This window comes from Rattus norvegicus, chromosome 4, assembly GCF_021556685.1.
Source record: "Rattus norvegicus strain SHRSP/BbbUtx chromosome 4, alternate assembly SHRSP_T2T, whole genome shotgun sequence".
NCBI classification, from domain to species: domain Eukaryota; kingdom Metazoa; phylum Chordata; class Mammalia; order Rodentia; family Muridae; genus Rattus; species Rattus norvegicus.
The window spans coordinates 32,033,967-32,178,145 of NC_141537.1; the positions used below are offsets into that span (position 1 = coordinate 32,033,967).

General features: G+C 40.7%; 3 protein-coding genes and 1 pseudogene across 16 annotated transcripts in view; all 4 read right to left on the bottom strand.

Moving 5' to 3' along the window:
* Positions 1–46,581: 46,581 nt before the first annotated feature.
* Positions 46,582–47,846, bottom strand: Samd9l-ps1 (sterile alpha motif domain containing 9-like, pseudogene 1; annotated as a pseudogene).
* A 536-nt stretch (positions 47,847–48,382) lies between these two features.
* LOC134486562 (sterile alpha motif domain-containing protein 9-like) lies at positions 48,383–78,781 on the bottom strand. The gene is given in 6 exon segments (XM_087659693.1): positions 48,383–50,804; positions 50,807–52,140; positions 55,887–56,026; positions 59,198–59,290; positions 69,051–69,160; positions 78,675–78,781. Coding segments are annotated over 2 exon segments (3,651 nt in total). The 5' UTR covers positions 52,119–52,140; positions 55,887–56,026; positions 59,198–59,290; positions 69,051–69,160; positions 78,675–78,781; the 3' UTR covers positions 48,383–48,465.
* A 20,034-nt stretch (positions 78,782–98,815) lies between these two features.
* Samd9l2 (sterile alpha motif domain containing 9 like 2) lies at positions 98,816–120,793 on the bottom strand. 5 transcript variants are annotated; one of them, XM_087659688.1, is made up of 4 exons: positions 120,610–120,793; positions 119,873–120,003; positions 111,817–111,956; positions 98,816–103,828 (listed from the first exon to the last, which is right to left on the bottom strand). In XM_087659688.1, the coding sequence occupies exon 4, from the start codon at positions 103,804–103,806 to the stop codon at positions 100,036–100,038; it is 3,771 nt and encodes a 1,256-aa protein (XP_087515814.1). In that variant the 5' UTR covers positions 103,807–103,828; positions 111,817–111,956; positions 119,873–120,003; positions 120,610–120,793; the 3' UTR covers positions 98,816–100,035. The 5 variants fall into 5 exon arrangements, 4 of the variants coding, with proteins under 4 accessions (XP_087515814.1, XP_087515815.1, XP_087515816.1 ...); XM_087659689.1 differs by lacking the exon at positions 119,873–120,003; XM_087659690.1 differs by lacking the exon at positions 111,817–111,956.
* A 19,745-nt stretch (positions 120,794–140,538) lies between these two features.
* Samd9l (sterile alpha motif domain containing 9 like) overlaps positions 140,539–144,179 on the bottom strand; it is a 14,357-nt gene continuing 10,716 nt past the window's right edge. For all 10 annotated transcript variants that reach the window (NM_001419900.1, XM_087655458.1, XM_087655466.1 and 7 more), the window contains one exon: positions 140,539–144,179. This exon is cut by the window's right edge and continues 1,395 nt beyond it. In NM_001419900.1, coding sequence (NP_001406829.1) covers positions 140,828–144,179 — 3,352 coding nt within the window. In that variant the 3' untranslated portion in view covers positions 140,539–140,827.

Sequence of the window (144,179 nt, forward strand, 5' to 3'; positions counted from 1 at the left end):
AAGGATAGCAAACACGAATCTGCAGTAGTAGCAATACCTAGCAGAGAGAGTCAGTCCTCAGCCTTGGTACAAGTCAGCAGGAAGGACCAGGAGGGACATCAGAAGTTTTGGCTGTTCCTCTCTCAGAGAAGTTCTCAGTTGTGCATCTTTCAGTAAAGCAAAGATCAGCCGACAAGACACCAAGAAATTATTCAAGCAAGCCAAGCTTAGCCTCTGTCACTGTCTGTCCAACCCTTTTTATACTCCCTCTGAACATGATGTGTCCTCCATGAGTCTTGCCTCAGGACATGTCTTGCCTTAGCACATCAGTCTGTCTCAGCTAACATCACTCTGACAATTAGCCTGAGTTCAGAAGCCTCAAGAAACTGCAGCACACTACCAGAAGTTTTCTGGTGTATTTCTTTCTGTAGAGTCCTAACAAATGGAGCTCAACTATGTTTGTAAGGTGAACCAATACATTAGTGTCATTAGCAAAAAGTAGCGAGGTAGAGCAAACCAAACCAAAGCTCAGTGCTCATCTCCTTGAGGTCATATTTATACTCCTTCATCATCGGTCTTTTCATGTGTTCCCTATATCAAAACCTCAGCTCAGAGGTGAACAAGGAAGATACTAGCTGCATATTTCTTTCCCTTTGTAATCCCCGTTACACAAACAAGTTCTTGCTCAGCCAACATCTTAGCCTCAGACACATGTTACAGTACATACAGCAGTATTCATACATCTACAGTAGTCTGTAGCCTGCTCATACTCTTCTTTCTGTGCTACCTTTTGGGACTTCAAAGTGTTCTCTAAACCTGGATGTCCTTGTTCTCGGGGCATCCCTGTACTCACCCTGGGTGGTGTTTTGAAAGAGAAATGTCCCCTATGGCTATAGATATTTGAAAACTTGGTCCTCAGTTGGTGATACTGTTTGGGGAGGATATGGAACCTTTAGAATGTGGAGGAAGCATGACACTGGGTGGTGGAATAAGTTTTGTGATTATGTAGCCTCACTCTACTTCCCATTCACTCTCTGCTTTGTATGTATGCGTGAAGATGTGATCTCTCTGCTTCCTGTTCTGGCTTTGTAATGCCTACTGCCACCACTCCCCTGCCATTATAGACGCCCCTTCTGAAACTGTAACCCAAAATATTTTTTTCTTCCATAATTCATTGTTGGTTATGGTGTTTGATCAGAGCATCTAAATGTCCCATATCTTACTTATCAAGTCACTCTGTGCTACGTAGAAGACTGCCTCCATGGGATTCCTGCTATAGACACCTGCTATATTTCCCAATGGCTCAGTCCCCATTACTCATCTTTCTACCCATAGCAAGAACCATTCAACTACAACTATATAAGAACGTATACAAGCTCAAACCATTCGATAATACATGCCCATTGACATCTACTAGAGAAAGATCACATAATACCTTATTAATATTAAATTTTCTTAAATGCCAGTGAGGCAGGTAACACAGCTGCTGGAAAACACTGGATTATAGAAGGGACTGAAGAAATAGATCAGCACATGTACTTGAAGGATGTGTTAAGCCCAGAATGGATAGAATCCAGCCTCACAGACTATCATGGTTGATATTTTTAAAAGAATTGACATGAAGGCAATAAAGGGAAAAATGTGCACCAGTGCCTTGGGGTAAGCAAAAGTTTTAGTAAGTGAGGACAAATGAAGTGTTTGCATAAAAGTTTTACAATATGTGAAGGAGATTTATAAAATTGGCCTTAGGAAGGTTAGACATTACTGATTAAAAAGATAATAATGATTTTTTTGTGTTTTCTAGATTCAGAACCATATAATTGCTTCGCCATGATTTCACCTTTGGTTCTTCTGTGCCCCACTGTAATAGAACATGGGCTTGCATTATTAGGCCACATCTCATAGCCTGAATCTCTGTAGCCTTCTTCGGGACAGACAGTTAAAAGGAGAGAGTTAAAAAGCTGGCTATGGGGTTGGGGATTTGGCTCAGTGGTAGAGCGCTTGCCTAGCAAGCACAAGGCCCTGAGTTCGATCCCCAGCTCTGAAAAAAAAAAAAAAGGAAAGTGCAAGGCCCTGGGTTAGGTCATCAGCTCTGAAAAAAAAAGAAAAAAAAAAGAAAAAAAAGCTGGCTATGCCATGACTTGAAAGTTGTCAATTTTTGGTATCTGGATCCTTCATGTTCCTTGTTACATATACTATGCCTAACCAAATCAGATAGTGTGAAACTTCCTTCCACTTGTAGAATGTTTTAAAAAGTCACAGTTTCTTTGTTCTAGAATTTTACTCAGACTCCTCTAGGGGACTGTTTGTGAGAGTGCCCTGAAGGCTGCCTTCTGAGGAAGCCCCTTTGTCCTTCTCTAGCCACCCTATCACAGAGGCTCTGCCTCTTCCTCCATTCGTACACATCTTTTCCTTTTATTTTTAGAGCTTGAAGAAGCTCCTCTCCAAGCTTAAGGGATTGCCTCTTCTTCCCTTTATACTCTATCATGTTAAGACCTCCAAATATTTAATTTGTTTCTGTCCAATGCTATCCCTTGCACCTTGAAGTCCAACCATGCCTCTGAGGTCCTTTGTGCTGGTTTTAAATGTTGGCCCACATAGGCTCATATATTTGAATGTTTAGTTATCAAGGAGTGGCACTATTTGTAAATATTAGAGTTGGAGTGTGTGGCCTGGTTGGAGGAACTGTGTCACTGTGACTGAACTGTAAGTTATCAAAAGCCTATGCCAAGCCTAGAATCTCCCTCTCTCAGCCTACAGATCAGGCTGTAACTCTTAGCTATGGCTCTAGCACCATACATGCTTATCATGAAGTAATGGACTCATCCTTTGAAACCATAAACAAGTCCCCAATTATGGTTTCATTTATGAGGGTTTTCTTGTTCATTACATCTCTTCATAGTGATGGAACAGTGAATAAAACACCCTGAAAGGTGTTTTTAAATAAACTTCATAACTGAAGGGAATTATAAATTGTGTTTTAGCTTCCACTCTAAAATAACCACTGTTGTTATCAATCATCTTTTGTCATACTTAACACACTGATAAAAACAGGACATAGAAATTGGTCAAGTAGGACAGGAACCACCCAAAATAGCCATTTTGAGAATGACCTTACTGGAGAGGAGGAATGCTGGGAGAAAATCCTTGTTCCTGTTTCTTTATCTCCTAAATATGATTCTCTGTTCATGTGCGTATTTGACTAAAACTGAGAGGATTCACTTAGATACCTTGTTAGACCAAATGGACAGATCAACGTATCCATTTCCATATATTTCCCCTAGTTTCTGCACAAGTCCTTTAAAAAGTTTCCAGAGTATCAGTTCAGTGGTAACCTTTTTTTCTGGAACCTCTCACATCCCTGCAATACATGAGTTCTGTTCTCTTTCTCCTCCCATCTTAAGTGCCCACCTATGATTCAACAGCAAACTTCTCTCTAATATTTACCTTCCATGACTCTTGTGAATCTCATTTTTTAAATTCAAGAGACAAAAACCTGGAAATCATTAGGTTGGTAAAGCTTTGATGGGTATTAAATTTCTGAAACACGAACTCCTCAAGAAATCTTTTTTTTTTCCATTCTTCAAGAATCCCTACTATTCCGTCATTGTCATCTTTGAGTAACTATTTGTTGTAGTATTTTTTTAACTAGGCAGATGTGAACAAATGTCACATTACCCAGATAGACAATGATGTTAGACCAAAGTATGATGTCACCAAAGTTCAACTTAGGGGAAACAGAGATTTTTGTGGGACCTGCTTATAGAACATGCATTAGAAGTTACTTACAGGAGCATGGGTGACTGATACCTAAACAGTCATATCACCACAAACCCCCAAAACATTATATATAACAACCTCATGGAAACTAATGGGATCCCAATTTCAAACAACATTCCCCTTCCTGGCATTTTTTTTCATTAAGAAACCAGGATGGGAGAACCAGGTATGAGTTTTCTGGCTCACTATCAAGCTTTATCCACTTCAGAGGAAAAGACAGTAACTCTGTTACTCTTACAATAGATGTGGCTAATGTATTGTCCTCTAAGGATAGTTGGGGCAAATCCACATATGAGATCATATTACCCCTGGAGAATAAAAAATAAGCTGCCAAAGAAACAGCTTTAATTAAAGCTATGTGGAGAGATACTACATTTTTTAAAAGTTTAAGCCCATTGATGATAGGTTTTTGCATTATCGTGTATTGGCCAATAGATACTGAGATTAAGTATCTAAATAAGGAAACACTTTACCTTATACAACAGGAATGGTTTAGAGTAACTATTCTGCCATCAAGTGTCTAGCTAATCACTCTGTGGTTTGACATAGTATTGGGAGCTTAGTGTTGATCTCTGTAGTTTGCAGATGGGAACTTATCAATGGCTGTCATCAGATCAGCCTGTGTGAATAGAAATTCTTATTGGTGATGATGCCATGTATAACCTATATCCTTGTCCATGCCCACTTTACTTATGATGCCCTTTGAATGATGATATGAGAGCTATGGTGGTTTGAATGAGAATGGCCCCTAGTCTCACAGATTTGAATACTTAGTCAACTTAGCGGGTGTGGTGGCAGTATTTGAAAGGTTTAGAAGAAGGTATGACCTTCTGGGAGAAGTATGTCACTGGAGATAGGCATTGAGGTTTTGTGCCATTCCCAATGTGCTCCCTACTTTCTGTTGGTGGATGAAGATGTGAAATCTCAGCTGTTGCTCCAGTGTCGGGCCTGCCTGCTTGCAGTCATATTCCTCACTATGGTGGTAGTCATTCTTAACCCTTTAAAACTCTCAAAATAAACTCTTATTTTTATAATTTGTTTTGCTAACATTATATTGTCACAGCAAAAGAAAAGTAAGTAAGGCAGAAATTGGTGCCAGGAAGTGGGCTATTTCTGTGGCAGACCTGACCATGTGATTTTTTTGGAGTGGGATGAGAGACTGTCGGACTTTGAATTAGGAAAGCAATTGAATGTTGTAAACAGAGATTAATGGACCATCATACTTGGATCTTGGAGTAACGAGAGTAGCAACAAGAGTTCTATGTACTGTGAGGGCTGAGCTCAACATTTTTCAGAGAAGAACACTATTAGCATCAAGGCTGTAGACAATTCTTATAATATTTTGACAATTAATGTGTCTGTTTTCTATTCTTGTCAGAAGAACAGAAGCTAAGTTGTCAGAAGCTTCTCGTTAGAAGCTAAGTTGTAAAGTAGTGGACCCATTTCTTTAATGGAGAATATTTCAAAACAGCCTAATACTGACACAGGTTCACCTCATGTTAGTAGCCAGACTTTGTAGTGTCATCCATGCAGTACATGGTTAAGAGTCATGATGCATATGCTAGTGTAGGGGTCATAGAATTTTCCTTTACATTTTTGGGAATCCACTGAGGCCAGATGTATTGGAGGGGAGTTCCCACATGGAGGCTCTGAGAGGCCATTGTGAGAAACTGTGAATGGGAAGCTTGGCTTGAATTAGAGACCCTAACATGGTTGGAGATTCCAAAGCCATGAGACATGTGTCAAAGAGAGCTGCATACATGGAGTAGAATGAGCCTAAGAGAGAAGAATGTCACAGGCACTAAGTCTGAAAGAACAGAACCACGTAAGCCTACTGGTGTCAGTCATGAAGCTAAAGAATTTGATGTTTTGCCCTGCTGGTGTTTTGTCTTGCTCTAGCCCAGTATTTGCTCACTTGGCCATCATTCCTCCCTTTAGAATTGTAATGTATATTCTGTGCCATTCTATGTTAAAAATATGTAATGGCTTAGTCCCTAGAAACTCTGGTTGATTGGCACTGTTGTTCATATAGGGTCTCAAACCCCTTCAAGCTCTTTCAGTCCTTTCTCTGATTCCTTCAACGGGGGTCCCGTTCTCAGTTCAGTGGTTTGCTGCTGGCATTCGCCTATGTATTTGCTGTATTCTGGCTGTGTCTCTCAGGAGAGATCTACATCTGGTTCCTGTCAGCCTGCACTTCTTTACTTCATTCATCTTATCTAGTTCGGTGGCTGTATATGTATGGGCCACATGTGGGGCAGACTCTGAATGGGTGTTCCTTCTGCCTCTTTTCTAAACTTTGTCTCCCTATTCCCTCCCAAGGGTATTCTTGTTCCTCTTTTAAAGAAGGAGTGAAGCATTTGCATTTTGGTCATCCTTCTTGAGTTTCATGTGTTCTGTGCATCTAGGGTAATTTGAGTATTTGGGCTAATAGCCACTTATCAATGAGTGCATACCATGTGTGTTTTTCTGTTCTTGGGTTACCACACTCAGGATGATATTTTCCGTTTTTCTTTTCTTTTTTTTTTTTTACCATTACAACATGAAGCATTTATGTGTTTGTTTTTGAAGCACTGAATTTGGACAATGGTACTTTTCTTTGTAATACAAAGAGCAGATATTCCCAGCTACCAGACTTGTTTATATTTTATTCTTTACATCTGTACTTCAAGATTTCATTTCCAAAAAGTTGATCATTTAAGAACATGCAATCTCCCCCATGTATGCTCTTCTCCTTTCAATGTTCTGTGCTCAGTCAAATTTCATCTGTTTGAAACTTTTCCCCTTACAAGGCATTGCTTTTAGTTTCCCAGTCTACCAAAGAAAGATGAAAAATAAACTGTCAGAAACAAAACATTAAAAATAAAATAGTGATAACAAATATTGAAGATCTTTGAAAGAGGTCACATGTAAACTTCTATAGAAGCTTCCTAAATTATATACATATACACAAGTATAAAGAGATTGAAGACAGAGTTACCGTATAATGGGGTAATGATGGCCCTGTTCAATACCATAGGGATAAAATAATTGCTATGCCAAGAATGGGTTGCTTCTTTTGCAGTTGTTGACAAGTGAGGTCATATAGAATCCTAATATCCAGGTAATTGGTAATGCTTTTGGTTATACTCCAGAACCTGATGGTAAGACCTTATTCCTGGAGAACTCATACCTTGGGTCATGTCAAATAAGGAAATCAATAATATCCAGACTAGCTAGCTTTCAAGTGCTAGAAGCTGCAATGCATATGGCTAGAGAAGAAAAGAAGTTACCAATCAAACGCCGATGTGAATACTGTGCCTGCATCTATGACTAGCATTCCAAGACATAGCTGGTGGTAAATAAGTCTCTTGAATATCATGAAAATATTCAACTGTTTTCTAATTGGATGTAAGGCTCATTCTCTATGTGAAACCCATACCTGGTACTATTGTCAGAGCCAAGAACCTGTGACTAAATAGATCATATCCTTAGTGCAGACACCACTAGTACTGTACTGCAACATGAACAGAGAATTAAACGGACTCCTAAGACTACTAACAAAGAGTAACAATATGAATATATCAAATATTAGAATGGGGAGAATATTCATGTTTCCTAAATTGTGGATATATGCTGCTGTTGGACAAAGGAAGATTTCTTGTGAGTCTTACAGAAATTAATAAATAATGGACTTCATAAATGTGTACTTACTGGGGTGCTTGGAAGCTGTCCATTTTACTTTGCCTGGACCTTTATTGCAGCTTTTAAATCTGAATTTTCAGCTGTAATACTAAAAATATATTTTCGCATGATTGTGCATAATTAGCTACATGTCAATATACCAAACTCGTTTCTGAAATCAATGTGTGAATGATTACAGGAATTCTGAAAAATTTGAAGAATAGTAGTTGGGAAACTGTACAACTCTATGTGTGGCCCTTTCTATAAAGGTTAGAGGTAATTTGAAACAATAGGCATTTTGTTTTTCGACACAGTGGGTCTCAAACTTTCACATACACACACATGGAGTGAGTTCCAGGATGATATTTTCCAGTTCCATACACTTGCCTATGAATTTCATAAAGTCATTGTTTTTGATAGCTGAGTACGATTCCATTGTGTAGATGTACTACATTTTCTTTATCCATTCCTCTGTTGAAGGGCATCTGGGTTCTTTCCAGCTTCTGGCTACTATAAATAAGGCTGCTATGAACATAATGGAGCATGAGTCTTTGTTATATGTTGGGGCATCTTTTTGGTATATGCCCAAGAGAGGTATAACTGGGTCCACAGGTAGTTCAATGTCCAGTTTTCTGAGGAACCTCCAGACTGATTTCTAGAATGGCTGTACCAGTCTGCAATCCCACCAAAAATGGAGGAGTGTTCCTCTTTTTCCACATCCTAGCCAGCATCTGCTGTAACCTGAGTTTTTGACCTTAGTCATTCTCACTGGTGTGAGGTGAAATCTCAGGGTTGTTTTGATTTCCATTTCCCTTATGACTAAAGATGTTGAACATTTGTGTAGGTGTTTCTCAGCCATTCAGCATTCCTCAGCTGTGAATTCTTTTTTAGCTCTGAACCCCATTTTTTAATAGGGTTATTTGTCTCCCTGCGGTCTAACTTCTTGAGTTCGTTGTATATTTTGGATATAAGCCCCATATCAGTTGAAGGATTGGTAAAGATCTTTTCCCAATCTGTTGGTTGCCATTTTGTCCTAACCACAGTGTCCTTTGCTTTACAGAAGCTTTGCAGTTTTATGAGATCCCATTTGTCAATTCTTGATCTTAGAGCATAAGCCATTGGTGTTTTGTTCAGGACATTTTCTCCAGTGCCCATGTGTTCGAGATGCTTCCCCACTTTTGCTTCTACTAGTTTGAGTGTATCTGGTTTGATGTGGATGTCCTCGATCCACTTGACTTAAGCTTTGTACAGGGTGATAAGCATGTATCGACCTGCATTCTTCTTCATGTGTACCTCCAGTTGAACCAGCACCATTTGCTGAAAATGCTGTCTCTTTTCCATTGGGTGGTTGTGTCACCTTTGTCGAAAATCAAGTGACCATAGGTGTGTGGATTCATTTCTGGGTCTTCAATTCTATTCCATTGGTCTATCTGTCTGTCTCTGTACCAATACCATGCAGTTTTTATCACTATTGCTCTATAATACTGCTTGAGTTCAGGGATAGTGATTCCTCTGGAAGTCCTCTTATTGTTGAGGATAGTTTTAACTATCCTGGGTTTTTTGTTATTCCAGATGAATTTGGAAATTGTTCTGTCTAACTCTCTGAAGAATTGGATTAGTTTTTGGATGGCGATTGCATTGCATCTGTAGATCGCTTTTGGTAAAATGGCCATTTTTACTATGTTAGTCCTGCCAATCCATGCACACGGGAGATCTTTCCATATTCTGAGATCTTCTTCAATTTCTTTCTTTAGAGGCTTGAAGTTCTTATCATACAGATCTTTCACTGCCTTGGTTAAAATCACACCAAAGTAGTTTGTATCATTTGGGATTATTATGAAAGGTGTCGTTTCCCTAGTTTCTTTCTCGGCTTGTTTCTATTTTATGTAGAAGAAGGCTACAGATTTATTTCAGTTAATTGTATACCCAGCCACGTTGCTGAAGGTGTTTATCAGGTTTAGTAGTTCTCTGGTGGAACTTTTGGGATCACTTAAGTATGCAATCATATCATCTGCAAATAGTGATATTTTGACATCTTTTTTTCCAATCTGTATCCCTTTGAGCTCCTTTTGTTTTCTGATTGCTCTGGCTAGAAATTCAAGAACAATATTGAATAAGTAGGTAGAGAATGGGCAGCCTTGTCTAGTTCCTGATTTTAGTGGGATTGCTTCAAGTTTCTTTCCATTTAGTATAATATTAGCTACTGGCTTGCTGTATATGGCTTTTACTATGTTTAGGTATGGGCCTTGAATTCCTATTCTTTCCAGGCCTTTTATCATGAAGGGGTGTTGAATTTTGTCAAATGCTTTCTCAGCATCTAATGAAATGATCATGTGGTTTTTATCTTTCAGTTTGTTTATATAGTGGATTAATTGATGGTTTTCCTTATGTTAATCTATCCCTGCATGCCTGGGATGATGCCTACTTGATCATGGTGGATGAATGTTTTGGTGTGCTCTTGGATTTGGTTTGCCAGAATTTTATTGAGTATTTTTGCGTCGATATTCTTAAGGGAAATTGGTCTGAAGTTCTCTTTCTTTCTTGGGTCTTTGTGTGGTTTAGATACCTAAAGAGTAATTGTGTCTTCATAAAAGGAATTCGGTAGCACTCCATCTGTTTCAATTTTGTGGAATAGTTTGGATAATATTGGGATGAGATGTTCTATGAAGGTCTGATAGAATTCTGCACTGAACCCATGTGGACCTAGGCTCTTTTTGGTTGGGAGACCTTTAATGACTGCTTCTATTTCTTTAGGAGTTATGGGGTTCTTTAAATGGTTTATGTGTTCCTGATTTAACTTTGGTACCTGGTATCTGTCTAGAAAATTGTCCATTTCCTGCAGATTTTCAAGTTTTGTCGAATATTGGCTTTTGTAATAAGATCTGATGATTTTTTGAATTTCCTCTGATTCTGTGGTTATGTCTCCCTTTTCATTTCTGATTTGGTTAATTTGGACACACTCTCTGTGTCCTCTCGTTATTCTGGCTAAGGTTTTATCTATCTTCTTGATTTTCTCAAAGAACCGACTTTTGGTTGTTTGATTCCTTGTATAGTCCTTTTTGTTTCTACTTGGTCGATTTCATCTCTGAGTTTGATTATTTCCTGACTTCTACTCCTCCTGGGTGTATTTGCTCTCTCTTGTTCTAGAGGTTTTAGGTGTGCTGTCAAGCTGCTGATAGATGCTCTCTCCTGTTTCTTTCTGCAGCCACTCAAAGCTATGTGTTTTCCTCTTAGCACAGCTTTCATTGTGTCCCATAAGTTTGGGTATGTTGTACCTTCACTTTCATTAAGTTCTAAGAAGTCTTTAATTTCTTTCTTTATTTCTTCCTTGACCAGGTTATCACTGAGAGGAGCATTGTTCAACTTCCATGTATATGTGGGTGTTCTTCCCTTATTCTTGTTGAAGACCAGCTTTATCCCGTGGTGGTGTGATAGGGTGCATGGGATTATTTCTATCTTTCTGTGTCTGTTGAGGCCTGTTTTATGACCAAGTATATGGCCAATTTTGGAGAAAGTACCATATGGTGGTGAGAAGAAGGTGTATCCTTTTGTTTTAGGATAGAATGTTCTATAAATATCTGTTAAGTCCATTTGGTTCATGACTTCTCTTAGTCTGTCTATGTCTCTGTTTAATTTCTGTTTCCATGATCTGCCCATTGATGAAAGTGGGTTGTTGAAATCTCTACTGTTATTATGTGAGGTGCTATGTGTGCTTTGAGCTTAATGAGGTTTCTTTTATGTATGTAGGTGCCGTTGTATTTGGAGCATAGATATTTAGGATTGAGAGTTCATCTTGGTGGATTTTTCCTTTGATGAATATGAAGTGTCCTTCCTCAAATTTTTTGATGACTTTTAGTTGAAAATCAATTTTATTCGATATTAGAATTGGTACTCCAGCTTGGTTCTACAGATCATTTGCTTGGAAAGTTGTTTTCCAGTCTTTCACTCTGAGGTAGTATCTGTCTCTTTCTCTGAGGTGTGTTTCCTGTAGGCAGCAGAATGCAGGGTCCTCATTGTGTATCCAGTTTGATAATCTATGTCTTTTATTGGGGAGTTGAGACCATTGATGTTGAGAGATATTAAGGAATAGTAATTGTTGCTTCCTGTTATATTCGTATTTGGATGTAAGATTATGTTTGTGTGCTTTTCTTCTCTTTGTTTTGTTGCCGAGAAGATTATTTTCTTGCATTTTCTGGGTTGTAGCTTGCCTCCTTATGTTGGGCTTTACCATTTTTAGGCTTCTTAGGGCTGGATTTGTAGAAAGATATTGTGTAAATTTGGTTTTGTCATGGAATATCTTGGTTTCTCCATCTATGTTAATTGAGAGTTTTGCTGGGTACAATAACCTGGGCTGGCATTTGTGTTCTCTTACTGTCTGTATGACATCTGTCCAGGATCTTTTGGCTTTCATAGTCTCTGTTGAGAAGTCTGGTGTGATTCTGATAGGTCTGCCTTTATATGTTACTTGGCCTTTTTCCCTTACTGCTTTTAATATTCTTTGTTTTCTGCATTTTGTGTTTTAGCTATTATGTGACGGGAAGTGTTTCTTTTCTGATCCAATCTATTTGGAGTTCTGTAGGCTTCTTGTATGCCTATGGGTATCTCTTTTTTTTAGATTAGGGAAGTTTTCTTCTATGATTTTGTTGAAGATATTTACTGGTCCTTTGAGCTGGGAGTCTTCACTCTCTTCTATACCTATTATCCTTAGGTTTGATCTTCTCATTGAGTCCTGGATTTCCTGTATGTTTTGGACCAGTAGCTTTTTCCGCTTTACATTATCTTTGACAGTTGAGTCAATGATTTCTATGGAATCTTGTGCTCCTGAGATTCTCTCTTGCATCTCTTGTATTCTGTTGGTGAAGCTTGTATCTACAGCTCCTTGTCTCTTCTTTTGGTTTTCTATATCCAGGGTTGTCTCCCTTTGTGCTTTTTTTTTCCTTTTCTTTTCTTATTTTTCAGAACTGGGGACCAAACACAGGGCCTTGCGCTTGCTACGCAAGTGCTCTACCAGTGAGCAAAATCCCCACTCCCCTTTGTGCTTTCTTTATTGCTTCTATTTCCATTTTTAATTCCTTCACCTGTTTGATTGTGGTTTCCTTATATTCTTTCAGGGATTTTTGTGGTCTCTCTCTATAGGCTTCTACTTGTTTATTTATATTTTCCTCCATTTCTCTGAGGGAGTTCTTCATGTCTTGAAGTCTTCCAACATCATGATCAATTGTGATTTTAAATCTAGATCTTGCTTTTCTGATGTGTTTGGATATTCAGTGTTTGCTTTGGTGGGAGAATTGGGCTCCGATGTTGCCATGTAGTCTTGGTTTCTGCTGCATGGGTTCCTGTGCTTGCCTCTTGCCATCAGGTTGTCTCTGGTGTTACTTTGTTCTGCTATTTCTGGCAGTGTCTAGACTGTCTTATAGGCCTGTGGGTCAGGAGTGCTGTAGACCTGTTTTCCTGTTTTCTTTCAGCCACTTATGGGAACAGAGTGTTCTGCTTTTGGGCGTGTAGTCTTTCTTGTCTACTGGTCTTCAGCTGTTCCTGTGGATGTGTGTCCTGAGTCTAAAAGGCAGGTTGCTTAGAGCAGAAAGATAGGTGTTACCTGTGGTCCCAAGGCTGAAGTTGCTAGTGGGTGGCTGTTTTTGAGCTGTCTGTGAGGGTGGCAACCAGGAGGGCTTGTGCCGCCTTTTCCCAGGGTCCCCGTGCACTGGGGTCCCTGATGGCATTAGGTGTTTTCCTCTGGAGTCAGAAATGTGGGCAGAGTGTAGTCTCTTCTGGCTTCCCAGGTGTGTCTGCTCCTCTGGAAGCTTAGCTCTTTCTCCCTCGGGATTTGGGTGCAGAGAGTTTATGATCAGGTCCCTTCAGATCCGGGCAGTGTCTGGACTGCTGGGGACCTGCAGGTGAGTGCCCCTATCTTCCGGTTCCCAGAGGCCGTATACAGTTTCCTCTTGTGCCAGGGATGTGGGCAGGGGTGGGCAGTATAGGTGGCCTCTGAAGATCTGCAGACTCAGGAGTCCCCACCTGTCTGGACAGTGAGCTACTTTCCCAAGCGTTTTGGGACCATGGAGCTGTGGGCCTGGACCACCAAGGTTGGTGCTCCAGGTAAAAACCGGATGTGTCCCTGGTCTGTTTTCTCTCTCCTAATCCCAGGAAGTCTGTGATAAATTATATGGTAGTAATCTTCTGAGTCTGTCTTCAAATTCATCTTTTAACAAGGTTAAGAACATTCAGAGAGGTCTCTGTGCCAGAGTGACATGAAGTTAGCTTTGGCTTTTGGGAAAATCTAATGTTTTTCAGCCTTACTTTATGAATTCCTTCATTCAGATCTCACATTGGAATGTCTTAATTTATGGATGCTAAGGCCTGGACTTAGCTGCTTTGTGAGGAACTTAGGGATAAAACTATATCCACAGGGTAACTTCTGGAAATGCTGCCACTTGAAGTCTTTTAACAGAGGAAAATGTAGAATGTAGAGGAGGAAGCAGTTGTTAAGAACAGATCCCACCAATATGTGTGACTTCTGGAAATAGGGATGTTTTTATGGACTATGTGAACACCTACTGCTGTTATTTATAAAGAAGTTCTCACTACCCAAAAACTATACATGGACTGACCCTAGGCTCCAACCTCATAGGCAGTAATGAATAGCCTAGTAAGAGCACGAGTGGAAGGGGAAGCCCTTGGTCCGGCCAAGACTGAAGCCCCAGTGAACGTGATTGTTGGGGGGAGGGCAGTAATGGGGGAGGATGGGGAGGGGAACTCCTATAGAGAAGGGGAGGGGGAGTTAGGGGGATGTTGGCCTAGAAACCAAGAAGGGGAATAACACTCGAAATGTAAATAAGAAATACTCAAATTAATAAAGATGGAAAAAAAATAAAGTCCCTTGTAGTTCTTTTTGTCAGCCATCAGTTCAGATCCTGTAATGTACTTCATTTTAAGCATCAAATTTTATAGTTAAACCTATTTTTCTTCTTTAAAAACAAAATATCTTGATTTTATCTTTTGAATACAATCAATAAAAAACAAAACAAAAAACAAATGAGATTATGACTGTATAACTCAACTAGCTAATTCCTCCCTGTTAAATTACAACCATATCTAAATTCCTCATAAAAACAACTTTAGAATAACTACTTTCAGCCTCCCAAAATCCAGGGAATTCGGGCAATGACTCCTCTATAACGTCTTCAAGCTGTACATGGGCGTTGAGATATCCTTGGGGAGTAGGGGGTAGGAAGAATGAAGCAAATTCTGTAGCCAATGTGTCCCGACTGGGCCCAGCTGAAAGTCCTTGAGGCCTGGAATCCAAGTAGGCACACTCTGTAAAATACAACTCTCAAGACAAAAGTTTAGAATTGAAAAATCTTTTCATTTGATTCTCCTCAATGAATTTTTCAGGCGGTCTACCTCTATCATCTGATCAGTATGACTCTATTGGTTTTCCAGAGCCTAATCACACTTTTTAAAAACACAAAGACAAAATCTTTCTCCCCAAACACTGTGTTCTTTAGTCTGAAACCAGAAATGCTTGTATCTTGCACTCTCTCCCAGAGTAATAATATAACCATAAAACTCAAAGTCAAACCTATCATGAAGACTAAAAAATTTTTTAAAAAGGTAATAAGCGCCCAGACTCTGTGGGAGAGAGACCTCACCGCCTGGTCAGGTGGGCACTCCTGAGGCTGCAGAGCGGAAGAGACCACCAACACTGCCCACCCCTGCCCACATCCCTGGCCCAAGAGGAAACTGTATAAGGCCTCTGGGTTCTCGTGGGGGAGGGCTCAGGAGCAGCAGGACCCCTGTGCCTGAGACACCACCGGAACCTGAAGGAACAGACTGGATAAACAGTTCTCTGCACCCAAATCCCGTGGGAGGGAGAGCTAAACCTTCAGAGAGGCAGACACGCCTGGGAAACCAGAAGAGACTGCACTCTGCACACATCTCGGCTGCCAGAGGAAAACACCAAACGCCATCTGGAACCCTGGTGCACTGAAGCTCCCGGAAACGGCTGCGCAGATCTTCCTGGTTTCTGCCGCCGCAGAGAGCTCGTGGGCAGCACCCCACGAGCGAACTTGAGCCTCGGGACCACAGGTAAGACCAACTTTTCTGCTGCAAGTGACCTGCCTGGTGAACTCAAGACACAGGCCCACAGGAACAGCTGAAGACCTGTAGACAGGAAAACCTACACGCCCGAAAGCAGAACACTCTGTCCCCATAACTGGCTGAAAGAAAACAGGAAAACAGGTCTACAGCACTCCTGACACACAGCCTTATAGGACAGTCTAGCCACTGTCAGAAATAGCAGAACAAAGTAACACTAGAGATAATCTGATGGCGAGAGGCAAGCACAGGAACCCAAGCAACAGAAACCAAGACTACATGGCACCATCGGAGCCCAATTCTCCCATCAAAACAAACATGGAATATCCAAACACACCAGAAAAGCAAGATCTGGTTTCAAAATCATATTTGATCATGATGCTGGAGGACTTCAAGAAAGACGTGAAGAACTCCCCTAGAGAAACACAGGAAAATATTAATAAACAAGTAGAAGCCTACAGAGAGGAATCACAAAAATGCCTGAAAGAATTCCAGGAAAACATAAATAAACAAGTAGAAGCCCATTGAGAGGAGACACAAAAATCCCTGAAAGAATTCCAGGAAAACACAATCAAACAGTTGAAGGCATTAAAAATGGAAATAGAAGCAATCAAGAAAGAACACATGGAAACAACCTTGGATATAGAAAACCAAAAGAAGAGACAAGGAGCTGTAGATACAAGCTTCACCAACAGAATACAAGAGATGGAAGAGAGAATCTCAGGAGCAGAAGATTCCATAGAAATCATTGACTCAACTGTCAAAGATAATGTAAAGCGAAAAAAGCTACTGGTCCAAAACATACAGGAAATCCAGGACTCAATGAGAAGATCAAACCTAAGGATAATAGGTATAGAAGAGAGTGAAGACTCCCAGCTCAAAGGACCAGTAAATATCTTCAACAAAATCATAGAAGAAAACTTCCCTAACCTAAAAAAAGAGATACCCATAGGCATACAAGAAGCCTACAGAACTCCAAATAGATTGGACCAGAAAAGAAACACCTCCCGTCACATAATAGTCAAAACACCAAACGCATAAAATAAAGAAAAAATATTAAAAGCAGTAAGGGAAAAAGGGCAAGTAACATATAAAGGCAGACCTATTAGAATCATACCAGACTTTTCGCCAGAAACTATGAAGGCCAGAAGAAGATCCTGGACTGATGTCCTACAGACCCTAAGCGAACACAAATGCCAGCCCAGGTTACTGTATCCTGTAAAACTCTCAATTAACATAGATGGAGAAACCAAGATATTCCATGACAAAACCAAATTTACACAATATCTTTCTACAAATCCAGCACTACAAAGGATAATAAATGGTAAAGCCCAACATAAGGAGGCAAGCTATACCCCAGAAGAAGCAAGAAACTAATCATCTTGCCAACAAAACAAAGAGAAGAAAAGCACACAAACATAACTTCACATCCAAATATGAATATAACAGGAAGCAATAATCACTAATCCTTAATATCTCTCAACAGCAATGGCCTCAACTCCCCAATAAAAAGACATAGATTAACAAACTGGATACGCAATGAGGACCCTGCATTCTGCTGCCTACAGGAAACACACCTCAGAGACAAAGACAGACACTTCCTCAGAGTGAAAGGCTGGAAAACAACTTTCCAAGCAAATGATCGGAAGAAGCAAGCTGGAGTAGCCATTCTAATATCAAATAAAATCAATTTTCAACTAAAAGTCATCAAAAAAGAGAAGGAAGGACATTTCATATTCATTAAAGGAAAAATCCACCAAGGTGAACTCTCAATCCTAAATATCTATGCCCCAAATACAAGGGCACCTACATATATAAAAGAAACCTTACTAAAGCTCAACACACACATTGGACCTCACACAATAATAGTAGGAGATTTCAACACCATACTCTCATCAATGGACAGATCATGGAAACGGAAATTAAACAAAGACGTAGACAGACTAAGAGAAGTAATGAGCCAAATGGACTTAACAGATATTTATAGAACATTCTATCCTAAAGCAAAAGGATATACCTTCTCAGCTCCTCATGGTACTTTCTCCAAAACTGACCATATAATTGGTCAAAAAATGGGCCTCAACAGGTATAGAAAGATAGAAATAATCCCATGCGTGCTATCGGACCACCACGGCCTAAACTGGTCTTCAATAACAATAAGGGAAGAATGCCCACATATACGTGGAAATTGAACAATGCTCTACTCAATGATAACCTGGTCAAGGAAGAAATAAACAAAGAAATTAAAAACTTTTTAGAATTTAATGAAAATGAAGGTACAACATACCCAAACTTATGGGACACAGTAAAAGCTGTGCTAAGAGGAAAACTCATAGCGCTGAGTGCCTGCAGAAAGAAACAGGAAAGAGCATATGTCAGCAGCTTGACCGCACACCTAAAAGCTCTAGAACAAAAAGAAGCAAATACACCCAGGAGGAGTAGAAGGCAGGAAATAATCAAACTCAGAGCTGAAATCAACCAAGTAGAAACAAAAAGGACCATAGAAAGAATCAACAGAACCAAAAGTTGGTTCTTTGAGAAAATCAACAAGATAGATTAAACCCTTAGCCAGACTAACGAGAGGACACAGAGAGTGTGTCCAAATTAACAAAATCAGACATGAAAAGGGAGACATAACTACAGATTCAGAGGAAATTCAAAAAATCATCAGATCTTACTATAAAAACCTATATTCAACAAAACTTGAAAATCTGCAGGAAATGGACAATTTCCTAGACAGATACCAGGTACCGAAGTTAAATTAGGAACAGATAAAGCAGTTAAACAACCCCATAACTCCTAAGGAAAGAGAAGCAGTCATTAAAGGTCTCCCAACCAAAAAGAGCCCAGGTCCAGACGGGTTTATTGCAGAATTCTATCAGACCTTCATAGAAGACCTCATACCAATATTATCCAAACTATTCCACAAAATTGAAACAAATGGAGCACTACCGAATTCCTTCTATGAAGCCACAATTACTCTTATACCTAAACCACACAAAGACCCAAGAAAGAAAGAGAACTTCAGACCAATTTCCCTTAAGAATATCGACGCAAAAATACTCAATAAAATTCTGGCAAACCGAATCCAAGAGCACATCAAAACAATCATCCACCATGATCAAGTAGGCTTCATCCCAGGCATGCAGGGATGGTTTAATATACGGAAAACCATCAACGTGATTCATTATATAAACAAACTGAAAGAACAAAACCACGTGATCATTTCATTAGATGCTGAGAAAGCATTTGACAAAATTCAACACCCCTTCATGATAAAAGTCCTGGAAAGAATAGGAATTCAAGGCCCATACCTAAACATAGTAAAAGACATATACAGCAAACCAGTTGCTAACATTAAACTAAATGGAGAGAAACTTGAAGCAATCCCACTAAAATCAGGGAATAGACAAGGCTGCCCACTCTCTCCCTACTTATTCAGTATAGTTCTTGATGTTCTAGCCAGAGCAATCAGACAACAAAAGTAGGTCAAGGGGATACAGATCGGAAAAGAAGAATTCAAAATATCACAATTTGCAGATGATATGATAGTATATTTAAGTGATCCCAAAAGTTCCACCAGAGAACTACTAAAGCTGATAAACAACTTCAGCAAAGTGGCTGGGCATAAAATTAACTCAAATAAATCAGTATCCTTCCTCTACACAAAAGAGAAACAAGCCGAGAAAGAAATTAGGGAAACGACACCCTTCATAATAGACCCAAATAATATAAAGTACCTCGGTGTGACTTTAACCAAGCAAGTAAAAGATTTGTACAATTAAGAACTTCAAAACACTGAAGAAAGAAATTGAAGAAGACCTCAGAAGATGGAAAGATCTCCCATGCTCATGGATTGGCAGGATTAATATAGTAAAAATGGCCATTTTACCAAAAGCGATCTACAGATTGAATGCAATCCCCATCAAAATACCAATGCAGTTCTTCAAAGAGGTAGACAGAAAAATTTGCAAATTCATCTGGAATAACAAAACACCCAGGATAGCTAAAACTATCCTCAACAATAAAAGGACTTCAGGGGGAATCACTATCCCTGAACTCAAGCAGTATTACAGAGCAATAGTGATAAAAACTGCATGGTATTGGTACAGAGACAGACAGATAGACCAATGGAATAGAATTGAAGACCCAGAAATGAACCCACACACCTATGGTCACTTGATTTTTGACAAAGGAGCCAAAACCATCCAATGGAAAAAAGATAGCATTTTCAGCAAATGGTGCTGGTTCAACTGGAGGTCAACATGTAGAAGAATGCAGATCGATCCATGCTTATCACCCTGTACAAAGCTTAAGTCCAAGTGGATCAAGGACCTCCACATCAAACCAGACACACTCAAAAAAAACTAATAGAAGAAAAACTTGGGAAGCATCTGGAACACATGGGCACTGGAGAAAATGTCCTGAACAAAACACCAATGGCTTATGCTCTAAGATCAAGAATCGACAAATGGGATCTCATAAAACTGCAAAGCTTCTGTAAAGCAAAGGACACTGTGGTTAGGAGAAAATGGCAACCAACAGATTGGGAAAAGATCTTTACCAATCCTACAACAGTTAGAGGTCTTATATCCAAAATATACAAAGAACTCAAGAAGTTAGACCGCAGGGAGACAAATAACCCTATTAAAAAATGGGGTTCAGAGCTAAAAAAGAATTCACAGCTGAGGAATGCCGAATGGCTGAGAAACACCTACACAAATGTTCAACATCTTTAGTCATAAGGGAAATGCAAATCAAAACAACCCTGAGATTTCACCTCACACCAGTGAGAATGGCTAAGATAAAAAACTCAGGTGACAGCAGATGCTGGTGAGGATGCGGAGAAAGAGGAACACTCCTCCATTGTTGGTGGGATTGCAGACTGGTACAACCATTCTGGAAATCAGTCTGGAGGTTCCTCAGAAAATTGGACATTGAACTGCCTGAGGATCCAGCTATACCTCTCTTGGGCATATACCCAAAGGATGCCCCAACATATAAAAATGTCACGTTCTCCACTTTGTTCATCGCAGCCTTATTTATAATAGCCAGAAGCTGGAAAGAACCCAGATGCCCTTCAACAGAGGAATGGATACAGAAAATGTGGTACATCTACACAATGGAATATTACTCAGCTATCAAAAACAACGAGTTTATGAAATTCGTAGGCAAATGGTTGGAACTGGAAAATATCATCCTGAGTGAGCTAACCCAATCACAGAAAGACATACATGGTATGCACTCATTGATAAGTGGCTATTAGCCCAAATGCTTGAATTACCCTAGATGCCTAGAACAAATGAAACTCAAGAGGGATGACCAAAATGTGAATGCTTCACTCCTTCTTTAAAAGGGGAACAAGAATACCCTTGGCAGGGAAGAGAGAGGCAAAGATTAAAACAGAAACTGAAGGAACACCCATTCAGAGCCTGCCCCACATGTGGCCCATACATGTACAGCCACCCAATTAGACAAGATGGATGAAGCAAAGAAGTGCAGACCGACAGGAGCCAGATGTAGATCGCTCCTGAGAGACACACCCAGAATACAACAAATACAGAGGCGAATGCCAGCAGCAAACCACTGAACTGAGAATAGGACCCCCATTGAAGGAACCAGAGAAAGAACTGGAAGAGCTTGAAGGGGCTCGAGACCCCATATGTACAGCAATGCCAAGCAACCAGAGCTTCCAGGGACTAAGCCACTACCTAAAGTCTATAGATGGACTGACCCTGGACTCTGACCTCTTAGGTATCAAAGAATATCCTAGTAAGAGCACCAGTGGAAGGGGAAGCCCTGGGTCCTGCTAAGACTGAACCCCCAGTGAACTAGACTGTTGGGGGGAGGGTGGCAATGGGGGGAGGTTTGGGAGGGGAACACACATAAGGAAGGGGAGGAGGGGGATGTTTGCCCGGATACCGGGAAAGGGAATAACACCTGAAATGTATATAAGAAATACTCAAGTTAATAAAAAAAAAAGGAAGTAAGCCAAACAATGTGCCTGATAGGCTTTTGTACTTTGTGATATCAGGAAATTACCCAAAATTCCCTTTGAGCCAAGTTAAGAGAATCTGAGCTTCCTGTTGTAAATATCAAAAGTAACCACAAACCTTCACTAGCCAGCATCAACAAGCTATATGTCCTTTAGCAGACTAATTCATAATACAAACCAAATACTTTCTATCAATTCCAATATCAATAAGCAACATATCAAACCAGGGCTTTAGCCCCAAAATATCTCAATCTGTTAAGCTCTCTACCCGGAGCCACAGATTTTTATTTAACCTTAATAACTTCTATAATATATGTCTGCATTCACTCTCCCTGGTCTTACAGGTATTTATCCGAACTCTCTACTTGGAGTTAATGACCAATTTTGCCCTACGTTCTGAACCATAGATGAAAAACCCCACGTGATTCAGGTAATCTCTTTACTCTCCTTAAAACAGAGTTAAACACCTTCTATCAATTCTAAAACCAATAAGCAACTTAAAACTCAGGACTTTAGCCCAAAATATATCCATCTGTTAAGCTCTCTACCCGGAGACATGGATTTTTCTTTAACATTAGTAACTTGTATAATATATGTCTGCATTCTCTCTGCCTGATGTTACAGACGTTTATAAAAACGTCTACTTGAAGGTAGTGACTAATTTTTCCCTAACTAAGTTCTGAACCATGGGTGAAAATCCCCACCTGATTCAGTTAATCTCCTTACTCTCTTCTTTCTAAAAACAAAGTTAATCACCTTTTAATAATACCTATAATTAAGAAGTAGCTTGTCTGACTAGGATTTCAACCCAAAATCCCCGTGGTGCCCATGTTAAAAAGAATATGAGTATCCTGAAAGACTTTGTAAACAACTTTCTTTAAACAGTCCACATTGTCTTACATAGATATATGGTTTTCAAAAATGTCACAAGTCCACAAAATTTGAGATTTAAAGTTATTTATCATTTGTTGAGACATATATGCTCCTAACAGTTCCTGTTTGGTATATATAATGAAGAATTTGAACGTCTCTACCTCCAGGTGAGGCAATACATTGTAGTTAGGCAGCCACTAGACAAAACTGCCTGTTTTGTCTGCAGACTAATGCTGTCCAGAAAAGGATAAATTATGCAGAATAGTTGACTGATAAGCTCTGCCAAGACAGGGTGATCAGCCCTTCAAACATCTGCATTTCAAGAGTCTGTCAGTTGATTTTGGGCCAGAAGGCTGAAGACTTGCACTCACATGTTGCTAGCAGGGTACTGTGCTAGTGGAGATTTGTCTTTACAACCTCTCAGTTCTAGAAGCTGTGTTAGGCTTCCTATGTGTATAGATATTTTGTCATTCTCAGATTTCTGATGGGGTTGAAGGCTGACTATAGTCTCATAGCTTATCAGGCTGTATAGCTCTGAATATACATATTTATTGGATAGTTATCAGATAGTGTACAAGGTAGCCAAGATATAATTTAGATTTTAAACCTTTCTTAAGCTGGAATGAATAACTAAATATTCTGTTTAAATGATATAGTGATAGACTGGGTGTTGAGTATATCATATGCTTTATAAATTGTACAATGGTAATAATTGTGATCAATTTATATATAAGTGAAAAGCCTTTTTAACTGGACAAAAAGGGGAAAATGATATGATTTGCCCTGAAGTTATCTGTATTTTGATGCTAATTCCACTGCCCCAAGGACAGCTGCCAAGTCACTTACTCAGGAATCAGGTGACTTCACCAGAACCTTCTCCCCATTGAATTTGTAAATTACGGGTGAGGGGCAGGTACAGGATAGAAGGAGGCCTGTCATTGGAGGAGAAGGAAGGATGGGTGGGAGAGAAATTTGAAGGAAAAGGAGGAGACTAGAACAGAAAAGAAGAGATAGGAGGGGGGAGGAGAGAAGCCATGGCAGGACAATGGAGGTTGACATTAACATTTACAGGTTGTTTTTACAGGTTGTTATTAATGTTCCTAAGGGATGGATGGTACTGGGCTTTGTATGTTTAGGTTTGCAATTATATCTTATCAATTGGGTCAAAAAAAAAAAAAGGAAGGCAGGAAAGCAAGCAATGGCTTGCTTCAGACAGCATTCCTCAACATTCTCTGGTTTAGTTTCTGCCTAAAAGTTCCTACACTGTCCTGTTTGGCTTCTCTCAGAGTCTGACTGTGACTGAGACCTGTCAACCTGTAAGTTGCCTTGGGTCATAATGTTTCATCACAGCAATAGAAAGCAAGCTAGAACAATGTCCATAAATGTGGAGATGGGTGTAAGAGCCAACCTGCCTTGTGTGCTTGCTTGCAGGTCTGTGTGCCAGCTTTCATACAGCCTGTGTGTGCTAGTCTGTGCTTTGCCCAGAGGGAATAGTGAATATGGCATATCATGCCTCTCTGGGGATGCTTGCATCTTTAATTTCCCAGCTCCTGGAGCTTATCCTACCCAGCTTCGCAGCTTGAATTTACAGAAGATCACAGTTCTAGTAGGCACCAACCTGGCTGTTGAATCATTTGTGAATGTTTGATACTGTCATGGCACAAAGATTTCTACCCTCAGAAAATTACATTAAACCTTCCTTTTGTGAGACATTAAGGGATGCTACTGTGTGGGACATTTAAGAGTCCATTAGGGCTATGCCCTAATGAAACGATTAACTTATTCAAAGATTAAATTATTCAAGAGTCACTGGGATACCTCTAGAATGGCTATACAAAAAATCCACTTGAATTGACCTGTTCCACCCTAGCACTCATAGGTTGCAGATATTAACTAAGGATTGTGTCAGGATGAAGGCTATCAGTAGACATGATCTGTAAGGAGCCGTATTGGATTTGGACCTGGCCACTTTGTGACTGTATGGCTCAAAGTGGCTACGTGACTCTGGGCTGTATGGCCACAGATGCTCACCCCTAAGGTAGCTGCTGTAAGATTATGAGATTGTTGGACAAAAGCCTCTTCCAGGAAGATTCCAGAAGCAATCACAAGATGTTTCAGCCTGAGCAAACACCGGATGTCCCTGAGCAGATTCCTGAGAAGAGTTCGACCTTTTCAAAGAATATGTCCCCAGAAGACTGTTGCCTATTTATTTAAGGAGTATATCTTGCATTTTAGTGATTCACCTTATATCCTTGGGCATTTCCCAATACTCCCCCACCCTAAGCTTCAATCCCTGCCTCAGAGCTTTAAATGCTATACATTCCTCTCAATAAACGAGACCTTGACAACAGAACTTTGCTTGGTCTCCTTCTTCTCTCCATCCCCTTGACCTACAGGTAGAATGCCTCTTCAGGACCCTGATTAACTGGGTCCGATGGACAGGTCAAGTGGCGCCTGAACAGGGACCCCAAAGCACAGCCAACTCCCGGATTACGGAGACAAGAGAGCTGCAGCAGGAATCGAGGACTCTTCAGGCCGTATAACTTGTGCGTCGCTGGAGAGGGAGGTAAGGACCGGTCGAATATTTGTCGTCCCATTATCATGGGGAAGATATGGATTAAGGAGGCTTGTTTCATAGGAGAGATCAAGCGCTCACTCAGGGAGAGAGGATTAAGAGTTAAGAAAAAGGATTTAATCAAGTTCTTTTGTTTTATTGATGAAAAGTGTCCCCGGTTAATTTTAAGCGAATTTTTTTTGTCTTTGTGTCAGAAACTTGTCCTTGGTTTATTATTGAAGGACCAGAAATTAATTCCTATAGTTGGAATAAGGTTGAAAAATGTTTAAATGTCTTATTGTAAGAAAAAGGATCCTAGGCGGCACTTCAGGCTCATTCGCCTCTGAGGAAAAACAGCTGGGGCTGTCTCCAGGTGTGCTTGCACAGGCTGCTTTGTCTGACTGGAGAGCAATCCCTGATATAGGAGCACACTATCAGGTTAGAACTATACCTGGATCATCATTAATGAGGCTGGTCCGAAGGTAGTGAGTTACCTCAATTGATTGTTCACAGTCAGTTACAGATTACCACTTCCCTTCATTGGACAGTTCCCTCACAAAGAAAATGTTTATTGGGTTCAAAAATTAACTGATGAGAGACCCATGATGTCTCTTTGGCTCGATGGCAAACAGTTTCAGGGCCTTTTAGATATGGGGGCAGATGCAACAGTGCTCTCCTCTAGACACTGGCCCTCAATCTGGCCCCTTAAAGCTACAGCCACACATTTAAAACGGATAGGCCAAACACAGGATATTGGGCCATCCTGCTGTCCATTTATCAGAGAACATTTGATACTCATTTACCAGGAAATAAATTATTACAGTTCCTCCATGTTACCCCCTTTGTCTTCCCAAAGGTTACACATCTAAAACATACCAAATGCCTTGACTTTTTTCATAGGTGGATCTAAGAATGGAAAGGCCTCCTTTGTTGTTAAAGATCAAGCTTTTTCTGTCAATACCCCATATGCTTCTGCCCAATTGGTAGAACTTTATAGTGCTTTAGAAGTATTTAAATTAGTAAATCAATCATTTAACCTTTTCTCTGATAGCCATTATGTAGTCAGAGCTCTCCTGGGAACAGAAGAAAGGCAGGAGACGTCCTGCCTCTCTGCTGGCTCCTATTGGAGAAATGCTTATTTCTGGTTCTGGGTTCCATAGATAGGATATCTGGGTCCCTTCAGTGGGACACCATCTAGTTTTTCCCCTCTATGTCTATTGTCTGTGCTTGGTGCACCAAGCTGTCCATGTCTGTCAGTTTATGTCTGTGGTTTTTGTTTTTCGTTCTTTAAATGTTTTATGTTTCATGTTCAAAAGAAAAAAATGGTAAAAACTTTATCTAGTGGTCATTCACACCTTGATTTGGTTTTAACTTGTTTCAAAAAAAGGAACAAATGAATAAAAAACAGTTTCAATCGGCCTTTGGAGCCCTGTATCTGTAGCTAGGAGCCTAGGTCAGCTGGAGAAGCTGCCCGGGGGCTGAGCATCTACAGTTGCTGATCTTAAAGGCGCCAACAGCTCCTCAGCTTGTATGGTATGGGAGCTGATGGCTGTTTCTCTTAGAAAAATCCCTGACTTATTATTAGACTTAGCAGGTGACAAGGTGCTTCTCTTAAAATCACAGCTAGAAAAGTAAAAATTGTGCTTGGTCTAAATATTCAAGATATGTGTAGCTGAAAGAAAATTAAAAAATTAAAAAAATAAGTTTCAAAATTCACGGACTCAGGGCTAGGACATCTCCCCCAGCTTACTCAGAGTCACACTTTAATCAGATGTCCTTCAAACCCTGATAAGCCCCTGGCTTCTAAAATCCCGAATGCCCCAGTCAGCACGTACTCTTCTGCTGTGCTGTAATTTCACTACTATGTTTGAATGAGCCAATCACTTATAGCCGCGCCAACTCTCCCCATCCCCCTGTTCCTCACCTTATAAAAACCCCTTGCTTTTAAAAGTTCGGGTCGACACCTCTGTCTCCTGCGTGGGATACGTGTCGGCCTAGAGATCTCCATAATAGGTCTCTGTAATAAACCTCACCTTTGTATATTACATCCAAAATGGTCTCTCTGTGTCTGGGGCCCGCGATTTCCCAAGAATTGAGTAAGGGTCTCTCTGCGTGGAATCTTTCATTTGGGGGCTTGTGCGGGATCTTCGTGACCACCCCAGACTCCAAAGACCCTTTGGAGGTGAGTTGGATGTTTGTCTGAGTGTTTCTGTGTGAGCGGTGCCGCATTTGTCAGTCTGTGTCTGTCTCTGTTTTGGTTCTGCCGTGTGTGGGTGCGTGTGTATATGTGTGTGTTGGTACCGGTCTGAAATAGGATGAGAGTGGATGTGGAATCCCACTCAGTGTTGCCTCCTAGGAGAGTGGATGTGGAATCCCACTCTGTGTTGAGAGAGTGGACATGGAATCCCACTCTGTGCAGCCGCCTCTGTGGTCCGTGAGGACCCTCTGGCCGCGGAAGGGGGGACGTCCCGGTACCACTAGCTGCAGCCCTGGAAGACGTTCCACGGGCGGAGAGCAGTTGGGAGAGCCCGACTGTGGGCAGTCAGGAGGACCTGACTGTGGTTTTCTGGAACAAAGGAGATGGAGTGCTCCTTTTACCTAGGCGGGAGTGGATGAGGAATCCCACTCCGTCAGAGGTCGCGTTTGGCTGCCTATTTAAGTATAGGCGTGGACAAGTGTGCTTGGACATGTTAGTGTCTGTTGTCTGTATTCTGTTTCTGTGTTTGGTATTCTTTTTCTTTGCCATGGGGCAGACTGTGACAACCCCTTTATCTTTGATGGTGGACCATTGGATGGACGTTAGGGCAAGAGGACACTCTGGACAGCTAAGGTTAAGCTGCAGTTTGGGCCAGGTACTGAAGGTACCAGGCATCTGTGGAAATTGGTTATAGGATACTTTGTCTTGGTCTTGTTTGTCTGGTTTGTCTTCTGTGGTATTGTCGAGTGTCTTTTTGGCTTTTGTTTCGTTTTTGGACTTTGGACTGACGACTGTGTTTGAAATCATGGAACTGTTTGCTTTGTTCGTCAAAGAGTTTTACTTGGTCCTCTTGGTGCTTAACTTGAAAATAATTTGCTTGAGAAAAATTGTTTTTTGCCGGGGAGTTTTATCTTTCTCTCTTGAGCCTCCTCTCCAAGGAGTGATGCCCCTCCCTTTACTCCCCTTGTCCAGTCTAGCTGCTATTAACAGTTGTGTATGAAGAACTCTAGGTTAGTGAGTGACCCTGTCTAAAGCAGACAAGAACGTTGAGGAAGAAAGCGCTCTTAAATAAAAGTTCCCCAGATAAGGCCTCCGATATAGAGCAAGTGTAGTGAGTAGAAAATTTAATTTTATGGACCCCGCTCTAGTGGTGGTGTGTTCGTTGATAGCCAACGTTAAGTTTTGAAGCATAGTGTTTTATCTGTGCTTGTGCTCACAGCCCACACAGTAGGGGAAAGCAAAACTAGCTGTGGAGCTGCTGCAATGAGCATGAGGTCTTCTCAGTCTCACCCAATTTTTCTGGCTCTTCAAGAGCTGTTTAAAAGAAAAAGGCTTAGGATAAAAAGAAACACTATAAAGAGATTTCTTAGTGAAGGCGAAGCCATTACACCTTGGCTCGCTGTCTCTGGGAATCTCACAGCGGACAGCTGGGATAAGCTGGGGAAGGATTTAAATTTTGCTTGGGAGCAAGGAATCTTAAAGGGACAGGCTACATTAGAAATGCTACAGGAAGAACGATCTGAAAAGGCTGAGAGTGAGGCGGGGGCGGACTCTAAAAAGAACAAGAACAAGAAAGGAATTTCTGCCTTTAGTGGCCTGATCTTCAACATTTGCTCACAGAAAGAGAGTGCTCATTAAGAGAAGTTCTTTAAGGAAGCCTGCCTTATCTGCTGGCCTTATTTCAAGAGAAGAGTCAGTCTCCAACATTAAGTTACTTTTCCCATTGGTCATCATTAACATAGAGAGTACCTTTGATCCTATCCCCTCAGCAGCCAGTTCCTGCCCCTATGGTCAAAATGCCCCAGGGTGGGGGACAGAAAAGCCCCTAAAATAGTTTCAAAAAGAATCTACAACAAACTGTGAAGAACTTTGTTTTGCCAGTCAAAATTTAGAATTCAGGCTTTGGCTGTGGCCAAGGTCAGGATTAATGTTTTCTTTTCCATGGGCCTTTAACCCAGTGAGACAGTTTGATAAAGGGCTGCTACTGAGGTCCTGAAAGTCCCAGGTGAACCGGTTACAATTCTTTTGTCAGTCACTTGGCATCTAGCACCCAGGTCCTAACCATCTCTCCATCCTTTTGTTATTAGTTTTTAAGTCCAGAGAGACAGTCAGTAACAGATCAGCTCCCTCTCTGCTTGCCTTTCTGTTTCACAGGAACAAAGCTTGTGCTTATTTTTACAACAGCCTTTTTGTCCCAAAAAGTCCTCCTGGTTTAACTGTGTGACTAAATGCTATTTGCCCTCTTCAGTGGACCTCTATTCTCAAGATTCTCTTGTTTTCTCACCATCCCATTTGAGATACTTGTTAGTAACTGTTACAGGTCTTCTTTACCACCGAGGAAAGACAGAATCCTACTAGAGGCCAGAAAAAGTGTTCCAGAAACGGATGGAAGGCCCTCACTTCTGCCTGTTGGCTTCAATACGCCTGAAGGTAGGGAGCGCCAGGTCTACCGCCAGGCTCCAAGGGTGGGTCTCCGAGGGGCTAAAAAATGCCCCACCAATCTGGCTAAGATAAAAAAAAGATATAAAAAAAGTTACAAAAATTTAAAGGGTTAAGCTAAGTTGTTGAGAGTTAGTATAAGTTACAGAGAAAGTAAGGTAAAAGTGTACACAAAAGTGGACGGTATCTAATAGCTATAAGAAAAGATACAGAAGATATGAGAGAGACTTAAAAAAAGAGAGAGACAAAAAAAGCTAGAGAGCTAAAAAGAGATAAAAGACAGGAGAGGAACATATACTGGCCACAGTAGTTAGGGAACCTAGAAAGACAGTACCTGACAACAGAAGAGAATTCCTGGCTAAAGATCAGTGTGCCTATTACAAAGAAAAAGGACATTGGGTCAGGGACTGCCCCAGGAAGAACAAGAGGGGCCTCTCCAGTGGCTTCGAAGACAAGCCTCTCGGTCCTAGAGTGCTGGCTATGCACAAAGATAAAAGAGAAGCCTGCCCAGTTGTTTTGTAAATATGGGGGGCCTAACACTCTGTGCTCCTACACCAAAATGGACTAGTGTCCAACAAAAGACCTTGAGTACAGGGGGCTACTGACAACAAACAATACTTATGGACTACCCGAAAAACAGTGGACCTCGGCGTGGGCCGGGTAACCCACTAGTTCATGATCATCCCTGACTGCCCCTATCCCTTGCTCATGAGAAATTTGCTCTCCAAAATGACTTGTGTGGGCTAAAATGTCTGGGTGCAGCCATGTATATACATATCTACAGACTGTGTATGTAGAGCTTAAGACCTGTCTCAGTACACCAGTACCTGATGCTGGGAGATGTGTGGCTTAGTGCTGTTCTGCCTGGAACACACCATTCCTGCCAGCTGGGTACTAACAATTATCACCCAATCCAGGACTTAAACTGTGATAGTGGCTGATGTTTTGCCTTTGAATAGAACTTCCCAAAAGATGGGACCACTGGTCAGCTGACATGGACTAGATTCTCCACCGGTTGGGGACAATCTGGTCACCTTGCTGCCCAACCCTGACCTAGAGCCACGACAGCACGAGTGTCAAGCACTGGCAGAAGCCCATGGGTGGAAGAAAGACCTCTGCGACTGGCTGATTGACCCCTGCTAAAAGTCGAGGCTACCTTGTCTACAGACGGGAACAGTTCTCTCCATGAAGGACAGAGATAAGTAGATGCTGCCGTGGTGGACAACACAATATCATCTGGAATGGCTGAACCCCAACCCCCCAGCACATCAGAGTCACAGATGTCTTTGCCATCTCTTGGATGCCCTGATAAAGCCAGCAACTGTGAGTATTATTCATTGCCCAGGACATCAGGAAAGAAGAGATTCAGTGACATGGGACAATAACAAAACAGATAAAGTGGCTCGAGAAACGGCTATCCAGGAGCCTATCCTGGTTACAGGCCTACAAGAGACAGCCACTGGGAACTGAGATTGGACTAAGGGATGGCCTCACTTAGAACATACAACAGAAGAAAAGGCCCAAATTGCTTAAACAAATAAACAAACAAACAAAAAGACAATGACACACTTGAGAGAAAACTATATTCCTCAGAGAACAAACAAAAGACTCACTTTGCCAAATACAAAGAGACTCATTTAAGAGATAAAAAGTTTGTCCAAATAGTTAAGATATATATGATAAAATTTAAGATTTTAGCCAGAGAGACAATAAAAAATATAAGATATGTCAATAAGTAAATGCTTAGTAATAAACAGGACAAAGAGACCTAGAGAGTTTAACAAAAAGTCAAAATAAACTTCACTGAGAAAATATGGTTACAAGTATCTCCTAGTACTTGTAGATACCTTTCCAGAAATAGATAAAAGCTTTCTCCACCAAACAAGAGACGGCCTCCGTAGTCATCAAGAAGATACTAAAAAAATCTTCCCCCAGTCTGGAGTGCCCAAGGTAATCTGGTCAGACAACGGCCCTACTTTCGTTGCCAAGGTAAGCCAGGGTGTGGCCAAATATTTAGAGGTCGATTAAAAATTACATTATATTTGCACACCTCAAAGTTCAGGACAGGTAAAATAAATAAATAAAACTCTAAAAGAGACCCTGACTAAATTGACCATGGAGACTGGCTCAGACTGGGTGGTACTCCTTCCCTCTTGCTCTCTTCAGAGCAAGGAATACCCCTTCCAGATTCAGCCTTACCCCCTTTGAGATCTTATACGGGGCCTCAGCTCCTCTGACTGTATTAGATGATGTTACTAAACCAACATGTCATAGTAATAATGATTTATATGCCAGGCTAAAAGACCTACAGGTGATACAGAAAGAAGTCTGGTCACAGCTGACAGCAGCCTATGCCCTGTGGACCCCTGAGACATCTCATCAGTTCCAGATTGGAGGCTCGGCTACATACGATGGCACCGAACCCAGACACTCGAGCCTCACTGGAAAGGACCGTACCTGGTGCTGCTGACCACCCTGACAGCCATCAAGTATCAGCCCTCACTAGCTACGTACTCGCTGTTGAGGCTGAGAGCTGAGACCTAGAGGAAAACTCAGATCTTCAAAAAGCTCCCTAGACTTACACAACAGATAAGTGGATACATCAGAGATGTGGCTGGGAGGTTGCTATAATGCTCATTTAAAGAGTGTGCTTTAAAAACAAAAATTTCATGTTTGCCCTGGGTTCCATTGAGATAGGTGTGGAGATAGGCTTGATTTCTATTACAAATGATATAACATTACATATGTTAATACTCCTACAAAAGATAGAGACACTCAACAAGGTTGATTTGAGTCTTGGTTCACTCGGTATCCCTAGATGACTACCCTACTCTCTGTTATAGCTGGGCCATTACTAATAATTTTTTTTGTTTTTAGTTTTTGGCCCCTACATGACAAACAGGTTAATTGCTTTTGTTAAAAATTGAGTGGGTGCTATACAGTTGATGGTTCTGAGACAACAGTACCAGTCAGTTAAAACAACTGGTAAAACCAAATACGAGATTTGATATCAAAATTCTAAGATTAGAATTACTTAGCAGAAGAAGAGGGGAATGAAAGGAAATTAAAAAAATAAGTTTCAAAATTCACAGACTCAGGGCTAGGACATCTCCCCCAGCTTACTCAGAGTCACACTTTAACCAGATGTCCTTCAAACCCTGATAAGCCCCTGGCTTCTAAAATCCCGAACGCCCCAGTCAGCACGTACTCTTCTGCTGTGCTGTAATTTCACTACTATGTTTGAATGAGCCAATCACTTATAGCCGCGCCAACTCTCCCCATCCCCCTGTTCCTCACCTTATAAAAACCTCTTGCTTCTAAAAGTTCGGGTCGACACCTCTGTCTCCTGCGTGGGATACGTGTCGGCCCGGAGATCTCCATAATGGGTCTCCGTAATAAACCTCACCTTTGTGTATTACATCCAAAATGGTCTCTCTGTGTCTGGGACCCGCGATTTCCCAAGACTTGAGTAAGGGTCTCTCTGCATGGAATCTTTCATAGCCACTTCAATTTTGTTTCTGACTGGTTTTAAATGTATAAATATGCTCTACATGCCTTGGTCATGGAAAATTGGCTTTTAAGTTATTGGAGATGGTTAAAAAATTATAATGTCGGTAACAGAAAATTGACATAAAACTGATAATATAGATGGAGTCCTTCTAGATAACATGTGGCATGAGCCAACCTAGGGAAAGAGGTCTAAATTGAGATAATATTTTTATGGAACTCTTATCCTAGAAACCAGGCTTCTAAAAGAATTTAGGGCAGTGTCTCTTTGTTGAGGTATTGGAGACCGCACCATGCTACATTCATATGTAGGAATTGGCAGCCAAACTTTATAGCATGAAGGATAGACTCGGTGTCTTGGAGACTAGATTTTAGAGACTAGATTGTTTGTTAGAAGTTGTGTTTTGCTTTCCAAAGTTGTGGTTTGCCCTGAAGCTATCTGTATTTTAATGCTAATTCTACTGCCCCAAGGACAGCTGCCTAGTCACGTACTCAGAACTCAGGTGACTTCCCAAAGTTGTGGTTGTGCTCTGCGGTTACAAGGAGAACTTAAGGATTGTGATTAAGGATTGCCAGTGTTACATTGACTAACTCAAACTCATTTGTAATTAAGAAAAAATCAAACAGGTAGAGATTGTTACAGGATTTACGAAGGATTGATGAGGTTTTAGAACTTATGAGAGCATTACAGCCTGTTTACTCCAACTGCCATTTCAAGATAGATTTAGAGGATTGTTTTTATACAGTTTGTTTACGTCCTGGCGATTGTGAGGAGTTTTCATTTCGTGAGCTTGCTTATAATTTTACAGAGCCCATGAAGTGATACCATTAAAAATTTTACAAAAAGATGTCTAACAGCCTTATATTATGTAATTTTGTCACTCCTTCAATGTAAGAAGTTAAAACTTTAAATCTTTCAGTGTATATGGAAATTTTTACTACAAACCTTTGCTCTCAAAATGAGCTTTAATATTTGGCGAGTAGCTGTTGCACTACTCCAGAAAAGAATATTTGAAACTAATTTTAAGCTTCTAAGGATATGTTAATTGGATAAGTACCTCACCTTACCAGAGGACTTAGGCCTTTGTTTGTTATCCTCATTGGAGATAAAGCTTCAGTTGTGTTAATACAGAATTGTAGGCTAGAGTCTTGAAAGTATTTTAAAAAGAAACCTGGTAAAACATATCTTATTCCAAACAGCAATTAAATTGTTTATTACAAATACTGATATTTGGCCTGTTACATATACAAATCTTTCAGGCAAAATTGATACTTTTACTCTTTGCATGCTTTTGTATTTACTGTAAAATTGTACACACAACCCATAGAAATTCCTAGCCATTGGGGTGCAGTCCTAACTGCAAGAGTGGTTCGCCATGGGTAACCTGGACGCTCTGTGAGGCATGTCTGATCTCTCTCAGACCACTACTTCCACCTACTGGTCTTTTATAAAAAGAAAAACGGGGGAGATGTAGGGAGCCATATTGGATTTGGGCCTAGCGGCTTTGTGACTGCATGGCTCAAAGTGGCTACGTGACTCTGGGCTGTATGGCCACAGATGCTCACCCCTAAGGTAGCTGCTGTAAGATTATGAGATTGTTGGACAAAAGCCTCTTCCAGGAAGATTCCAGGAGCAATCACAGGATGTTTCAGCCTGAGCAAACACCGGATGTTCCTGAGCAGATTCCTGAGAAGGGTTCGACCTTTTCAAAGAACATGTCCCCAGTAGACTGTTGCCTATTTGTTTAAGGAGGATATCTTGCAGTTTAGTGACTCACTTTATATCCTTGGGCACTTCCCAATACTCTCCCACCCTAAGCTTCAATGCCTGACTCAGAGCTTTAAATGCTATACATTCCTCTCAATAAACACGACCTTGACAACAGAACTTTGCTTGGTCTCCTTCTTCTCTCCATCCCCTTGACCTACAGGTAGAATGCTTCTTCGGGACCCTGAATAACTGGATCCGGTGGACGGGTCAATGATCTGTTTTTCTTAGATGAGATCTGTGAGCTATAAACCTTTCCCCTACAATATAGCCACTATGTGGCATTGTGCTTATATTGATGTGTTTAGGGGGGAGCCAGGAAAAATATAGCCACTGTTCATAGCAGGAGGTGCCTCTAGAGGCAATAGCATAGCAGAAAAAACCACACAGGGATGGAATGACAGCTAGGAACAGGTACCAAAAACCTTTTCTAGCTTAATGAATGAAAGAGGGTGTGTTCTTAGTTTCTCTTGGTTATCTTCCTTTGTTTCTGCTGAAACACTAAGAAGGAAGAGATGATTGAGCAGCAGCCCGGATTAGGAACCACCTTGATTTTCATAGGCATTTTACTTCACTGATTGGTCCTTGTTCTTCATACAATTTGTATGTACATGCCGAGCCAAATGGAGCTTGCCTGGGTCTGTCAGTATGGCTCTCAACTCATGCTCTGTTTAGTGCCTGCAGCCTAGCTACTTTAGCTGTATACTCAGAGGGAACCTTTGGAGTGAGATTTGCTTCCTCATAGGAATATGGAAATAGGCTAGACTGTTCTAGTTTCATTTTGTTATTGTGATAGAACAGCCCTACCAAAAGCAAGATAGGGAAAAAGAGTTTATGACTTACAGTTCCAGGTTACAGTCATTGCTGAGGGGTAGTAAAGGCAGGAACTCAAAGGAGATACAAAATTTGGTGAGTGTGGGAGGATGTTGAATCTGAGAGGAGTTAGTAGAGATAATGAATAGAATCAAAATATACTGTATGAAATTTTCAAAGAAGCAGTGAAAATATGCAATGTATAAATTTTTAGCCAGATAAAAAGGAATAGAAGTGCTGATGTGTGCTGTAACATGATGAGCCATGTCACAAGGGATCATCTATTGTATAAGTTCATCTACGTAAAAGTTAATACTCATCATGTACTTGTAATTAGTTTACCTCCTCCATTTATGAAAGATGAAATCACTTCACTCCCTTTCCTGTGAAAGGGAACTCAGAAGCCAGATGAGCTGGCACATACCAGGAATCTCAGTTGTTGGGAGCCTGAGACAGGAAGAAGACTGCAAGTTAAAAGTTTGCATGGGATCCATTGTATCAGGCCACTCAGTTCTACATCCTGTCCCCTCAAAACCAATGGAAGCAATGCAAACCAACCAAAAATCAACATGACACAGTCAGCAAATGACTGGCAGAGAGATGTGTGCACAACAAATCTGTCTCCTTTTTAAAGCTGCTTTTATTCACTAGCTGTTCTGATGGATTTTTTCCAAATGGTAAGACATGCAGCATGTTTGTTATGTTGTTATCAGTTGTTTTAGTCTGTGAAATGCTTGGAGCTGGTTGGGATACCAGGAGCGCAGTGAGCCCAAGAAAGGAAGAGTTGAGGAATGAGAAAATAAGGTTAACAAGTAGTATTACAGACTGATAAATATTCTCTGTAACAACATTTTCTTTCATGTTTCCTTGATGATATAGCATGAAAAGGAATAAGCTAGAATGTATAGTCATCTACTATAAGTTTTTTGTAGGTGGAATTTTCCCCATATAACACAATAAAATCTCACTCAGCTATACCAGAGGCCACGCAGGTACCCAAAACCCCAGAAAAAAAAAAGCCTGTTTGCAGACATCCAATGCTTCCTCAGAGCCTGCCCAGCTCCCCCCCCCAACAACACCCTCACACCATCTCTATATTCCAGCCCACAATTCTAGCAAAAGACATTGCTCTACTAGTACCCAGGACTCCAGAGGTGACACAAGTTTCCAGATCTCCAGTACTCCAGAGGTCATGCATACAACCAAAACTATAGAGAAGGCTCCCTACTCAACAAGAGGCTTCTCTGGTTATCAGAAAGACAAGCCACCAAGGCCAGAAAAACAGAGAAGAAATAGGAACCAAGGGGTGGGAATCCATTCAACAAAGATAAACTCAGAAATTAGTACCTAAACCTGTAATTATGCCAAACTTAGATGCCTAGTGGCCAGCATTAGAATACAATCAATGATAATCAGGGTAATATTTCACTACCAGAGCACAGCTATCCTATTACAGCAAGTCCTGAATATTCCAACATAGTTGAAGCACAATAAAGTGTCCTTATAACCAACTGTATAAAGATGATTGACGTCCTTAAAGAGGAAATGAATAAATCCCTTTAATAAATTGATAAAAGTGAAAATAATTGAAGGAAATTAATAAATGTCTTAAAGAAAGTCAAGAAAGCAAACACACAGATAAAGGTAATGAATAAAACTGTTCAAGATCTGAAAATTAAAATATAAGAAATAATGAAAATACAACCTGAAGGAATCTTAGAGATGGAAATTCTAGGTAATCAACAGGAACTATAACACCAACATCATTAACAGAATGAAAGAGATCACTAGAGAATGACCACCATAAAAGATATGCTAGAAGAAATTGATACATCATTCAAAGAAAATATTAAACCTAAATAGTTCTCATATAAAAAAATCCAGGAAATCTGGGAACTATGAAAAGACCAAAACTAAGAATAATAGGAATAGAAGGAGAAGAATCTCACATCAAAGAAGCAGAAAATATTTTTAGGGGTTGGGGATTTAGCTCAGTGGTAGAGCGTTTGCCTAGCAAGCACAAGGCCCTGGGTTCGGTCCCCAGCTCCGAAAAAAAGAAAAAGGAAAAAAAAAAGAAAATATTTTTAACAAAATCATATAAAATTTTTTCTAACCTTATATGCCTATAAAAATATTAGAAGCTTATGGAATACCAAATACATTAGACAGGAAAAGAAAGTCCCTTATAACCCACTGCATAATGATCAAAACACTAAACATACAGAACTAAGAAAGATTATTAAAAGCTGCAAGGAAAAAAAGCCAAGTAACATATAGAGACAAACCTATTAGAACTATACTCAAATTTTCAACTCTAAATACCAGACAGTCCTGGCAGATGTCTTGCAGACTCCAAGAGATTATGGATGAAACTACTATACCCAGCAAAACTTTCGATCATATAGGTGGAAAAAACAAGACCTTCTATGATAAAATCAAATTTAAAAAGTATGTATTTCCAAGTCCAAACCTATAGAAAATACTAGCAGGTTAACTCAAGAAGGTTAACTACATCCATGAGAACACAGGAAATAATCTCACACCAGAAAAGAACAAAGAAGAGAAATAGACACACACAACTAACAACAACAACAACATAGCAGGAATTAACAATCACTTGTCATGAATCTCTCTTAATATCAATGGAATCAAATTTCTCAATAAAAAAGATACAAGCTAAGAGAATAGATATGAAAACAGGTTCCAACCTTCTGCTGCATACAAGAACCACACCTCCACATCAAAGATAGATATTATCTCAACGTAAAGAGTTGGAAATAGCTTTTCCAAGCAAATGGACCCAAGATGAAAGCTGATTTAGCCATTCTAATAACTAACAAAATAGACTTCCAACCAAAATTAATCAAAAGAGATGGAGACAGACACTTAATAGCCATCAAAGGAAAAATTCACCTAGATGATATTTTAATTCTTAATGTGTATGCCCCAAACACAAGGGCACAACATTTGTAAAAGAAGCATTACCAAAACTTAAATCACTCGTTAATCGTGGGAGACTTCAATTCCACTCTCACCAATGGACATGTCATCGAGACAAAAACTAAATGGTGAACTAAACATGAAACTAACAGATATTATGAATCAAACGGTCCTAACAGTTTTCTACAGAACAATCACAAAGAATATGCTCTCTACTCAATATCTCACGAAGCACTCTAAAAACTTTGACCACATGCTCAGTCACAAAGCAAGTCTCAAGAGATACAAGAAAATTGAAATAATCTCCTGTATCTTATCAGACCACCATGGACTAAAGCTGGATATCAACAACAGAAGCAATAGAAAGCTTACAAACTTATGGAAACTGACCAACTCTCTACCGAATGACTTGAGGACCAAGAAAGAAAAGACTTTCTAGAATTCAATGAAAAAGAATGAAACATACCCAAACTGATGAGACACAACGAAAGCAGTGCTAAGAGGAACATTCACACTACTAAGTGTCTTCATAAGTGGATCAAAGTCCTAAACATAAAACTAGATATATTGAACCTGATAGAAGAGAAAGTGAGCACATTGGCATGGGAGACAACTTCCTGAAGAAAACAATAGCACAGGCACTAAGATCAATAAATCATCAACAATCAGTAAATGGGACTTCATGAAACTGAAAAGACACAGTCAATAGGACAAGACAGCAGTTTTCAGAATAGAAAAAGATTTTTACCAAATCCACATCTGACAGAAGTCTAATATCCAAAGTGTATAAAGACCTCAAGGAATTAGACATCAGGAAATCAGATAATTTAATGAGAAAATGGGGTCTATATCTAAAGACTGAATTCTCAACATGAACACTAAAAGAAATGTTGGACAACCTTAGACATCAAGAAAATGCAAATCAAAATGACTTTGAAATTAGAACTGACACCTGTCAGAATGGCTAAGACCAGAAAACACAATAGCAGCTCATGCTGATGAAGATCTGGAGCAAGGGAAATCAATATGGGAATTTCTTAGAAAACCGGTAATTGACCTACCTCGAGAGCTGTGGAACGGTAAACCATGCCAGGAAGTTTGGTGGATAGAGTGGGTCGGAGACCCTGGAAAACTCAGTGAGTACAATCTGGGAAAGTATGTGGCTCCCTGTTCCCTTCCAGATTCCTGAAACTTGTGCCACATTCTCCACATTGGTCACATAGCCCAAAAGGGTTCTCCATGCTAATGAGGTACCTAAGTACCCTGTGGGTTTAGTCAATAAGCTCCCCTTCCCAGACATTCATCCATGAAAAAGGTATTTATTCTTGGGTCCATCCTGAGAAGTAGGGAACCCATCCATTTTCCATGATAAATAGTCAATAAATGGTATGGATAAACACAGACTGTCTCCTTCCATGGAGACAGAGAAGGCCTTCAAGTACAGAGCCATAGCCTAAGTGAGCCTCCCTCAGAAGGCATCTCTGCATTTCTAGCCACAAGTGAAGCCACATTAAAGACAATCATCAATGAGCTAAGCTGGAGCTCCCAAGCCTTGGCCCCAGACTAGATGTTGTCCTCAACCCACAGGCCCTCAATGGTCATGGCCTCATCTCTGACCAGTGGACCCCTGACACTTCATTCCTTACTTCTCTGTGCAGTTGACAACAGCAACTGGGGGCTTGGAAGTCAGGGAATACCAGCTTTGGCTTTCTCACATCCTCAACTGTGCTTTCCCACTCCTGTAGTGGTGTCTCAGTGCTTCCCTGTGTCTTGCCCTGTAGCACGGTGGAAGTTGGCACACAAAGAGCCAGCTATAGGGGCTATATTTCTTTTGGGCATTATACCCAAAGGCTGTTCCACCCTACCAAAGGATACTTGCTTAACTATGTTCATAATAGCCAGAACTGAAAACAAAATAACTGTCCCTAAGCTAAAGAATACATAAAGAGAATATGGTGCATCTACACAATGGACTATTACTTAGCTGTAAATAAAAAAGGGCAGCATGAAATTTGCCAGCAAATTAATGGAACTAGAAAAAAAAATCACCCTGAATGAAATGACCCAGTCCCAGAAAGACAAACAAGGTATGTACTCACTTCTAAGTGGATATGAACTGTAAAGTCTAATCATACAACAATCCACAGACTGAGAGAGGCTTAACTAACAAGGAGTGCTCAAGTTGCGAAGCATGAATCTTTCCAGGAAGGGGAAATAGAATAGGCATTTCCATTGACCTAGGGATGGATAAATATTGGAAATGGATGGAACAGTACTGGGAAAATGGAGGTGAAAGTTCTGAAAGACAACTGTAATTGGAGCATATTTAGGGGGCAAGATAAATACCTAGTGTAACAGAAACTCCCAGAAACCTGAGGGGAACTCTAGCTAAGACTCCAAGGAATTAGGAGATATGGCACCTGAACTGGACATCCTCTGTAATCAAGCAAGTCTTCCAGTGGAGAGATTTGAACACCAACTTTGACCTACAATGTATCCTGCTGAAGATGTACTGCGGTAAATGTACCAAAGAACTTGTGACAATAACCAGTAACAGCTGATTTAACTTAAGACTCATATCATGAGAGAGAGCCCATCCCTGACACTGCCTAGCATAAAACCAAAAATATCCAGCCCAAATAATGTCAATAAAGTGATTCCTAATAATGTTCTGCTACACTCGTATACTGGAACCTAGCACAATTGCCATCAGAGAGGCTTTATCCAACATCTGATACAAGTAGATGTAAACGCCCACAGCGGAATGTGAAACAGAGCTCAGGGAATTCTGTGGAAAAAGCCAGAGGGGTCAAAGACATCACAAGAAAACCCAAAGAATTAACTAACTTGGTTTATCAGGCTCAAGGAGGCTGAACCTACAGTCAAGGAGACTGCATGGGTCTGACCTAAGCTCTCTGCATATATCATCTTGTGGAACTCTTCACAGAGGAATAGCATTCTGTCTCTGACTGCTTTGCCTACTCTTAGGATCCTTCTCCTCCTACTAGGTTGCCTCATTCCACCTTAAGATGAGTGAAGGTGCCTTCTCTCACCGAAACTTGATGTGTCATGTTTGATTGACATCTCTGAGAGTCTTGCCCTTTTCTGAAATGAAATAAGCAGAAACAGAGAAGAGGAGGAGAAGGAGAAGTGGGGGTGGGACTGGGAAGAGAGGAGGGAGGGAAAACTGCAGTCTGGATGAATATGAAAGGAGAGTATATTAACAAAATAAAATAATAAAATATAATAAAATCTCGTTTTCATTGGCATGGAGTTATATTTCTGCCTATTTCTATTAAGGAAAAAAACATAATTATTTCTTGTAATATCTGTTGAAGGACTATAAAATGCTTCTTTTGGCATGACCTGGGCCTTGTCTCACTTGGATAATATAAATAAAGATTAGCCTATCACATTGTTGCTGAAATGGGAGCTATAGAGGGGCTAGTCTATTTGACTTCTGATTGACAGAAGATGACGGCAGGAAGAAAAGAATTAAAGGACCAGCTACAACCATCTGCTTCCTAGGTACCATGTGACCAACCTGGATATCAGTAAGTTAGCTTACTCGGAGACAAATGCTCTCATCCATGGTCAGTGAGTCCCTGCAAAATGGGGGTCTTAGTTTCTTTTCCTGTTTCTGTGATAAAGTGCTCTGAAAAAAAATCACTTAACCTAGAAGGAGTTTGCTCCAAATACAGATTACTGTCAACCATGACAGGGAAGTCACAGTCACTGAAGTCTGAGGGAACTGGTAGCCCACACTCAAAAATAGAGAGCGATGAAAGCAGACAAATGACCAGCTTGCCCTGCCCCTTTTATGTAGTCTTTGATCCTTACACTATGCCCAGGACATCAAGACAATCTCTCAGAGACAATTCCAGAAGCTAACATTAATCTAGACAGCCCTTCACAGGTCTGTCCTGAGGCTAGCCTCCAGTGTGTTGAGCCAACAAAACAATATTTGTCACCACAGTGGGGCTCTACAATTTTTATAGGAAGTAAATTTCATACACTATAATGCAAAGTCTTTTTTTTATTGTTTTTATTTCAACACTTTCTCTTTTTTTTTCATCTTTATTAACTTGGGTAATGCAAAGTCTTCAAACTGCTTTTCACTCACTTCTAAACACTAGCTCTTATTGTGGCCAGATTAAAAAGACACCAGGACTGGCCTCGTATTATAAATGATAAACTGCTGTCCATGGATCAACCAACGGCTGGGCTCAAAGCTATCCACAGTTTAAACTAACTCCAAGGTAACAAACTGGAAATGAAAAGGACAAACACAGCTATTGTTCTTTCTCATGTTAGGCACATCCGACATTTTAAACTATCTATAGCAACTGCATCAAGGGTAAAATACATAATATTGAGGTTTAATATTACCTCATTGGTTGTCCTTAAAGGTTGGAGTGCTGCTTTTATGCCCAAAACCTAGCATCAGTCCTTACGGAGGCCAATTTTATCTTCCCCAGTAAAAGAAACCAGGAGCTAAGTTCTTGGGCAGTGAGATTTTTGGTTTTGTTTCTAATGGTTATTTTAACATTTCAAATGTTGTTCCCTTTCCTGGTCTCCCACTGCAAATCTCCCATCCCATCCCCCTCACCTTTGCCTCTAAGACAGTGCTCTTCTACCCACCCACTCTCACCTCACCACTCTAGGAGCCCCCTATATTGGGGAATCGATGCTCCCCAGGATCTAGGGGCTCCCCTCCCTTTGATGCCACATAAGTCAACCCTCTGCAATGTATGTAACTGGAGCCTTGGACCCATTCATGTATACTCTTTGTTCTGTAGATATCTGTTAAATCCATTTAGTTCTGTCTTACTTAAGTTTTACTGCTGTGACCAGACACCATGACCAAGGCAACTCTTAAAAGAACAACATTTAATTGGGGCTGGCTTACAGGTTTAGAGGTTCCGTTCATTGTCATCCAGGTGGGAGCATGGCAGCACCCAGGCAGGTATGGGGCAGGAGGAGCTGAAAGTTCTACATCTTCATCTGAAGATTGCTAGTGGAAGGCTGGCTTCCAGGCATGAGGGTCTTAAAGCCCACACCCACAGTGGCACACCTATTCCAAAAAGTCCACAACTTCTAATAGTGCCACTCTCTGGGCTGAGGATATACAAACTATCACAGGTTCATAACTTCTGTTAGTTTCACTGTGTCTCTGTATCTGGTTCCATGAACTTTGGGTGTTGAAGTTTCCGACTATGCTTGTATAAGGTTCAGTATGTGACAGGAGAGGTTTCTCTTCTGGTCCAGTCTATTTGGAGTGCTGTAGGCTTCTTGTATATTTATGGACATCTCTTTCTTTAGGTAAGGGAAGTTTTCTTCTATAATTTTGTTGAGGATATTTACTGGCCCTTTGAACTGGGAAACTTTGCTCTTTTCTATACCTACTACTCTTGAATTTCATTGTTTCATTGTGACCTGAATTTCTTGACTGTTTTGGGTTAGGAGCTTTTTGCACTATGTGTTTTTCTTTGACTGTTGTGTCAATGTCTTCGATGGTATTTTCTATGGCTGAGATTCTCTCTTCATCTCTTGTGTTTTGTTGGTGATGCTTGCATCTATGACTCCTGATCTCTTTCCTAGGTTTTCCATCTTCAGGGTTGTCTCCCTTTATGATTTCTTTATTGTTTCTCTTTCCATGTTTAGATTCTGGATGTTTTTGTTCAATTCATTCACTGGTTTGATTGTATTTTCCTGTATTTCTTTAAGGGATTTATCTCTTTCCTCTTTAATGGCTTCTACCTGTTTACCTGCTTCTACTGTGTTCTCCTGTATTTCTTTAAGGGTCATTGATGTCCTCCTTAAGGTCCTCTATCATCTTCATGAGATGGGATTTTTAGGTCAGAATCTTGCTTTACAGGTATGTTAGGTTATCCAGGGCTTTCTGTGGTGGGAGAACTGGATTTTGATGTTGCCAAATAGCATTGGATTCTGTCCCTTATGTTCTTGCACTTGCCTCTGGCCATCTGTTTATCTCTGGTATTAACTGGCCTTGCCGTCACTGACTGCAAAGTATCCCTCCTATGAGCCTGGGTGTCTGGATATGAGAGGAGGTCTGGGAAGTCTGATCTGTGAACTTGGCTCTGTCAGAATTCCTTGGGATCGAGTTTTCTTGGGGGATAGGGATAGGGATGGAGTGGGAAGGGAGGTTGGGACACAGGCTCTGCTTCTGGGTGTAGATATTAACTCCAGGGGTCTCAGTTATGGTAATAATGGGGAAAGGGGGACTTACCTGTGAGCCTGGGTGTGTTACAACTTCTTGGGGTCCAGCTGTCTCTGGGAAGGAGGGGGTAGATCATAGGATCTGCTCCAGGGTACAGATGAGGACTGACGCTTTTTTTTTTTGTCTCCATTGTCTCTGTTATCTCTTGGCGTGTATCTCCCTCTATTTTCTTGCCAATTACTTGCCGCTTTCTGGAAGCTGCAAGCTCTCTAGCTGCCCTGGCCTAATCCCAGTAAATCTGGGATAAATTATACAGGAGTTATTTCTGAGTTTGTCTTCAAATTCATTTTTTAACAAGACTAAGAACCTTCAGAAAGGTCTCTGCCTGAGTGACATGAAGTCAGCTTTGACTCTCGGGAAAATCTAAAGTTTTTCAGCCTTTCTTTATAACTTCCTTCATCCAGATCACACCTTGGGATTTCTTAATTTATGGCTGCTAAGGCTTAGGCTTAGCTGCTTTGTGAGGAAGTTAGGGATAAAACTGTATCCACAAGGTACCTTCTAGAAATGCTGCCACTTGAAGTCTATTAACAGAGGGAAATGTAGGATGTAGAGGAGGAAGCAGTTGTTAAGAACAGGTGCCAGCAGTATGTGTGATTTCTGGAAATAGGGATTTTTTTTTTAAAGTCTCTTACTCTGTAACCACATGCAGGCCTGGAATTTGCTATACTGCCCTGCCTATCATCTACTTTACAGTTTACCTGCCTTAGCCTCCTGCATGCTTGAGGGTGTAAGCACGTTCCATCACCTACAACAATTAATAGCATCTCCTTTCCTTTTTTTTGATTCTTTTTATTTATTTATTTATTTATTTATTTATTTTATTAACTTGAGTATTTCTTATTTACATTTCGAATGTTATTCCCTTTCTTGGTTTCCGGGCCAACATCCCCCAATCCCACTCCCTCCCCTTCTATATGGGTGTTCCCCTCCCCATCCTCCCCCAATTATTGCCCTACCCCGAACAATTACGTTCACTCAGGGTTCAGTATTGGCGGGACCAAGGGCTTCCCCTTCCACTGGTGCTCTTACTAGGATATTCATTGCTACCTATGAGGTCGGAGCCCAGGGTCAGTCCATGTAAGTCTTTTGGGTAGTGGCTTAGTCCCTGGAAGCTCTGGTTGGTTGGCACTGTTGTTCATATGGGGTCTCGAACCCCTTAAAACTCTTTCAGTCCTTTCTCTGATTCCTTCAACGGGGGTCCCGTTCTCACTTCAGTGGTTGCGTCTAGTCTCTCTCTCTCTCTCTCTCTCTCTCTCTCTCTCTCTCTCTCTCTCTCTCTCTCTCTCTGTGTGTGTGTGTGTGTGTGCGCACATGGGCTTGTACACACATGCACACATGAGCATATGTATATTGCCACAGTGGTGGTGCAGATGGACATTAGATCCCCTTGTGCCAAATTTAAGAGGTTGTGAGCCACTGATGTGGGTTTTGGGAACTGAACTCAGGTCCTCTGTGAGAGTAGCAAGTGTGTTTAACTGCTGGGCTGTCTGTCTAGCACTACTTTCAGCCTCTTCTTAGTTAAATCCCTGGTGTGATAATGAAGAAATAATTCAAAAAGTCAGTTAATTTACAACGGATTTTTATTGACCAGTTAGAGAGTTACTCTGGGACCAACTGAAATGTCTTAACCAAATATCTCTACTTGGGAGTGCATAATGAGGATATGGAATGACTGTTGCTACTGTGGTCAAGCTTGTGGTGTGGATATATTCCCTGTCTTACAAAGTTTTCCAGACCGATTCAGAGAAAAAGAAGCAAACTGTGTGATTATAATTAAGCCAATAATGCCATGCAAATTCTATGGGCTAGGAAGAGTAAGTACAATGAGAGATGCAAAATAACATTGTTGAACTAATATACCTCCTCATATTACTTTTATGCCATATGCCAGAGGGCCCTCAATGGAAAATCCAAGGTAGAAGGAGACTCTCTCCATGTTCCTCCCACTTCTGAGTGGACCAGAATGCACAGAAGTCATGGGTATTTTTATGTTTGCCTCTGTTCCATATTCTAGTGAGATTAGTTTGCCTTCAGCCTGGCCATCCAGCAGGCATAGGATGTCTTTGACCTCTCCTTTTTCCCACAATACTCCACTCTGCCAGAAAGAATTTGAATCTTGTACTTCACTGAAGTAGCGCTCGATTTCAGCCTTGTGAACAAGACTGTTAAGACCCTTCTTCTGCCCCAAGTAGAAGAGTGTGCTTGGCTGCCTGGACCTGCACATGTGCTTGTTCTGTCTCCTGAAAGATCGATTCAAGGATGAGACATACTTTTCTATCAGTTAGGAATCTTGATCTAGCTCTTTGTTTTCTGGCCAGAATAGGAGACAGGCCAGGAAATAAGGGTCAAGTATGAATGAGTTAGTCCCACAATCTGCAGGACCTCTCTGAGCTTTTTTTTCAGTGTGCTAAATGGCAGGATGTGCTTGGAACTGGGCTTTAGACAACTGAGAATAATGTTGGCCAAAATGAAATTTTGTTTGTCCTTTATCCGTGCCTTTGACAATTGCTTGTTTAAGGTATGCTGTAATAGGAAGGCATAGTGTTCCACTATATTTTCCATGTTGTCTGCTTCTTTGTGGTTTGGGTTAAGATATTCAAGGAGTCCTGAAAATGTATCTGCTCGCCAAGCTTTTATGCGCTTCCTACAGTTCTCCTCTTGGAGTAACAGATCTTCTTTGCCCTGTAACTCCTGGCAAAAACGTTCTGCATATTTCTTGAAACAACAGCTGACTTTCTTACTTAGTGAGAGTTCTTTCAATTCTTTTGGAGTGTTCCTCCATTTCAGAAGACCCATATAATCCAGAAAAACCATCGAAGGATCATTTCAAATTCTGTAGGAAGGTTGTAAAGTTGCTGAGAATTTTGGGTTCTGGAGGGATGGTCCCCTTTCCAGATAAAAACTGTGCCATAGATTCTTTTTTTTCTTTCTTTTTTCTTTTTTTTATTAACTTGAGTATTTCTTATATACATTTCGAGTGTTATTCCCTTTCCCAGTTTCTGAGCAAACATCCCCCTCCCCCTCCCCTTCCTTATGGGTGTTCCCCTCCCAAACCTCCCCCAATTGCTGCCCTCCCCCCAACAGTCTAGTTCACTCTGGGTTCAGTCTTAGCAGGACCCAGGGCTTCCCCTTCCACTGGTCTCTTACTAGGATATTCATTGCTACCTATGAGGTCAGAGTCCAAGGTCAGTCCATGTATAGTCTTTAGATAGTGGCTTAGTCCCTGGAAGCTCTGGTTGCTTGGCATTGTTGTACATATGGGGTCTCGAGCCCCTTCAAGCTCTTCCAGTTCTTTCTCTGATTCCTTCAACGGGGGTCCTATTCTCAGTTCAGTGGTTTGCTGCTGGCATTCGCCTCTGTATTTGCTGTATTCTGGCTGTGTCTCTCAGGAGCAATCTACATCCGGCTCCTATCGGTCTGCACTTCTTTGCTTCATCCATCTTGTCTAATTGGGTGGCTGTACATGTATGGGCCACATGTAGGGAAGGCTCTGAATGGGTGTTCCTTCAGTCTCTGTTTTAATCTTTGCCTTTCTCTTCCCTGCCAAGGGTATTCTTGTTCCCCTTTTAAAGAAGGAGTGAAGCATTCACATTTTGATCATCCGTCTTGAGTTTCATTTGTTCTAGGCAATAGATTCTTTTGACATTTCATTTTCTTTATGGAAAGGAGGTGTGAGCTAAAGAAACTGGATAGGGTCAAGACCCATTTCTATTTCCCCGAAGAAGCCAGCTATATTTTATGTTATTCTTCGGAACGTCGGTGATGGCCAGACCTCAGTTTCATAGTCTTTACTGTCAGTTTGTTCCTGAGACTCTTTGAAGGCTTTCAAAGCCTTCTCACCAACATCTAAGAAGCGTGTTAGATCATCCATACTAAGACTTCTACAAGTGTTATTTTTACCTAACCAGCATCTGATGTCACTTTTGTAAACTTGACCAACTGTGCCTGAAATATAGGAATTCTTAGGTGCTTTCCTTTTGGCCTGATTTGCCGAGACCAGAGCACTGCTAAAGTTCTTCTCTTTAAGATAGAAGTGTCTTGCTAAAGCTCGACAAAAGAATGTATTTTGTGGGAATCGGTTACTTCCTGCAGCCAAGACCTTTTCAGCTTCCTCATCCTGCAATTCTTCAATGAATGGGGAAAAGAGTGTGTCTATTTCAGCTCCATGCTCCTTGCGTTGTCTCTTAAGCAGGAGAGTTTGCACATCGTGCCTAAATTTTTCTCTTCCTATTCCAGAATCATAGAATATGTTCTCTTCTAGCATATTCAGTGCAATCTGACACCTATCCATTCCATAGTTCATTTCCATTTCTTTTAAACAGTGGATGGCAATTAGAGGGTGAATGATACGTATACCAGCATACCTCCCATAATCTGAAACTTCAGTCCTTATTAGAAGTGTAGAATAGGTTCCCATGTTGTCTTCTATAGTGTTGGGTTTCCCACGTTTAATTGTGAAAGTGATTCCCAAAAATATTTCACACTGTGATACTGAAATGTTAGAGTCTATAAGGTAAGTGTTCAGTAATGCCAGATAAGAAATGAGCTGGGCTTTTCTGCTGTGAGCATCTAGGTCCTTCAGTGTATTCTTCACTACATTCTTTATATAAGTTGTATCAAAATTGTCTTTCAAGATCATGAAGGAATAAAAGTTTTCACAGTCCTTATACTCCTTTTCTATTTCCTGCAGTTTGGCCTCAAAGGCTCTTTTTTCTTTTGGAGAGAGTTGGTATTTTAGTGAAATGCTATCAGCTAATTTTGCACTTTCATCTGGATTCTGAGATCTCATACAGTTTAGGATGATTACTAAAGTTTTTTCATATCTCACACCCTTTTCTGCTATAAAGGAATTGATGGCATTCTGTAGAATATAGGTTTTCTGTTGTTCTTCGAAATCATCCACAAGGAGAAGAACGGAAATGTAATCCTGGCGGCTGGAAGCCTTGTAGCTGATAAGCTTGCTTACTTGCTCTCCAATCTCTCTAAAATCGGTTGCTTTGTTTTTCAAGACAGCACACCGGAACTTCTGCCTTAAGTCCCAGAGAACATGCATAGCCAACGTTGTACCTCCACAGCCTGGGTGATGGTACAAGTTGATAACTTTGGCAAATACTGGTTTAGGAGAGTCTGCACACTGCTGTATTAAAGTTGTCAGCTCTTCAAAATTATCTCTTTTTACAAAAGCTGAAGAATAGTTTTCAGAAGAAAAATAAAAGTTCCACCAGGATACTCTGCCTCCTCGATAAAAGTGTTCTTCTCTCAATTTCTTAAATTCTAGGAATTGAGATTCATCTTTCTCTATGTCTGTGTCTCTACACTCATTTTCACAGAGGATTTCCAATGCACTCATGATGTCTTCATCCATTTTCTCCAGAATAACTGAGGAGGAACCACAGGAGGGCAAAAATCTCCTTGAAGACTGAATCACTGATTTCAGTTTGAGTATGGTGCTGTTGACCAGTTCTATGTTTAAAGTGGAAATGCTATGTTTTGCTAAATCATCTTTCATTTCCAGTCTTACTTGTAGGAGATCACTCCATTGTTGGTAGATACTTGGGTTTACACAGATGCATAACATATTATCCATTCCATTAAAAACTTGATAGAAAGCACAGAAAGTCTCAAGGAGTGGATCCTTTTGATTTTCTACTGGAGAAAGTAATAGAAACACCACCAAAACCTTCCCCCTTGCTATTATATTTCCATCTGTGAGGAATGAAATGACCTTTCTAACGCCAGAAGCTCTATCTCTCTGCCATAAATGTGGCTCTAGAGGTTGACATGACAAATCTACTCTGCCATTGCAGAAGATCCAACTGGGCTGCTCATAGAGTTTCAGAGTAGAAATTTTCTCTTCTATGGTAGTTTTTTCCTCATAATGACTGGGTAGGTGAAGGTTTGCTACCCTGCCTTCTCTGTAAGCTTTGAACACTCCCTGGATGTGAGAGTAAGGATCAAATCTAGCACAGCAAACAGTTTAATTTCCTTTATAAAATCTAAGTGCTCCATTTGCGTTGGTACACAGGAATTTGTTACAAGAATGTACCAATCATAGTAAGATTTATCAAGTGAGCCTTGGTGTCTGGTCAAAAGTTTAGACAGTTTTAGTCCTTCACTGTCTTTCTTAGATACCACCATACATTCTTCAGCTGCTTTTCTAGATGCTATCGACATCTTTAAATTCTCAAGAAATTTTTTGAACTCTCTATCCCGTTGTTTGGGGTTGCCCAGGATATCCCGAGAGCTAGCTCCTTCTCTCACAAACAATGAAGTATCTTTGCTTTGTTTCCATGTTGTACCTGTGCAAGTTTGCAACATGACGTAGAAATACTTTTCTTGACATATAGAATGTTTGGGAATAACATCCACCTCGATGACAAATCTATTAGATTGTGTATTGTTCAGCAGAAGGACTTCCACAAACCTTGGTTCCCGGATACACGCCCTGGCTTCATAGATATCACTGTCTTCAAAATACTTTGTGATCATTACATTGAAGTGGTTAATAAAGATGTCTTTACTGGTGACTTGCACACCAACAATTTCCCCATGTGGTTTGTCCTTTACTCCAAAATGGATAGTACCATTGGTACGTGTATTCATGCAAGCTGCTGCAAATCGGAACGTCTCATTGCTGAATTTCATCTTCATTTGCTCTTGTGTGGCTGTCTCTGTGTTTGTGAAGGCTTTGAATTCATGAACTGGGTCAATGAGATTGAGTGGCCCTGTCTCAGCCACTCGCAAAATAGAATGTTCTATGTATCGTTTGGCATCATGGGCAAAATTAAAAGGGTGTGGCATGCAAGACATCTGTTCTGATTTGGGCTTATTACCTTTCATGTCTTTAGTCTCTACATCACCTAATGTGTTTATTTTCATAAGACTTGGTTCTTGTTCCTCATTCTGCCCTGTCTCTCTAAGACCAAGGTCACTGTTCAATGAAATTGAGTTTTCTTCTTCACTGTTACTCTTTTTTGGTTGTTCATTTATAGAGAGTATTTTATTATTTAATTGTCTGGAATCTTGATTGTGACCTTCAGGGGAACTAATTAGTTTGTTATACATACGTTTTATCAGAAGTGCTGGACCCCGTGGCAAGCCCATTTCTCTAAGATCCTTTTCAGTTAGTTCCTGCAGGACCATCCCTGTTACCTCTTCATCAAACACGATTTGGGCATATTTCTCATCAATTTTAAGGTCTTCAGTAATCCATTTTCTTACGTGTTCTTTGGTCCAGTCTTTGATCAATTTAGGTTGAGTTACATGCCTATCCATGTCCAAGCTTCAAAGTTGATCCCTGAGAAATGTAATATGACAATATCTTAGCACTATACTTTATCATGGAAATCACACAGGCAACTTGGAATGTAACCTCATACAAATTATATAAAGATGCATGATATGTTTTAAGAATAACTTTAAACCATATGGCAGTCATTCTATAGCACATATTAGACCTGAGTATTTCCCATTTCACATGCAATTGTAATTTTGATTCTAAAATAAGCAGTAGGTATTTGCCAGGTGATACATTCCTTGTCTTTGATAATGTTCCCTTTAAGACTTACCTATGTGGAAGTTGGGATTTTGTAACATAAAAAAAGAATCTTCAGAAACAAAATTATCTTTTTTGGTAGAATAATGTTTTAGTTAAACTTTAAACATATGAACATCCACAAAACTTAATATTCTTAAACTCAAACTGGTCAGTAAATATGATAATGATCTGAACAGGCCAAAGCAATTCTAAGAATAAAGAATAATGTAAAGGTATCATAATACCTGATCTCAAATTATACTCCAGATTTGGAGTGAAAAACCAACATGGATTTAGCACAAAAACAGTCTCAGAGACTAGGGGATCCAGAAATACGTCCTATAGCCACAGAAATCTAAATTTCTACACAACTGTCAAAATCACACATTGAAAAAAGTATAACCTTATCAAATGTTTCTCTGGAAAAACAGGATATAAGGAAGAAAAATAACCTAGGTGAATATTTCTAGATTTTAAAAAGCAGCTATGGGCTTCCTCTTCTCCACTGGTCAGTAGTTACAGCTATTTCTGTACATTAGGCATCTGTACGGGCAGCACATGAGGATGTCCTGTTCACTGGCTACTGTGTACATAAGTGACAACCGTGTTTAGGTGAGTATATGGTGTGTGTTTGTGTGTGTGTGTATGGTGTGTGTGTGTGTGTGTTTGTGTGTATTTTGTGGTATGGACAGTGTGTTTATGTATTATGTGTGTGGTGCACATGTGTTTTTCACATATGGTATAGCATATATGTGTGTGGTATATTTGTTTGGTGTGTATGTATCTGTGTAGTATGTTTATGTGGTATAAAAGCATATTTTATTTCCCTGATGTGGTTGTTGTTGTCTCAGATCACTGCTGAATAACTTACCCTTTCTAGCTCCTTCTGAACTCTGGCTGTGTGATTCAACTGATCTGTTCTAGCTCAAACTCTTCTCCAAGGTACTTATTTGATCTGGCTGAGAAGCTCCTCTGAATGAATTACTCTGCTTGGCCTCAAACTAACTCTGTCTGTTTGTTCTAATCTTCTGGCTCCTTTTTATTCTCTGACTTCACCTGCCTCTGCTGACCTGCACTGTATGAACTGCACAAACTGAATGGAACTCATAAATGAAATCAACCACACTGCATTAACTTCATTGCCTGAACTCTTTCCCAACTGATTGACCCTCCCTGACTTCTCTTTCCTGTGCTGTTCTTGTAAGAGTGGGCGGGTTCTATAACTAACTCATTCTGTCAAATCTTTCTATGATTTATTACTTTGCCTCCCAATTGGACATCACTTTCAAAGGTAGCAGCTTCCTTTTACAAATTAATCTTACCTTCATTGTTAGGAATTAAAGGTGTGCACTAATGGTGTGTCTGTGGTCAGATCACACAGACCTACCTTGAGGGTCTTTAGATGTGATCCCTAACCAGAGCAGTTCTTTTGATTTTTGTACTAAAATTCCTCTGTAATGTGATATGTCCTTATACCTAGAACTGGTATGTGTGTGTGAGATGTGGGGCTTGTGGGCCCTCTGTTTTTAAATTATCTCACACAATGGCAGTGTCTGGTCATGTGTCCTTTGCTGGTTGAATCACAGGGAAATAAAATAGAAGCAGCATTCTTCTTAAATTCAGTGACTCTCATCTCTTCTTCCCAAGCCTGATATTTTATCTCTTATTACAGAAGCTTCCTCATTGCTTAAGGTTAAAGATCTAGGTAATGTAGTGATACTCTGACTAAAATTAAAAGTTAAAAAAAAATAGCGTGGTTGGGATATAGTTCCATGGCAGAACCCTTGCCTAGCAGGTGGATGGTCCTGATTCAATTCCAACTGCGTGAGCACACACACACACACACACACACACACACACACACACACACACACACACACACACACAGATGTAACCCTCTATAACATCAGAACTTCCTCACCTCCCCACCTCTACAATGGTGGTTGAAAAGTAATGCACTATTTTACAGGATCTCTCTCTCTCTCTCTCTCTCTCTCTCTCTCTGTCTCTCTCTCTCTCTCTGTGTGTCTTTTTGTCTTTCTCTGTCTCTCTCTGTCTCTCTCTCTGTGTCTCTCTGTGTCTCTCTGTGTCTCTCTCTCTCTCTCTCTCTCTCTCTGTCTCTCTCTCTGTCTCTCTCTCTCTCTGTCTCTCTCTCTCTCTCTCTCTCTCTCTCTCTCTCTCTCTCTCCTTGTTCATACTGGGAACAGAACCATCTGGTAGGCATGGACTCTATACTGAGCTACATCCTAATCTTAAAGCTATTGTATTTGTGATAGTTTTGCATGATTTTTCTGTCAGTCTCAAAAACATTTTATATGTCCACACAGCACAATGTAGAAGCTACGAGTTTATAGGTGACAACGGTTTGGGTAAAGAAGCATTCCTAGTAACTGGCTCTTTTTTATGACTTCAACTTTGAATCCTGGATAGACTGTAGGAATGCATTTGAAACCCCTGGGCCTTTGATACCAACCAAAATGCCACATCTTGTGTATATAGGGGAAGAAGCTGTGGCCAGGAAAAATATCTGATGGTAAAAGGAGGTCTCTTTCCAACCAGGCTGTTCCATAAAGGGGGCAATATGAGGGAAACCATTGCCATTCTTGTTCATCCGTTTCAGAGGAACTCACGGGAAACGTCTGTGTTAACATGGGAGAGGGATGCTGGCTACTGCTTGGAGAATCTTCCCCTGTATACTTAGTCCGAATGAGCAGTTCCAGGGTTCTGCACTCTTATTAGTCCTCCATTCTGCAGTCTGTTCCTAATGAACTTTTATCTTGATATCTTTGGGGATCAACAGTGTCAGAGAAACATACTGTCACAACTGCTGACTTCAAGGCAGGGCCTGAGCAGCAGCCCAGGCATGCCCTCCCTTAAGGTAGGGCTGGAGGCCAACATGCTCACCCTGCTTTCTCATTTGGGGCAGGAAACTGCACAGGTTTGTTTCAGTTTCCTGAAGGGTATATTACAGTAATGCTTTTCCCCAGATTATTCTGCATGGTAGCTGTAAAAGGAAGACTCAGTGAAAATGGTTACTAAACTTCCCACGTTTCTGTCTTTTATTAGATGTAACTTTTGACATGCTACATAGTTTAGAGTTTGTAGTTGGTTATGCTGTTCTACATCATTTAGTATGCTTAGATTCTTGGTCATCTGCAGTCCCGTCCACCTCCAGAACACTCTATTGTTCCCTCAGTGGGCCGTCAACAGTCAGCGCTAGGCCCAGTTAACAGTACGGGATGAAAGAAATGATACTCTCCTTTCTTATAGAATATTTAATAAGGAAAACATGCATTTGAAGCCTATGCAATTTTAGAGATATGCCTTCATTTTCAGAATTAGGTTTTGTTTGCCTTAGTGACCAGTTCTTCTATAGTTCAGGAGGGGGACACAGATTCACTCTGTAGCTGAGGCTGTCTTCAAACTCAAGATACTTCTGCTTCAGTCTCCCAGATGCCGGGGTTGCAATTGACTTTAGACATTAAAGAGAGTAATTAGAAACTTACCAAGTCTTTCCTGGAGACTTCTTTTTATAAAAGAAACTTGAGCTGTGTGTTCTTGGAGCTATTTCATTGGAAAATGTGGCAAAGTCATGTTCTGTAAGTCACCAGAAAGCAAATACACATGCAGGACAGAGCTGGTCTTCCTAAAAAATGTATTTGCTCAGAATATATTATATCAAACAAACAAAAACACCAGTAAAGTCAACATCACAGTAAATTAAAATGCAAGCTAATGGGCTGTTGTTCAGGAAGTGTTTATGGTACAGATTTCTCCCTTCAACTTCTACCCCAAGCGTTTTTAAACAGCACCTTATAGAACAGTCAAAGGGATACTCTTTTCCTAGATGGCATCTTTCCCCATGCTTAAACCATTCTGATAAAATAAACACCCAGTAGCATGCTGCAAGCTGGCCGCTCTCCTGCTCTGCACACTACTTGCACTGTGAAGTAAACTTCCAGTGAAAGTACATCCAGCACCGCCTGCCTTCTCTCCCTGCCAGTCCAAACCACTGATGCCAGTGACCTCATGCAGACATTCTGTCTGCTCCTTCTCCCAATGGCTTCCACCTGATGGACACTGTGAAGCCTTACAAGATGAGGCATGCTGTTACCTCTCTGGCATTCCAGCATTATACTGCTTTTTCATTCTCAGAAGTGAATCTAGTTGCTTGGGCCTCTTCTTGATTCTTATTACAGACAGTGCAGCTGTTCGCAGCTGTTCTGGGCTGTTTGTCTCCCTGGAATTCCCTAACACACCCATGGTTCTTGGCTCCACACTTTCTTAAAGTTGTTATTATTATCATTATCATTATTTTTATTATTACTATTACTATTATTACTATTACTCTTACTATTATCATGAGGAACTGATTGTCTGGCTTACTGGTCCCATTTACCAGCATTTCCCATTCCTTTTCTGGATTTTTTTTTATTGAGAACTTAACGCAAACAAATCTTTTATATGGTTTTACTCTATAATTTGTCTCGCTCTTTTTTTCTATGCACTACACGAGACTGAGTTTTTGTGCTCACCGTCTTCAGTCCCACATATCATACCCTGGCTTCTTAACAAAACATGCTGAGTAAATGGAATACATTCACACAATGAAAATATGCATCTTTTGAAAGGCCTCCAGTGCTCAGTGTCTCAATGTACCAGGTAATAATTTTACTTAGGTAGATGGGAGACAGTTATCCAAGGATCCTTTTAGTGGCGATAGGATTTTTGTCTCCCTTAGTAATGCAGATATAATTAAGATTAGACCAGATTAAAAGTAGATAAAGCCTTGTTAATTAGAAAGCAGCTCAGCTGGGCTCACTGATCTCACAGAAGTCTGTCAGAGAAGTCACACATCCAAACTAAACCAAGGGCAGTGGTGGGGGGAGGGGGGAGGGAGGGCGGAAGAGAGGGGAGGGGTGAGGGGAGGGAGGGGCGGCGGGAGGCAGTGGGGCAGGGAGGACATGGGCAAGGCGGGCGGGGAAGGGGCAAGGGGACAGAGGGGTTATAGGTCTTGGGTGCAGTTGTGAGCCAGGACCTAGTACTGTGCCCAAATATGGTCAAAAACTGAGCACTTGAGTGGTACTCTTAAGGTACTTGCCTTAAGGAGGAGGAAAGAAGATGAATCAGCTTACCCCCCCCCCCACACCCCACTCTGCAGTCACAAAGTATTGTCTCACCTTCCTGTTGGGGCACTCAGTCCCAGAGGAAGCTACTTCTTCTACAAGGTAACCCTGGATGAGGCCCCTTGGTGTTCAGGGCCTCAGAGCCCAAGGCAGAAACTGACCTTCCAGCCAGGGACTTGCCTGTTCCACAAGCTCGTCCAGGAAGGGTTAGAAGCAGTGTCAGTTTCCAGTGGAAAGCACTCAGTTAACTATTTAACCATCCACGCTCCCTTGGCTACTCTAGAAGACTTCCTCTTTGGATTTAACTGAAAGGGGAAACAGAAAATCTAACAGGACTTTCCTATTCATTTGAGAAACACTGCACATCAGGAAGTTCCTCTGCAGCTCACACATTCTTTCAGGCAGTGAGGGCTGCCAAAGACCTTGGCTACTACGTGGGCTGTTTTCACTAACTCAAAACCAGAGGCTGCCAGTAGACACCAAAGGGATAGACAGATTCTGAGATAGAAAACACTTTGACTCCCTGAATCTCACTCTTGATAAGTGGAACATCTTGTCTCGTTATGATGTGCTAAACTCTTCAAAAATTCCCTTAGAAACACTAAAATGTCAAAAATTCCGTAATCTGCTTCCAACATTCTAGCAGTTCAGAACATAATTCAAATCTATGATATTTCTTCAGTGAAGCGTTTAAAAAGCCTAGGCACTTACAAATTTTAAGAACATCTTGACTTTTAGTGTTGGAACAAAGTAAATCAAATTGCTGTCATAGGTTTAAACAACCTTTGAGAATACCAATTTATTAAATCTTGGTTCCTTAGAACCTCCTACCTTCTTGTTTTAAAGGGTGAAAAAAGGATCTTATTATGTTAAATTCAGTGCAGCTACAGGAGGCCATGCTCCAGAGAACTTAGCCCTTAAAACTCTCCTACCCTGAGCAAGGACAAGTATACCTTCACCTCAGGGGTCCAAGACAGCTCACTTGATATCCAAGCCCTGAGAAGGCTGCTTAAAGAGAAAGAAACTTCCCAGTTTTAGCTGCAGCCCTGGGGAGCTATGCACACTGAGGATCCCAGGAACTGAAACTAAACACAAGCAAGGTAGTTTTGTTTTTGTGAAAAGCACACTAATACAATGCAATAAAAAGAAAACTACAACAACCCTCCTCACACACACATCATTTCCTCAGCTCCCTTGCTGTCTGAAATAGATGTAAAAGGAAAACTTAAATGACTAGCCCTGAAGGGAGCTGCCTTTGATGGATTTGCAAACAAAACTTGGGGGAAAAAATCTTACATTACATAGAAAGGAAGGTAGAAACTGACATTATCACATAGGACCCTAGGTTCTACCATAACTTGTGGTTGTTTAATTTTGAAGTCCTTTTGCTTTATTTTTCAATCTTTCTTATCTGCCTGTTTGTCACAGTGAAGAACTTGCTCATTATTCTTACCAGTTCTCATTATTTTAACTGTAGTCAACAGAGCATTTCTGCCCAGGAAAGCATTTACAAGTTAGTATCAGTTAAACATGCTCCTACATATCTAATGTGCTGCTTCTACTAATTAACTTAGTATTTTAATCATACTTAAAAGTATGGATTGATTCAAAATTACAGCTAGAACTTTTAGAAGTAACTTCCTCATCATGTGCAGAAAAATGAGGAAAGATGTCATGATTCAGAAACTTACCAGTTTCCTGAAAACTGTATTCTTCCAGAAGCTTGAAAGCAATGACTTTAAGCTGTGTTTTCTTATTTTTCTTCAGATACAATTCTCAGGGTCCTGTTCAGAAACAAAAAAATCTGGGTTGTTCAGCTGCAAGGTTCTCTGCCTTCAATGCGCAGCCTCTAAAGATGTGGTGCAGAATCAGAATGAGGAAGTAGTTTCACTTTTGTTTTTGTTCATAATCCTGAAGAGGGAGCCCAATGGTAGAATACTTACTTAGGATGCATGAGGCTCTGTGTTTGGACAGTAGACAGATTTAGAAATATATTATAGAAAATTATCAGTAAATGTGAACAATGCATAACATTTTTTCACCAGGCATATTTTTAAATCACAAGAGCTAAGAAACTGGAGATAGGCACAAATAAAAAGAAAACAGACATTCCAGGAAAAATTACAATTCTTTGATTAGGTATGAGCTAATCATCTGTTATGGGTTGAATTATATCTCCTCCAAATTCATATACCAAAGTTCTAATTGTAAGACTGTGGCTGCATTTGGATGTAAAGTTTTTTATTTTTTTAAGTTTATTTGGACAACAATTGGAATTAACATTATTGATAATCTTTCAGGGTTTGACTAAGGAACAAACTGAATCTGAAACAAAGCAGATGGCTTTTACTCTGGGTCATAATCCAGGGGATTGTGTGTGTGTGTGTGTGTGTGTGTGTGTGTGTGTGTGTATGTCTGTATTCATTCTCTCATTTTTGTTAATTTTTGAGTTTATAATTTAATTACATTTCTCCCTTCCCCTTCAAATACACCATTATACAGCTTCCTGCTCTCTTTCAAATTCAAATTCATGGACTTTAAAAAAAAGAAAACAACTAATTGCTAGTGTGTGTGTGTTTGTGTGTGTGTGTGTTTGTGTGTGTGTGTGTTTGTGTGTGTGTGTGTGTGTGTGTGTGTCCTAAATATAACCTGTTCAGTCCATGTAATGCTAGCTGTATGTAAGTTTTCAGGTCTGATGGTTTGGCACTGGACAATGAATTGGTGTGTACCTCCTTGAAGAAAGCCTCTTCTCCCATTCCCAGCCTTCCTCGGCTGCTTATAGCTGTGTGCACCTAAGGACAAGAGAGTTTTTGTAGATGGAACCATAATGAAAGGAGGGCTCTTTAAGGAGGCAGGTAATGGCAGGGTACAAGTAACCTGACAGGAGAAATGGGAAAAGAGAGACTCCTGATCTGATAGGACAGTAGAAGTAGGTGGAGAAGAAGGTGGAAATAGGGAAAACAAGGGAGCCCAGGATACAAATGATGTGATAGAGAAAACGGGAAAGGGAGGCTCCTTGGGGAAGGGAAGTGGAAGTAGATGTAGAAGAAGGAGGCTTGTAAAATAACAATAAGCATGTCTGAACAAGTCATGAGGAATCATACTACTAAAGAGTTTTTGGCCAGGACACATCCCTCTGGCTCAGCCAGTCACCATAGACATAGCTCATCTCATAGGCTCAGGCTGTCCCTACTCTACAAGCTGCTGCTGGTCTTACTGATTGTCTCACAGTCCTGGAATCATCACTCTCTTGAGATCTCCACAGCACCTGAGGACTCACTTTAATCAACAACTTCCTGGGCTTTCTGCAGGGACTCCAAGACCATTGTATGGGCATGGTGCCAACACTAAGCTTCTCCCCATGAACTCTACAATCTTACGATTCCCAATGGATTCAGCTTTTTATTTGACCCCATCCAATCATATGGTTTTCATAATGTCCAAACCAGTACTACATATTACACCCTTACACGCTACCAGGGTCTGAACCCACTCTACAATGCAGCCTTGGCTCTCTCTCTGGACCACAGTTTCTGTGTACTAACCCCAGGGAAACACTTCCAAAAAGATTTCAACTCGATGCTGGTCTCTTCTTAATCATAGCTGAGCCCAGCAACAATTTTCCTAATAAAGCACTCTTTGCTTAAGTAGAACTGGTATCCTACTCATCGAAGAATGTACTCCAGCCTTAGGTGACCACAAATCACAGATTATTAATTCAAATATATCACATGAACATACCTGACAGAGTCTTTACTTCCTTCTGAAATTTCCCCTGGCAGGCCTCCTTCATCAGCATTGCTCTCCGAACTCTTAAGGTCCAGGGTCCCCCAAACAACCCACTAAGCTTTGAACAAACACTTTTACAATCTTCCCTGAGACATCATGAGCAGGTCTGACATAATAATAGCCTGCTTTCAGGAAGTCCCAAACCGGCGGATCCCTGCCCGCAGCAGCTCTCTGCTCACAAACCCTGTCACCGCCTGGTCAGGTGGGCACTCCTGAGACTGCAGAGCTGAAGAGACCACAAACATTGCTCACCCCTGCCCAAATCCCTGGCCCAAGAGGAAACTGTATATGGCCTCTGGGTTCCCTTAGAGGAGGGCCGAGGAGCAGCAGGTCCGCTGCGCCTGAGACACCGCTGGAACCTTAAGGGACTGACCGGATAAACAGTTCTCTGCACCCAAATCCCGTGGGAGGGAGAGCTAAACCTCCAGAAAGGCAGACATGCCTGGGAAACCAGAAGAGACTGCTCTCTGCCCACATTACTGATTCCAGAGGAAAACACCAAATGCCGTCTGGAACCCTGGTGCACTGAAGCTCCCGGAAAGGGTAGCTCAGATCTTCCTGGTTGCTGCGGCTGTGGAGAGCTCATAAGCAACACCCCACATGCAAACTTGAGCCTCGGGACCACAGGTAAGACCAACTTTTCTGCTGTAATCGACCTGCCTGGTGAACTCAAGACACAGGCCCACAGGAACAGCTGAAGACCTGTAGATAGGAAAAACTACATGCCCGAAAGCAGAACACTCTGTTCCCATAACTGGCTGAAAGAAAACAGGAAAACAGGTATACAGCACTCCTGAAACACAGGCTTATAAGACAGTCTAGCCACTATCAGAAATAGCAGAACAAAGTAACACTAGAGATAATCTGATGGCACGAGGCAAGCACAGGAACCCAAGCAACAGAAACCAAGACTACATGGCATCATTGGAGCCCAATTCTCCCACCAAAGCAAACATGGAATATTCAAACACACCAGAAAGGCAAGATCTAGTTTCAAAATCATATTTGATCATGATGCTGGAGGACTTCAAGAAAGACGTGAAGAACTCCCTTAGAGAACAAGTAGAAGCCTACAGAGAGGAATCTCAAAAATCCCTGAAAGAATTCCAGGAAAACATAAATAAACAATTAAAAGCCCATAGAGAGGAGTTGAAAAATCCCAGAAAGAATTCCAGGAAAACACAATCAAACAGTTGAAGGAATTACAAATGGAAATAGAAGCAATCAATAAATAACACATGGAAACAACCCTGGATATAGAAAACCAAAAAAAGAGACAAGGAGCTGTAGATACGAGCTTCACCAACAAATACAAGAGATGGAAGAGAGAATCTCAGGAGCAGAAGATTCCATAGAAATCATCGACTCAACTGTCAAAGATAATGTAAAGCAGAAAAAGCTACTGGTCCAAAACATACAGGAAATCCAGGACTCAATGAGACGATCAAATCTAAGGATAATAGGTATAGAAGAGAGTGAAGACTCCAAGCTCAAAGGACCAGTAAATATCTTCAACAAAATCATAGAAGGAAACTTCCCTAACCTAAAGTAAGAGATACCCATAAGCATATAAGAAGCCTACAGAACTCCAAATAGATTGGACCAGAAAAGAAAGTCCTCCTGTCAAATAATAGTCAAAACACCAAATGCACAATATAAAGAAAGAATATTAAAAGCAGTAAAGGAAAAAGGTCAAGTAACATATAAAGGCAGAACTATCAGAATCAAACCAGACTTTTTGCCAGAAACTATGAAAGCCAGAAGATCCTGGAAAGATGTCATACAGACCCTAAGAGAACACAAATGCCAGCCCAGGTTAATGTATCCTGCAAAACTCTCAATTAACATACATGGAGAAACCAAGATATTCCATGACAAAACCAAATTTACACAATATCTTTCTACAAATCCGGCACTACAAAGGATAATAAACGGTAAAGCAAAACATAAGGAGGCAAGCTACACCCTAGAAGAAGCAAGAAACTAATCATCTTGGCAAAAAAACAAATAGAAGAAAAGCACACAAACATAACCTCATATACAAATATGAATATAACAGGAAACAATAATCACTATTCCTTAATATCTCTCAACAGCAATGGCCTCAACTCCCCAATAAAAAGAATAGATTAACAAACTGGATACGCAACGAGGACCCTGCATTCTGCTGCCTACAGGAAACACACCTCAAAGACAAAGACAGACACTACCTCAGAGTGAAAGGCTGGAAAACAATTTTCCAAGCAAATGGTTGGTAGAAGCAAGCTGGAGTAGCCATTCTAATATCAAATGAAATCAATTTTCAACTAAAAGTCATCAAAAAAGATAAGGAAGGACACTTCATATTCATCAAAGGAAAAATCCACCAAGATGAACTCTCAATCCTAAATATCTATGCCCCAAATACAAGGGCAACTACATACATAAAAGAAACCTTACTAAAGCTCGAAAGACACATTGCACCTCACACAATAATAGTAGGAGATTTCAACACCCCACTCTCATCAATGAACAGATCATGGAAACAGAAATTAAACAGAGACGTAGACAGACTAAGAGAAGTCATGAGCCAAATGGACTTAACAGATATTTATAGAACATTCTAGCCTAAAGCAAAAGGTTTTACATTCTTCTAACATCCTCATGGTACTTTCTCCCAAAAATGACCGTATAATTGGTCAAAAAAACGGGCCTCAACAGGTACAGAAAGATAGAAATAATCCGATGCGTACTATCAGATCACCAAGGCCTGAAGCTGGTCTTCAATAACAATAAGGGAAGAATGCCCACATATACATGGAAATTGAACAATGCTCTACTCAACGATAACCTGTTCAAGGAAGAAAAAGAAAGAAATTAAAGAATTCTTGGAATTTAATGAAAATGAAGGTACAACATACCCAGACTTATGGGACACAATGATAGCTGTGCTAAGAGGAAAATTCATACCTGTGAGTGCCTGCAGAAAGAAACAGGAAAGAGCATATGTCACCAGCTTGACAACACACCTAAAAGCTCTAGAACAAAAAGAAGCAAATACACCCAGGAGGAGTAGAAGGTAGGAAATAATCAAACTCAGAGCTGAAATCAACCAAGTAGAAACAAAAAGGACCATAGAAAGAATCAACAGAACCAAAGGTCGGTTCTTTGAGAAAATTAACAAGATAGATAAACTCTTAGCCAGACTAAAGAGAGGACACATAGAGTGTGTCCAAATTAACAAAATCAGAAATGAAAAGGGAGACATAACTACAGATTCAGAGGAAATTAAAAAAATCATCAGATCTTACTATAAAAGCCTATATTCAACAAAACTTGAAAATCTGCAGGAAATGGACAATTTCCTAGAGAGATACCAGGTACCAAAGTTAAACAGGAACAGATAAACCAATTAAACAACCCCATAACTCCTAAGGAAATAGAAGCAGTCATTAAAGGTCTCCCAACCAAAGAGAGCTCAGGTCCAGACGGGTTTAGTGCAGAATTCTATCAGACCTCCGTAGAAGACCTCATACCAATATTATCCAAACTATTCCACAAAATTGAAACAGATGGAGCACTACCGAATTCCTTCTATGAAGCCACAATTACTCTCATACTTAAACCACACAAAGACCCAACAAAGAAAGAGAACTTCAGACCAATTTCCCTTAAGAATATCGACGCAAAAATACTCAATAAAATTCTGGCAAACCGAATCCAAGAGCACATCAAAACAATCATTCACCATGATCAAGTAGGCTTCATCCCAGGCATGCAGGGATGGTTTAATATAAGGAAAACAATCAACGTAATCCATTATATAAACAAACTGAAAGAACAAAACCACATGATCATTTCATTAGATGCTTAGAAAGCATTTGACAAAATTCAACACCCCTTCATGATAAAAGTCCTGGAAAGGATAGGAATTCAAGGCCCATACCTAAACATAGTAAAAGCCATATATAGCAAACCAGTTGCTAACATTAAAAATGGAAAGAAACTTGAAGCAATCCCACTAAAATCAGGGAATAGACAAGGCTGCCCACTCTCTCCCTACTTATTCAATACAGTTCTTGAAGCTCTAGCCAGAGCAGTCAGAAAACAAAACGAAATCAAGGGGATACAGATTGGTAAAGAACAAGTCAAAATATCACTATTTGCTAATAATATGATAGTATATTTAAGTGATCCCAAAAGTTCCACCAGAGAAATACTAAAGCTGATAAACAACTTCAGCAAAGTGGTTGGGTATAAAATTAACTCAAATAAATCAGTAGCCTTCCTCTACACAAAAGAGAAATAAGCCGAGAAAGAAATTAGGGAAACGACACCCTTCATAATAGACAGAAACAATATAAAGTACCTCGGTGTGACTTTAACCAAGCAAGTAAAAGATCTGTACAATAAGAACTTCAAGCCTCTGAAGGAAGAAATTGAAGAAGACCTCAGAAGATGGAAAGATCTCCCATGCTCATGGATTGGCAGGATTAACATAGTAAAAATGGCCATTTTACCAAAAGTGATCTACAGATTCAATGCAATTCCCATCAAAATACCAATCCAATTCTTCAAAGAGTTAGACAGAACAATTTGCAAATTCATCTGGAATAACAAAAAACCCAGAATAGCTGAAACTATTCTCAACAATAAAAGGACTTCAGGGAGAATCACTATCCCTGAACTCAAGCAATATTACAGAGCAATAGTGTTAAAAACTGCATGGTATTGGTACAGAGACAGACAGATAGACCAATGGAACAGAATTGAAGACCCAGAAATGAACCCACACACTTATGGGCACTTGATTTTTGACAAAGGAGCCAAAACCATTCAATGGAAAAAAGATAGCATTTTCAGCAAATGGTGCTGGTTCAACTGGAGGTCAACATGCAGAAGAATGCAAATCGATCCATGCTTATTACCCTGTACAAAGCTTAAGTCCAAGTGGATCAAGGACCTCCATGTCAAACCAGATACACTCAAACTAATAGAAGAAAAACTAAGGCAGCATCTCGAACACATAGGCACTGGAAAAAATTTCCTGAACAAAACACCATTGGCTTATGCTCTAAGATCAAGAATTGACAAATGGGATCTCATAAAACTGCAAAGCTTCTGTAAGGCAAAGGACACTGTGGTTAGGACAAAAGGGCAACCAACAGATTGGGAAAAGATCTTTACCAATCCTACAACAGATAGAGGCCTTATTTCCAAAATATACAAAGAACTCAAGAAGTTAGACTGCAGGGAGACAAATAACCCTATTAAAAAATGGGGTTCAGCGCTAAACAAAGAATTCATAACTGAGGAATGCCGAATGGCTGAGAAACACCTAAAGAAGTGTTCAACATCTTTGGTCATAAGGGAAATGCAAATCAAAACAACCCTGAGATTTCACCTCACACCAGTGAGAATGGCTAAGATCAAAAACTCAGGTGACAGCAAATGCTGGCAAGGATGCAGAGAAAGAGGAACATTCCTCCATTGTTGGTGTGATTGCAGACTGGTACAACCATTCTGGAAAACCGTCTGGAGGTTCCTCAGAAAACTGGACATTGAACTGCCTGAGGATCCAGCTATACCTCTCTTGGGCATATACCCAAAAGATGCCCCAACATACAAAAAAGACACATGCTCCACTATGTTCATAGCAGCCTTATTTATAATAGCTAGAGGCTGGAAAGAACCCAGATGCTCTTCAACAGAGGAATGGATACAGAAAATGTGGTACATCTACACAATGGAATATTCCTCAGCTATCAAAAACAATGACTTTATGAAATTCATAGGCAAATGTTTGGAACTGGAAAATATCATCCTGAGTGAGGTAACGCAGTCACAGAAAAACACGCATGGTATGCACTCAGTGATACGTGGCTATTAGCCCAAATGCTTGAATTACCCTAGATGCCTAGAACAAGTGAAACTCAAGACAGATGATCAAAATGTGAATGCTTCACTCCTTCTTTAAAAGGGGAACAAGAATACCCTTGGCAGGGAATAGAGAGGCAAAAATTAAAACAGAGACAGAAGGAACACCCATTCACAGGCTGCCCCACAGGTGGCCCATACATATACAGCCATCCAATTAGATGGATGAAGCAAAGAAGTGCAGGCTGACAGGAGCTGGATGTAGATCGCTCCTGAGAGACATAGCCAGAATACAGCAAATACAGAGGCGACTGCCATAAGCAAACCACTGAACTGAGAACAGGACCCCCGTTGAAGGAATCAGAGAAAGAACTGGAAGAGCTTGAAGGAGCTCGAGACCCCTTATGAACAACAATGCCAAGCAACCAGAGCTTCCAGGGACTAAGCCACTACCTAAAGACTATACATGGACTGACCCTGGACTCTGACCTCATAGGTAGCAATGAATATTCTAGTAAGATCACCAGTGGAGGGGGAAGCCATTGGTCCTGCTAAGACTGAACGCCCAGTGAATGTGATTGTTGGGGGGAGGGTTGCAATGGTGGCAGGATTGGGAGGGGAACACCCACAAAAAAGGGGAGGGGGAGGGATTAGGGGGATGTTTGCCCGGAAACCAAGAAAGGGAATAACACTCGAAATGTAAATAAGAAATACTCAAGTTAATAAAAAAAAAAAAAAGAAAAAAAATAATAGCCTGCTTTCTGGTACCAATTTTCTCCTACTTTGATTTATATTGCTATGATAAAATAATGACTAAATATATCTTGGAAAGGAAAGTTGGTCGTATGTATCCTGATCTCATTGAATTCAGGGAACTGAAAGCAGAAACTGAAGTAGTCAGCTTGTCTCTATCTACTTGACTCTAATTTGTGTCAAGTAGGGAAAATAAAACAAAAAAACTAACAGGCATACCTCCCTTAAAGGTGTGAACAGAACCATAGAAGAGTTCAAACAATGGTTGGAATTTGTTTAAAATGTTCCAAAAAGTCAAATTAATGAAGCCATCATTAATTAAATCTAGAAAAATTAGAACACCAAATCTATCAGTACAAATATATCATAACCGATTGAATGGCATAGAAACCTCGCGCATATAAATGAATCAGTAAATGGAAGGATTTGTGAAAATTATTACATGTTACTTCATAACTTCTGAAATTTCATCTTCAGAAAATTTCCGCTAATGACAAAAAGAAGAAAAGTCAGCATCACTGTGGGGAAGCCTAACCTAAGTAGGCTCTTTTCAGTAGAACCCATCACAATGAATGCCAACTGTAATTGGACAAGTGTTAATCATATACCATCTAGTTTGGCCATCTGCTTCTGAGTCAGCCACCATGTATGGGGTCTCCACATGTACTCCAGAGTGTTAAGAGACTGGCATAGCTTTTCAACCCTGAGGAACTGTTACACTCTGTTTCCATTTCTACCCTTTGATTTTTGGATCTGGAATATTTACTAGTGGAGTAACGGTACCATATCTTAGACAATGTAGGGAGCCGTATTGGATTTGGGCCTGGCCGCTTTGTGACTGTATGGCTCAAAGTGGTTCCTTGACTCTGGGCTGTATGGCCACAGATACTCACCCCTAAGATGACTGGCATAAAGTCTTGAGATTGTTGGACAAAAGACTCTCCCATGAATTTATGGCACAGGAAGATAACAATCACAGAATGCTTCAGCCTGAGCAAATACCAGATATCTCCTGAACAAATACCTGGTGTCGCCACCGCATGACCTCTTCACCTCCTGCTATCAGAGTATTCTTGTCCCTCCTTCCTTTGTGTTTCACAAACGTCACTCCCGCTACCTGAAAGCCTTAAAAGCTGTAACACTCACCCCAATAAACGAGACCTTGACAACAGAACTTTGCTTGGTCTCCTTCTTCTCTTCACCCCCATTGACCCACAGGTAGAAAGCTTCTTCAGGACACGGAATAACTGGACCTGCTGGACACGTCAAGACAAGGATTCAGGACACGTATGACCTTCTGGACAATCTTGCCTCAATTATGCAAGATATTGCTACCTCATATGCCATAATCAAGTCCTAAGAGGTTGCAGCTCTTACTGATTTCCAGGGCTCTGGAGGCAGGGAGAGAAAGGCAAGGGAGGGGAAGGAGTTCCCCAAGCTTTGGAGACAGAACTATGGAAACAGTGTGAGATTTCTACAGGCAGGTGGTCAGGGGAGTTTAGGGCAGGTAGAGAGGTGGAGATAATAATTTAGTAAGGGCACACTTTTCCAGATGGAAGATAGTAGCACCCAGCAATTGTGCCAGGCTAGTTGTAACTGAGCAACTGTATGTCTGTGTCTTTTGTCTGAGGATTCAAGGGAAGCTGGGTGGGGTCTGGTAGCATGGTCACCTCCTGGAGCTAAAGGTGGGTAGAGTATAAAACTACACACTACAGTTTATCAATAAAGACTCTCTCTCTCTCTCTCTCTCTCTCTCTCTCTCTCTCTCTCTCTCTCTCTTTCTCTCTCTCTCTCTCTCTCTCTCTCTCTCTCTCAGATCACTTCTGAAATTCTTAGAAATCTGTGCAACCTCTTTAATGTGTGTATTCATTCTTTAAGCTGCATAGATAGTTATTGTATGTTGTGTGCCATGAGAATTAATATTTGCACTTAAGTACCTACATCTATCTTCAGGGTAAGTAAGATTACATGACAAATTTGTATCATTGGTATGTATTATTACTAAGTAAAACCTGACATTATGAAAGACACAAAGTGCTTCATGGTGTTCTTACAGTGGGCTCTTTAACGCTGACCTAACTTGTGTTCTCTTTTCTTGATGATTCACAACCATAACATGAGGGCATAAATTTTTTTGCAACCTACTTTTAATAAGGGTTCAACATTTCCTCTAGCCTACTATCCAGCCGAGGTAATAATAAAGCTATTCTGATATCAGGGAAGTGGCCCTGTTTGGCAATAGATTTTTGGGGGTAAGCTCGATCACCTTTGGCATTAGTTCAGTCCCATAGAAAACATTGAATAAGACTCAGCAGCTGCAGTTCAGTCATCTAGGCAGGCAGACACCAGGCACAAACCAGCAGCTGTAATTTAGTCCCAAAGAAACCTCAAGACTTGCCACCCAGTCACACAAAAATTGTAAATACTGAACGTAGCTCTGTAGGTCCAAACAAATTCTCTGGTGTAGAGGGCCGCTTTAACATTCACCACCACAAGATGGCGCTGGCTTCCACTGTGCCCCACGTGGAAGGCCAGGATAGCTTCCGCCATTACAAGATGGCGCTGGCCTCCGCTGCACCAGCCGACTTCCTTTCAGGAAGTTAACTTGTGCACATGTGCAAGAGTGCCTTCGTGCCAGGTCTTTGCCCACTCCGGGGCGTGCCTAATGAGATCATAGGTAAGCAACCAATCAGGTGTAGATGCGCCGCGGTAGGGTGTACCTAAGCCGCACCATGCGGGCGCGCGGCTCTCCTTAATATTGAATAAAAGTTTTGGCTGCCGCAAGGATTCGTCTGTCCCTGCGTGTTTTCTTGCTGGCGAGGTTGCGTGTGGGACATCTGGTGCCGAGAACCCGGGATAAAAAAACGCCACACCATCGCCAGGCGCCGAGAGGGTGTCCTCCATCCGCGGAGAGAATCCAGAAGCGGCAGGAATTGAGGTAAGCTCCAAGAGACATGATAATTTCCGAATTGTTTGGTCTTGACCTATCGTATCTTTCTCCTTCTGCTGAGGGTGCTGTTGAGGCCTCTATTACATGGTAGTCTGAGGCTGGGAACGTTAGGAATTTGGCAGATGGCTAAGGATTGTTTAGGTAAAGACATTTTTCGTCCTATAATAGCGGCAGGCCAAGAGGCCCTGGACGAAATTCAGGAAAGCATGTCAGAAATGGAGCGTAGTGAAAGGTTGCAACGAAAAAATGATACTGATCGATCTCAAGCACCAGGCCCCTCTGCGGTCTTACCACCATCGGAGGTGATAGTATGGGGAAGGACGCCCCGGGGACAGTGGTCACCTCGGCTACTGAGGGAGGGACCCCTGCAAAAACGGGGGCCCTGAATAAAAAGGGGGCCCCCCAGCTAAGATTAAATTAAATAAACAGGGAAAGGAGGAGAAAACCCCGAAAAAAAGCCTTTATCCAGTAAAGGAGTTAGAGGTCTTGGGGCTTGATAGTTCAGAAACAGACGAGCTTGGCTCCTCTGAGGAAGAGGATTTAGAAGATGAGGCAGCTTGCTATGAAGAAGAAAGATATGGGCCTACGTGGAGAGCCACTGTGAAAAAACCAAAAGTTATGGATCCTTCATGGACAAGGCTGGTAATTTTGTTTATTTTTTTCTTTGTGTGGGAAGCCGTTACAGCCGTTAGGACAGGTCAGAGGGTCCTTACAGAGCAACAAGAAAGTATGTTGGAGGGAGAAAAGATTTTAGAGACTAGATTGTTTGTTAGAAGTTGTGTTTTGCTTTCCAAAGTTGTGGTTTGCCCTGAAGCTATCTGTATTTTAATGCTAATTCCACTGCCCCAAGGACAGCTGCCTAGTCATGTACTCAGAACTCAGGTGACCTTGTGGTTGTGCTCTGGTGTTACAAAGAGAACTTAAAGATTGTGATTAAGGATTGCCAGTGTTACATTGACTAACTCAAACTTATTTTTAATTAAGAAAAAAATCAAACAGGTGGAGATTGTTACAAGATTTACGAAGGATTGATGAGGTTTTGGAACTTGTGAGAACATTACAGCCAGTTTACTTACTCCAACTGCCATTTCAAGATAGATTTAGAGGATTGCTAACAGCCTTGTATTAGGTAATTTTGTTGCTTCTTCAATGTAAAAGGTTAGAACCTTAAATCTTTCAGTGTATATGGAAATTTTTACTACAAACCTTTGCTCTCAAAATGAGATTTTATATTTGGGGAGTAGCTGTTGCACTACTCCAAAAAAAAGAATACTTAAAGCTAATTTTAAGCTTCTAAGGATATGTTAATTGGCTAAGTACCTCACCCTACCAGAGGACTTAGGTCTTTGTTATGCACATTGGAGATAAAGCTTCAGCTGTGTTAATACAGAATTGTAGACTAGAGTCATGAAAATAAGTTAAAAAGAAACCTGGTAAAACATATCTTATTCCAAACAACAGTTTATTGGTTATTACAAATACTGATATTTGACCTACTACATATACAAATTCTTCAGGCAAAATTGATAATTTTACTCTTTACATGCTTTTGTACTTACTGTATATTTGTACATGCAACCCATAGAAAATGCGCTTACTCTATTTATACAGTGGTGGTGGTTCATCTAATGAAAAGGCTACATATATGATTGGATCACTTGTTTATTCTCTTGAGTTTCTGTTGCTTCAACACAGATTATTAATTTCCGTGGTTTAGCCACTGTTTTTAAATCAAACTTTCAATTCACATACTGATAGCCAATGTGTGGCTTGTGGTTTACAATTGATTTCAATTACTTAATGCTTTATTAGAGACAGGTTTTCTACTTAAAATCAATGAGTGATTGCAGTGTGAATGTCTGACAACTCACTGTCCTTTCAGTGCTCTGGCTCAGACAACTAATTTAAACCTTAGGCTCATACCTAGCTTTGAAAATGGTAATAGAGTTGATATGAAAAAAAAGAAGACTCCATTTGCTTACTTTAAATTCTCAGCCCTGCCCTACCAGCTCAGGGATTTTTAGTAAGACTGAAATTGGACAATATTTACAGGATTTGACATTTCTAATTAATGCTTATGTTTAGGTAAATAAAGTTTGTGAGGTGCTAGAGAAATAGCTTAGTGGTTAAGAGCACTAAGTACTGTTCCTTTATAGGACATTTAAGAACTCAAACTGGATTGCCTGGGCTCTTTAGTAAGGGAGGACAATGATACCAGACAGATTATAGGCCTTACATAGGAACAATTAGTCAAAAAATCTCATTCTTTATATATCCAAAACAATAATGCTGGAGACAATAATTTGGTATACAAGTCAATTTATAAATACAAGTGCTCAGTGTCCTCGATTTAATCCTCGAGGACTTACCTTAATAAATAATATCTTTACTATATCTTTATAAATAAAAAGGGGGAGTTATCCCTGTATGCTAAATAATGCTCCTTTTATTTCAATTTTAAATTTTGAATGCCAAAGTTTATGGCACCCTACAACTAGGCATACTTCTGCCTAGGTGAAATAGAGAGATCCACATATTGACATGATCCTGTCCAGATATTTTATATGGGGAAGAGGGAATGTTTGTGTTTTTCTACAGGATGCTATAAGAGTGTGCCAGCTGCCTAAGTGGTTGCTGAGACTTGCTGATCCTGGTTACATGAAGATTCAGCTCTCGTGGTTCGGGTCCCTGGAGTCATTCCTCTGCTCTGAGAGGAAGATAGAAGATTCCCCCTCACCTTTTGTCATCACAGAGATTTTGGCGTTGCTGCAGTCAGTGTTACCACTGCGTGTGTCCCGTCCCACTATGGCCCGCTCTCTGACCCTCTGTGCACTGCTGCTTTCTGGAGAAGACTGGACTCCAGCCGTTGCTGCCCCCCTCATTCCGTGACTCTTGCTGCCTTAACTGGTCATTTTACAGACTGTAGCTTCACAGGAATGCCACCTGCGTAAAGCTGCTGTGGACTGGGGAACTCTGCCCTGGTTGTACAGATCTCAGAAATGATTCCATTGTCTGCTGGTTGTTCCAGAGAAAAATGACTGATCCTGAACTGTCCTGGAAAAGACCTTGACACCTTCGCTGCTATTGTAGCAGCCATTACTGCTGCAGACATTGTGTCTACAGTGTCTGGAGTTATCCTCCTCGAATCTATTTTTAGACAAACACAGTGGGTGAACTTTCTGGAGTAGTTGCTAACAATGGGAAATTCTAAGTTCTATTATAGGAGCGGCTTGACTACGGCCCTTTGTGGTAACAGCTGCGGTGAACCAGATGAGGTGCCCGCTACTCATCGGGAGTGGCTCTGTTTGGTGCAGCTGTATGCTGTGGATTAGTGTTCATGTTATGGTTGGTTTGCAAACTCAGATCTCAACAGAAACGTGACAAGGCCGTTATCACTCAAGCACTTGTGGCCATTGTACAAGGGGTCTCCCCTGGAATTTGGTTATCTATCTTCAAAAAATTAGTCGGTATCTGAGTTCTCTGCTCTTGCACCCCATGGATCTGTGGATCCATTGCACTAGGATGAGAGAGACTCAATGATCCTTTGATCAACCCTTCCACATCGCTGAGGTTTCCTCATTGCACGCGATAGGGTGATCAGGACTGTTATAAAATAAATAAATACGGGGAGATGTAGAGGGCCGCTTTAACATTTGCCACCACAAGATGGCGCTGGCTTCCACTGCACCCCACGTGGAAGGCCAGGATAGCTTCCGCCATCACAAGATGGCGCTGGCCTCCGCCGTGCCAGCCGACTTCCTTTCAGGAAGTTAACTGTGTGCGCATGTGCAAGAGTGCCTTTATGCCAGGTCTTTGCCCGCTCCAGGGCGTGCCTAATGAGATCATGGGTAAGCGACCAATCAGGTGTGGATGCGCCTCGCTAGGTTGTATATAAGCCGTGCCATGCGGGCGCGCGGGGCTCTCCTTAAGATTGATAAAAAGTTTTGGCTGCCGCAGGATTCGTATGTCCCCGCGTGTTTTCTTGCTGGCAAGGTCGCGCGTGGGACACTCTGGTGATGCACTTGGCTGCACATTAACCTCTTGTACCTGTGCCATTTCCTGTTCTTTTAGACCCCTGGATGCAGGAGTGGGTGGCAGTTCAACTTCCAACCTAGGCACTTCTACCCCTATCCAGAAACTCTCTAAGTGTGTAGCCAACTCTGCAATCTTTCTAACAGAAGACAATTGTCAGGCTTTCCAGTAAAGTTTTTCAAAATAACATACCTTGAAACATGACACAAATACAGAAACACCCTTCTTGGAGCAAGGCAGAATAACACTCAGTGGCAGTAGCTACCATTTTGCCAGTCTCCTTAAACAACATTGCTAAGCACTCATAATCTGCCATTTCCTCTACATTAGAAGCAGTTACCTATTTTGCCTAAGCCATGTTGGGTACCACCTGCAACTTAAGTGTTTTCAAAGTCTAATTTTAATGGTGGTTCTTAAATGTTTGCATCTCCCTTCTAGCCTACTACCCACCAGAGGTAGTAAAAATGAAAGGATATGAGGGAAGTGGCCTTGTTTAGGAAGGTTTTTTGGGACAACTCCCATTTGTGTTGTCAGGAAATTGGCAATTCAGTTCACAGATCAGCAGCAGTGGAGTGATCCACTAGCAAGCACTTCATGGGTATACCAACAGTTCAATTTCATAGAGTAAGGATAGGAAGCACAAATCTGCAGTAGTAGCATGCCTAGCAGAGAGAGCCAGGCCTCAGCCTCGGTACAAGTCAGCAGGAAGGACCAGGAGGGACATCAGAAGTTTTGGCTGTTCCTCTCTCAGAGAAGTTCTCAGTTGTGCTTCTCTCAATAAAGCAAAGATCAGCAGACATGACACCAAGAAATTATGCAAGCAAGCCAAGATTAGCCTCTGTCACTGTTTGCCAATCTCTTTTTATACTCCCTCTGAACATCATGTGTCCTCCATGGGTCTTGCCTCAGGACATGTCTTGCCTTAGCACATCAGTCTGTCTCAGCTAACATCACTCTGACAATTAGCCTGAGTTCAGAAGCCTTAAGAAACTGCAGCACACTACCAGCAGTTTTCTGGTGAGTTTCTTTTTGTAGAGTCCTATCAAATGGAGCTCAACTATGTTTGTAAGGTGAACCAATACATGAATGTCATTAACAAAGAGTATCGAGGCAGATCAAACCAAACCAAAGCTCAGTGCTCATCTCCTTGAGGTCATATTTATACTCCTCATCATGGGTCTTCTCATGTGTTCCCTATATCAAAACATCCTTTTACCTGTGTGCCCCAGCAAAACATCATTTGAAATAACAAACTTTCCAATGAAGGTTCCACTTCAGTACCCCCATTTTATCTTCTTTTATACAGTTAAACCTCAGCTCGGAGGTGAATAAGGAAGACACTAGTTGCATATTTCTTTCCCTTTGTAATCACCGTTACACAAACAAGTTCTTGCTCAGCCAACATCTTAGCCTCAGACGCATGTTTCAGTACACACAGCAGTGTTCACACATCTGCAGTAGTCTGTAGCCTGCTCATACTCTCCTTTCTGTGCTACCTTTTGGGACTTCAAAGTGTGCTCTAAACCTGGATGTCCTTGTCCTCAGGGCATCCCTGTACTCACCCTGGGTTGTGCTTTGAAAGAGAAATGTCCCCTATGGCTATAGATATTTGAACACTTGGTCCTCAGTTGGTGATACTGTTTGGAGAGGATATGGAACCTTTAGAATGTGGAGGAAGCATAACAGTGGGAGGTGGAGTAGGTTTTGTGATTATGTAGCCTCACTCTACTTCCCATTCACTCTCTGCTTTGTATGTATGCATGAAGATGTGATCTCTCTGCTTCCTGTTCTGGCTGTGTATTGCCTACTGCCATGACTTCCCTGCCTTTATAGATGCCCCTTCTGAAACTGTAACCCAAAATAAATTCTCTCTTCCATAATTCACTGTTGGTTATGGTGTTTTATCAGAGCATCTAAATGTCCCATATCTTACTTATCAAGTCACTCTGTGCTACATAGAAGACTGCCCCTATGGGATTCCTGCTATAGACATGTTTATTTCCCAATGGCTCAGTCCCCATTACTCATCTTTCTACTCATAGCAAGAATGATGCAACTACCACTATATAAGAAAGTATACTAGCTCAAACCATTCGATGATACATGCCCATTGATATCTACTAGAGATAGATCACATAATACCGTATTGATATTAAATTTTCTTAAATGCCAGTGAGGCAGGTAACACAGCTGCTGGAAAACACTGGATTGTAGAAGGGACTGATGAAATAGATCATCACATGTACTTGAAGGATGTGTTAAACCCAGAATTGATAGACTCCAACCTCACAGACTATCATGGTTGATATTTTTAAAAGAATTGACATGAAGGCAATTGTTGGGAGCCGTATTGGATTTGGCCTGGCTGGTTTGTGACTGTATAGCCCAAGGTGGCTACGTGACTCTGGGCTGTATGGCCACAGAAGCTCACCCCTAAGGTGGCTGCTGTAAGATTATGAGATTGTTGGACAAAAGCCTCTTCCAGGAAGATTCCGGGAGCAATCACAGTATGTTTCAGCCTGAGCAAACACCGGATGTCCCTGAGCAGATTCCTGAGAAGCGTTCAACCTTTTCAAAGAACATGTCCCCGGAAGACTGTTGCCTCTTTGTTTAAGGAGGACATCTTGCAGTTTAGTGATTCACCTTACATCCTTGGGCACTTGCCAATACTCACCCACACTAAGCTTCAATTCCTGACTCAGAGCTTTAAATGCTATACATTACTTTCAATAAATGAGACCTTGACAACAGAACTTTGCTTGATCTCCTTCTTCTCTCCACCCCCTTGACCTACAGGTAGAATGCCTCTTTGGGACCCTGAATAACTGGATCCGCTGGAAGGGTCAATGATCTGTTTTTCTTAGATGAGATCTGTGAGCTCTAAACCTTCCCCTTACAATATAGCCACTATGTGGCACTGTGCTTATATTGATATGTTTAGGGGGAGCCAGCAAAAATATAGCCACTGTTTACAGCAGGAGGTGCCTCTAGAGGCAATAGCATAGCAGAAAAAAACATGCTGGGATGGAATGACAGCTAGGAACAGGTACCAAAAACCTTCTCTAGCTTAATGAATGAAAGAGGGTGTGTTCTTAGTTTGTCTCGGTTATCTTCCTTTGTTTCTGCTGAAACACTAAGAAGGGAGAGATGACTGAGCAGCAGCCCGGAGTAGGAACCACCTTGACTTTCATAGGCATTTTACTTCACTGATTGGTCCTTGTTCTTCATATAATTTGTATGTGCATGCTGAGCCAAATGGAGCTTGCCTGGGTCTGTCAGTATGGCTCTCAACTCATGCTCTGTTTAGTGCCTGCAGCCTAGCTACTTTAGCTGTATACTCAGAGGGAACCTTTGGAGTAAGATTTGCTTCCTCATAGGAATATGGAAATAGGCTAGACTGTTCTAGTTTCATTTTGGTATTGTGATAGAACAGCTCTACCAAACGCAAGATAGGGAAAAAGAGTTTATGACTTACAGTTCCAGGTTACAGGCATTACTGAGGGGTAGTAAAGGCAGGAACTCAAAGGAGATACAAAATTTGGTGAGTGTGGGAGGATGTTGAATCTGAGAGGAGTTAGTAGAGATAATGAATAGAATCAAAATATACTGTATGAAATTTTCAAAGAAGCGGTGAAAATATGCAATGTATAAATTTTTAGCCAGATAAAAAGGAATAGAAGTGCTGATGTGTGCTGTAACATGGATGGGCCTTGTTACAAGGGATCATCTATTGTATAAGTTCATCTACATAAAAGTTAATAGTCATCATGTACTTGTAATTAGTTTACCTCCTCCATTTATAAAAGATGAAATCACTTCATTCCTTTTCCTGTGAAAGGGAACTAAGAAGCCAGATGAGCTGGCACATATCAGGAATCTCAGTTGTTGGGAGCCTGAGACAGGAAGAAGACTGTAAATTAAAAGTTTGCATGGGACCCATTGTATCAGACCACACAGTTCTACATCCTGTCCCCTTAAAACCAATGGAAGCAACCCAAACCAACTAATAATCAACATGACACAGTCAGCAAATGACTGGCAGAGAGAAGTGTGCACAACAAATCTGTCTCCTTTCTAAAGCTGCTTTTATTCACTAGCTGTGATGGAATTTTTTTCCAAATGGTAAGACCTACAGCTTGTTTGTTATGCTGTTATCAATTGTTTTAGTCTGCCATATGCTTGGAGCTGGTTGGGATACCAGGAGGGCAGTGAGCCCAAGAAAGGAGGAGTTGAGGAAAGAGAAAATAAAGTTAGCAAGTAGTATCACAGATTGATAAATATTCTCTGTAACAACATTTTCTTTCATGTTTCCTTGATGATATAGCATGGAAAGGAATAAGCTAGAATGTATAGTCATCTACTATAAGTTTTTTGTAGGTGGAATTTTCCCCACATAACAAAATTAAGTCTCACTCAGCTATACCAGAGGCCACACAGGTGCCCAAAACCCCAGACAAAAAAGCCTGCTTGCAGACATCCAATGCTTCCTCAGAGCCTGCCCAGCTTTCTCCCCAACAACACCCTTACACAGATCTCTATATTCCAGCCTACAATTCTAGCAAAAGGCACTGCTCTACTAGTACCCAGGACTTCAGAAGGTACACCAGTTTCCAGATCTCCAGTACTCCAGAGGTCATGCATACAACCAAAACTATAGAGAAGGCTCCCTACTGGACAAGAGGCTTCTCTGGTTATCAGAAACACAAGCCACCAAGGCCAGAAAAACCAGAGAAGAAACAGAAACCAAGAGGCTGGGAATCCATTCGACAAAGATAAACTCAGAAGTTAGGACCTAAACCTATAATTATGCCAAACTTAGATGCATAGTGGCCAGCATAAAAATACAATCAACAATACTCAGGGTAATATTTCACTACCAGAGCCCAGATATCCTATTACAGCAAGTCCTGAATACTCCAACATAGTTGAAGCACAATAAAGTGTCCTTATAACCAATTTTATGAAGATGATTGATGTCCTTAAAGAGGAAATGAATGAATCCCTTTAATAAATTGATGAAAGTGAAACAATTGAAGGAAATTAATAAATTTCTTAAAGTCAAGAAAACAAACACACAGATACAGGTAATGAATAAAACTGTTCAAGATCTGAAAATTAAAATAGAAGAAATAAAGAAAACACAAACTGAAGAAATCTTAAAGATGGAAATTCTAGGTAAGCAAACAGGAACTGTAACACTAACATCATTAACAGAAAGAAAGAGATGGACTAGAGAATCACCAGCATAAAAGGTACATTAGAAGAAATTGATACATCATTCAAAGAAAATAGTAACCCTAAATAGTTCTCATATAAAAAAATCCAGGAAATCTGAGAACTATGAAAAGGCCAAAACCAAGAATAATAGAAGGAGAAGAATCTCAGATCAAAGAAGCAGAAAATATTTTTAACAAAATGATATAAATTTTTTTTAAACTTATATGCCTATAAAAATATTAGAAGCTTATGGAATACCAAATACATTAGACAGGAAAAGAAAGTCCCTTATAACCCACTGCATAATGATCAAAACACTAAACATACAGAACTAAGAAAGATTATTAAAAGCTGCAAGAAAAAAAAAGCCAAGTAACATATAGAGACTCCATGCTAATGAGGTGCCTAAGTACCTTGTGGGCTTAGTCAATAAGCTCCCCTTCCCAGACATTCCTCCATGAAAAAAGCATTTATTCTTGGGTCCATCCTGAGAAGTAGGGAACCCATCCATTTTCCATGATAAATAGTCAATAAATGTTATGGATAAACACAAACTGTCTCCTTCCATGGAGAACTGCTGTGGGGAACACAGAGAAGGCCTTTGAGCCATAGCCTAAGTGAGCCTCCATCAGAAGGCATCTCTGCATTTCCAGCCACAACTGCAGCCACATTAAGGACAATCATCAATGAGCTAAGCTGGAGCTCCTGAGTCTTGGCCCCGGACTAAGTGTTGTCCTCAACCCACAGGCCCTCAATGGTCATGGCCTCATCTCTGACCAATGGACCCCTGACACTTCATTCCTTACTTCTCTGTGCAGTTGACAACAGCAACTGGGGGCTTGGAAGTCAGGGAATACCAGCTTTGGCTTTCTCACATCCTCAACTGTGCTTTCCCACTCCTGTAGTGGTGTCTCAGTGCTTCCCTGTGTCTTGCCCTGTAGCACGGTGGAAGTTGGCACACAAAGAGCCAGCTATAGGGGCTATATTTCTTTTGGGCATTATACCCAAAGGCTGTTCCACCCTACCAAAGGATACTTGCTTAACTATGTTCATAATAGCCAGAACTGAAAACAAAATAACTGTTCCTAAGCTAAAGAATACATAAAGAGAATATGGTGCATCTACACAATGGACTATTACTTAGCTGTAAATTAAAAAGGGCAGCATGAAATTTGCCAGCAAATTAATGGAACTAGAAAAAAAATCACCTTGAATGAAATGACCCAGTCCCAGAAAGACAAACAAGGTATGTACTCACTTCTAAGTGGATATGAACTGTAAAGTCTAATCATACAACAATCCACAGACTGAGAGAGGCTTAACTAACAAGGATGCTCAAGTTGCAAAGCATGAATCTTTCCAGGAAGGGGAAATAGAATAGGCATTTCCATTGACCTAGGGATGGATAAATATTGGAAATGGATGGAACAGTACTGGGAAAATGGAGGTGAAAGTTCTGAAAGACAACTGTAATTGGAGCATATTTAGGGGGCAAGATAAATACCTAGTGTAACAGAAACTCCCAGAAACCTGAGGGGAACTCTAGCTAAGACTCCAAGGAATTAGGAGATATGGCACCTGAACTGGACATCCTCTGTAATCAAGCAAGTCTTCCAGTGGAGAGATTTGAACACCAACTTTGACCTACAATGTATCCTGCTGAAGATGTACTGCGGTAAATGTACCAAAGAACTTGTGACAATAACCAGTAACAGCTGATTTAACTTCAGACTCATATCATGAGAGAGAGCCCATCCCTGACACTGCCTAGCATAAAACCAAAAATATCCAGCCCAAATAATGTCAATAAAGTGATTCCTAATAATGTTCTGCTACACTCGTATACTGGAACCTAGCACAATTGCCATCAGAGAGGCTTTATCCAACATCTGATACAAGTAGATGTAAACACCCACAGTGAAATGTGAAACAGAGCTCAGGGAATTCTGTGGAAGGAGCCAGAGGGGTCAAAGACACCACAAGAAAACCCAAAGAATCAACTAACTTGGTTTATCAGGCTTAAGGAGGCTGAATCTATAGTCACGGAGACTGCATGGGTCTGACCCAAGCTCTCTGCATATATCATCTTGCGGAACTCTTCACAGAGGAATAGGGTTCTTTCTCTGACTGCTTTGCCTACTCTTAGGATCTTTCTCCTTCTACTGGGTTGCCTCATTCCAACTTAAGATGAGTGAAGGTGCCTTCTCCCACCGCAATGTGATGTGTCATGTTTGATTAATATCTCTGGGAGTCCTGCCCTTTTCTGAAGGGAAATAAGGAGAAATGGATCTGGAGGGATCTGGAGGAGAGGAAAAGTGGGTGTGGGACTGGGAGGAGAGGAGGGACGGAAAACTGCAGTCTGGATGAATATGAAAGGAGAATATATTAACAAAATAAAATAATAAAATATAATAAAATCTGATTTTATTGGCATGGAGTTATATTTCTGCCTATTACTATTAAGGAAAAAACATAATTATTTCTTGTAATATCAGTTGAAGGACTATAAAACTCTTCTTTTGGTATGACCTTGGCTTTGTCCCACTTGGATAATGTAAAAAAAGATTAGCCTATTACATTGTTGTTGAAATGGGAGCTATAGAAAGGCTAGTCTACTTGACTTCTGATTGACAGAAGATGACAGCAGGAAGAAAAGAATTAATGGAATAGCTACAACCATCTGCTTCCTAGGTACCATGTGACCAACCTGGATATCAGTAAGTTAGCTCACTTGGAGACAAATGCTGTCATCCATGGTCAGTGAGTCCATGCAAAATGGGGGACTTAGTTTCTTTTCCTGTTGCTGTGATAAAATGCTCTGAAAAAAAAATCACTTAACCTAGAAGGAGTTTGCTCCAATTCCAGATTACTGTCAACCATGACAGGGAAGTCACAGTCACTGAAGTTTGAGGGAACTGGTGGCACACACTCAAAAATAGAGAGCGATGAAAGCATACAAATGACCAGCTTGCCCTGTCCATTTTATGTTGTTTTGACCCTTACGCCATGTCCAGGACATCAAGACAATCTCACAGACAATTCCAGAAGCTAACTTTAATCTAGACAGCCCCTCACAAGTGTGTCCTGAGGCTTGCCTCCACTGTGGTGAGCCAACAAAACAATATTTGTCACCACAGTGGGGCTCTACAATTTTTATAGGAAGTAAATTTCATACGCTATAATGCAAAGTTTTCAAACTGCTTTTCACTCACTTCTAAACACTAGCTTTTATGGTGGCCAGATTAAAAACCAGGACTGGCCTCGTATTATAAATGATAAACTGCTGTCCACTGATCAACAAACGGCTGGGCTCAAAGCCATCCACACTTTAAACTAACTCCAAAGTAACAAACTGGAAATGAAAAGGAGAAACGCAGCTATTGTTCTTTCTTATGTTAGGCACATACGACATTTTAAACTATCTATAGCAACTGCATCAAGGGTAAAATGCATAATATTGAGGCTCAATATTACCTCATTGGTTGTCCTTAAAGGTTGGAGTGCTGCTTTTAGTAAAAGGCGAAAGATTTATACGATCTGAAGAGAAACCAGAGTATGGAGTGCTGCTTTTATGCCCAAAACCTAGCATTAGTCCATATGGAGGCCAATTTTATCTTCCCCAGTAAAAGAAACCAGGAGCTAAGTTCTTGGGCAGTGAGATTCTTGGTTTTGTTTCTAATGGTTATTTTAACATTTCAAATGTTGTCCCCTTTCCTAGTCTCCCACTGCAAATCTCCCATCCCATCCCCCTCACCTTTGCCTCTAAGACCGTGCTCTTCTACCCACCCACTCTCACCTCACCACTCTAGGAGCCCCCTATATTGGGGAATCGATGCTCCCCAGAATCTAGGGGCTCCCCTCCCTTTGATGCCATATAAGACAACCCTCTGCTATATGTAACTGCAGCCTTGGACCCATCCATGTACACTCTTTGTTCTGTAGATATCTGTTAAATCCATTTATCTTAGTTAAGTTTTGTTGCTGTGACCAGACACCAGGACCAAGGCAACTCTTTTTTTTTAAAGATTTATTTATTTATTTTGTATATGAATACACTGTAGCTGTCTTCAGACACACCAGAAGAGGGCATCGGATTCCATTACAGATGGTTGTGAGCCACCATGTGGTTGCTGGGATTTGAACTCAGGACCTCTGGAAGAGCAGTCGGTGCTCTTAACCACTGAGCCATCTCTCCAGCCCCCCCAAGGCAACTCTTAAAAGAACAACATGGAACCTGGCTGATCCCGGCTCACAGCTCTCTGGTCCCAAACCCTCTGGAAGAGAGAGCTCACCGCCCGGACAGGTAGGCACTCCTGAGACTGTCGAACCAGAGGGACCACCGATACTGCACATCCTTGCCCACATCCCTGGCCCAATAAGAAACTGTACAGGGCCTCTGGGAACAGGAAAATAGAAGCACTGAAGCTGCAAGTCTGCTGTGGTCTGGACACTGCCCACATCTTAAGGGACCAGGTTAACAGCTCCCTGCACCCAAATCCCGTTCGAGGGGCAGACATGCTTGGGAAGCCAGAAGAGACTACACTCTGCCCACATTTCTGACTCCAGAGGAAAACACCTAACGACATCTGGGACCCCTGTTCACAGGGGCCCAGGGAAAAGATGGGGCAGGCCCTTCTGGTTGCCACCCTCACAGGGAGCACAAACGCAGCCCCCCAGGAGCAACTTTAGCTCTGGGACCAGTGGTAAGACCAACTTTTCTGCTCCAAGTGACATGCTTGGTGGACTCAGGACAAACACCCGTAGGAAGAGCTGAAAACCAGGGGACACGAAAGACTACACACCCGAAAGCAGAACACTCTCTTCCCATAACTGGCTGAAAGAAAACAGGAAAACAGGTCTACAGTACGACTAACACATGGGTCTATAGGATGGTCAAGCCACTGTCAGAAATAGCAGAACAAGGTAACACCAGAGATAACCTGATCGTGAGAGGCAAGGTCAGGAGCACAATCAACGGAAACCAAGACTACATGGCATCATCAGAGCCCAATTCTCCCACCAAAGCAAACATTGAATATCCAAACACACCAGAAAAGCAAGATCTTGATTTTAAATCACATTTGATCATGATGATGGAGGACTTCAAGAAAGACATGAAGAACTCCGTTAGAGAAACGCAGGAAAACATAAATAAGCAAGTAGAAGCCTATAGAGAGGAATCACAAAAATCCTTGAAAGAGTTCCAGGAAAACATAAATAAACGAGTAGAAGCCTATAGAGAGGAATCACAAAACTCCCTGAAAGAATTCCAGGAAAACACATTCAAACAGTTGAAGGAATTAAAAATGGAAATAGAAGCAATAAAGAAAGAACACGGGGAAACAATCTTGGATATAGAAAACCAAAGGAAGAGACAAGGAGCCTTAGATACAAGCATCACCAACAGAATACAAGAGATAGAAGAGAGAATCTCAGGAGCAGAAGATTCCATAGAAATCATCGACACAACTGTCAATAGTAATGTAAAACAAAAAAGCCACTGGACCAAAACATACAGGAAATCCAGGACTCAAAGAGAAGATCAAACTTAAGGATAATAGATATAGAAGAGAGTGAAGACTCCCAGATCAAAGGGCCAGAAAATATCTTCAACAAAATCATAGAAGAAAATTTCCCTAATCTAAAAAAAGAAATACCAATAAAGATACCAGAAGCATACAGAACTCCAAATAGATTGGACCAGAAAAGAAAGTCCTCCCGTCACATAATAGATAAAATACCAAATGCATAGAACAAGTAAAGAATATTAAAAGCAGTAAGGGAAAAAGTCAAGTAACATATAAAGGCAGACCTAACAGAATTACACCAGACTTCTCACCAGAGATTATGAAAGCCAGATGATCCAGGACAGATGTCATACAGACCCTAAGAGAACACAAATGCCAGCCCAGGTTACTGTATCAAGCAAAACTCTCAATTAGCATAGCTGGAGAAACCAAGATATTCTGCGAAAAAACCAAATTTATACAATATCTTCTACAAATCTAGCCGTAAAAAGGATAATAAATGGTAAATCCCAATATAAGGCTGTAAGCTACACTGTAGAAAAAGCAAGAAACTAATCGTCTTTGCAACAAAAAAAAAGAGAAGAAAAGCACAAAAACATAATCTCACATCCAAATACAAATATAACAGGAACCAATAATCACTATTCCTTAATATCTCTCAACATCAATGGACTCAACTCCCCAATAAAAAGACATAGATTAAAAAACTGGATATGCAATGTGGACACTGCATTCTGCTGTCTACAGGAAACACACCTCAGAGACAAAGACAGACACTACCTCAGAGTGAAAGGCTGAAAAACAATTTTCCAAGCAAATGGTCAGAAGAAGCAAGCTGGAGTAGCCATTCTAATATCAAATAAAATGAATTTTCAACTAAAAGTCATCAAAAAAGGAAGGACACTTCATATTCATCAAAGGAAAAATCCACCAAGATGAACTCTCAATCCTAAATATCTATGCCCCAAATATAAGGGCACCTACATATGTAAAAGAAACCTTACTAAAGCTCAAAACACACATTGCACCTCACACAATAATAGTGGGAGATTTCAACACCCCACTCTCATCAATGGACAGATCATGGAACCAGAAATTAAACAGAGACATAGACAGACTAAGAGAAGTCATGAACCAAATGGACTTAATAGATATTTAGAAAGCATTCTATCCTAAAACAAAAGGGTATACCTTCTTCTCACCACCTCATGGTACTTTCTCCAAAATTGACCATATAATTGGTCAAAAAAAAACGGGCCACAACAGGTACAGAAAGCTAGAAATAGGAGCAGCTCTCTGCTCCCAGACCCGGTGAGAGAGAGACCCAACCGCCTGGTCAGGTGGGCACTCCTGAGGCTGCAGAGCGGAAGAGACCACCAACACTGCTCACCCCTGCCCACATCCCTGGCACAAGAGGAAACTGTATAAGGCCTCTGGGTTCCTGTAGGGGAGGGCCCAGGAGCGGCAGGACCCCTGCCTGAGACACCGCCGGAACCTGATAGAAACAGACCAGATAAACAGTTCTCTGCACCCAAATCCCGTGGGAGGGAGAGCTAAACCTTCAGAGAGGCAGACAAGCCTGGGAAACCAGAAGAGACTGCTCCTTGCACACACATCTCAGACGCCAGAGGAAAAAGCCAAAGACCATCTGGAACCCTGGTGCACTGAAGCTCCCGGAAGGGGCGGCACAGGTCTTCCTGGTTGCTGCCGCTGCAGAGAGCCCCTGGGCAGCACCCCACGAGCGAACTTGAGCCTCGGGACCACAGGTAAGACCAAATTTTCTGCTGCAAGAAAGCTGCCTGGTGAACTCAAGACACAGGCCCACAGGAACAGCTGAAGACCTGTAGAGAGGAAAAACTACACGCCCGAAAGCAGAACACTCTGTCCCCATAACTGACTGAAAGAGAGGAAAACAGGTCTACAGCACTCCTGACACACAGGCTTATAGGACAGTCTAGCCACTGTCAGAAATAGCAGAACAAAGTAACACTAGAGATAATCTGATGGCGAGAGGCAAGCGCAGGAACCCAAGCAACAGAAACCAAGACTACATGGCACCATCGGAGCCCAATTCTCCCATCAAAACAAACATGGAATATCCAAACACACCAGAAAAGCAAGATCTAGTTCCAAAATCATTTTTGATCATGATGCTGGAGGACTTCAAGAAAGACATGAAGAACTCCCTTAGAGAACAAGTAGAAGCCTACAGAGAGGAATCGCAAAAATGCCTGAAAGAATCGCAAAAATCCCTGAAAGAATTCCAGGAAAACATAAATAAACAAGTAGAAGCCCATAGAGACAAGACACAAAAATCCCTGAAAGAATTCCAGGAAAACACAATCAAACAGTTGAAGGAATTAAAAATGGAAATAGAAGCAATCAAGAAAGAAAACATGGAAACAACCCTGGATATAGAAAACCAAAAGAAGAGACAAGGAGCTGTAGATAGAAGCTTCACCAACAGAATACAAGAGATGGAAGAGAGAATCTCAGGAGCAGAAGATTCCATAGAAATCATTGACTCAACTGTCAAAGATAATGTAAAGCAGAAAAAGCTACTGGTCCAAAACATACAGGAAATCCAGGACTCAATGAGAAGATCAAACCTAAGGATAATAGGCATAGAAGAGAGTGAAGACTCCCAGCTCAAAGGACCAGTAAATATCTTCAACAAAATCATAGAAGAAAACTTCCCTAACCTAAAAAAAGAGATACCCATAGACATACAAGAAGCCTACAGAACTCCAAATAGATTGGACCAGAAAAGAAACACCTCCCGTCAGATAATTGTCAAAACACCAAATGCACAATATAAAGAAAGAATATTAAAAGCAGTAAGGGAAAAAGGTCAAGTAACATATAAAGTGAGACCTATCAGAATCACACCAGACTTCTTGCCAGAAACTATGAAGGCCAGAAGATCCTGGACTGATGTCATACAGACCCTAAGAGAACACAAATGCCAGCCCAGGTTACTGTATCCTGCAAAACTCTCAATTAACATTGATGGAGAAACCAAGATATTCCATGACAAAACCAAATTTACACAATATCTTTCTACAAATCCAGCACTACAAAGGATAATAAATGGTAAAGCCCAACATAAGGAGGCAAGCTATACCCTAGAAGAAGCAAGAAACTAATCGTCTTGGCAACAAAACAAAGAGAATGAAAGCACACAAACATAACCTCACATCCAAATATGAATATAAAGGGAAGCAATAATCACTATTCCTTAATATCTCTCAATATCAATGGCCTCAACTCCCCAATAAAAAGACATAGATTAACAAACTGGATACGCAACGAAGACCCTGCATTCTGCTGCCTACAGGAAACACACCTCAGAGACAAAGACAGACACTACCTCAGAGTGAAAGGCCGGAAAACAACTTTCCAAGCAAATGGTCAGAAGAAGCAAGCTGGAGTAGCCATTCTAATATCAAATAAAATCAATTTCCAACTAAAAGTCATCAAAAAAGATAAGGAAGGACACATCATATTCATCAAAAGAAAAATCCACCAAGATGAACTCTCAATCCTAAATATCTATGCCCCAAATACAAGGGCACCTACATACGTAAAAGAAACCTTACTAAAGCTCAAAACACACATTGCACCTCACACAATAATAGTGGGAGATTTCAACACACCACTCTCATCAATGGACAGATCATGGAAACAGAAATTAAACAGTGATGTCGACAGACTAAGAGAAGTCATGAGCCAAATGGACTTAACGGATATTTATAGAACATTCTATCCTAAAGCAAAAGGATATACCTTCTTCTCAGCTCCTCATGGTACTTACTCCAAAATTGACCATATAATTGGTCAAAAAACGGGCCTCAACAGGTACAGAAAGATAGAAATAATCCCATGCGTGCTATCGGACCACCACGGCCTAAAACTGGTCTTTAATAACAGTAAGAGAAGAATGCCCACATATACGTGGAAATTGAACAATGCTCTACTCAATGATAACCTGGTCAAGGAAGAAATAAAGAAAGAAATTAAAAACTTTTTAGAATTTAATGAAAATGAAGATACAACATACCCAAACTTATGGGACACAATGAAAGCTGTGCTAAGAGGAAAACTCATAGCGCTGAGTGCCCAGACGGGTTTAGTGCAGAATTCTATCAAACCTTCATAGAAGACCTCATACCAATATTATCCAAACTATTCCACAAAATTGAAACAGATGGAGCCCTACCGAATTCCTTCTACTAATCCACAATTTCTCTTATACCTAAACCACACAAAGACACAACAAAGAAAGAGAACTTCAGACCAATTTCCCTTATGAATATCGACGCAAAAATACTCAATAAAATTCTGGCAAACCGAATTCAAGAGCACATCAAAACAATCATCCACCATGATCAAGTAGGCTTCATCCCAGGCATGCAGGGATGGTTTAATATACGGAAAACCATCAACGTGATCCATTATATAAACAAACTGAAAGAACAGAACCACATGATCATTTCATTAGATGCTGAGAAAGCATTTGACAAAATTCAACACCCCTTCATGATAAAAGTCCTGGAAAGAATAGGAATTCAAGGCCCATACCTAAACATAGTAAAAGCCATATAGAGCAAACCAGTTGCTAACATTAAACTAAATGGAGAGAAACTTGAAGCAATCCCACTAAAATCAGGGACTAGACAAGGCTGCCCACTCTCTCCCTACTTATTCAATATAGTTCTTGAAGTTCTAGCCAGAGCAATCAGACAACAAAAGGAGATCAAGGGGATACAGATCGGAAAAGAAGAGGTCAAAATATCACTATTTGCAGATGACATGATAGTATATTTAAGTGATCCCAAAAGTTCCACCAGAGAACTACTAAAGCTGATAAACAACTTCAGCAAAGTGGCTGGGTATAAAATTAACTCAAATAAATCAGTTGCCTTCCTCTATACAAAAGAGAAACAAGCCGAGAAAGAAATTAGGGAAACGACACCCTTCATAATAGACCCAAATAATATAAAGTACCTCGGTGTGACTTTAACCAAGCAAGTAAAAGATCTGTACAATAAGAACTTCAAGACACTGAGGAAAGAAATTGAAGAAGACCTCAGAAGATGGAAAGATCTCCCATGCTCATGGATTGGCAGGATTAATATAGTAAAAATGGCCATTTTACCAAAAGCAATCTACAGATTCAATGCAATCCCCATCAAAATACCAATCCAATTCTTCAAAGAGTTAGACAGAACAATTTGCAAATTCATCTGGAATAACAAAAAACCCAGGATAGCTAAAGCTATCCTCAACAATAAAAGGACTTCAGGGGGAATCACTATCCCTGAACTCAAGCAGTATTACAGAGCAATAGTGATAAAAACTGCATGGTATTGGTACAGAGACAGACAGATAGACCAATGGAATAGAATTGAAGACCCAGAAATGAACCCACACACCTATGGTCACTTGATTTTTGACAAAGGAGCCAAAACCATCCAATGGAAAAAAGATAGCATTTTCAGCAAATGGTGCTGGTTCAACTGGAGGGCAACATGTAGAAGAATGCAGATCGATCCATGCTTATCACCCTGTACAAAGCTTAAGTCCAAGTGGATCAAGGACCTCCACATCAAACCAGACACACTCAAACTAATAGAAGAAACACTAGGGAAGCATCTGGAACACATAGGCACTGGAAAAAATTTCCTGAACAAAACACCAATGGCTTATGCTCTAAGATCAAGAATCGACAAATGGGATCTCATAAAACTGCAAAGCTTCTGTAAGGCAAAGGACACTGTGGTTAGGACTAATCGGCAACCAACAGATTGGGAAAAGATCTTTACCAATCCTACAACAGATAGAGGCCTTATATCCAAAATATACAAAGAACTCAAGAAGTTAGACCGCAGGGAAACAAATAACCCTATTAAAAAATGGGGTTCAGAGCTAAACAAAGAATTCACAGCTGAGGAATGCCGAATGGCTGAGAAACACCTAAAGAAATGTTCAACATCTTTAGTCATAAGGGAAATGCAAATCAAAACAACCCTGAGATTTCACCTCACACCAGTGAGAATGGCTAATATCAAAAACTCAGGTGACAGCAGATGCTGGCGAGGATGTGGAGAAAGAGGAACACTCCTCCATTGTTGGTGGGATTGCAGACTGGTAAAACCATTCTGGAAATCAGTCTGGAGGTTCCTCAGAAAATTGGACATTGAACTGCCTGAGGATCCAGCTATACCTCTCTTGGGCATATACCCAAAAGATGCCTCAACATATAAAAGAGACACGTGCTCCACTATGTTCATCGCAGCCTTATTTATAATAGCCAGAAAATGGAAAGAACCCAGATGCCCTTCAACAGAGGAATGGATACAGAAAATGTGGTACATCTACACAATGGAATATTACTCAGCTATCAAAAACAACGAGTCTATGAAATTCGTAGGCAAATGGTTGGAACTGGAAAATATCATCCTGAGTGAGCTAACCCAATCACAGAAAGACATACATGGTATGCACTCATTGATAAGTGGCTATTAGCCCAAATGCTTGAATTACCCTAGATCCCTAGAACAAACGAAACTCAAGACGGATGATCAAAATGTGAATGCTTCACTCCTTCTTTAAATGAGGAAAAAGAATACCCTTGGCTGGGAAGGGAGAGGCAAAGATTAAAACAGAGACTGAAGGAATACCCATTCAGAGCCTGCCCCACATGTGGCCCATACATATACAGCCACCCAATTGGACAAGATGGATGAAGCAAAGAAGTGCAGACCGACAGGAGCCGGATGTAGATCGCTCCTGAGAGACACAGCCAGAATACAGCAAATACAGAGGCGAATGCCAGCAGCAAACCACTGAGCTGAGAATAGGTCCCCCGTTGAAGGAATCAGAGAAAGAACTGGAAGAGCTTGAAGGGGCTCGCGACCCCAAAAGTACAACAATGTCAAGCAACCAGAGCTTCCAGGGACTAAGCCACTACCTAAAGACTATATATGGACTGACCCTGGACTCTGACCACATAGGTAGCAATGAATATCCTAGTAAGAGCACCAGTGGAAGGGGAAGCCCTGGGTCCTGCTAAGACTGAACCCCCAGTGAACTAGACTATGGGGGGAGGGCGGCAATGGGGGGAGGGTTGGGAGGGGAACACCCATAAGGAAGGGGAGGGGGGAGGGGGATTTTGCCCGGAAACGGGGAAAGGGAATAACACTTGAAATGTATATAAGAAATACTCAAGTTAATAAAAAAATAAAAAATAAAAAAAAAATTAAAAAAAAAAAAAAACACCAATGGCTTATGCTCTAAGATCAAGAATCGACAAATGGGATCTCATAAAACTGCAAAGCTTCTGTAAGGCAAAGGACACTGTGGTTAGGACTAATCGGCAACCAACAGATTGGGAAAAGATCTTTACCAATCCTACAACAGATAGAGGCCTTATATCCAAAATATACAAAGAACTCAAGAAGTTAGACCGCAGGGAAACAAATAACCCTATTAAAAAATGGGGTTCAGAGCTAAACAAAGAATTCACAGCTGAGGAATGCCGAATGGCTGAGAAACACCTAAAGAAATGTTCAACATCTTTAGTCATAATGGAAATGCAAATCAAAACAACCCTGAGATTTCACCTCACACCAGTGAGAATGGCTAAGATCAAAAACTCAGATGACAGCAGATGCTGGCGAGGATGTGGAGAAAGAGGAACACTCCTCCATTGTTGGTGGGATTGCAGACTGGTAAAACCATTCTGGAAATCAGTCTGGAGGTTCCTCAGAAAATTGGACATTGAACTGCCTGAGGATCCAGCTATACCTCTCTTGGGCATATACCCAAAAGATGCCTCAACATATAAAAGAGACACGTGCTCCACTATGTTCATCGCAGCCTTATTTATAATAGCCAGAAAATGGAAAGAACCCAGATGCCCTTCAACAGAGGAATGGATACAGAAAATGTGGTACATCTACACAATGGAATATTACTCAGCTATCAAAAACAACGAGTTTATGAAATTCGTAGGCAAATGGTTGGAACTGGAAAATATCATCCTGAGTGAGCTAACCCAATCACAGAAAGACATACATGGTATGCACTCATTGATAAGTGGCTATTAGCCCAAATGCTTGAATTACCCTAGATCCCTAGAACAAACGAAACTCAAGACGGATGATCAAAATGTGAATGCTTCACTCCTTCTTTAAATGAGGAAAAAGAATACCCTTGGCAGGGAAGGGAGAGGCAAAGATTAAAACAGAGACTGAAGGAACACCCATTCAGAGCCTGCCCCACATGTGGCCCATACATATACAGCCACCCAATTAGACAAGATGGATGAAGCAAAGAAGTGCAGACCGACAGGAGCCGGATGTAGATCGCTCCTGAGAGATACAGCCAGAATACAGCAAATACAGAGGCGAATGCCAGCAGCAAACCACTGAACTGAGAATAGGTCCCCTGTTGAAGGAATCAGAGAAAGAACTGGAAGAGCTTGAAGGGGCTCGAGACCCCAAAAGTACAACAATGCCAAGCAACCAGAGCTTCCAGGGACTAAGCCACTACCTAAAGACTATACATGGACTGACCCTGGACTCTGACCCCATATGTAGCAATGAATATCCTAGTAAGAGCACCAGTGGAAGGGGAAGCCCTGGGTCCTGCTAAGACTGAACCCCCAGTGAACTAGTCTATGGGGGGAGGGCGGCAATGGGGGGAGGGTTGGGAGGGGAACACCCATAAGGAAGGGGAGGGGGGAGGGGGATGTTTGCCCGGAAACCGGGAAAGGGAATAACATTCGAAATGTATATAAGAAATACTCAAGTTAATAAAAAAAAAGATAAAAAAAAAGAAAGCTAGAAATAGTCCCATGTGTCCTATCAGACCACCACTGCCTAAAGCTGGACTTCAATAACAATAATGGAAGAATGCCCACAGATACCTGGAAGTTGAACAGTGCTCTACTCAACGATAACCTGGTCAAGGAAGAAATAAAGAAATAACTTATAGACTTCTTAGAATTTAATGAAAATGAAGGTACAACATACCCAAACTTATGGGACACAAGAAAAGCCATGCTAAGAGGAAAACTCATACCTCAGAGGGCCTGCAGAAAGAAACAGGAGAGAGCATATATCAACAGCTTGACAACTCTAGGACAAAACAAAGCAAATAAACACAGGAGGAGTAGAAGGCAGGAAATAATCAAACTCAGAGCTGAAATCAACCAAGTAGAAACAAAAAAGACCATAGAAAGAATCAACAGAACCAAAAGGTGGTTCTTTGAGAAAGTCAAGAAGATAGATAAAACCTTAGCCAGACTAACGAGAGGACACAGAGAGTGTGTCCAATTAACAAAATCAGAAATGAAAAGGGAGACATATCAACAAAATCAGAGGAAATTCAAAACATCATCATATCCTACTACAAAAGCTTATAGTCAACAAAACTTGAAAATCTTCAGGAAATAGACAATTTCCTAGACAAATACCAGGAACCAAAGTTAAATCAGGAACAGATAAACCAGTTAAACAACCCCATAACACCTAAGGAAATAGAAGCAGTCATTAAAGGTCTCCCAACCAAAAAGAGCCCAGGTCCAGATGGGTTCACTGCAGAATTCTACCAGTCCTTCATAGAAGACCTCATTCCAATACTATCCAAACTATTCCACAAAGTTGAAACAGATGGAGCCCTACCGAAATCCTTCTATGAAGCCACAATTACTCTTATACTTAAACCCAAAAAGACCCAACAAAGAAAGAGAACTTCAGACCAAGTATCCTTATGAATATCGACACAAAAATACTCAATAAAATTCCTGCAAACCGAATCCAAGAGCACATCAAAACAATCATTCACCATGATAAAGAAGGCTTCATCTCAGGCATGCAGGGATTGTTTAATACATGGAAAAGCATCAACGTGATCCATTATAAACAAACTGAAAGAACAAAACCACATGATCATTTCATTAGATGCTGAGAAAGCATTTGACAAAATTCAACACCCCTTCATGATAAAAGTCCTGGAAAGAATAGGAAATCAAGGCCCATACCTAAACATAGTAAAAACCATATACAGCAAACCAGTTGCTAACATTAAACTAAATGGAGAGAAACTTGAAGCAATCCCACTAAAATCAGGGAATAGACAAGGCTGCCCACTCTCTCCCTACTTAATCAATATAGTTCTTGAAGTTCTAGCCAGAGCAATCAGACAACAAAAGTAGGTCAAGTGGATACAGATCGGAAAAGAAGAATTCAAAATATCACAATTTGCAGATGATATGATAGTATATTTAAGTGATCCCAAAAGTTCCACCATAGAACTACTAAAGCTGATAAACAGCTTCAGGAAATTGGCTGGATTTAAAATTAACTCAAATAAATCAGTAGCCTTACTCTACACAAAAGAGAAACCAGCCAAGAAAGAAATTAGCGAAATGACACCCTTCATAATAGACCCAAATAATATAAAATACCTCATTGTGACTTTGACCAAGCAAGTGAAAGATCTATATGATAAGAACTTCAAGCCTCTGAAGAAATAAATTGAAGTCCTCAGAAGATGGAAAGATCTCCCATGCTCTTAGATTGGCAGGATTAATATAGTAAAAATGGCCATTTTACCGAAACCGATCTACAGATTCAATGCAATCCCCATCAAAATACCAAGCCAATTCTTCAAAGAGTTAGAAAGAACAATTTACAAATTCATCTGGAATAAAAAAAAGCACAGGATAGCTAAAGCTATCCTCAACAATAAAAGGACGTCCGGGGGAATCACTGTCCCTGAACTCAAGCAGTATTACAGAGCAATAGTGATAAAAATGGCATGGTATTGGTACAGAGACAGACAGATAGACAAGTGGAATAGAACACCAGAAATAACCACAGAAATGAACACAAACACTTATGGTCACTTGATTTTGACAAAGGAGCCAAAACCATCCAATGGAAAAATGATAGCATTTTCAGCAAATGGTGCTGGTTCAACTGGAGGTCAGCATGTAGAAGAATTCAGATCGATCCATGCTCATCACCTTGTACAAAGCTTAAGTCCAAGTGGATCAGGGACCTCCACATCAAACCAGATACACTCAAACTAATAGAAGAAAACGTGGGGAAGCATCTCAAACACATGGGCACTGGGGAAAATGTCCTGAACAAAACACCAAAGGCTTATGCTCTAAGATCAAGAATAGACAAACGGGATTTCATAAAACTGCAAAGCTTCTGTAAGGCAAAGGACACTGTTGTTAGGACAAAACGACAACCAACAGATTGGGAAAAGATCTTTACCAATCCTACAACTGATAGAGAGTTTACATCCAAAACATGTAAAGAACTCAAGAAGTTAGTCTGCAGGGAGACAAATAACCTTATTAAAAATGGGGTTCAGAGCTAAACAGAGAATTCACAGCTGAGGAATGCTGAATGGCTGAGAAACACCTAAAGAAAGGTTCAACATCTTTAGTCATAAGGGAAATGCAAATCAAAACAACCCTGAGATTTCGCCTCACACCAGTGAGAATGGCTAAGATCAAAAACTCAGGTGACAGCAAATGCTGGAGACTATGTGGAGAAAGAGGAACACTCCTCCATTGTTGGTGTGATTGCAGACTGGTACAACCATTCTGGAAATCAGTCTGGAGGTTCCTCAGAAAATTGGACATTGAACTACCTGAGGACCCAGGTATACCTCTCTTGGGCATATACCCAACATGCCCCAACATATAACAAAGACACATGCAACACTATGCACATAGCAGCCTTATTTGTAATATCCAGAAGCTGGAAAGAACCCAGATGCCCTTCAACACAGGAATGGATACAGAAAATGTGGTACATATACACAATGGAATATTACTCAGCTATCAAAAACAATGACTTTATGAAATTCATAGGCAAATGGATGGACCTGGAAGATATAATCCTTAGTGAGGTAACCCAGTCACAGAAAAGCACACATGGTATGCATTCATTGATAAGTGGATATTAGCCCAAACTCTCGAACTACCCTAGATGCACGGAACACATGTGGCAAATGCCATCATTCAACCACTGAACTATGAACGGGATCCCCGTTGAAGGAATCTTAGAAAGGACTGAAAGAGCTTGAAGGGGCTTGAGACACCATATGAACAACAATGCCAACCAACCATAGCTTCCAGGGTCTAATCCACTACCCAAAGACTATACATGGACTGACCATGGACTCCAACTGCATACATAACAATGAATAGCCTAGTATGAGCAACAGTGGAAGGAGAAGCCCTTGGTCCTGCCAAGACTGAACCCCCAGTGAACGTGATTGTTGGGGGGAGGGTGGTAATGTGGGGAGGGTGGGGAGGGGAATACCCATAGAGAAGGGGAGCGGTAGTGGTTAGGGGGATGTTGTCCTGGGAACCGGGAAGGGGAATAACATTCGAAATATAAATAAGAAATACTCAAGTTAATAAAGATGAAAAAAAAAAAGAATGGGGCTAAGAATGTGGTGAGTTCAAACAAGAAATGTCTTTGAATCTTCTTCCCTTCACTTTTGCATTCCTAAAGTAAAAAGGTAGGAAAGGGAATTGTGTGTATAGATATACGCATGCACTGAAAGAGTTTAATAGAAGAGCTGAGTACAATGAATGTACTTTACACAGGAGCTGCTTTTTCCAAGTGTTAGTAAGAGGTGAGTGGACCTCTGAGTGCTTGAAGTCACAGTAACCTGCCCCAGGCATTGCCTTCCCTCCCCCCTGCCCACACACTCTCATATAGACACTCACACAGCAATTACTAATATATGAATATATTAAGATCTTAGTACGTATTTATAAAGTTCCAGCTCACTCAAGAGTAGAGATCTCACTCTGTTTGTGTCTAGTTTTAAAGTTTATTTCTCTCTCTCTCTCTCTCTCTCTCTCTCTCTCTCTCTCTCTCTCTCTCTCTCTCTGTGTGTGTGTGTGTGTGTGCACACATGAGCACATGTATATTGCCACTGTGGTGGTGCAGATGGACATTACATACCCTTGTGCCAAACTTAAGAGGTTGTGAGCCACTGATCTGGTGTTGGGAACTGAACTCAGGTCTTCTGTGACAGTAGCAAGTGCATTTAACTGCTGGGCTGTATCTCTAGCCTTACTTTTATCCTATTCTTAGTTAAATCCCTGGTGTGATAATGAAGAAATAATTCAGAAAAATCAGTTAATGTACAACAGATTTTTATTGACCAGTTAGAGTGTGACCCAGAGACCAACTGAAATGTCTTAACCAAATATATCTACTTGGGAGTGCATACTGAGGATATGGGAATGACTGTTGCTACTGTAGCCAAGCTCTGTGGTATATTTCCTGTCTTACAAAGTTTCTCAGAACTGATTCAGAGAAAAAGAAGCAAACTGTGTGATTATAATTAAGCCAATAATGCCATGCAAATTTTATGGGCTAGGAAGAGTAAGTACAATGAGAGATGCAAAATAACATTGTTGAACTAATATACCTCCTCATATTACTTTTATGCCATATGCCAGAGGGCCCTCAATGAAAAATCCAAGGTAGAAGGACGCTCTCTCTATGTTCCTTCCACTTCTGAGTGGACCAGAATACACAGAAGTCACGGGTATTTTTATTTTTGCCTCTGTTCCATATTCTAGTGAGATTTGTTTGTCTTCAGCCTAGCCATCACAGCAGGCATAGGAGGAATTTGACCTCTCCTTTTTCCCACACTACTCCATTCTGCCAGAAAGAATTTGAATCTTGTACTTCACTGAAGTAGCGCTCGATTTCAGCCTTGTGAACAAGACTGTTAAGACCCTTCTTCTGCCCCAAGTGAAGAGTGTGCTTGGCTGCCTTGACCTGCACATGTGCTTGTACTGTCTCCTGAAAGATCGATTCAAGGATGAGACATACTTTTCTATCAGTGAGGAATCTTGATCTACCTCTTTGTTTTCTGGTCAGAATAGGAGACAGGCCAGGAAATAAGGGTCAGGATACGAATGAGTTAGTCCCACAATCTGCAGGACCTCTCTGAGCTTTTTTTTTCAGTGTGCTAAATGGCAGGATGTGCTTGGAACTGGGCTTTAGACAACTGATAATAATGTTGGCCAAAATGAAATTTTGTGTGTCCTTTATCAGTGCCTTTGACAATTGCTTGTTTAAGGTACGCTGTAATAGGAAGGTATAGTGTTCCACTATATTTTCCATGTTGTTTGCTTCTTTGTGGTTTGGATTAAGATATTCAAGGAGTCCTGAAAATGTATCTGCTCGCCAAGCTTTTATGCGCTTCCTACAGTTCTCCTCTTGCAGTAACAGATCTTCTTTGCCCTGTAACTCCTGGCAGAAACGTTCTGCATATTTCTTGAAACAGCGGCTGACTTTCTTACTTAGTGAGAGTTCTGTCAATTCTTTTGGGGTGTTCCTTGGTTTCAGAAGACCCATATAATCCAAAAAAAAACATCAAAGTGTCTTTTCAAACTCTGTAGGAAGGTTATAAAGTTGCTGAGAACTTTGGGTTCTGGAGGGATGGTCCCCTTTCCAGATGAAAACTGTGCCATAGATTCTTTTGACATTTCATTTTCTTTATGGAAAGGAGGTGTGAGCTGACGAAGCTGGATAGTGTCAAGACCCACTTCTATTTCCCCGAAGAAGCCAGCTGTATTTAATGTTCTTCTTCGGAACATCTGTGGTGACCAGAACTCAGTTTGATAGTCTTTACTGTCAGTTTGTTCCTGAGACTCTTTGAAGGCTTTCGAAGCCTTCTCACCAACATCTAGGAAGCGTGTTAGATCATCCACACTAAGACTTCTATAAGTGTTATTTTTACCTAACCAGCATCTGATGTCTCTTTTGTAAACTCGACCAAGTTTGTCTGAAATATACAAATTCATAGGTGCTTTCCTTTTGGCCTGATTTGCCCAGACCAGAGCAGTGCTAAAGTTCTTCTCTTTAAGATAGAAGTGTCTTGCTAAAGCTCGACGAATGAATGTATTTTGTGGGAATCGGTTACTTCCTGCAGTCAAGACCTTTTCAGTTTCCTCATCCTGCAATTCTTCCATGAATGGGGAAAACAGTGTGCCTATTTCACCTCCATGCTCCTTGCATTGTCTCGTAAGCAAGAGAGTTTGCACATCGTGCTTAAATTTGTCTCTTCCTATTCCAGAATTATAGAATACGTTCTCTTCTAGCATATTCAGTGCAATGTGACACCTATCCATTCCGTACTTCATTTCCAGTTCTTTTAAACAGTGGATGGCAATTAGAGGGTGAGTGATACGTATACCAGCATACTTCCCATAATCTGAAACTTCAGTCCTTATTAGAAGTGTAGAATAGGTTCCCATGTTGTCTTCTACAGTTTCGAGTTTCCCACGTTTATTTCTGTAAGTGATTCCCAAAAATATTTCACACTGTGATACTGAAATGGTAGAGTCTATAACGAAAGTGTTCAGTAATGCCAGATAAGAAATGAGCTGGGCTTTTCTGCTGTGAGCATCCAGGTCCTTCAGTGTATTCTTCACTACATTCTTTATATAAGTTGTATCAAAATTGTCCTTCAAGATCATGAAGGAATAAAAGTTTTCACAGTCCTTGTACTCCTTTTCTATTTCCTGCAGTTTGGCGTCAAAGGCTCTTTTTTCTTTTGGAGAGAGTTGGTATTTTAGTGAAATGCTATCAGCTAATTTTGCACTTTCATCTGGATTCTGAGATCTCATACAGTTTAGGATGATTACTAAAGTTTTTTCATATCTCACACCCTTGTGTGCTATAAAGGAATTGATGGCACTCTGCAGAATATAAGTGTCCTCTTGTTCTTCGAAATCATCCACAAGGAGCAGAACGGGAATATAATCCTGGTGGCTGGAAGCCTTGTAGCTGATAAGCTTGCTCACTTGCTCTCCAATCTCTATAAAATCGGTTGCTTTGTTTTTCAAGACAGCACACCGGAACTTCTGCTTTAAGTCCCAGAGAACATGCATAGCCAACGTTGTACCTCCACAGCCTGGGTGATGGTACATGTTGATGAATTTGGCAAATACTGGGTTAGGAGAGTCCGCACACTGTTGTATTAAAGTTGTCAGCTCTTCAAAATTATCTCTTTTTACAAAAGCTGAAGAATAGTTTTCAGAAGAAAAATAAAAGTTCCACCAGGATACTCTGCCTCCTCGATAAAAGTGTTCTTCTCTCAATTTCTTAAATTCTAGGAATTGAGATTCATCTTTCTCTATGTCTGTGTCTCTACACTCATTTTCACAGAGGATTTCCAATGCACTCATGATGTCTTCATCCATTTTCTCCAGAATAACTGAGGAGGAACCACAGGAGGGCAAAAATCTCCTTGAAGACTGAATCACTGATTTCAGTTTGAGGATGGTGCTGTTGACCAGTTCTATGTTTAAAGTGGAAATGCTATGTTTTGCTAAATCATCTTTCATTTCCAGTCTTACTTGTAGGAGATCACTCCATTGTTGGTAGATACTTGGGTTTACACAGATGCATAACATATTATCCATTCCATTAAAAACTTGATAGAAAGCACAGAAAGTCTCAAGGAGTGGATCCTTTTGATTTTCTACTGGAGAAAGTAAGAGAAACACCACCAAAACCTTCCCCCTTTCTATTATATTTCCACCTGTGAGGAATGAAATAAGCTTTCTAACGCCAGAAGCTCTATCTCTCTGCCATAAATGTGGCTCTAGAGGTTGACATGACAAGTCTACTCTGCCATTGCAGAAGATCCAACTGGGTTGCTCATAAAGTTTCAGAGTAGAAATTTTCTCTTCTATGGTAGTTGTTTCCTCATAATGAGTGGGTAGGTGAAGGTTTGCTACCCTGCTTTCTCTGTAAGCTTTGAACACTCCCTGGATGTGAGAGTAAGGATCAAAATCTAGCACAGCAAACAGTTTAATTTCCTTTATAAAATCTAAGTGCTCCATTTGCGTTGGTACACAGGAATTTGTTACAAGAATGTACCAATCATAGTAAGATTTATCAAGTGAGCCTTGGTGTCTGGTCAAAAGTTTAGACAGTTTTAGTCCTTCACTGTCTTTCTTAGATACCACCATACATTCTTCCGCTGCTTTTCTAGATGCTATCGACATCTTTAAATTCTCAAGAAATTTTTTGAACTCTCTATCCCGTTGTTTGGGGTTGCCCAGGATATCCCGAGAGCTAGCTCCTTCTCTCACAAACAATGAAGTATCTTTGCTTTGTTTCCATGTTGTACCTGTGCAAGTTTGCAACATAACGTAGAAATACTTTTCTTGACATATAGAATGTTTGGGAATAACATCCACCTCGATGACAAATCTATTAGATTGTGTATTGTTCAGCAGAAGGACTTCCACAAACCTTGGTTCCCGGATACACGCCCTGGCTTCATGGATATCACTGTCTTCAAAATACTTGGTGATCATCACATTGAAGTGGTTAATAAAGATGTCTTTACTGGTGACTTGCACACCAACAATTTCCCCATGTGGTTTGTCCTTTACTCCAAAATGGATAGTACCATTGGTACGTGTATTCATGCAAGCTGCTGCAAATCGGAATGTCTCGTTGCTGAATTTCATCTTCATTTGCTCTTGTGCTGTCTCTGTGTTTGTGAAGGCTTTGAATTCATGTACTGGGTCAATGAGATTTAGTGGCCCTGTCTCAGCCACTCGTAAAATAGAATGTTCTATGTATCGGTTGGCATCATGGGCAAAATTAAAAGGGTGTGGCATGCAAGACATCTGTTCTGATTTGGGCTTATTACCTTTCATGTCTTTAGTCTCTACATCACCTAATGTGTTTTCTTTCAAGAGACTTGTTCCTCGTTCTTCATTCTGCCCTGTCTCTCTAAGACCAAGGTCACTGTTCGATGAAATTGAGTTTTCTTCCTCACTGTTACTCTTTTTTGGTTGTTCATTTATAGAGAGTGTTTTATTATTTAATTGTCTGGAATCTTGATTGTGACCTTCAGGGGAACTAATTAGTTTGTTATACATATGTTTTATCAGAAGTGCTGGACCCCGTGGCAAGCCCATTTCTCTAAGATCCTTTTCAGTTAGTTCCTGCAGGACCATCCCTGTTACCTCTTCATCAAACACGATTTGGGCATATTTCTCATCAATTTTAAGGTCTTCAGTTATCCATTTTCTTACGTGTTCTTTGGTCCAGTCTTTGATCAATTTAGGTTGAGTTACGTGCCTATCCATGTCCAAGCTTCAAGGTTGTTCCCTGAGAAAGTAATATGACAATATCTTAGCGCTATACTTTATCATGGAAATCACACAGGCAACTTGGAATGTAACCTCATACAAATTATATAAAGATGCATGATACGTTTTAAGAATAACTTTAAGCCATATGGCAGTCATTCTATAGTATATACTAGACCTGAGTATTTCCCATTTCACATGCAATTGCAATTGTGATTCTGAAATAAGCAGTAGCTATTTGACAGGTGATACATTCTTTGTCTTTGATAATGTTCCCTTTAAGACTTACCTATGTGGAAGTTGGGATTTTGTAACTTAAAAAAAGACTCTTGAGAAACAAAATTATCTTTTTTTGTAGAATAATGTTTTAGTTAAACTTTAAACATATGAACATCCACAAAACTTAATATTCTTAAATTCTAACTGTTCAGTAAATATGATAATGATCTGAACAGGCCAAAGCAATTCTAAGCATAAAGAATAATGTAGGAGAGCTCACCGCCTGGACAGGTGGGCACTCCTGAGAATGCAGAGCAGAAGAGACCACCAATACTGCCCACCCCTGCCCAAATCCCTGGCCCAATAGGAAACTGTATACGACCTCTGGGAAATGGTAGATAGGTGCACTGGAGATGCAGACCCTCTGTGCCCCAGACACTGCCAGAACCTAAAGGGACTGGATTAGCAGCTCTCTGCACCCAAATCCCATGGGAGAGAGAGCTAAACCTTCAGAGAGGCAGACAAGCCTGGGAAGTCAGAAGAGACTACACTCTGCCCACATTTCTGACTCACAGAAACACACAGGAACTCTTCAGGCCCACAGGAACAGCTGAAGACCTGTAGACAGGAAAAACTACATGCCCAAAAGCAGAACACTCTGTTCCCATAACTGGCTGAAAGAAAACAGGAAAACAGGTCTACAACACTCCTGTCACACAGGCTTATAGGACAGTCTAGCCACTATCAGAAATAGCAGAACAAAGTAACACCAGAGATAATCTGATGGCGAGGGGCAAGCGCAGGAACCCAAGCAACAGAAACCAAGACTACATGGCATCATCAGAGCCCAATTCTCCCACCAAAACAAACACTGAATATCCAAACACAACAGAAAAGCAAGATCTAGTTTCAAAATCATATTTGATCATGATGCTGGAGGACTTCAAGAAAGACATGAAAAACTCCGTTAGAGAAACGCAGGAAAACATAAATAAGCAAGTAGAAGCCTATAGAGAGGAATCACAAAAATCCTTGAAAGAGTTCCAGGAAAACATAAATAAACGAGTAGAAGCCTATAGAGAGCAATCACAAAACTCCCTGAAAGAATTCCAGGAAAACACATTCAAACAGTTGAAGGAATTAAAAATGGAAATAGAAGCAATAAAGAAAGAACACGGGGAAACAATCTTGGATATAGAAAACCAAAGGAAGAGACAAGGAGCCTTAGATACAAGCATCACCAACAGAATACAAGAGATAGAAGAGAGAATCTCAGGAGAAGAAGATTCCATAGAAATCATCGACACAACTGTCAAAGATAATGTAAAACAGAAAAGGCTACTGGTTCAAAACATACAGGAAATCCAGGACTCAATGAAAAGATCAAACCTAAGGATAATAGGTATAGATGAGAGTGAAGACTCCCACATCAAAGGACCAGAAAATATCTTCAACAAAATCATAGAAGAAAACTTCCCTAACCTAAAGAAAGAGATGCCCATAAGCATACAAGAAGCCTACAGAACTCCAAATAGATTGGACCAGAAAAGAAACACCTCCCGTCACATAATTGTCAAAACACCAAACGCACAAAATAAAGAAAGAATATTAAAAGCAGTAAGGGAAAAGGGTCAAGTAAGATATAAAGGCAGACCTATCAGAATCACACCAGACTTTTCGCCAGAAACTATGAAAGCCAGAAGATCCTGGACAGATGTCATACAGACCCTAAGAGAACACAAATGCCAGCCCAGGTTACTGTATCCTGCAAAACTCTCAATTAACATACATGGAGAAACCAAGATATTCCATGACAAAACCAAATTTACACAATATCTTTCTACAAATCCAGCACTACAAAGGATAATAAATGGTGAAGCCCAACATAAGGAGGCAAGCTATACACTAGAAGAAGCAAGAAACTAATCGTCTTGGCAACAAAACAAAGAAAAGAAAAGCACACAAACATAATCTCATATCCAAATATGAATATAATAGGAAGCAATAATCACTATTCCTTAATATCTCTCAACATCAATGGCCTCAACTCCCCAATAAAAAGACATAGATTAACAAACTGGATACGCGAAAAGGACCCTGCATTCTGCTGCCTACAGGAAACACACCTCAGAGAAAAAGACAGACACTACCTCAGAGTGAAAGGCTGGAAAACAACTTTCCAAGCAAATGGTCAGAAGAAGCAAGCTGGAGTAGCCATTCTAATATCAAATAAAATCAATTTTCAACTAAAAGTCATCAAAAAAATAAGGAAGGACACTTCACATTCATCGAAGGAAAAATCCACCAAGATGAACTCTCAATCCTAAATATCTATGCCCAAAATACAAGGGGACATTAATACGTAAAAGAAACCTTACTAAAGCTCAAAACACACATTGCAGCTCACAAAATAATAGTAGGAGATTTCAACACCCCACTCTCATCAATGCACAGATCATGGAAACAGATATTAAACAGAGACGTAGACAGACTAAGAGAAGTCATGAGCCAAATGGACTTAACGGATATTTATAGAACATTCTATCCTAAGGCAAAAGGAAATACCTTCTTTTCAGCTCCTCATGGTACTTTCTCCCAAAAAAGACCATATAATTGGTCAAAAAAACGGGCCTCAACAGGTACAGAAAGATAGAAATAATCCCATGCGTGCATTCAGATCACCACGGCATGAAGCTGGTCTTCAATAACAATAAGGGAAGAATGCCCACATATACATGGAAATTGAACAATGCTCTACTCAACGATAACCTGGTCAAGGAAGAATAAGAAAGAAATTAAAGACTTTTTGGAATTTAATGAAAATGAAGGTACAACATACCCAGATTTATGGGACACAAGGATAGCTGTGCTAAGAGGAAAACTCATAGCTGTGAGTGCGTGCAGAAAGAAACAGGAAAGAGCATATGTCACCAGCTTGACAACACACCTAAAAGCTCTAGAACAAAAAGAAGCAAATACATCCAGGAGGAGTAGAAGGTAGGAAATAATGAAACTCAGAGCTGAAATCAACCAAGTAGAAACAAAAAGGACCATAAAAGAATCAACAGAACCACAGGTTGGATCTTTGAGAAAATCAACAAGATAGATAAACCCTTAGCCAGACTATCGTGAGGACACAGAGAGTGTGTCCAAATTAACAAAATCAGAAATGAAAAGGGAGACATAGCTACAGATTCAGAGGAAATTCAAAAAATCATCAGATCTTACTATAAAAGCCTATATTCAACAAAACTTGAAAATCTGCAGGAAATGGACAATTTCCTAGACAGATACCGGGTACCAAAGTTAAATCAGGAACAGATAAACCAGTTAAACAACCCCATAACACCTAAGGAAATAGAAGCAGTCATTAAAGGTCTCCCAACCAAAAAGAGCCCAGGTCCAGACGGATTTAGTGCAGAATTCTATCAGATCTTCGTAGAAGACCTCATACCAATATTATCCAAACTATTCCACAAAATTGAAACAGATGGAGCCCTACCGAATTCCTTCTATGATGCCACAATTACTCTTATACCTAAACCACACAAAGAGACAATAAAGAAAGAGAACTTCAGACCAATTTCCCTTATGCATATCGACGCAAAAATACTCAATAAAATTCTGGCAAACCGAATCCAAGAGCACATCAAAACAATCATTCACCATGATCAAGTAGGCTTCATCCCAGGCATGCAGGGATGGTTTAATATACGGAAAACCATCAACGTGATCCATTATATAAACAAACTGAAAGAACAAAACCACATGATCATTTCATTAGATGCTGAGAAAGCATTTGACAAAATTCAACACCCCTTCATGATAAAAGTCCTGGAAAGAATAGGAAATCAAGGCCCATACCTAAACATAGTAAAAACCATATACAGCAAACCAGTTGCTAACATTAAACTAAATGGAGAGAAACTTGAAGCAATCCCACTAAAATCAGGAACTAGACAAGGCTGCCCACTCTCTCCCTACTTATTCAATATAGTTCTTGAAGTTCTAGCCAGAGCAATCAGACAACAAAAGGAGGTCAAGTGGATACAGATCAGAAAAGAAGAAGTCAGAATATCACTATTTGCAGATGATATGATAGTATATTTAAGTGATCCCAAAAGTTTCACCAGAGAACTTCTAAAGCTGATAAACAACTTCAGCCAAGTGGCTGGTTATAAAATTAACTCAAATAAATCAGTAGCCTTCCTCTACGCAAAAGAGAAACAAGCCGAGAAGGAAATTAGGGAAACGACACCCTTCAGAATAGACCCAAATAATATAAAGTATCTCGGTGTGACTTTAACCAAGCAAGTAAAAGATCTGTATAATAAGAACGTCAAGCCTCTGAAGAAAGAAATTGAGGAAGACCTCAGAAGATGGAAAGATCTCCCATGCTCATGGATTGGCAGGATTAATATACTAAAAATGGCCATTGTACCAAAAGCGATCTACAGATTCAATGCCATCCCCATCAAAATACCAATCCATTTCTTCAAAGAGTTAGACAGAACAATTTGCAAATTCATCTGGAATAACAAAAAACCCAGGATAGCAAAAACTATCCTCAATAATAAAAGGACTCCCTGAACTCAAGCAGTATTACAGAGCAATAGTGATAAAAAAAAAACGGCATGGTATTGGTACAGAGACAGACAGATAGACCAATGAAACAGAATTGAAGACCCAGAAATGAACCCACACACCTATGGGCACTTGATTTTTGACAAAGGAGCCAAAACCATCCAATGGAAAAAAGACAGCATTTTCAGCATATGGTGCTGGTTGAACTGGAGGTCAACATGTAGAAGAATGCAGATCGATCCATTCTTATCACCCTGTTCAAAGCTTACGTCCAAGTGGATCAAGGACCTCCACATCAACCAGATACACTCAAACTAATAGAAGAAAAACTGGGGCAGTATCTCGAACACATGGGCACTGGAAAAAATTTCCTGAACAAAACACCAATGGCTTATGCTCTAAGATCAAGAATTAACAAATGGGATCTCATAAAACTGCAAAGCTTATGTAAGGCAAAGGATACTGTGGTTAGGACAAAACGGCAACCAACAGATTGGGAAAAGATCTTTACCAATCCTACAACAGATAGAGGCCTTATATCCAAAATATACAAAGAATTCAAGAAGTTAGAGCACAGGGAGACAAATAACCCTATAAAAAATGGGGTTCAGAGCTAAACAAAGAATTCACAGCTAAGGAATGCCGAATGACTGAGAAACACCTAAAGAAATGTTCAACATCTTTAGTCATAATGGAAATGCAAATCAAAACAACCCTGAGATTTCACCTCACACCAGTGAGAATGGCTAAGATCAAAAACTCAGGTGACAGCAAATGCTGGCGAGGATGTGGAGAAAGAGGAACACTCCTCCATTTTTGGTGGGATTGCAGACTGCTACAACCATTCTGGAAATCAGTCTGGAGGTTCCTCAGAAAATTGGACATTGAACTGCCTGAGGATCCAGCTATACCTCTCCTAGGCATATACCCAAAAGATGCCCCAACATATAAAAAAGACATGTGCTCTACTATGTTCATAGCAGCCTTATTTATAATAGCCAGAAGCTGGAAAGAACCCAGATGCCCTTCAACAGAGGAATGGATACAGAAAATGTGGTACATCTACACTATGGAATATTACTCAGCTATCAAAAACAATGACTTTATGAAATTCGTAAGCAAATGTTTGGAACTGGAAAATATCATCCTGAGTGAGGTAACCCAATCACAGAAAAACACACGTGGTATGCACTCATTGATAAGTGGCTATTAGCCCAAATGCTTGAATTACCCTAGATGCACAGAACACACGAAACTCAAGACAGATGATCAAAATGTGAATGCTTCACTCCTTCTTTAAAAGGGGAACAAGAATACCCTTGGCAGGGAAGAGAGAGGCAAAGATTAAAACAGACACAGAAGGAACACCCATTCAGAGCCTGCCCTACATGTGGTCCATACATATACAGCCATCCAATTAGACAAGATGGATGAAGCAAAGAAGTGCAGGCCGGACAGGAGCGGGATATAGATCGCTCCTGAGAGACACAGCCAGAATACAGCAAATACAGAGGCGAATGCCCTCAGCAAACCACTGAACTGAGAATAGGACCCCCGTTGAAGGAATCAGAGAAAGGACTGGAAGATCTTGAAGGGGATCGGGACTACATACAAACAACAATGTCATGCAACCAGAGCTTCCAGGGACCAAGCCACTACCCAAAGACTATCCATGGACTGACCCTGGGCTCCAACCTCATAGGTAGCAATTTATGGCCCAGTAAGAGCACCTGTGGAAGGGGAAGCCCTTGGTCCTGCCAAGACTGAACCCGGAGTGAATCTAATTGTTGGGGGGAGGGCGGTAATGGAGGGAGGTAATGGAGCGAGGATGGGGAGGGGAACACCCATATAGAGGGGGAGGGGGAGGGAGAGGGGTTAGGGGGATGTTTGCCCGGAAACCGGGAAAGGGAATAACATTCGAAATGTAAATAAGAAATACTCAAGTTAATTTTAAAAAAAAAGGGAAAGAAAGAGAATAATGTAAAGGTATCATAATACCTGATCTCAAATTATACTCCAGATTTGGAGTGAAAAACCAACATGGATTTAGCACAAAAACAGTCTCAGAGACTAGGGGATCCAGAAATAAGTCCTATAGCCATAGTAATCTAAATTTTTACAAAACTGTCAAAATCACATATTGTAAAAAGTATAACCTTATCAAATATTTCTGTGGAAAAACAGGATATAAGGAAAAAAAACTAGGTGAATATTTCTAGATTTTAAAAAGCAGCTATGGGCTTCCTGTTCTCCACTGGCCAGTAGTTATAGCTATTTCTGTACATTAGGCATCTGTACGGGCAGCACATGAGGATGTCCTGTTCACTGGTTACTGTGTACATAAGTGACAACCGTGTTTAGGTGTGTATATGGTGTGTGTGTGTGTGTGTGTGTGTGTGTGTGTGAGAGAGAGAGAGAGAGAGAGAGAGAGAGAGAGAGAGAGAGGCAGAGACAGAGAGAGAGAGAGGGAGAGAGAGACAGAGACAGAGACAGAGAGAGACAGAGAGAGTCTCTGTGTGTGTGTATTCTGTGGTATGGACAGTGTCTTTATGTATTATGTGTGTGGTGCACATGTGCTGTTCACATATGGTATAGCATAAATGTGCTTGATGTATTTGTTTGGCATGTATGTATCTGTGTAGTATATGTTTATGTGTTATAAAAGTATATTTTATTTGCCTGATGTGGTTGTTTTTGTCTCAGCTCACTGCTGAATAACTTATCCTTTCTAGCTCTTTCTGAACTCTGGCTGTGTGATTCAACTGATCTGTTCTAGCTCAAACTCTTTTTTTGTAGTTTGTAGTTGGTTATGCCATTCTACATCATTTAGTATGCTTAGATTCTTGGTCACCTGCAGTCCCGTCCACCTCCAGAACACTCTACTGTTCCCTCAGTGGGCCGTCAACAGTCAGCACTAGGCCCAGTTAACAGTATGTGATGAAAGAAATGATACTCTCCTTTCTTCTAGAATATTTAATAAGGAAAACATGCATTTGAAGCCTATGCAATTTTAGAGATATGCCTTCATTTTCAGAATTAGGTTTTGTTTGCCCTAGCGACCAGTTCTTCTATAGTTCAGGAGGGGGACACAGATTCACTCTGTAGCTGAGGCCGTCTTCAAACTCAAGACACTTCTGCTTCAGTCTCCCAGATGCCAGGGTTGCAATTGACTTTAGACATTAAAGAGAGTAACTAGAAACTTACCAAGTCTTTCCTGGAGACTTCTTTTTATAAAAGAAATTTGAGCTGTGTGTTCTTGGAGCTATTTCATTTGGAAATGTGGCAAAGTCATGTTCTGTAAGTCACCAGAAAGCAGATACACATGCAGGACAGAGCTGGTCTTCCTAAAAAATGTATTTGCTCAGAATATATTATATCAAACAAACAAAAACACCAGTAAAGTCAACATCACAGTAAATTAAAATGCAAGCTAATGGACTGTTGTTCAGGAAGTGTTTATGGTACAGATTTCTCGCTTCAACTTCTACCCCAAGCTTTTTTAAACAGCACCTTATAGAACAGTCAAAGGGATACTCTTTTCCTAGAAGGCATCTTTCCCCATGCTTAAACATTCTGATAAAATAAATACCCAGTAGCATGCTGCAAGCTGGCCGCTCTCCTGCTCTGCACACTACTTGCACTGTGAAGTAAACTTCCAGTGAAAGTACATCCAGGAGGACTTCAGGAAAGACCTGAACACACTTAGGGAAGCACAGGAAAACATTAATAAACAAGTAAAAGCCTACAGAGAGGAATCGCAAAAATCCCTGAAAGAATTCCAGGAAAACACAATCAAACAGTTGAAGGAATTAAAAATGGAAATAGAAGCAATCAAGAAAGAACACATGGAAACAACCCTGGATATAGAAAACCAAAAGAAGAGACAAGGAGCTGTAGATACAAGCTTCACCAACAGAATACAAGAGATGGAAGAGAGAATCTCAGGAGCAGAAGATTCCATAGAAATCATTGACTCAACTGTCAAAGATAATGTAAAGCGGAAAAAGCTACTGGTCCAAAACATACAGGAAATTCAGGACTCAATGAGAAGATCAAACCTAAGGATAATAGGTATAGAAGAGAGTGAAGACTCCCAGCTCAAAGGACCAGTAAATATCTTCAACAAAATCATAGAAGAAAACTTCCCTAACCTAAAAAAAGAGATACCCATAGACATACAGGAAGCCTACAGAACTCCAAATAGATTGGACCAGAAAAGAAACACCTCCCGTCACATAATTGTCAAAACACCAAACGCACAAAATAAAGAAAGAATATTAAAAGCAGTAAGGGAAAAAGGTCAAGTAACATATAAAGGGAGACCTATCAGAATCACACCAGACTTCTCGCCAGAAACTATGAAGGCCAGAAGATCCTGGACTGATGTTATACAGACCCTAAGAGAACACAAATGCCAGCCCAGATTACTGTATCCAGCAAAACTCTCAATTAACATTGATGGAGAAACCAAGATATTCCATGACAAAACCAAATTTACACAATATCTTTCTACAAATCCAGCACTACAAAGGATAATAAATGGTAAAGCCCAACATAAGGAGGCAAGCTATACCCTAGAAGAAGCAAGAAACTAATCGTCTTGGCAACAAAACAAAGAGAATGAAAGCACACAAACATAACCTCACATCAAATATGAATATAACGGGAAGCAATAAGCACTATTCCTTAATATCTCTCAATATCAATGGCCTCAACTCCCCAATAAAAAGACATAGATTAACAAACTGGATACGCAACGAGGACCCTGCATTCTGCTGCCTACAGGAAACACACCTCAGAGACAAAGACAGACACTACCTCAGAGTGAAAGGCTGGAAAACAACTTTCCAAGCAAATGGTCAGAAGAAGCAAGCTGGAGTAGCCATTCTAATATCAAATAAAATCAATTTCCAACTAAAAGTCATCAAAAAAGATAAGGAAGGACACTTCATATTCATCAAAGGAAAAATCAACCAAGATGAACTCTCAATCCTAAATATCTATGCCCCAAATACAAGGGCACCTACATATGTAAAAGAAACCTTACTAAAGCTCAAAACACACATTGCACCTCACACAATAATAGTGGGAGATTTCAACACCCCACTCTCATCAACGGACAGATCATGGAAACAGAAATTAAACAGTGATGTAGACAGACTAAGAGAAGTCATGAGCCAAATGGACTTAACGGATATTTATAGAACATTCTATCCTACAGCAAAAGGATATACCTTCTTCTCAGCTCCTCATGGTACTTTCTCCAAAATTGACCATATAATTGGTCAAAAAACGGGCCTCAACAGGTACAGAAAGATAGAAATAATCCCATGCGTGCTATCGGACCACCACGGCCTAAAACTGGTCTTCAATAACAATAAGGGAAGAATGCCCACATATACGTGGAAATTGAACAATGCTCTACTCAATGATAACCTGGTCAAGGAAGAAATAAAGAAAGAAATTAAAAACTTTTTAGAATTTAATGAAAATGAAGATACAACATACTCAAACTTATGGGACACAATGAAAGCTGTGCTAAGAGGAAAACTCATAGCGCTGAGTGCCTGCAGAAAGAAACAGGAAAGAGCTTATGTCAGCAGCTTGACAGCACACCTAAAAGCTCTAGAACAAAAAGAAGCAAATACACGCAGGAGGAGTAGAAGGCAGGAAATAATGAAACTCAGAGCTGAAATCAACCAAGTAGAAACAAAAAGGACCATAGAAAGAATCAACAGAACCAAAAGTTGGTTCTTTGAGAAAATCAACAAGATAGATAAACCCTTAGCCAGACTAACGAGAGGACACAGAGAGTGTGTCCAAATTAACAAAATCAGAAATGAAAAGGGAGACATAACTACAGATTCGGAGGAAATTAAAAAAATCATCAGATCTTACTATAAAAACCTATATTCAACAAAATTTGAAAATCTTCAGGAAATGGACAATTTCCTAGACAGATACCAGGTATCGAAGTTAAATCAGGAACAGATAAACCAGTTAAACAACCCCATAACTCCTAAGGAAATAGAAGCAGTCATTAAAGGTCTCCCAACCAAAAAGAGCCCAGGTCCAGACGGGTTTAGTGCAGAATTCTATCAAACCTTCATAGAAGACCTCATACCAATATTATCCAAACTATTCCACAAAATTGAAACAGATGGAGCCCTACCGAATTCCTTCTATGAAGCCACAATTACTCTTATACCTAAACCACACAAAGACACAACAAAGAAAGAGAACTTCAGACCAATTTCCCTTATGAATATCGACGCAAAAATACTCAATAAAATTCTGGCAAACCGAATTCAAGAGCACATCAAAACAATCATCCACCATGATCAAGTAGGCTTCATCCCAGGCATGCAGGGATGGTTTAATATACGGAAAACCATCAACGTGATCCATTATATAAACAAACTGAAAGAACAAAACCACATGATCATTTCATTAGATGCTGAGAAAGCATTTGACAAAATTCAACACCCCTTCATGATAAAAGTCCTGGAAAGAATAGGAAATCAAGGCCCATACCTAAACATAGTAAAAACCATATACAGCAAACCAGTTGCTAACATTAAACTAAATGGAGAGAAACTTGAAGCAATCCCACTAAAATCAGGGACTAGACAAGGCTGCCCACTCTCTCCCTACTTATTCAATATAGTTCTTGAAGTTCTAGCCAGAGCAATCAGACAACAAAAGGAGATCAAAGGGATACAGATCGGAAAAGAAGAGGTCAAAATATCACTATTTGCAGATGACATGATAGTATATTTAAGTGATCCCAAAAGTTCCACCAGAGAACTACTAAAGCTGATAAACAACTTCAGCAAAGTGGCTGGGTATAAAATTAACTCAAATAAATCAGTTGCCTTCCTCTACACAAAAGAGAAACAAGCCGAGAAAGAAATTAGGGAAACGACACCCTTCATAATAGACCCAAATAATATAAAGTACCTCGGTGTGACTTTAACCAAGCAAGTAAAAGATCTGTACAATAAGAACTTCAAGACACTGAGGAAAGAAATTGAAGAAGACCTCAGAAGATGGAAAGATCTCCCATGCTCATGGATTGGCAGGATTAATATGGTAAAAATGGCCATTTTACCAAAAGCAATCTACAGATTCAATGCAATCCCCATCAAAATACCAATCCAATTCTTCAAAGAGTTAGACAGAACAATTTGCAAATTCATCTGGAATAACAAAAAACCCAGGATGGCTAAAGCTATCCTCAACAATAAAAGGACTTCAGGGGGAATCACTATCCCTGAACTCAAGCAGTATTACAGAGCAATAGTGATAAAAACTGCATGGTATTGGTACAGAGACAGACAGATAGACCAATGGAATAGAATTGAAGACCCAGAAATGAACCCACACACCTATGGTCACTTGATTTTTGACAAAGGAGCCAAAACCATCCAATGGAAAAAAGATAGTATTTTCAGCAAATGGTGCTGGTTCAACTGGAGGGCAACATGTAGAAGAATGCAGATCGATCCATGCTTATCACCCTGTACAAAGCTTAAGTCCAAGTGGATCAAGGACCTCCACATCAAACCAGACACACTCAAACTAATAGAAGAAAAACTAGGGAAGCATCTGGAACACATGGGCACTGGAAAAAATTTCCTGAACAAAACACCAATGGCTTATGCTCTAAGATCAAGAATCGACAAATGGGATCTCATAAAACTGCAAAGCTTCTGTAAGGCAAAGGACACTGTGGTTAGGACAAAACGGCAACCAACAGATTGGGAAAAGATCTTTACCAATCCTACAACAGATAGAGGCCTTATTTCCAAAATATACAAAGAACTCAAGAAGTTAGACCGCAGGGAAACAAATAACCCTATTAAAAAATGGGGTTCAGAGCTAAACAAAGAATTCACAGCTGAGGAATGCCGAATGGCTGAGAAACACCTAAAGAAATGTTCAACATCTTTAGTCATAAGGGAAATGCAAATCAAAACAACCCTGAGATTTCACCTCACACCAGTGCGATTGGCTAAGATCAAAAACTCAGGTGACAGCAGATGCTGGCGAGGATGTGGAGAAAGAGGAACACTCCTCCATTGTTGGTGGGATTGCAGACTGGTAAAACCATTCTGGAAATCAGTCTGGAGGTTCCTCAGAAAATTGGACATTGAACTGCCTGATGATCCAGCTATACCTCTCTTGGGCATATACCCAAAAGATGCCTCAACATATAAAAGAGACACGTGCTCCACTATGTTCATAGCAGCCTTATTTATAATAGCCAGAAGCTGGAAAGAACCCAGATGCCCTTCAACAGAGGAATGGATACAGAAAATGTGGTACATCTACACAATGGAATATTACTCAGCTATCAAAAACAACGAGTTTATGAAATTCGTAGGCAAATGGTTGGAACTGGAAAATATCATCCTGAGTGAGCTAACCCAATCACAGAAAGACATACATGGTATGCACTCATTGATAAGTGGCTATTAGCCCAAATGCTTGAATTACCCTAGATCCCTAGAACAAACGAAACTCAAGACGGATGATCAAAATGTGAATGCTTCACTCCTTCTTTAAATGAGGAAAAAGAATACCCTTGGCAGGGAAGGGAGAGGCAAATATTAAAACAGAGACTGAAGGAACACCCATTCAGAGCCTGCCCCACATGTGGCCCATACATATACAGCCACCCAATTAGACAAGATGGATGAAGCAAAGAAGTGCAGACCGACAGGAGCCGGATGTAGATCGCTCCTGAGAGACACAGCCAGAATACAGCAAATATAGAGGCGAATGCCAGCAGCAAACCAGTGAACTGAGAATAGGTCCCCTATTGAAGGAATCAGAGAAAGAACTGGAAGAGCTTGAAGGGGCTCGAGACCCCAAAAGTACAACAATGCCAAGCAACCAGAGCTTCCAGGGACTAAGCCACTACCTAAAGACTATACATGGACTGACCCTGGACTCTGACCCCATAGGTAGCAATGAATATCCTAGTAAGAGCACCAGTGGAAGGGGAAGCCCTGGGTCCTGCTAAGACTGAACCCACAGTGAACTAGTCTATGGGGGGAGGGCGGCAATGGGGGGAGGGTTGGGAGGGGAACAAAAAAAAAAAAAAAGAAAAGAAAAGAAAAAAAAAAAGAAAGTACATCCAGCACCGCCTGCCTTCTCTCCCTGCCAGTCCAAACCACTGATGCCAGTGACCTCATGCAGACATTCTGTCTGCTCCTTCTCCCCATGGCTTCCACCTGATGGACAGTGTGAAGCCTTACAAGATGAGGCATGCTGTTACCTCTCTGGCATTCCAGCATTATACTGCTTTCTCATTCCTTCGAAGTGGATCTAGTTGCTTGGGCCTCTTGTTGATTCTTATTACAGACAGTGCAGCTGTTCGCAGCTGTTCTGGGCTGTTTGTCTCCCTGGAATCCCCTAACACACCCATGGTTCTTGGTTCCACACTTTCTTAAAGTTGTTATTATTATCATTATCATTATTTTTATTATTACTATTACTATTATTACTATTACCCTTACTATTATCATGAGGAACTGATTGTCTGGCTTACTGGTCCCATTTACCAGCATTTCCCATTCCTTTTCTGGATTTTTTTCTATTGAGAACTTAATGCAAATAAATATTTTTATATGTGTTTACTTGTTTATTTCTTTAATTTTTCTCGCTCTTTTTTCTATGCACTACACGAGACTGAGTTTTTGTGCTCACCATCTTCAGCCCCCCATATCATACCCTGGCTTATTAACAAAACATGCTGAGTAAATGGAATACATTCGCACAATGAAAATATGCATCTTTTAAAAGGCCTCCAGTGCTCAGTGTCTCAATGCACCAGGTAATAATTTTACTTAGGTAGGTGGGAGACAGCTATCTAAGGGTCCTTTTAGTGGCTATAGGATTTTTGTCTCCCTTAGTAATGCAGATATAATTAAGATTAGACCAGACTAAAAGTAGATAAAGCCTTGTTATTTAGAAAGCAGCTCAGCTGGGCTCACTGATCTCACAGAAGTCTGTCAGAGAAGTCACACATCCAAACTAAACCAAGGGCAGTGGTGGGGGAAGGTCAGAGGGAGGGCAGAAGAGAGGGGAGGGGTGAGGGGAGGGAGGGGCGGCGGGAGGCAGTGGGGCGGGGAGGACGTGGGCAAGGCGGGCGGGGAAGGGGCAAGGGGACAAAGGGGTTACAGGTCTTGGGTGTGGTTGTGAGCCAAGAGCTAGTACTGTGCCCAAATATGCTCTAAAACTGAGCACTTGGGTGGTATTATTAAGGTACTTGCCTTAAGGAGGAGGAAAGAAGATGAATCAGCTTACCCCCCACACACACACCCCACTCTGCAGTCACAAAGTATTGTCTCACTTTCCTGTTGGGGCACTCAGTCCCAGAGGAAGCTACTTCTTCTACAAGGTAACCCTGAATGAGGCCCCTTGGTGTCCAGGGCCTCAGAGCCCAAGGCAGAAACTGACCTTCCAGCTAGGGACTTGCCTGTTCCACAAGCTCGCCCAGGAAGGGTCAGAAGCAGTGTAAGTTTCCAGTCCAAAGCACTCAGTTAACTATTTAACCAGCCACGCCCCCTTGGCTATTCAAGAAGACTTCCTCTTTGGATTTAACTGAAAGGGGAAACAGAAAATCTAACAGGACTCTCCTATTCATTCCAGAAACACTGCACATCAGGAATTTCCGCTGCAGCTCATGCATTCTTTCAGGCAGTGAGGGCTGCCAAAGAGCTTGGCTACTACATGGGCTGTTTTCACTAACTCAAAACCAGAGGCTGCCAGTAGACACCAAAGGGATAGACAGATTCTGAGATAGAAAACACTTTGACTCCCTGAATCTCACTCCTGATAAGTGGAACATCTTGTCTCGATATGATGTGCAAAACTCTTCAAAAATTCCCTTAGAAACACTAAAAAGTCAAAAATTCCGTAATCTGCTTCCAACATTCTAGCAGTTCAGAACATAATTCAAATCTATGATATTCGTTCAGTGAAGCATTTAAAAAGCCTAGGCACTTTACAAATTTTAAGAACATCTTGACTTTTAGTGTTGGAACAAAGTAAATCAAATTGCTATGATAGGTTTAAACAACCTTTGAGAATACCAAGTTGTTAAATCTTGGCCCCTTAGAACCTCCTACCTTCCTGTTTTAAAGGGTGAAAAAAGAATCTTATTATGTTAAATTCAAGGCAGCTACAAGATGCCAAGCTCCAGAGAACTTGGCCCTTTAAACTCTCCCACACAGAGCAAGGACAAGTATACCTTCACCTCAGGGGTCCAAGACAGCTCACTTGATCTCCAACCCTGAGGTCCATGCTTCAAGGGAAAGAAACTTCCCAGTTTTAGCTGCAGCCCTGGGGAGCTATACACACTGAGGATCCCAGGAACTGAAACTAAACACAAGCAAGGTAGTTTTGTTTTTGTGAAAAGCACTCTAATACAACGCAATAAAAAGAAAACTACAACAACCCTCCCCACACACACACCATTTCCTCAGCTCCCTTGCTGTCTGAAATAGATGTAAAAGGAAAACTTAAATGACTAGCCCTGAAGGGTGCTGCCTTTGATGGATTTGCAAACAAAACTTGGGGGAAAAAATCTTACATTACATGGAAAGGAAGGTAGAAACTGACATTATCACATAGGACCCGAGGTTCCACCATAACTTGTCGTTGTTTAATTTTGAAGTCCTTTTGCTTTATTTTTCAATCTTTCTTATCTGCCTGTTTGTCACAATGAAGAACTCGCTCATTGTTCTTACCAGTTCTCATTATTTTAACTGTAGTCAACAGAGCATTTCTGCCCAGGAAAGCATTTACAAGTTAGTATCAGTTAAGCATACTCCTACATATCTAATGTGCTGCTTCTACTAATTAACTTACTATTTTAATCATACTTAAAAGTATTGATTGATTCAAAATTACAGCTAGAACTTTTAGAAATAACTTCCTCATCATGTGCATAAAAATGAGGAAAGATGTCATGATTCAGAAACTTACCAGTCTCCTGAAAACTGTATTCTTCCAGAAGCTTGAAAGCAGTGACTTTAAGCTGTGTTTTCTTATTTTTCTTCAGATACTATTCTCAGGATCCTGTTCAGAAACAAAAAAATCTGGGTTGTTCAGCTGCAAGGTTCTCTGCCTTCAATGCGCAGCCTCTAAAGATGTGGTGCAGAATCAGAATGAGGAAATAGTTTCAGTTTTGTTTTTGCTCATAATCCTGAAGAGGGAGCCAATGTTAGAATACTTACTTAGGATGCATGAGGCTCTGTGTTTGGACAATACACAGATTTAGAAATATATTATAGAAAATTATCAGTAAATGTGAACAATGCATAACAATTTTTCACCAGGCATATATTTCAATCACAAGAGCTAAGAAACTGGAGAGAGGCACAAATAAAAAGAAAACAGACATTCCAGGAAGAATTAAAATTCTTTGATTAGGTATGAGCTAATCATCTGTTATGGGTTGAATTATATCTCCTCCAAATTCATATACCAAAGTTCTAATTGTAAGACTGTGGCTGCATTTGGATGTAAAGTTTTTTATTTTTTTAAGTTTATTTGGACAACAATTGGAATTAACATTATTGATAATCTTTCAGGGTTTGACTAATGAACAAACTGAATCTGAAACAAAGCAGATGCCTTTTACTCTGGGTCATAATCCAGGAGATTGTGTGTGTGTGTGTGTGTGTGTGTGTGTGTGTGTGTGTGTGTGTCTGTATTCATGCTCTCATTTTTGTTAATTTTTGAGTTTATAATTTAATTACATTTCTCCCTTCCCCTTCAAATACACCATTATACACCTTCCTCCTCTCTTTCAAATTCAAATTCATGGACTTTAAAAAAAAAAACAACTAATTGCTAGTGTGTGTGTGTGTCTGTGTGCGTGTGTGTGTGTGTGTGTGTGTGTGTATCTGTATTCATGCTCTCATTTTTGTTAATTTTTGAGTTTATAATTTAATTACATTTCTCCCTTCCCCTTCAAATACACCATTATACACCTTCCTCCTCTCTTTCAAATTCAAATTCATGGACTTTAAAAAAAAAAACAACTAATTGCTAGTGTGTGTGTGTGTCTGTGTGCGTGTGTGTGTGTGTGTGTGTGTGTGTGTGTATGTGTGTGTGTGTGTGTATGTGTGTGTTTGTGTATCCTAAATATAACCTGTTCAGTCCATGTAATGCTAGCTGTATGTAAGTTTTCAGGTCTGACGGTTTGGCACTGGACAAGGAATTGATGTTAACTTCCTTGAAGAAGGCCTCTTCTCCCATTCCCAGCCTTCCTCCGCTGCCTATATTTGTGTGCAACTAAGGACAAGAGAGTTTTTGTAGATGGAACCATAATGAAGGGAGGGCTCTTTAAGGAAGCAGGTAATGGCAGGGTACAAGTAACCTGACAGGAGAAATGGGAAAAGAGAGACTCCTGATCTGAAAGGACAGTGGAAGTAGGTGGAGAAGAAGGTGGAAATAGGGAAAACAAGGGAGCCCAGGATACAAATGATGTGATAGAGAAAACGGGAAAAGGGGACTCCTTAGGGAAGGGAAATGGAAGTAGATGTAGAAGAAGAAGGAGGCTTGTAAAATAACAATAAGCATGTCTGAAAAAGTCATGAGGAATCATACTACTAAATGGTTTTTGGCCAGGACACATCCCTCTGGCTCAGCCAGTCACCATAGACATAGCTCATCTCATAGGCTCAGGCTGTCCCTACTCTACAAGTTGCTGCTGGTCTTACTGATTGTCTCACAGTCCTGGAATCATCACTCCCTTGAGATCTCCACAGCAACTGAGGACTCACTTTAATCGACAACTTCCTGGGCTTTCTGCAGGGACTCCAAGACCATCGTATGGGCATAGTGCCAACACTAAGCTTCTCCTCATGAACTCTACAATCTTAGGATTCCCAATGGATTCAGCTTTTTTTTTTTTTTACCCCAACCAATCCTATGGTTTTCATAATGCTCTAACCAGCACTACATATTACACCCTTACACGTTACCAGGGTCAGCTCCCACTCTACAATGCAGCTTTGTCTCTCTCTCAACCACCGTTTCTGTATACTAACCCCAGGGAAACACTTTAAAAAAGGTTTCAACTCGATGCTGGTCTCTTCTTAATGATCGCTGAGCCCAGCATCAGTTTTCCTAGTAAAGCACTCTTTGCTTAAGTAGAACTGGTATCCTATTCATCGAAGAATGTACACCAGCCTTGGGTGACCACAAATCACAGATTATTAATTCAAATATATCACATGAACATACCTGACAGAGTCTTTACTTCCTTCTGAAACTTCCCCGGGCAGGCCTCCTTCATCAGCATTGCTCTCCGAACTCTTAACGTCCAGGGTCCCCAACACAACCCACTAAGCTTTGAACAAACAGGTCTACAATCTTCCCTGAAACATCATGAGCAGGTCTGACATAATAATAGCCTGCTTTCTCGTACCAATTTTCTCCTAGTTTGATTTATATTGCTATGATAAAATAGTGACTAAATATATCTTGGAAAGGAAAGTTGGTCTTATGGATACTGATCTCATTGAATTCAGGGAACTGAAAGCAGGAACTAAAGTAGTAAGCTTGTCTCTTTCTACTTGACTCTAATTTGTGTCAAGTTGGGAAAATAAAAGAAAAAACTAACAGGCATACTTCCCTTAAAGGTGTGAACAGAACCATAGAAGAGTTCAAACAATGGTTGGAATTTGTTTAAAACGCTCCAAAAAGTCAAATTAATCAAGCCATCATTAATTAAATCTAGAAAAATTAGACCACCACATCTATCTGTACAAATATATCATAACCGATCAAATGGCATAGAAACCATGCAATATAAATGAATCAGTAAATGGAAGGATTTGTGAAAATTATTACATGTTACTTCATAACTTCTGAAATTTCATCTTCACAAAATATCTGCTAATGACAAAAAGAAGAAAAGTCAGCATCACTGTGGGGAAGCCTAACCTAAGTAGGCCCTTTTCAGTAGAACCCATCAAAATGAATGCCAACTGTAATTGGACAAGTGTTAATCATATACCATCTTGTTTGGTCATCTGTTTCTTAGTCAGCCACCATGTGCGAGGTCTCCACATGCACTCCAGAGTTTTAAGAGACTGGCATAGCTTTTCAACCGTGAGGAACTTTTACACTCTGTCTCCATTTCTACCCTTTGATTTTTGGATCTGGAATATTGACTAGTGGAGTAACGGTACCATATCTTAGACAATGTAGGGAGCTGTATTGGATTTGGGCCTGGCCGCTTTGTGACTGTATGGGTCAAAGTGGTTCCTTGACTCTGGGTTGTATGGCCACAGATACTCACCCCTAAGATGACTGCCATAAAGTCTTGAGATTGTTGGACAAAAGACTCTCCCATGAATTTACGGTACAGGAAGATAACAGTCACGGAATGCTTCAGCTCGAGCAAATACCAGATGTCTCCTGAGCAAACACCCGGTGTCTCCACCGCATGACCTCTTCACCTCCTGTTATCAGAGTACCCTTGTCCCTCCTTCCTTTGTGTTTCACAAAGGTCACTCCCGCTACCTGAAAGCCTTAAAAGCTGTAACACTCACCTCAATAAACGAAACCTTGACAACAGAACTTTGCTTGGTCTCCTTCTTCTCTTCACCCCCATTGACCCACAGGTAGAAAGCTTCTTCAGGACACTGAATAACTGGACCCGCTGGATGTGTCAAGACAAGGATTCAGGACACGTATGACCTTCTGCAGAATCTTGCCTCAATTTTGCAAGATATTGCTACCTCATGTGCCATAATCAAGTCCTAAGAGGTTGCAGCTGTTACTCATTTCCAAGGCTCTGGAGGCAGGGAGAGAAAGGCAAGGGAGGGGAAGGAGTTCCCCAAGCTTTGGAGACAGAACTATGGGAAGTGTGAGATTTCTACAGGCAGGTGGTCAGGGGAGTTTAGGGCAGGTAGAGAGGTAGAGATAATAATTTAGTAAGGGCACACTTTTCCAGATGGAAGATAGTAGCACCCAGCAATTGTGCCAGCTAGTTGTAACTGAGCAACTGTATGTCTGTGTCTTTTGTCTGAAGATTTAAGGGAAGCTGGGTGGGGTCTGGTAGCATGGTCACCTCCCAGAGCTAAAGGTGGGTAGAGGATAAAACTATACATTACAGTTTATCAATAAAGACTCTCTCTCTCAGATCACTTCTGAAATTCTTAGAAATCTGCTGCAACCTCTTTAATATGTGTATTCATTCTTTAAACTGCATAGATAGTTATTGTATGTTGTGTGCCATGAGGATTAGTATTTGTACATAAGACCCTACATCCATCTTTAGGGTAAGTAAGATTACATGACAAATTTGTATCTTTGGAATGTATTATTACTAAGTAAAACCTGACATTATGAAAGACACAAAGTGGTTCATGGTGTTCTTACTGTGGGGTCTTTAACGATGACCTAACTTGTGTTCTCTTTTCTTGATGATTCACAACCATAACATGAGGGCATAAATTTTTTTGCAACCTACTTTTAATAAGGGTTCAACATTTCCTCTAGCCTACTACCCAGCAGAGGTAATAAAAAGCTATTCTGATATCGGGGAAGTGGACCTGTTTGGCAATAGATTTTTGGGGGTAAGCTTGATCACCTTTGGCATTAGTTCAGTCCCATAGAAAACACTGAATAAGACTCAGCAGCGGCAGTTCAGTCATCTAGGCAGGCAGACACCAGGCACAAACCAGCAGCTGTAATTTAGTCCCAAAGAAACCTCAAGGCTTCCACCCAGCCACACAAAGACTGTAAATACTGAACGTAGCTGTACAGGCCCAAACAAATTCTCTGGTGATGCACTTTGCTGCACATTAACCTCTTGAACCTGTGCCATTTCCTGTTCTTTTATACCCCTGGATGCAGGACTGGGTGGCAGTTCAACTTCCAACCTAGGCACTTCTACCTCTATCCAGAAACTCTCTAAATGTGTAGCCAACTCTGCAATCTTTTCTAATGGAAGACAATTGTCAGGCTTTCCATTAAAGTTTTTCAAAATAGCATACATTAAAACATGACACAAAAACATAAACACCCTTTTGGGAACAAGGCAGAATAACACTCAGTGGCAGTAGCTACCATTTTGCCAATCTCCTTAAACAACATTGCTAAGCACTCATAATCTGCCATTTCCTCTACATTAGAAGCAGTTACCTATTTTGCCTAAGCCATGTTGGGTACCACCTGCAACTTAAGTGTTTTCAAAGTCTAATTTTAATGGCGGTTCTTAAATGTTTGCATCTCCTTTCTAGCCTACTACCCACCAGAGGTAGTAAAAATGAAAGGATATGAGGGAAGTGGCCTTGGTTAGGAAGGTTTTTTGGGACAACTCCCATTTGTGTTGTCAGGAAATTGGTAATTCAGTTCACAGATCAGCAGCAGTGCAGTGATCCACTAGCAAGCACTTCATGGATATACCAACAGTTCAATTTCATAGAGTAAGGATAGCAAACACGAATCTACTGTAGTAGCACTACCTAGCAGAGAGAGCCAGTCCTCAGCCTTGGTACAAGTCAGCAGGAAGGACCAGGAGGGACATCAGAAGTTTTGGCTGTTCCTCCCTCTGAGAAGTTCTCAGTTGTGCTTTTTTCAGTAAAGCAAAGATCAGCAGACAAGACACCAAGAAATGTATCCCTATTGTCTCCAAGACTTGTGTAATTTTATCAAAGCCCATTTCAGCAACTAATTAAGTGATGTTTTGTTTTCTTGTTTGTTTTGTTTTGTTTGTTTTTTCCCTTTGCTATTTTTTTTGTTTTTCTGTTTTTTTATATTGTGGATTGTAGTGACTAATTTTTTGTATGCTGAACCATCCTATCTTTCAAGAATGAATCCTACTGAGTCAAGCTACATGATCTTCTATATGTATTCATAGATGTAGTTTGCATGTATTTTATTGAATTTTTTGCATCTATGTCCATAAAGAAAATTGGTCTGTTAAAAAAAAACAAAAAAACAAAAAACAAAAACAAAAACAAAACACCTCACCTGTGTCTGGGGTCCGCGATTTCCCAAGACTTGAATAAGGGTCTCTCTGCGTGGGATCTTTCATTTGGGGGCTCGTCCAGGATCGGTGTTTCCTGGGGCTCGCCATCCTGAGACTCGAGCTAGGTTCTTTCAGTATGTATGCGTGAAGATGTGATCTCTCTGCTTCCTGTTCTGGCTGTGTAATGCCTACTGCCATGACTCCCCTGCCATTATAGATGCCTCTTCTGAAACTGTAACCCAAAATATTTTTTCTTCCATAATTCATTGTTGGTTATGGTGTTTTATCAGAGCAACTAAATGTCCCATATCTTACTTATTAAGTCACTCTGTGCTACATAGAAGACTGCCCCCATGGGATTCCTGCTATAGACACCTGCTATATTTCCCAATGGCTCAGTCCCCATTACTCATCTTTCTACCCATAGCAAGAACCATGCAACTACAACTATATAAGAATGTATACTAGCTCAAACCATTTGATGATACATGCCCATTGACATCTACTAGAGATAGATCACATGATACCTTATTAATATTAAATTTTCTTAAATGCCTGTGAGGCAGGTAACACAGCTGCTAGAAAACACTGGATTTTAGAAGGGACTGAAGAAATAGATCATCACATGTACTTGAAGGATGTGTTAAGCCCAGAATGGATAGAATCCAGCCTCACAGACTATCATGGTTGATAGTTTTAAAAGAATTGACAAGAAGGCAAAAAAGGGGAAAATGTGCACCAGGGCCTTTGGGTAAGCAAAAGTTTTAGTATGTGAGGATGAATGAAGTATTTGCATAAAAGTTTTACAATATGTGAGGGAGATTTATAAAATGGGCCTTAGGAAGGCTAGACACTACTGATTAAAAAGATAATGATTTTTTGTGTTATCTAGACTCTGAACGATATAATTGCTTCCCCATGAATTCATCTTTGGTTCTTCTGTGCCCCACTGTATTAGAACATGGGCCTGCATCATTAGGCCACATCTCATAGCCTGAATCTCTGTAGCCTTCTTTGGGACAGAGAGTTAAAAGGAGAGAGTTAAAAAGCTGGCTATGCCATGAATTGAAAGTTGTCACTTTTTGGTATCTGGATCCTTCATGTTCCTTGTTACATATACTATGCCTAACCAAATCAGATAGTGTGAAACGTCCTTCCACTTATAGAATGTTTTAGAAAGTCACAGTTTCTTTGTTCTAGAATTTAACTCAGACTCCTCTAAGGGACTGTTTGGGAAAGTAACCTGAATGCTGCCTTCTGAGGAAGCCCCTTTGTCCTTCTCTAGCCACCCTATCACAGAGGCTCTGCCTCTTCCTCCATTCGTACACATCTTTTCCTTTTATTTTTAGAGCTTGAAGAAGCTCCTCTCCAAGCTTAAGGGATTGCCTCTTCTTCCCTTTATAACGAGCCTTAGAGAGAAGAATGTCACAGGCACTAAGTCTGAAAGAACAGAACCATGTAAGCCTACTGGTGTCAGTCATGAAGCTAAAGAATTTGATGTCTTGCCCTAGCCCAGTATTTGCTCACTTGGCCATCATTCCTCCCTTTGGAATTGTAATGTATATTCTGTGCCACTGTATGTTAAAAATATGTAATGGCTTAGTCCTAGAAACTCTGGTTGGTTGGCACTGTTGTTCATATAGGGTCTCAAGCCCCTACAAGCTCTTCCAGTCCTTTCTCTGATTCCTTCAACGGGGGTCCCGTTCTCAGTTCAGTGGTTTGCTGCTGGCATTCGCCTATGTATTTGCTGTATTCTGGCTGTGTCTCTCAGGAGAGAACTACATCCGGCTCCTGTCAGCCTGCACTTCTTTACTTCATTCATCTTATCTAGTTTGGTGGCTGTATATGTATGGGCCACATGTGGGGCAGGCTCTGAATGGGTGTTCCTTCTGCCTCTTTTCTAAACTTTGTCTCCCTATTCCCTCCCAAGGGTATTCTTGTTCCCCTTTTAAAGAAGGAGTGAAGCATTTGCATTTTGGTCATCCTTCTTGAGTTTCATGTGTTCTGTGCATCTAGGGTAATTTGAGCATTTGGGCTAATAGCCACTTATCAATGAGTGCATACCATGTGTGTTTTTCTGTCCTTGGGTAACCACACTCAGGATGATATTTTCCTTTTTTTTTTTTTTTTTACCATTACAACATGAAGCATTTATGTGTTTGTTTTTGAAGCACTGAATTTGGACAATGGTACTTTTCTTTGTAATACAAAGAGCAGATATTCCCAGCTACAAGACTTGTTTGTATTTTATTCTTTACATCTGTACTTAAAGATTTCATTTCCAAAAAGTTGATCATTTAAGAACATGCAATCTCCCCCATGTATGCTCTTCTCCTTTCAATGTCCTGTGCTCAGTTAAATTTCATCTGTTTGAAACTTTTCCCCTTACAAGGCATTGCTTTTAGTTTCCCAGTCTACCAAAAAAAGATGAAAAATAAACTGTCAGAAACAAAACACTAAAAATAAAAGAGTGATAACAAATATTGAAGACCTTTGAAAGAGGTCACATGTAAACTTGATACTATAGAAGCTTCCTAAATTATATACATATACACAAGTATAAAGAGATTGAAGACAGAGTTACCGTATAATGGGGTAATGATGGCCCTGTTCAAAACCATAGGGATAAAATAATTGCTATGCCAAGAATGGGTTGCTTCTTTTACAGTTGTTGACAAGTGAGGTCATATAGAATCCTAATATCCAGGTAATTGGTAATGCTTTTGGTTATACTCCAGAACCTGATGGTAAGACCTTATTCCTGGAGAACTCATACCTTGAGTCATGTCAAATAAGGAAATCAATAATATCCAGACTAGCTAGCTTTCAAGTGCTAGAAGCTGCAATGCATATGGCTAGAGAAGAAAAGAAGTTACCAATCAAACGCCGATGTGAATACTGTGCCTGCATCTATGACTAGCATTCCAAGACATAGCTGGTGGTAAATAAGTCTCTTGAATATCATGAAAATATTCAACTGTTTTCTAATTGGATGTAAGGCTCATTCTCTATGTGAAAACCATACCTGGTACTTTTGTCAGAGCCAAGAACCTGTGACTAAATAGATATTGTGTAAATTTGGTTTTGTCATGGAATATCTTGGTTTCTCCATCTATGTTAATTGAGAGTTTTGCTGGGTACAATAACCTGGGCTGGCATTTGTGTTCTCTTAGGGTCTGTATGACATCAGTCCAGGATCTTCTGGCCTTCATAGTTTCTGGCGAGAAGTCTGGTGTGATTCTGATAGGTCTGCCTTTATATGTTACTTGACCTTTTTCCCTTACTGCTTTTAATATTCTTTGTTTTCTGCATTTTGTGTTTTGTCTATTATGTGACGGGAGGAGTTTCTTTTCTGGTCCAATCTATTTGGAGTTCTGCAGGCTTCTTGTATGTTTATGTGCATCTCTTTCTTTAGGTTAGGGAAGTTTTCTTTTTTGATTTTGTTGAAGATATTTACTGGTCCTTTGAGCTGGGAGTCTTCATTCTCTTCTATACCTATTATCCTTAGGTTTGATATTATTGAGTCCTGGATTTCCTGTATGATTTGGACCAGTAGCTATTTCTGTTTTCCATTGTCTTTAGCCATTCTGTCGATGATTTCTATGGAATCTTCTCCTCCTGAGATTCTCTATTCTATCTCTTGTATTGTGTTGGTGATGCTTGTATCTACTCCTTCTTGTCTCTTCCTTTGGTTTTCTATATCCAGGGTTGTCTCCCTTTGTGCTTTTTTTTCTTTTTCTTTTCTTATTTTTCCAAACTGGGGATCGAACACAGGGCCTTGTGCTTGCTACGCAAGTGCTCTACCAGTGAGCAAAATCCCCACTCCCCTTTGTGCTTTCTTTATTGCTTCTATTTCCATTTTTAATTCCTTCACCTGTTTGATTGTGGTTTCCTTATATTCTTTCAGGGATTTTTGTGGTCCCTCTCTATAGGCTTCTACTTGTTTATTTATGTTTTCCTCCATTTCTCTGAGGGAGTTCTTCATGTCTTGAAGTCTTCCAACATCATGATCAAATGTGATTTTAAATCTAGATCTTGTTTTTCTGATGTGTTTGGATATTCAGTGTTCGCTTTGGTGGGAGAATTGGGCTCCGGTGTTGCCATGTAATCTTGGTTTCTGCTGCATGGGTTCCTGTGCTTGCCTCTCGCCATCAGGTTGTCTCTGGTGTTTCTTTGTTCTGCTATTTCTGACAGTGTCTAGACTGTCCTATAGGCCTGTGGTTCAGGAATGCTGTAGACCTGTTTTCCTGTTTTCTTTCAGCCACTTATGGGAACAGAGTGTTCTGCTTTTGGGCGTATAGCCTTTCCTGTCTACTGGTCTTCAGATGTTCCTGTGGATGTGTGTCCTGAGTCTAAAAGGCAGGTTGCTTGGAGCAGAAAGATAGGTGTTACCTGTGGTCCTGAGGCTGAAGCTGCTAGTGGGTGGCTGTTTTTGAGCTGTCTGTGAGTGTGGCAACCAGGAGGGCCTGTGCCACCTTTTCCCAGGGTCCCCATGCACTGGGGTCCCAGATGGCATTAGGTGTTTTCCTCTGGAGTCAGAAATGTGGGAAGAGTGTAGTCTCTTCTGGCTTCCCAGGTGTGTCTGCTCCTCTGAAGGCTTACCTCTTTCTCCCTCAGGATTTGGGTGCAGAGAGCTTATGATCAGGTTCCTTCAGATCCGGGCAGTGTCTGAACTGCCAGGGACCTGCAGCTGAGTGCCCCTATCTTCCGGTTCCCAGAGGCCCTATACAGTTTCCTCTTGTGCCAGGGATGTGGGCAGGGGTGGGCAGTATAGGTGGCCTCTGCAGATCTGCAGACTCAGGAGTCCCCACCTGTCTGGACAGTGAGCTACTCTCCCAAGGGTTTTGGGAGCACGGAGCTATGGACCTGGACCACCAAGGTTGGTGCTCCAGCTAAAAACCGGATGTGTCCCTGTTCTGTTTTCTCTCTCCTAGTCCCAGCAAGTCTGTGATAAATTATATGGTAGTAATCTTCTGAGTCTGTCTTCAAATTCATCTTTTAACAAGGTTAAGAACATTCAGAGAGGTCTCTGTGCCAGAGTGACATGAAGTTAGCTTTGGCTTTTGGGAAAATCTAATGTTTTTCAGCTTTACTTTATGAATTCCTTCATTCAGATCTCACATTGGAATGTCTTAATTTATGGATGTTCAAGCCTGGACTTAGCTGCTTTGTGAGGAATTTAGGGATAAAACTATATCCACAGGGTAACTTCTGGAAATGCTGCCACTTGAAGTCTTTTAACAGAGGAAAATGTAGAATGTAGAGAAGGAAGCAGTTGTTCAGAACAGATGCCACCAATATGTGTGATTTCTGGAAATAGGGATGTTTTTATGGACTATGTGAACACCTACTGCTGTTGTTTATAAAGAAGTTCTCACTACCCAAAAACTATACATGGACTGACCCTAGGCTCCAACCTCATAGGCAGTAATGAATAGCCTAGTAAGAGCACGAGTGGAAGGGGAAGCCCTTGGTCCAGCCAAGACTGAAGCCCCAGTGAACGTGATTGTTGGGGGGAGGGCGGTAATGGGGGAAGGATGGGGAGGGGAACTCCCATAAAGACGGGGAGGGGGAGGGGCTGGGGGATGTTGGCCTGGAAACCGAGAAGGGGAATAACACAAGAAATGTAAATAAGAAATACTCAAGTTAATAAAGATGGAAAAAAAATAAAGTCCCTTTTAGTTCTTTTTGTCAGCCATCAGTTCAGATCCTGTAATGTACTTCATTTTAAGCATCAAATTTCTTATAGTTAAACCTATTTTTCTTCTTTAAAAACAAAATGGCTTATATCTTTTGAATACAATCAATAAAAAACAAAACAAAAAACAAATGAGATTACGACTGTATAACTCAATCTAGCTAATTCCTCCCTGTTAAATTACAACCATATCTAAATTCCTCATAAAAACAACTTTAGAATAACTACTTTCAGCCCCCCAAAATCCAGGGAATTTGGACGATGACTCCTCTATAATGTCTTCAAGCTGTACATGGGCGTTGAGATATCTTTGGTGGTGGGGGTAGGAAGAATGAAGCAAATTCTGTAGCCAATGTGTCAGCTGAAAGTCCTTGAGGCCAGGAATCCAAGTAGGCACACTCTGTAAAATACAACTCTCACGACAAAAGTTTAGAATCGAGATATCTTTTCATTTGATTCTCCTCAATAAATTTTTCAGGCGGTCTACCTCTATCATCTGATCAGTATGACTCTGTGAGGTTTCCAGAGCCTAATCGCACTTTTTAAAAACACAAAGACAAAATCTTTCTCCCCAAATACTGTGTTCCTTAGTCTGAAACCAGAAATGCTTGTATCTTGCACTCTCTCCCAGAGTAATAATAACCATAAAATTCAAAGTCAAACCTATCATGAAGACTAAAAAATTTTTTAAAAAGGAAGTAAGCCAAACAATGAGCCTGATAGGCTTTTGTACTTTGTGATATCAGGAAATTACCCAAAATTCCCATCGAGCCCAAGTTAAGAGAATCCGAGCTTCCTGTTGTTGTAAATATCAAAAGTAACCACAAACCCTCGCTAGCCAGCATCAACAAGCTATATGGCCCTTAGCAGGCTAATTCATAAAACAACCAAATACTTTCTATCAATTCCAATATCAATAAGCAACATATCAAACCAGGACTTTAGCCCCAAAATATCTCAATCTGTTAAGCTCTCAACCCGGAGCCACAGATTTTTATTTAACCTTAATAACTTCTAGAATATATGTCTGCATTCACTCTCCCTGGTCTTACAGGTATTTATCAGAACTCTCTACTTGGAGTTAATGACCAATTTTTCCCTACATTCTGAACCATAGATGAAAAACCCCACGTGATTCAAGTAATCTCTTTACTCTCCTTAAAACAGAGTTAAACACCTTCTATCAATTCTAAAACCAATAAGCAACTTAAAACTCAGGACTTTAGCCCAAAATATATCCATCTGTTAAGCTCTCTACCCAGAGACATGGATTTTTCTTTAACATTAGTAACTTGTATAATATATGTCTGCATTCTCTCTGCCTGATGTTACAGACATTTATAAAAACTCTCTACTTGAAGGTAGTGACTAATTTTTCCCTAACTAAGTTCTGAACCATGGGTGAAAATCCCCACCAGATTCAGTTAATCTCTTTATACTCCTCTTTCTAAAAACAAAGTTAATCACCTTTTAATAATACCTATAATTAAGAAGTAGCTTGTCTAACTAGGATTTCAACCCAAAATCCCCGTGGAGCCCATGTTAAAAAGAATATGAGTATCCTGAAAGACTTTGTAAACAACTTTCGTTAAACAGTCCACATTGTCTTACATAGATATATGGTTTTCAAAAACGACACAAGTCCACAAAATTTGAGATTTAAAGTTATTTATGTTTTGTTGAGACATATATGCTCCTAACAGTTCCCGTTTGGCAGATATAATGAAGAATTTGAACATCTCTACCTCCAGGTGAGGCAATACTTTGTAGTTAGGCAGCCACTAGACAAAACAGCCTGTTTTGTCTACAGATTAATACTGTGCAGAAAAGGATAAATTATGCAGAATAGTTGACTGATAAGCTCTGCCAAGACAGGGTGATCAGCCCTTCAAAAATCTGCATTTCAAGAGTCTGTCAGTTGATTTTGGGCCAAAAGGCTGAAGACTTGCACTCACATGTTGCTAGCAGGGTACTGTGCTAGTGGAGATTTGTCTTTACAACCTCTCAGTTCTAGAAGCTGTGTTAGGCTTCCTATGTGTATAGATATTTTGTCATTCTCAGATTTCTGATGGGGTTGAAGGCTGACTATAGTCTCATAGCTTATCAGGCTGTATAACTCTGAATACACATATTTATTGGATAGTTATCAGATAGTATACAAGCTAGCCAAGATATAATTTAGATTTTAAACCTTTCTTAAGCTAGAATGAATAAGTAAATGTTCTGTTTAAATGATATAGTGATGGACTGGGTGTTGAGTATATCATATGCTTTATAAATTGTACAATGGTAATAATTGTGATCAATTTATATATAAGTGAAAAGCCTTTTTAACTGGACAAAAAGGGGAAAATGATATGATTTGCCCTGAAGTTATCTGTATTTTGATGCTAATTCCACTGCCCCAAGGACAGCTGCCAAGTCACTTTCTCAGGAATCAGGTGACTTCACCAGAACCTTCTCCCCATTGAATTTGTAAATTACGGGTGAGGGGCAGGTACAGGATAGAAGGAGGCCTGTCATTGGAGGAGAAGGAAGGATGGGTGGGAGAGAAGTTTGAAGGAAAAGGAGGAGACTAGAACAGAAAAGAGATAAGAGGAGGCAGAAGGACAATGGAGGCTGACATTAACATTTACAGGTTGTTTTTACAGGTTGTTATTAATGTTCCTAAGGGATGGATGGTACTGGGCTTTGTATGTTTAGGTTTGCAATTATATCTTATCAATTGGGTCAAAAAAAAAAAAAAAAGAACGCAGGAAAGCAAGCAATGGCTTGCTTCAGACAGCATTCCTCAATATTCTCTGCTTTAATTTCTGCCTAAAAGCTCTTACACTGTCCTGTTTGGCTTCTCTCAGAGTCCGACTGTGAGAGACCTGTCAACCTGTAAGTTGCCTTGGGTCATAGTGTTTCATCACAGCAATAGAAAGCAAGCTGGAACAATGTTCATAAAATTGGAGATGGGTGTAAGAGCCAACCTGCCTTGTGTGCTTGCTTGTAGGTCGGTGTGCCAGCTTTCATGCAGCCTGTGTGTGCTAGTCTGTGCTTTGCCCAGAGGGAATAGTGAATATGGCATATCATGCCTCTCTGGGGATGCTTGCATCTTTAATCTCCCAGCTCCTGGAGCTTATCCTACCCAGCTTCACAGCTTGAATTTACAGGGGATCACAGTTCTAGTAGGCACCAACCTGGCTGTTGAATCATTCGTGAATGTTTGATACTGTCATGGCACAAAGACTTCTACCCCAGAAAATTACATTAAACCTTCCTTTTGTGAGACATTAAGGGATGCTACTGTGTGGGACATTTAAGAGTCCATTAGGGCTGTGCCCTAATGAAACGATTAACTTATTCAAAGATTAAATTATTCAAGAGTCAGTGGGATACCTCTAGAATGGCTATACTACAAAATCCACTTGAATTGACCTGTTCCACCCTGGCACTCATAGGTTGCAGATACTAAGGATTCTGTCAGGATGAAGGCTATCAGTAGACATGATCTGTAAGGAGCCGTATTGGATTTGGATCTGGCTGCTTTGTGACTGTATGGCTCAAAGTGGCTACATGACTCTGGGCTGTATGGCCACAGATGCTCACCCCTAAGGTGGCTGCTGATTGTTCACAGTCAGTTACAGATTACCGCTTCCCTTCATTGGACAGTTCCCTCACAAAGAAGAGCCTCCTCCCCTGGCTCTTCAGATGTTTATTGGGTTCAAAAATTAACTGATGAAAGACCCATGATGTCTCTTTGGCTCGATGGCAAACAGTTTCAGGGCCTTTTAGATATGGGGGCAGATGCAACAGTGCTCTCCTCTAGACACTGGCCCTCAACCTGGCCCCTTAAAACTACAGCCACACATTTAAAAGGGATAGGCCAAACACAGGATATTGGGCCATCCTGCTGTCCATTTATCAGGGAACATTTGATACTCATTTACCAGGAGATAAATTATTACAGTTCCTCCATGTTACCCCCTTTGTCTTCCCAAAGGTTACACATCTAAAACCTATACCAAATGCCTTGACTGTTGTCATAGATGGATCTAAGAATGGAAAGGCCTCCTTTGTTGTTAAAGATCAAGCTTTTTCTGTCAATACCCCATACGCTTCTGCCCAATTGGTAGAACTTTATAGTGCTTTAGAAGTATTTAAATTAGTAAATCAATCATTTAACCTTTTCTCTGATAGCCATTATGTAGTCAGAGCTCTCCTGGGAACAGAAGAAAGGCAGGAGACGTCATGTTCAAAAGAAAAAATGGTAAAAACTTTATCTGCTGGTCATTTCCACCTTGATTTGGTTTTAACTCGTTTCAAAAAAAGGAATAAATGAATAAAAAACAGTTTCAATCAGCCTTTGGAGCCCTGTATTGTCGCGCCCACCTCGACCGGCAAGGAAGACGCAACACCATTGGATCCTTCTCAATCAGCCTTTATTGCAGGAACACCTTATTAATGATATGGGGACCCCGGGGAACAAAGGCACTTGCCTTAAGTACAAAACAGACAGCATGGCTAAGAACTTGTCCTCTGGGGATTGGTGGAGTAAAGACATCTTATTAACATGCTTATCAACTATGACCTAGTAAAGATGTCAGAATAAAGCTAAGGGTGGTAATAATACAAGCGACCACTAGATGTCAGTGCTATAAATAATGGCTCCCAACACTGTATCTGTAGCTAGGAGCCTAGGTCAGCTGGAGAAGCTGCCCGGGGGCTGAGCATCTACAGGAGCTGATCTTAAAGGCGCCAATAGCTCCTCAGCTTGTATGGTATGGGAGCTGATGGCTGTTTCTCTTAGAAAAATCCCTGACTTATTATTAGACTTAGCAGGTGACAAGGTGCTTCTCTTAAAATCACAGCTAGAAAAGTAAAAATTGTGCTTGGTCTAAATATTCAAGATATGTGTAGCTGAAAGAAAATTTAAAAAATAAGTTTCAAAATTTACAGACTCAGGGCTAGGACATCTCCCCCAGCTTACTCAGAGTCACACTTTAACCAGATGTCCTTCAAACCCTGATAAGCCCCTGGCTTCTAAAATCCCGAACGCCCCAGTCAGCACGAACCCTTCTGCTGTGCTGTAATCTCACTACTATGTTTAAATGAGCCAATCACTTATAGCCGCGCCAACTCTCCCCATCCCCCTGTTCCTCACCTTATAAAAACCCCTTGCTTCTAAAAGTTCGGGTCGACACCTCTGTCTCCTGCGTGGGATACGTGTCGGCCCGGAGATCTCCATAATGGGTCTCCGTAATAAACCTTGCCTTTGTGTATTACATCCAAAATGGTCTCTTTGTGTCTGGGGCCCACGATTTCCCAAGACTTGAGTAAGGGTCTCTGCATGGGATCTTTCATTTGGGGGCTCGTGCGGGATCTTCGTGACCACCCCAGACTCCAAAGACCCCTTGGAGGTGAGTTGGATGTTTGTCTGAGTGTTTCTGTGTGAGCGGCAGGGCATTTGTCAGTCTGTGTCTGTCTCTGTTTTGGTTCTGCCGGGTGTGGGTCCGTGTGCATATGTGTGTGTTGGTACCGGTCTGAGATAGGATGAGAGTGGAGTGGAATCCAACTCAGTGTTGCCTCCTAGGAGAGTGGATGTGGAATCCCACTCTGTGCAGTCGCCTCTGTGGTCCATGAGGACCCTCTGGCCGTGGAAGAGGGGACGCCCTGGTCCCACAAGCTGCAGCCCTGGAAGACGTTCCATGGGCGGAGAGCAGTCGGGAGAGCCCGACTGTGGGCAGTCAGGAGGACCTGACTGTGGTTTTCTGGAACAAAGGAGATGGAGTGCTCCTTTTACCTAGGCGGGAGTGGATGAGGAATCCCACTCCATCGGAGGTCGCGTTCGGCTGCCTATTTAAGTATAGGCGTGGACAAGCGTGCTTGGACGTATTAGTGTCTGTTGTCTGTATTCTGTTTCTGTGTTTGGTATTCTTTTTCTTTGCCATGGGGCAGACTGTGACAACCCCTTTGTCTTTGATGGTGGACCATTGGACGGACGTTAGGGCAAGAGGACACTCTGGACAGCTAAGGTTAAGCTGCAGTTTGGGCCAGGTACTAAAGGTACCAGGCATCTGTGGAAATTGGTTACAGGATACTTTGTCTTGGTCTTGTTTGTCTGGTTTGTTTTCTGTGGTATTGTTGAGTGTCTTTTTGGCTTTTGTTTCGTTTTTGGACTTTGGACTGACGACTGTGTTTGAAATCATGGAACTGTTTGCTTTGTTTGTCCGGGGGTCTGCAGCTCCAGTGCACCTATCTACTGTTTCCCAGAGGCCGTATGCAGTTTCCTCTTAGGCCAGGGATGTGGGCAGGGGTGGGCAGTATTGGTGGTCTCTCCCGCTCTGAAGTCTCAGGAGTGCCCACCTGTCCTGGCAGTGAGCTCTCTCTCCCACGTGGTTCGGGACCAGGGAGCTGCGGGCAGGGCTCAGCAAAGTTTGGAATCCAGCTAAAAACCGGAAGTGTCCGGTCCTAGAGGAATTTTGCCTTTGTGTATCCTGAGACCACCAGTCAGGTCGCTTGGAGCAGAAAAGTTGGTCTTACCTGTGGTCCCTGGGCTCAAATTTACTCGTGGGGTGTTGCTTATGAGCTCTCCACTAGGGCAGCAACCAGGAGGGCCTGCGCTGCCCTTTCCGGGAGCCCCCGTGCACTGAGGTCCCAGATGGCATTTTCAATAGGGATGTTTTTATGGACTATGTAAACCCCTCCAAATGCAGTGGCAATAAAAATTTTGAGAGAGTCCAGCCTAATTGATGACAAGGAGCATGGAATCAGGAATAGCTTTTGTTGCATTTAAGAAGATTATAAGATGAAACATATAATATATATCATGTATATATATATATAAGTATATATATGATATATATTATATGTTTCATCTTATAATCTTCTTAAATGCATATATATATGTATGTATATATCATATATATATATATTATATGTTTCATCTTATAATCTTCTTAAATGCATATATATTTGTATATATATATATATATATATACAATATACAATATCATTTTAGAACATGTTTCATTTTAACTGTGATGGATAGCTTTCAAATTTCAAGATCTGGTATGGTGTTTGAAGTTATCCTACCTACTAGATATTTAGGAATAAGCTTCTGGGATGCTATTCCATGTAATAGAAGGAGCTTAGAAAGGTCGCATACTTCCATGGGAAAGTCATCAATCAGGCAGGGACTGTGGGTGGCCAGAGAAGAGTTCCTGGTGGAAGAGACACTAGGATAGAATTGTGAAGGATAAATCCTTTTGGAGGGTACTGGGTAAAAATAAGACAGTCTTGGAGGGTGATTTGCAATATCCATAACAGGCTGAGAAGTGCTGAGTATAAAAATTTAAGAATGTAAAATGTAAGGCAAGGGAGATGATCTAAACTCTAGGTGAGGAAAAGTCTATGTTCATAGGTAGCAAGAAGGGACTAGGACACAGGTTCACTAAGAATGGGGCTAAGAATGTGGTGAAACAAGAAACAACATTTCGAACAAGAAATGTCTTTGAATCTTGTTCCCTTCACTTTTGCATTCCTAAAGTAAAAATGTGGGAAAGGGAATTGTGTGTATAGATATATGTATGCACTGAGAGAGCTTAATAGAGAGCTGAGTACAATGAATGTACTTTACACAGAAGCTATTTCTAATACCAAGTGTTAGTAAGAGGTGGGTGGACCTCTGGGTGCTTGAAGTCACAATAACCTGCCCCAGGCATTGCCTTCCCCCCTCTCTCCCCTGCCCACACACTCTCATATAGACACTCACACACCAATTACTCATATATAAATATGTTAAGATCTTAGTATTTATGTATAAAATTCCAGCTCACTCAAGAGTAGAGATCTCTGAAACTCTGCTTGCGTCTAGTTTTTAAAGTTTCTCTCTCTCTCTCTCTCTCTCTCTCTCTCTCTCTCTCTCTCTCTCTCTCCCCTTGTGTGTGTGTGTGTGTGTGTGTGTGTGTGTGTGTGCGCGCGCGCACATGGGCTTGTACACACATGCACACATGAGCATATGTATATTGCCACAGTGGTGGTGCAGATGGACATTAGATCCCCTTGTGCCAAATTTAAGAGGTTGTGAGCCACTGATGTGGGTTTTGGGAACTGAACTCATATCCTCTGTGAGAGTAGCAAGTGTGTTTAACTGCTGGACTGTCTGTCTTGCCCTACTTTCAGCCTCTTCTTAGTTAAATCCCTGGTGTGATAATGAAGAAATAATTCAAAAAGTCAATTAATTTACAACAGATTTTTATTGACCAGTTAGAGTGTGACTCAGGGACCAACTGAAATATATCTACTTGGGAGTGCATAACGAGGATATGGAATGACTGTTGCTTGTGGCCAAGCTCTGTGGTATGGATATATTCCCTGTCTTACAAAGTTTTCCAGAACTGATTCAGAGAAAAAGAAGCAAACTGTGTGATTATAATTAAGCCAATAATGCCATGCAAATTCTATGGGCTAGGAAGAGTAAGTACAATGAGAGATGCAAAATAACATTGTTGAACTAATATACCTCCTCATATTACTTTTATGCCATATGCCAGAGGGCCCTCAATGGAAAATCCAAGGTAGAAGGACACTCTCTCTATGTTCCTTCCACTTCTGAGTGGACCAGAATACACAGAAGTCACGGGTATTTTTATTTTTGCCTCTGTTCCATATTCTAGTGAGATTAGTTTGCCTTCAGCCTGGCCATCCAGCAGGCGTAGGATGTCTTTGACCTCTCCTTTTTCCCACACTACTCCACTCTGCCAGAAAGAATTTGAATCTTGTACTTCACTGAAGTAGCGCTCGATTTCAGCCTTGTGAACAAGACTGTTAAGACCCTTCTTCTGCCCCAAGTAGAAGAGTGTGCTTGGCTGCCTGGACCTACACATGTGCTTGTACTGTCTCCTGAAAGATCGATTCAAGGATGAGACATACTTTTCTATCAGTGAGGAATCTTGATCTAGCTCTTTGTTTTCTGGCCAGAATAGGAGACAGGCCAGGAAATAAGGGTCAGGATACGAATGAGTTAGTCCCACAATCTGCAGGACCTCTCTGAGCTTTTTTTTCAGTGTGCTAAATGGCAGGATGTGCTTGGAACTGGGCTTTAGACAACTGAGAATAATGTTGGCCAAAATGAAATTTTGTGTGTCCTTTATCAGTGCCTTTGACAATTGCTTGTTTAAGGTATGCTGTAATAGGAAGGTATAGTGTTCCACTATATTTTCCATGTTGTTCGCTTCTTTGTGGTTTGGGTTAAGATATTCAAGGAGTCCTGAAAATGTATCTGCTCGCCAAGCTTTTATGCGCTTCCTACAGTTCTCCTCTTGCAGTAAGAGATCTTCTTTGCCCTGTAACTCCTGGCAGAAAAGATCTGCATATTTCTTGAAACAGCGGCTGACTTTCTTACTTAGTGAGAGTTCTGTCAATTCTTTTGGGGTGTTCCTTGGTTTCAGAAGACCCATATAATCCAAAAAAAAATCAAAGCATCTTTTCAAATCTGACTGTAAATTCTGTAGGAAGGATTTAAATTTGTTGAGAACAACATAATATTCACCTTTAGGGTCAGGAGGGATGGTCCCCTTTCCAGATAAAAACTGTGCCATAGATTCTTTTGACATTTCATTTTCTTTATGGAAAAGAGGTGTGAGCTGAAGAAGCTGGATAGTGTCAAGACCCACTTCTATTTCCCCAAAGAAGCCAGCTGTATTGTATGTGTCATATCTTCTTTGGGACTTCTGTGGTGACCAGACCTCAATTTCATAGTCTTTACTATCAGTTTGTTCCTGAGACTCTTTGAAGGCTTTCGAAGCCTTTTCAGCAACTTCTAGGAAGCGTGTTAAATCATCCACACTAATGCTTCTACACGTGCTATTTTTGCTTAACCACTGTCTGATCTCACTTTTGTAAACTTGACCAAGTGTGTCTGAAATATAGGAATTCTTAGGTGCTTTCCTTTTGGCCTGATTTGCCCAGACCAGAGCAGTGCTAAAGTTCTTCTCTTTAAGATAGAAGTGTCTTGCTAAAGCTTGACAAATGAATGCATTTTGTGGGAATCGGTCACTTCCTGCAGTCAAGACCTTTTCAGTTTGCTCATTCTGCAATTCTTCAATGAATGGGGAAAACAGTGTGTCTATTTCAGCTCCATGCTCCTTGCGTTGTCTCGTAAGCAAGAGAGTTTGCACATCGTGCTTAAATTTGTCTCTTCCTATTCCAGAATCATAGAATATGTTCTCTTCTAGCATATTCAGTGCAATCTGACACTTATCCATTCCGTGGCTCATTTCCAGTTCTTTTAAACAGTGAATGGCAATTAGAGGGTGAATGATACGTATCCCAGCATACCTCCCATAATCTGAAACTTCGGTTCTAATAAGAAGTGTAGAATAGGTTCCCATGTTGTCTTCTACAGTTTCGGGTTTTCCACGTTTAATTGTGTAAGTGATTCCCAAAAATATTTCACACTGTGATACTGAAATGGTAGAATCTATAACGTAAGTGTTCAGTAATGCCAGATAAGAAATGAACTGGGCTTTTCTGCTGTGAGCATCCAGGTCCTTCAGTGTATTCTTCACTACATTCTTTATATAAGTTGTATCAAAATTGTCTTTCAAGATCATGAAGGAATAAAAGTTTTCACAGTCCTTGTACTCCTTTTCTATTTCCTGCAGTTTGGCCTCAAAGGCTCTTTTTTCTTTTGGAGAGAGTTGGTATTTTAGTGAAATGCTATCAGCTAATTTTGCACTTTCATCTGGATTCTGAGATCTCATACAGTTTAGGATGATTACTAAAGTTTTTTCATATCTCACACCCTTTTCTGCTATAAAGGAATTGATGGCATTCTGTAGAATATAGGTGTTCTGTTGTTCTTCGAAATCATCCACAAGGAGAAGAACGGGAATGTAATCCTGGTGGCTGGAAGCCTTGTAGCTGATAAGCTTGCTTACTTGCTCTCCAATCTCTATAAAATCGGTTGCTTTGTTTTTCAAGACAGCACACCGGAACTTCTGCTTTAAGTCCCAAAGAACATGCATAGCCAATGTTGTACCTCCACAGCCTGGGTGATGGTACAAGTTGATGACTTTGGCAAATACTGGTTTAGGAGAGTCTGCACACTGCTGTATTAAAGTTGTTAGCTCTTCAAAATTATCTCTTTTTACAAAAGCTGAAGAATAGTTTTCAGAAGAAAAATAAAAGTTCCACCAGGATACTCTGCCTCCTCGATAAAAGTGTTCTTCTCTCAATTTCTTAAATTCTAGGAATTGAGATTCATCTTTCTCTATGTCTGTGTCTCTACACTCATTTTCACAGAGGATTTCCAATGCACTCATGATGTCTTCATCCATTTTCTCCAGAATAACTGAGGAGGAACCACAGGAGGGCAAAAATCTCCTTGAAGACTGAATCACTGATTTCAGTTTGAGGATGGTGCTGTTGACCAGTTCTATGTTTAAAGTGGAAATGCTATGTTTTGCTAAATCATCTTTGATTTCTAGTCTTACTTGTAGGAGATCACTCCATTGTTGGTAGATACTTGGGTTTACACAGATGCATAACATATTATCCATTCCATTAAAAACTTGATAGAAAGCACAGAAAGTCTCAAGGAGTGGATCCTTTTGATTTTCTACTGGAGAAAGTAAGAGAAACACCACCAAAACCTTCCCCCTTGCTATTATATTTCCATCTGTGAGGAATGAAATAAGCTTTCTAACGCCAGAAGCTCTATCTCTCTGCCATAAATGTGGCTCTAGAGGTTGACATGACAAGTCTACTCTGCCATTACAGAAGATCCAACTGGGCTGCTCATAAAGTTTCAGAGTGGAAATTTTCTCTTCTATGGTAGTTTTTTCCTCATAATGACTGGGTAGGTGAAGGTTTGCT

What these genes read in the sequence shown, in the direction of transcription:
- Samd9l2 (XM_087659691.1), bottom strand. Translation starts at nt 103,806, where the DNA reads ATGGATAGGCACGTAACTCAACCTAAATTGATCAAAGACTGGACCAAA.